Source organism: Astatotilapia calliptera, chromosome 2 (genome assembly GCF_900246225.1).
Source record: "Astatotilapia calliptera chromosome 2, fAstCal1.2, whole genome shotgun sequence".
In the NCBI taxonomy this organism is placed as follows: Eukaryota; Metazoa; Chordata; class Actinopteri; order Cichliformes; family Cichlidae; genus Astatotilapia; species Astatotilapia calliptera.
The window spans coordinates 27,133,165-27,252,532 of NC_039303.1; the positions used below are offsets into that span (position 1 = coordinate 27,133,165).

At 41.6% G+C, this 119,368-nt stretch overlaps 11 protein-coding genes and 1 long non-coding RNA gene across 19 annotated transcripts; 5 read left to right on the forward strand and 7 right to left on the reverse strand.

Annotated features, from left to right (window-relative positions):
- Positions 1–1,497: 1,497 nt before the first annotated feature.
- On the reverse strand, positions 1,498–9,444 carry hspa4b (heat shock protein 4b). Its single transcript, XM_026191225.1, has 19 exons — positions 9,095–9,444; positions 8,454–8,511; positions 8,097–8,237; positions 7,700–7,822; positions 6,821–6,920; positions 6,313–6,446; positions 5,979–6,223; positions 5,814–5,890; positions 5,566–5,717; positions 5,306–5,412; positions 5,040–5,173; positions 3,635–3,819; positions 3,445–3,543; positions 3,103–3,258; positions 2,886–3,011; positions 2,672–2,779; positions 2,447–2,566; positions 2,145–2,306; positions 1,498–2,054 (listed from the first exon to the last, which is right to left on the reverse strand). Exons 1-19 carry the CDS (start codon positions 9,199–9,201, stop codon positions 1,848–1,850), a joined length of 2,541 nt encoding a protein of 846 aa, XP_026047010.1. The 5' UTR covers positions 9,202–9,444; the 3' UTR covers positions 1,498–1,847.
- Positions 9,445–11,032: 1,588 nt separating this feature from the next.
- Positions 11,033–12,890, reverse strand: uqcrq (ubiquinol-cytochrome c reductase, complex III subunit VII). Of its 2 annotated transcripts, none has more exons than XM_026191237.1 (3): positions 12,800–12,890; positions 11,981–12,152; positions 11,033–11,217 (listed from the first exon to the last, which is right to left on the reverse strand). In XM_026191237.1, exons 2-3 carry the CDS (start codon positions 12,132–12,134, stop codon positions 11,123–11,125), a joined length of 249 nt encoding a protein of 82 aa, XP_026047022.1. In that variant the 5' UTR covers positions 12,135–12,152; positions 12,800–12,890; the 3' UTR covers positions 11,033–11,122. The 2 variants fall into 2 exon arrangements, with proteins under 2 accessions (XP_026047022.1, XP_026047023.1); XM_026191238.1 differs by lacking the exon at positions 12,800–12,890 and adding an exon at positions 12,460–12,623.
- A 950-nt stretch (positions 12,891–13,840) lies between these two features.
- Positions 13,841–18,239, reverse strand: gdf9 (growth differentiation factor 9). 2 transcript variants are annotated; one of them, XM_026191259.1, is made up of 3 exons: positions 17,580–18,239; positions 16,660–16,728; positions 13,841–15,549 (listed from the first exon to the last, which is right to left on the reverse strand). In XM_026191259.1, the coding sequence occupies exons 1-3, from the start codon at positions 17,953–17,955 to the stop codon at positions 14,609–14,611; spliced, it is 1,386 nt and encodes a 461-aa protein (XP_026047044.1). In that variant the 5' UTR covers positions 17,956–18,239; the 3' UTR covers positions 13,841–14,608. The 2 variants fall into 2 exon arrangements, with proteins under 2 accessions (XP_026047044.1, XP_026047053.1); XM_026191268.1 differs by lacking the exon at positions 16,660–16,728 and having other exon boundaries at positions 17,580–18,230.
- A 692-nt stretch (positions 18,240–18,931) lies between these two features.
- LOC113035628 (septin-8-A-like) lies at positions 18,932–33,469 on the forward strand. Of its 3 annotated transcripts, none has more exons than XM_026191242.1 (11): positions 18,932–19,017; positions 19,240–19,282; positions 26,636–26,750; positions 26,880–27,075; positions 27,517–27,703; positions 27,779–27,940; positions 28,257–28,353; positions 28,507–28,675; positions 29,110–29,242; positions 29,343–29,533; positions 33,197–33,469. In XM_026191242.1, the coding sequence occupies exons 2-11, from the start codon at positions 19,244–19,246 to the stop codon at positions 33,249–33,251; spliced, it is 1,344 nt and encodes a 447-aa protein (XP_026047027.1). In that variant the 5' UTR covers positions 18,932–19,017; positions 19,240–19,243; the 3' UTR covers positions 33,252–33,469. The 3 variants fall into 3 exon arrangements, with proteins under 3 accessions (XP_026047027.1, XP_026047028.1, XP_026047034.1); XM_026191243.1 differs by lacking the exon at positions 33,197–33,469 and adding an exon at positions 32,344–32,508; XM_026191249.1 differs by lacking the exons at positions 18,932–19,017; positions 19,240–19,282 and adding an exon at positions 24,865–24,983.
- Positions 22,182–23,863, reverse strand: sowahab (sosondowah ankyrin repeat domain family member Ab). The gene has a single exon (XM_026191278.1). The coding sequence runs from the start codon at positions 23,752–23,754 to the stop codon at positions 22,381–22,383; it is 1,374 nt and encodes a 457-aa protein (XP_026047063.1). The 5' UTR covers positions 23,755–23,863; the 3' UTR covers positions 22,182–22,380.
- A 949-nt stretch (positions 33,470–34,418) lies between the features above and the next one.
- ccng1 (cyclin G1) lies at positions 34,419–37,723 on the forward strand. The gene is made up of 6 exons (XM_026191310.1): positions 34,419–34,646; positions 35,539–35,802; positions 35,890–36,143; positions 36,497–36,575; positions 36,811–36,921; positions 37,342–37,723. Exons 2-6 carry the CDS (start codon positions 35,539–35,541, stop codon positions 37,531–37,533), a joined length of 900 nt encoding a protein of 299 aa, XP_026047095.1. The 5' UTR covers positions 34,419–34,646; the 3' UTR covers positions 37,534–37,723.
- Positions 37,724–38,508: 785 nt separating this feature from the next.
- Positions 38,509–42,367, reverse strand: nudcd2 (NudC domain containing 2). Its single transcript, XM_026191322.1, has 4 exons — positions 41,925–42,367; positions 41,422–41,470; positions 41,015–41,166; positions 38,509–38,863 (listed from the first exon to the last, which is right to left on the reverse strand). The coding sequence occupies exons 1-4, from the start codon at positions 42,111–42,113 to the stop codon at positions 38,780–38,782; spliced, it is 474 nt and encodes a 157-aa protein (XP_026047107.1). The 5' UTR covers positions 42,114–42,367; the 3' UTR covers positions 38,509–38,779.
- Positions 42,368–42,483: 116 nt separating this feature from the next.
- On the forward strand, positions 42,484–51,194 carry gabra6a (gamma-aminobutyric acid type A receptor subunit alpha6a). Of its 2 annotated transcripts, XM_026191291.1 has the most exons (10): positions 42,484–42,801; positions 42,881–42,987; positions 43,098–43,165; positions 43,560–43,780; positions 43,912–43,994; positions 44,094–44,237; positions 45,210–45,362; positions 45,445–45,695; positions 48,006–48,250; positions 50,226–50,313. In XM_026191291.1, the coding sequence occupies exons 1-10, from the start codon at positions 42,755–42,757 to the stop codon at positions 50,242–50,244; spliced, it is 1,338 nt and encodes a 445-aa protein (XP_026047076.1). In that variant the 5' UTR covers positions 42,484–42,754; the 3' UTR covers positions 50,245–50,313. The 2 variants fall into 2 exon arrangements, with proteins under 2 accessions (XP_026047076.1, XP_026047084.1); XM_026191299.1 differs by lacking the exon at positions 48,006–48,250 and having other exon boundaries at positions 50,226–51,194.
- On the reverse strand, positions 45,704–50,197 carry LOC113035699 (uncharacterized). Its single transcript, XR_003274379.1, has 3 exons — positions 49,212–50,197; positions 47,949–48,029; positions 45,704–47,388 (listed from the first exon to the last, which is right to left on the reverse strand). It is a non-coding gene; the product is annotated as an uncharacterized LOC113035699 (long non-coding RNA).
- A 78-nt stretch (positions 51,195–51,272) lies between the features above and the next one.
- On the forward strand, positions 51,273–84,581 carry gabrb2a (gamma-aminobutyric acid type A receptor subunit beta2a). 2 transcript variants are annotated; one of them, XM_026191240.1, is made up of 10 exons: positions 51,273–51,510; positions 51,647–51,747; positions 52,194–52,261; positions 64,525–64,745; positions 72,551–72,633; positions 76,149–76,286; positions 76,501–76,653; positions 80,484–80,728; positions 81,198–81,338; positions 82,515–84,581. In XM_026191240.1, the coding sequence occupies exons 1-10, from the start codon at positions 51,437–51,439 to the stop codon at positions 82,869–82,871; spliced, it is 1,581 nt and encodes a 526-aa protein (XP_026047025.1). In that variant the 5' UTR covers positions 51,273–51,436; the 3' UTR covers positions 82,872–84,581. The 2 variants fall into 2 exon arrangements, with proteins under 2 accessions (XP_026047025.1, XP_026047026.1); XM_026191241.1 differs by lacking the exon at positions 81,198–81,338.
- Positions 84,582–85,712: 1,131 nt separating this feature from the next.
- atp10b (ATPase phospholipid transporting 10B) lies at positions 85,713–105,030 on the forward strand. 2 transcript variants are annotated; one of them, XM_026191343.1, is made up of 21 exons: positions 85,713–87,575; positions 90,595–90,799; positions 91,104–91,189; positions 91,502–91,608; positions 93,447–93,578; positions 93,798–93,925; positions 94,075–94,327; positions 94,703–94,899; positions 95,654–95,818; positions 96,265–96,787; positions 96,878–96,978; positions 97,067–97,193; positions 97,297–97,481; positions 99,833–100,100; positions 101,515–101,591; positions 101,683–101,808; positions 101,911–102,111; positions 102,225–102,305; positions 102,465–102,569; positions 103,253–103,440; positions 104,582–105,030. In XM_026191343.1, exons 1-21 carry the CDS (start codon positions 87,166–87,168, stop codon positions 104,844–104,846), a joined length of 3,930 nt encoding a protein of 1,309 aa, XP_026047128.1. In that variant the 5' UTR covers positions 85,713–87,165; the 3' UTR covers positions 104,847–105,030. The 2 variants fall into 2 exon arrangements, with proteins under 2 accessions (XP_026047128.1, XP_026047137.1); XM_026191352.1 differs by lacking the exons at positions 85,713–87,575; positions 90,595–90,799; positions 91,104–91,189; positions 91,502–91,608 and adding an exon at positions 93,066–93,246.
- Positions 105,031–107,413: 2,383 nt separating this feature from the next.
- fbxl3l (F-box and leucine-rich repeat protein 3, like) lies at positions 107,414–113,871 on the reverse strand. The gene is made up of 5 exons (XM_026191365.1): positions 113,440–113,871; positions 111,744–112,104; positions 111,350–111,472; positions 110,970–111,141; positions 107,414–110,373 (listed from the first exon to the last, which is right to left on the reverse strand). Exons 2-5 carry the CDS (start codon positions 112,083–112,085, stop codon positions 109,730–109,732), a joined length of 1,281 nt encoding a protein of 426 aa, XP_026047150.1. The 5' UTR covers positions 112,086–112,104; positions 113,440–113,871; the 3' UTR covers positions 107,414–109,729.
- Between the last annotated feature and the right edge of the window lie 5,497 nt (positions 113,872–119,368).

Below are 119,368 nucleotides of genomic sequence, written 5' to 3' on the forward strand. Positions count from 1 at the left end.
CGTGCTTTGTGAACTTCAACATCAGAGGCCACGAGCTGGTTAAAGGTTATATGTAAGCAGGGTGTGCAAATGTTGAACTACGATAACTGATAATCAGTGAATGGCTGGTGTTATTTGATACCATATCTCAATAGATTTTGTAGGATGAATGAATCAAAGAGTACAGTGAACTTATGTTCAGCAAACATGATTTGAGCTTTGTAACTGGGTTATGCTGCTAAAAAGGTAAAAAGATGCCATCAGAAGATGGGTAATCAGCAACAATACTTAAGTAGGTTGTGGGATTTTAAACAAGGCAGGATGCTTTGTTGTTTGCCGCTGCCATTTGAATGTTGCAGTAGAAACTGAGACTCACGAGACCAGGAAATCGTTTTTCAGCCTTCTGTTGTCCAGTTTTGGTGAGCTTTTTAGAATTGTAGCCTCAGATTTCTGTTCTTAGCAGACATGAGTGGCATCTAATGTGGTCTTTTGCTGCCATAATCCACCCACCCTCTTCGAAGTTCAATGTGTTCTGCACTCAGAGATGCTCTTCTGCATCTTTGAGATGTAATAAGTTGCTGTCTTGACTTCCCGTCAGTTTAAAGCAGTTGAGCCATTCTTCTCTGAAATCAAGTGCACATTTTCTCCCAGAGAACTTGACCATTCTGTGAAAACCCAGTGACTGTAGAAAAATCCCACATCAACATTTTGTGAAATACAAAGATCTCTCCGGCAGTAACAACATCATTCAGAGTTACTTAAATCACCTTTCTTCTTCATTGTCTAAGGAGCTTGGAAAGAAAAGCATCTGGACTTTAAGCTGCTTGAAGACGTTTCACCTCTCATCCAAGAAGCTTCTTCAGTCCCAGATTTAAACCCTGTGGGAGTATCCCCCCAAGAGGGAAAAAAGGACCCCCTAATGATCCTCTACCTAATCACATGAGCCAAGGTGCGAAAACGAGTGTAGGTCACAATCACCCATGGTTTCAAGTGAGCTCATTGGGAAACCTAGCCCCACCCTATCATGGGATTTCCTGAGGTCAGATGGACCAGGGTATGAGTGGGCGTTAAGGGGTCTGGAAGGGATCTCAAAACTGGATTATAGATGGCAGACAGTTGGTGTCATAAGCCACCGCCTCTGTTCAAAGATGGTCGCTCACAGTGGACATAGATGGCTTCTTTCACTCCTCTTTCAAACCATCTGTCCTCTGTGCCCAAAATGTGAACATTGGCATCCTCGAAAGAGTGTCCTTTGTCTTTTATATGCAGATGGACCGCCGAGTCTTGTCCTGTGGAGGTGGCTCTTCTATGTTGTGCCATGCGTTTATTAAGTGGCTGTTTGGTCTCTCCAATGTAGAGGTCTGGGCATTCCTCGCTACACTGTACAGCATACACCACATTGTTCAGTTTGTGTTTAGGAGTTTTGTCTTTCGGATGATTCCTCATTCATTGTAGCTTCGTGCTATTAACACTGAAAAATTCTCTGAGAAATGATAGATGGCACATGTCCCGTGATGGTGCGAGTGATTTTCAATAACTTTATTAAAACCATATTGTGACACAGACCAGAACACTTACAGAGCACACAACAGAAATAAATACCATCATGTGTACAGCGCTCATTGCCGAACAGAATTATTGCAGCTGGCTTTTGATTTATGTCATCCAGAAAGGGAGAGGGCATGCTATGTCATCAGACAGAGATACCACCAGGAGCTGGGCTCAGTGTGCCAAACACCCTGCCTGCTTTTTGACCGTAGAGAGCAGTTCCTTAAACACGTCATCGGCTCTGATATACAGCTAGGCTGCGTCTCAATCTAAAACAATCAGCTCCTGCTCAGCTCCGCTCGAGGAGGCATCGGGCTGCTTTAATCAAGGTCCATGTCAGGCTTGCTCTCTGTAGTTTCTGAGGCAGGATTGCCCGCAGCCTCGGTCGTTCCCTTGTCTGCCGCTGCTTCCTGGGGTTTCTCCTGGCCGTCGACGGGCCCGTTCTGCTCTGCAGGGGTCTCCTCTTTGGGAAGCTCCACTTTGGGTTTGGGCTTGGTCACGATCGGGTTACAAGCACCGAAAAGCTCCTGTGGAAAAATGAAATGATGGGTTGATTCAATAAAAACTGAACTAACCCTACAGTCTAATATTCCTAGTGCTTACAATCTTAAACTCACCCTTGTTTTTGCTTTAATGTCTTTGACTTTGACAGATGGATCCACCGCCAGGCTCTGTTTGCTCTGCTGGTTCATGGCACTGTTCATCCAGATCATTGCATCGTTGTTCAGTTTGTCCACCTTGTTTACATCTGCCTCATCTAAATGGTCATACTGCTCATCCTGGAAATCAAACAGGCAATATTATGTGCTGTGCAGGCAACAGAAGCTATTAATAGTAGTTCTCATGTCTTTTAAACAATACCGTGTAAACATATTTAAAAACAAATACATTTCTTAATACTGTAGTTAATAGTAGTCACCTTCATTTTGTAGGCTTCGATAAATTTCATGTACTGCTGGATTTGTTTTCCCAGCTCATCAAAAGCTTTAGGTCTCTCTTCAGACTCTGCATACCTGTCCTGAATCGGCTGACCAAGTTTCTGCAGAGCACACCGTAAACACATCAGTTAGAGGAATCAATATGTGATCAGATTAAGACAAGAAACATAAATAAAGAAATAAAAAGAAATCAGCGCAATAATCACCTTCAACTCTGCCAGTTTGTCAATGTACACCTGTTTAGGTTGGTCCTCTCCATCTTCATACAGCCAGTTTTCAGTATCCTCCAGCTTTAAGGACAAAACATCTCGGTCCTAAAGAATTAGAATGATTTCACATTATGTCGAGGGACGTTGAATCTGCTGCTAATTACATCACGGCTTATCTTAAACGATGAATGAGACGATGCTCTTCACTCACAGTTTCACTGACGAACTTCTCCAGCATGCCGTGCAGTTTGTCCCTCATTTCGTACACGTACTCTTCTACATTATTCTTAGCGTCGTTCCTCTCCTTCTCCAGCTTATCCTGCATGATCATCTTGCCCTGAGGAGAACAAACACAGCCATTCTTACTCCCAGGCGAGATGACTGGATTGTGTAATGTCAGTGTGAGAGATGGGTGAAAATATAGGTACCTCATTTTCTACAAAAAGATTGAGCATGTCGTTTGCTAGCTGCCACTGTGGGTTGTTTTCAATTGGAAGCTCCAGAACTTTTGTCTTGACTTTGGGTTTTTTGGCTTGTGGAGGCTGATCGGACTTCTTCTCACCCTTGTTCTCCTCTGTGGAAGTCTAAGGAAAAAAAGAAAAGGTATAACAAAATATAAACACACAGAATGAAACTGTATTATAACATTTACAGTCTAATGAATTTGCTTCATAAGGATAAAACATAAAAATCAAAACATTTCAGGGTTCTAACATAAAGACTTTAATCTGGGCTATCAATATTTAACTGATTCTACACAAACATCTCACCTCCATCTCTTCACTCTCTCGTGGCGTCTTCTCTTCTGTTTCTTTCTGAGCCTCTCCCTGAGTCAGCTGCTCATCCTGATCTGTCTGCATTTTGCTCTGCTGTGGGAAGAAATTTAAGAAGTCTTTAAGAAGAAGCATCTCACAATGAGTACCGCATGACTCTTTGTGATGAACCGTTTGTCCAAACTACCTCTCCATCTTTGTCGGCAGCCTGTTCTGTTTCCATTGGTTCCTCTGCCTCATCAGACTTCTGCACTTCAACCAGAGAGGCGCTGGACACACTAAAGATTCCGTGAATGTTCACCCGCACTTTCACTTTCACTTTGGAACTCTCACCTGATGCCTGGGGGACAACTTTCTGGATCATAAACTGACCTGTGGAAATAAAGGGTTAAAAGGAGTAAAGATAAAAAAATTAACTAGGAAAAATAGGTTTAGTGAAGCTTGTTAATCGCTGCCTGTCATATCCCACAGTCATTAAAAAGATATCACTCAGGGTCAGTTATAGGTCTGCATTTATTAAAAAAAACAAAAACAAACAAACAAAAAAAACCCTAGGGAGACTGCAACATATTATTAAAACCTGGGATGATAAAGGTGAACCGTGATGTATTAGGTAGAAACTGATCAGAGAGAAAGAGGAAAAAAAAAAGATGATTACTGGAGATCATTTTAAAATTTAGTGAGATCAAACTGGTAAAACAAAACAAAAAACTAACACACAAAAAGGCCACATTTAATAGTGAAATTAAGAGGATTTCAAGCACAAGGAACTCAAAGCATTGGGCCTAAACAGCTGTGTAGCCTTAAGAAAAACTCTTATCAGTGAGACTAATAAAAAAGGCTTCAGTTGGCAGAAGGAACATAAAAATTGGACTCTGGAGCGACGGAAAAAGATCATGAGGTCTGTAAAGGATTTACTGTGATGGTCACATCGTGGTACAAAGAAAAGTGGATTAAGTGATGCACTCATCATCCATAGTGTAGAGTACAAGCTTATGAGAGCAGTGTTGATGATGTGGCATTACTTCAGTTGGTCAGTTCTTGGTTCAACAACATTCTGCACCCAAAACTTCACCTGACAATCTGGATATAGTGAGTCAACAGGTTTTTCGATCATAGGATTTTTTTTTTCATCTTTATCATCGATGGTTCAATTTGTGAAGGAGTTGTTCAGGTATCACGAGACATCAGTTTCAATGGGACACCAACTGGTCCAGACATTAACCCAACTTTTTAGGGTGTGCTGGAGAAGACTATACACAGTGGTCCACCTCTTCACTCGTGAACACAAGATCTTGGTGAGATACTAATGTGATTCTGGACACAGATAAATCTTAAGACATTGCATACGCTTATTGAAAAGAAGTGATGGCAAATGAGCACCATCATCAAAGCTTATGGGGTCCAACTGCACATTAGTGTGTGACTTTGTTTGGCCAGGCAGTAAATTTGAAAGTGAGGAAAGGTACACCAACCAAGATATTTTTCTAAGGACTTTATGGGGGGGGAAATAAAAACTTATAGGTACAAATCTAGCTGTGTGTCTGCTTGATGTGTAGGTAACCAAGTTTTAGGAAGGTTTCATTTCTTACCTATAGTGGGATCTGGATAAGGCAGCTCATTAGGGGAACTGTAGTAAGCCTCCAAAGAGAAAGGCTCTTTCCGGTAGAAAGTCAGCACTTTGGAAAAGGGCGCAGCATGGTTTTTGGGAAACACCTCACAATCACTGCAACAAATGAATATTAAATTACATTACGGTAACTAAGATAAATGTCAGCATAAATAAATAATGATGACGATAATAATAATAATAATAATAATAATAATGAAAAACAAAGAAGCCTTTTTCTTTTTTTACCTCACACCATCCTCTGCAGCAGAATGCCATTTCAAAGAGATGGGATATGGAACGGCATCTGTGATGGAGAATTCACGGACTTTGAAGGCTGGAGACAGGATTGCGCACTGAGGAGAGAGATGGCCTTGTGTCAATGAGCACTGCAGTAGCATTATATTATATTAACTCCTCTCAATCATCAACACTTGTTAAAGTTTGCCAGATGCAAACAACTGATTATTTTCCAGTAGACATCAGAATAAAACCCGACTGCATTGTACCTGCAGAGCGCATCCTCTGGCCACAGCTTCATCAGCATTCAGTGTAGTGCTCAACTCCTTTCCAAAGAATTTGCTGATTCTCTCTTTGACAGCTGGGATTCTAGAAGCACCGCCGACTATCTCAACCGCATAGATGTCTTCTTTCTTCAGTTCTTATGAAATAAAAACAAAGTTTAATCTTAAACATGAAGAAAAACTAATGAGTTCCTTTTTTAAACTCAATTAGACAAAAACTAAATTAAACTTACTGGCCTGTTCCAACAGACTCTGCAGAGGGGGTTCTACTCGGGCCAAAATGTCAGCACACATCTCTTCAAACTGAGCCCTGCAAAAGAAAAGAGGAACATGCCGTTAGATGTAAAGTAGATATCAACAATCAGCAAAAAAAAAAAATCACTTTCTTGTCGAACTACCTGTTCATTTTTCCAGTGACATCGATGTCATTCATGAAGCACTCGATGTTGAGTGGCAGGTCAGAGGAGTTAGCGCTCATCAGTTTCTTCAGTTTTTCAGACTCCTGGTAGAGCCTGACCAGAGCCCGGGGCTTTGACTTCACATCAAGCTTGTACTTTTTGCCAAATTCCTCGCAGAAATGTTTAACGACAACCTCGTCAAAATCCTTTCCTCCCAACAGCGGGTCACATGCTGTGGCAAGAACCTGAGCGGCAGGGTAAAGAGTTATGGTTATGACACAAACTCAGTTGTAGACTGATAAACTGTGTGCAGTGCACTGGGATGTCTACACACCTTGAGTTTGCCTTTATTAAAGGCACACACAGATGTCTGGTATCCAGAATGGCCCAGGTCCACAAACACCACATTCCTGGCCTTCTCCTCAGGAGCAGGCAGATCCTGTTTGTAGATTCCATAAGCCAAGGCAACTGCAATCGAGTCAATTAGAATTTTTAGGTGTACCTTATTAACTAGTTAGAAAATGGAAGCTTACAAACAACACCAAGCTAGAGTGGCTTTGTATGACTCAAAGCTCAAAATAATCCTTATCTGATAATTTACTATTTTATTTATACTGGGCGGTGATGTAGCCCTTTTAGTGACTGATATGATCATATTATGATATCTCCTTTTAAGAAAAAAAACTGTTTGAAATTTGAGTATGTAGAGCATTCGACTGATTTGAGCATCCACCACTTTGAATATGACAGAAAATGATCAAGAGCAGAATAGGTCTCAATTACTGTCAGATCAGAGTTGGTTAGTGAGATGCACTTCCTTGCCTAAAAGCTCTGGTACAGACCTGCAGTTGTCTCATTCATCAGCCTCAAGCAGTTGAGTCCAGCAATCTGAGCAGCATCTACTACAGATCTCCTCTCAGCATCAGTGTAGTAGCAAGGAACCTGGTTAGAACAGAAGGGAGTCCATTGATTAGTCTGGTTAATCAGCCCGCAAGGTGGCACACACTATGATTTGATTCTGATCTTTCTCAGCTGGTAAACAGTAGATAATTTGGTCACACGACTATGCTCTCATGTTAAGCAATACAATGTATCTGTGTCTGAATTACAGCAAAGTCACAGACTGAATGTCACACGCATCTTTAGCATTTGCAACAGGTTTTTATTGTTTTGAAGGTTGGAAATGCTTGTGTATGATTGCTGAGAAATAAACTTTCACTGCCAATTTGAAAAGAACTCTGAGCAATTCAAAAAACAACAACTTATAAGCAACATTCTCAAAAATGAATCTCTCATCCAACTCCAGTCAGCTGTCCTCTGCTCTGCTGCTTGGAAGAGTTAAGCATAATGGAACATAAATCACGTATCTGCCTGCTGCAAGTTCTGGTTTAGAGTGCAGCAGATCTCCAGAGCAGAAGGATTACTACTGTAACCACTAGAAGTTCTTGGAGGAGAGTTTAATTATTAATTCTAAAATAAGTCTGATGCACAATCAAAGGTCATGGGTTTATGATAGAATATGGATGATTCAATAATTAAGACTGGATTTAGTGAAACCAAACTATGTAAAACATAGACTCTCTGTTGTATGCCATTCTCTCAGAGCTTGTGTATTATTCTATTAACCTACTTAATGAAAGACAGATTCAGGACAAGTCTGATCAAGTAACATGACAAATGCATGTGTGTGAGGCATGGACTTGTTATGACAGCATACTTACAGACACAACGCAGTCAGCCACGGGCTTCTTCAGGGCGTTCTCTGCCGTCTCCTTGAGCTTGGTGAGAAGCATGGCGGTGACCTGTTCGATGCTGAATACCTTTTCCTCCTCCATGTACATCACCTTTAACAAAAATCCAATTGACAGACATGGAAGTTTATTACGCGTCAGCTCAAAATGAGTGTTTTGTATAGTAGCAGATTTTTAAAAAATATTCCAGTTAGTGACACAGAGCAGCAAAAGGTTCTCAGAGGTTTTCAATTAGATCCTCAAAGAAAAACAAACCCATTATCAGCTGCTAGAGAAAATGTCAGACCAAGTTTACTATAAAGTCAGGTCTGGAAAAAGAATACCAAAATTTTAACTATAATGCAAATGTTCCCTCTTCTTCTCTTACCTTGATGCCTGTTGTTCCCGAGGGCATTTGTGCAATATCGTAGACCATGTTTTCTTTGAGGGACTGCACATATGGATCTGAAAATGCCCTGCCATGAAACTTCTTGAACCCTTGGACTGTGTTCTTGCAGTTTGTGACAACCTGTTTAATGAGAGAAAGAAAAGAAAAATGTTTAATTGACACACAAATACTAACTGCACAAACTGTCAATTTATGACTTGGCAAATTGATTTGTGTTGGTGCAGTTTCTGTGTAGAGTTGTTCATGCTCTGTGCACTGTGTGATGAAGCGACCCCCACCCCGGTCTCCTGGGCAAAACCTGTACCCAGCACCTCTCAGCTTCTCGTGAAAACATACCTGGCTTTTTGCAGCTGCACCAATTGATCGATTCCGGGGTCCAAAAGAAACACATGCTCTAAAAACAGAAAACACAATTCACCTCTCTCATCTACAACAATTGCTTCACAATGGTGCAGTTAGTTCACCAACTGGCGATATAATATTAACCCTTTCACGTGTATTTTTTAAGATTCTGAAATCACAATTCTATGGTCCTTTATCTGGTTTTTCTGTGGACCGAGAGCGTTAAAAATGAAGCACAATAGGCTGATAATGTGGTTTTGACAGCCTGGTTCCGGCCTCCTCCCGTCAGCCTGCAGTAAAACATCCATCACCTGACTAGTTAGGTCACTTAACGACCTTTAAATATTTTTTCGATGGTATTAATGTATTCAAACCCCAAAAGAAACAATAAATTAAAATCAAGTTATCCCAGGGTTTCTTTTCTCCAACAATTTCGTTCCGGCTTGCTAGCATTAGCTTTAGCACTCACATGCTGTTTCCTGTTGTGAAATCTGTTAGCATGCTAACTAGCTAGCAATGTTAGCTTCACTCAATATTAGGATATAGAAAAGTGCATTCATTCACATTCTGTAGGCGTTATCAACGCAGACGATAGATTGCAAAGCATCCTCAATGATGTGACTAGTCGTACTTACGGTGTACATCGATCGCTGTATTCATTGGCGACAGTTTCAATCCCTCCGGCTCGGGCTACTGCTACATAGCAGTTTAAAAACCCGACGTCAAAGCCTACAACTGACATTATCGCTAGTTAACTTGGTAGTGTGGAGTTACAAGGAGGAACAAAAATACAGTTCGGTGCTCAAAGTGACAACGGTGGCTACAGAAGCTCTCAGTCAGCGGACGGTGATACACCCTTGTTCTTCTTGTTCCATGAAGCTGAGCAGCAGCATGCGGTACGCCGGCAGATGCGTGACAGCGTTCAGGAATTTTCTGTCTGTGCACTGACCAATAGCATCCGACTGCGGGGACCAGAGATGTCATGCGCCACCTACAGCTCAGACCCGGTATCGCATCAGCAGGTCTTTTTTTTTTTCCTTTGGGGGTCGCAAAAGCGGATCATGTGATTCCTTCTCACCGTTCATAGCATCCTCTTCTGTCACACCAACCCTCTGCATGTCCTCCTTTGGTACATCCATGAATCTTTTTTGTGGCCTTTCTCTTTTCCTCCTCGGTGGAAGCTCTATATCCATCCACCAACTCTTTCTCATATCTTCATGGCATGGGTCATCATCTTTATCGCTGTATATTTACTACCACTCGGTCTGTCACACTTGTTTCTTCTCTTCTCTATACCTCTGGAATCCTTACACTCTCCATGACTGTGTTAAATTATCTGGTTAAAAACTCAGCTGAGCTCTGCATACCTCCACATGTATGTTATCTAAACCAACTGCCTTTCCACTCATTCTTTTTATAGCTGCCATCATTTCCTCCTGCTAATCCTCTGCACTTCCTGATTTACATCTTCCTCTCTCTCTCTCATTTTTTACATTCATCAGGTCCTCAGAGTACTCGTTCCACCTTCTTAGCACACCCTGGTCACTGATTAGTACATGCCCATCTCTATCCATAATCACCCTAACCTGTTGGACATCCCAGTATCTCACTAGAGTCTGTATGATCGCTGTCTGACTTCTGGTAGCTGTAGCGTCAACCATTTGCAGGTTGGTATTTTCTTAAGTATCACAACTACTTCAAATCAGCTGTAATAAAATTGTCTGGCTGTTAAGACTTCTGATTATGTTTCTGGCAACTCTCACCAGCTAAACATATCAAGGAGTCACATCAGCAAATCAGCATCAGGTGATGCAAAATCATGTTGTTACAACAGTGTGTTCTGCTTTTACTTTGACACATAGTCCCCACTTACGCTGTTGCAGATCCTGCTATGGCAACAGCACTCACCAGTGACTGTGGTCAGCAGGACACTGTATTCTACAACATCACAAAGTCAATCAGCCTACTTTTATTAGACACTCATGAATCTGGAGATTCAACTAACACAGGGAAGGAATACAGTATATAAAGTTCACTGTCGTGCAAAAAGACAGCTGTGGCACTGCCTCCACCCCTCAGACTCAAAGCGTGGGGATGATTCCTGAAACACTGAGCCTGAAAATAAATACATTTATATGTCTTATATATCCATTCCTCAGCACTGCTTTTATGACTGACTAGTATTAACTTCTGCAGTTGAAACATTTCTGTCTCATCAGTATTATTCTCATGGGATCAAAAATAGCAAATAATCACATCAAACGGTTCAAACTCACTCAAACACAGATTCCAACATTTTTAACCACACTTTTTTCTGTGTACTGATAAATTAATTTAATGCAAAATATGTATTAGAATATCTAAAACTGCAACCCTATCACAACATCCACCACATTCTAAGTGAAAACATGACAAACTGGTGTGCACAGGCATCAGATTATTGGCCAGAACATCACCAAACATCATTTGCGAGAGTACCACACTTATCCTCCAAATGTCACACTCTAACTTAACTATTTTTTATTTTGTCATTCAATGTTAGGAATTAAAGTGAACCAACAGTCAATCAAAACTGATTTCACATAAATATTTTCACTTTTTATTGGTTAGACGTACAGACTTGGAATTATAAACAGAGGGCAGTTTAGAGAGGCGGTGCGTGTTCATTGATCGTTCTCGTAGTCGGCTGAATTCTTCCTCTTGCCCTGCTGATGGACGCTGTTGCCCCAGCTGTAGGTCAGATACATAAGGACCATTGCTGCAAAAAGGAAGATTACAAAACACATTAGCATTAGCGATCTGACACTTTATGCACCTTACTGTGAAATAAGTGTCTTTAGTAAATCCTTAAAAATCATATTGTCTGTCTCTTCATTCTCTTCAAATCTTCACTCATGCTTCACACATGACACGACTAAAACACTTCTATTATATAAGCACAAATACTGTTATGGTCAAACTCATAATCAATTAATTTAACAGGTCATCTAGGTTTGTCTGTGAAGGTTCTCAGTCACCCAGGTCATCGTAGTCAAAGGAGCTTGCAAAGAAAAGCGTCTGGACTTTTTTAAGTTACTTGAAGACGTTTCACCTCTCGTCCGAGAAGCTTCAACTGAAGAAGCTTCTCAAATGACGTTTCACCTCTCATCTGAGAAGGTTCTTCAACTGAAGAAGCTTCACGGATGAGAGGTGAAACGTCTTCAAGTAACTTAAAGAAGTCCAGACGCTTTTCTTTGCAAGTCATCTAGGTTTGCTTTATTTTCTATTTTCTCTATCTTAAAAATAGCCTAAAGTAGTTCAGAATAAGATCCTTTTATAGTTTAAAATACAAGCGTTTTTAGCTCAGAAACCAACTCCAAGATTCCAGGTGAAGTTTAACTAGGAAAATATGAATGACAGAGTTGAAACAAACAGGCCAAGCATGCTACATATGCTCTTATTTAATTTTAAGAATTTACTGATATTGACACAATGAGCTGGTATACCAGAATCCTAACATAGTGTAAAAGAAAAACACTCACGGGGTGCAACTTTGAAGAAAGACGACGTGACCCTCCTCCACACATTTGGGATTCCCTTGGAGAAGTAGTTGGGGAAAGCCCTCTGCTCAAAAGGGGACAGACTGTATGTGATTATATGCCTGACCTTGGCCAAGTTTCCAAAGTGGCGTCCCATGTTTACTGGAGAGCTGGGCTGAAAAGACAGCAAGACGCATACAAACACAGTCATCAGTGCTTAAGTGTTTCTGTGAGCTGGATTTAAAGAAAATATTTTTAACCCAATAGCTGGATAATATATCTAATGTTCTCCTCAGAAACCAGCCTGTCATTGGAAAGGGGGTTATTGGGGTTACTGAATTTTAAATATACATAAAGGGCAATACATACGTGTCGTATTAACTTTAACGTAAAGTCGTCATTTAAACGTTAGCTTATGTAATGAGGTTCACAAGTCAGCTTTATAAAGCTGTTTTATGTAAGAGTATTACATAAACAATCACCTGCCCTTGTCTTAAAGACTTCCTGTGATAGTCACTAACACAGAACCCCCAAAAGGGTGCCAGATTGTTGATCCGTAGCCTGTCTCAAAGAACACAAAATTAAAATCCCAAACGAGCTAAGGTTAGCCGCGCTAGACGTTAGCTTGTCTGTTAGCTCAAACAGGCTAGCTCCTGAGGTACAAACAGACCTTGAGCTTGCACGAAAGCGTGGTATTTGAATCGCAATAGGCTCACACTAGTTCAGTTTCGCTATAAAAAAAATTACTGACATATCACGTTTTAGTATTACGGATAAATTCAAGAAAAACTTTTCAGTTGAAATAATGACATTGAGACTCACCGCTTTGCTTGTCCACGGTGTTTCTGAACACTTCCGGTGTCCGTCGACCTTTGTTATTCAGGCGTCAGCTCACGCCGAGGGCATCACTGCCCCCTGACGGGCTGGGGTTTAAACGGCAAGCCATTAACTGAGTGAGGAAAATGTGTTTTTTCTAGTTCCAGGTCTATTAATACTGTGCTCGTGTGTTTTCAGATATTCCAATATTTGATTATGGGCATCATCTAGTTTAGGCCGCAGATCCTAGCTGCCACAGCAAATCACACTCAGAAGGTGCCAATATTAATCGACTAAGCTCTAAAGGTTTTTTTCCTCAGTTAGGACTTTAAGCAAAACAAGTAAAGTTGTGGTCGAAAGTTCCCATACACTCATGGAGGGCATGGATGTTATGTTAATTTTTATTCAGTGCTCTAGGGTAGAATGATTGTGCATCATAGATCTTTAATCACTTTAAAAAAACAAAACAAGAATTGGGTGCAGAATTGAATTCGTGTTGGATTTTCTTTAGTGTACATCTGTATACAGGCTTAAATATGAATATATACATTCCCACTAATATTTAGCTAAATGTCTCTTAACGTGTTGCACTTCAACCAGAAACTTTGGTTGCCATAAATAAGCTTGAGGCATATTTTTGGCTGGATGACCACTTTTCACGGCACAGTTGGTAGTTCATTTAAATTGATTACTTTCAAGGCAATGACTGGGCATTTAAACATAGTCCACAATTTTTAACAAGGGTTGAGGCCGGCGTTTTGGTAAGACCATTACAAAGGTGTAATATTAGTCTGCTTTATTTATTCCAAAACCACTTGTGATGTATGCTTGGCATCATTGTCCTGTTGGAACATCCAATTAGATCTGAGTTCATACTGTCTAGCTTTGATTTAAGGTGATGAAGAAAGACACCTCATCTCTGTGGCCAGATAGCTCAATCTTTGTCTCATCTGGCCATAAAACTTTTCTTTTTAGTAGATTTCCTCAATTTCAGCACCACTCACCTTTCTTTAGTGGCTCATAGCGCTTCACATAATTCCATTTAAACAAGGTTTATGCAAGTTATTTTTAATTTTCTTCAACTTTTGCCTACATAATTTCATTCTTTCGAATATTCCTAAGCTGAACACAGACACACAGTGAATTCATTCAGTTTGCATAAATAGATATGACATGCATTTAGTCTCATTCAACCAGTACAAATATATAAGCATGCAGTCAGTTCACACGTATGCAGTCACTCAGTGACCAGAAGTAATAAATACACACTGAAACCTCAACAACTTTCATTCTGGACATTATGCAGACAGACGTCTGTAATCCCCATGAATAAAACGATATGTAAAAGGTTTGGGAAGCGTTTGTGACTGCTTTTTCTTTTTGTCCAGAACAGGGCTACTTAAAATTTGGCAAATTGTGTTAAATTAAAGAATAATGACAGACAACCCACCCAGAACAAATTAACAAAAACAAGCAAACTTAAAATAAATCATACATCACACATTTTTATCTTCAAGTGTGTTAGATTCATTACAACATTTCTAACAGCTGAAGATCAGGATGCATCTGCACCTTTTCTGCCTTAACAAAACCGAAATAAATGCCACACTTTTACATGATAAAATACTTTAAGTAAACACAACTGCTCCAGACCAAACTTCTTTCATGCACAACGATTTTATAAATTCATGAAATCACCGAGCCTGGTCAGAATATTTGATGCTTGGAAACAGTCCACCTGTGTGATGACTGCTGATGAGGGTTTGTTGACATTCTGATCAGCCTGAAAAACAGAAAGGCATGTTGGTTGCTGGCTTAGCGACATGTACACCTGGTGGCGACCATGTCTTCAAACTCCTTGTAGACGTAAGAGCCGTCCTCTTCAAAGATCATGACACTGAGGGGGCTGTAGTGGGAGGGGACACACGAGGGCCTGGGAACAGAGGAGTCAAGCTTCTCATAGATGAGGTTTTGCACCATGGTGTGGACGGGTGACCCGTAGATGAAGCCCGTGATCCTCGGGCAGATTCCTCTGCAGTACCTGGGATTGTACTTAGGAGGAAACACAATCCAGTGGTCCAGTTTGAGCTGACTGAAGCGCACCCTGAAATCATACAAGGCGCAGTCACGTGTTGGGAATTCGGAACTTGGGAGAAGCTCAGGCAGCTGGATGTCCAACTTTGTATCACCTCGTTTGCTCTTTGGAGATTCCCTCTTCCATCTCCTCTTGCGCCCACGCCTGCGTTCTGGTTTTAAAGCCCCCTCCTTCTGAAAATTATTAAAGGCCACAGATGGCCTTTTACTTGCTTTAGCACTCTCTAGTGACCACTGGTGGGCGATTTTACTGGTGTCATTGAGGTAAAGAAGTAGAGGAGGGGACCTCAAGGTGATCTCCAGGGGACCTTTGCAACCATTGCCCTTGGCTCTTTGTTCCTCTGGGCAGGTGATGTTGACAAGCAAGTGTATGTTCTTTTTCGGAAACTTTAGGAGAGGCAGAAAAAATGAAGTGATGTCAATCTCCACCCAGTTTCTCCAGCTCCTCCTGCCTGTGCTGGCTGAAAAGTTCACTGCACGTTGGATCCCTGGACAGAGCGGGCACTGATTCGACCTCTCATACTCCTCGATAGTGATGTAACACAGAGAGCTGACAGGTGCTGAACTTTCATGGTCCAAACTGTACAGCAGGGCCGAGTTCAGAAGTTGCTCTTTTCTTTTCACTTGATGGAGGCTGTAGGATAAATCCTGCATAAAACTCTCTGTGGAAGAACACAAGAACATAAAGGGCAGAAAGTCACCATCATGTCATGATGCAGACGTCCTCAAGATTACACCAAATTTTAATTAGGTTGAATAAACATGCACAACTTATACATGTAGCCAATTCCACCAATGACATTTTACTTTTAAGGGAAGGTAAAAATGCAGGATTAGTGACAATAATGTGTTTCCATAATCAGTTACATACAAAAAAAACCCCCTAAAAACGCACACTTTTTGTGTGTGTGTGTATATATATATATATATATATATATATATATATATATATATATATATATATATATCTCAACTATTACACACTTAAAAATATATATAATAAAAAATATTGGTATATTGTAGCATACCCAAGTATTATCACACTAAAGTTGAATGACTAAAAAAAAATTAAAAAAAAAATTAAAAAGACCTCAAGCTTTAATATCTGTGAAACCATACATGTGGTTTGGACCGTTTAAGATATTATGTGTTGTATATTAGAAGCTATAAAAAATATATCTGTCCCCTGTCTGCAAAACTGTGATTTCTACAGGCATCCAATCTGCTGCCAGAGATCTGACATTCAAATATTTTTGATTTTAAACGGTATTCATTCTGCATTAACTTGAGCTACATCCATGAGTCCATATTCATAGAATTACAGTAATAGATTTAACGTAAAAGTATCTGAAGGGCCTCACTCAAGATGCTTTGTAGATAATAGAACTACAAAATGAACCCTCACAAAAAAAGTGAAAGACTAAATCATCTAGAAACCACTTACCTTCTTCCCTCACAGTTTATGTAATAAATCTTATTAAAGACGTGCATCTTTTTCCTGGAACATCATTAAATCCAGCAGCCACAGTATATACCAGCCTTGTGTAGAAATTAGTTCTCCCTTTAAACCAGGTTTCCCATGGTACCCTCTATAATTTGGGTTAGCACTAAGGTTAAGTTATGGCTTTTCATAAGTACTTGACTGAGCAGTTTTGCTGTAATTTTGCTGCACCAGCAATCAGATAGCAAGCAACACAATCCTCAGAGCAGGTATGACTAACTTCACCAGACTGGCCTAGTGAGTTTGTGTGTCAACAGTGCAAACAACGCACCTAGTTGAGCGAGGGTGTGTGCAAATGTACGTGCATCTCTTGGCAGCGAACATCTACTTGCTGCTCTGCCTAATAACAAAAAAGCGCAGAGCAAAATGGATGATCTGGGGAAGAAATATAGGTAAGGCAGACAGGGAGGGAATAAAAATGAGAAAGAAAAGGCAGCTAAATGCTGCAAAAAACATCCCAGTTATGAGCCAGATCAAACAAACACTCACCATACATGCAGCCTAATGATTTATGCAGGTGCACCAAAAGCCATAGCACCTTGAAATTCAGTAGTTAGGATTGTTGGCAGTCCCAGGTTGCCTTTTTTAATGTTATAATATGAATAAAGTTATTCAGTTATAATTAACATCAATGCACAACCTGTAAAATCAGTGGTTAGTGTATTGCATGTACATGGTGGACTGGAATTATTTACGTATGATCTAGTCTGCCCCTGGTACAGCAGAGAGAAGTGGGTCAGGTCAGGGTAAGATGATGAGATGTAGTATAAGGTATGGTTAATGTCAAACATGAAACAGCCACATTGTAATACCATTAAATGAACCACTTTTTGTTCAGTGTTGAGTCAGTTTGTTGGGACATTTGACTCAAAAACTTTATATTACCAAATATAAACTGAGATACTTATCCTAGGGTGCATCTGGGGCTTGAGGTTCTTCTGAGATCTAGGAAGCTCTGGTAATTTCGCTTTGCTTTACCTCATCTTCGAAAAAGTGACCTATATCTCCAAATCATTGAAACTCTATAATCTTAATAAACACATGACCCTTAGTAACTATCCTTTGGGGTGTTTTAAGGCTGTGTGCCATGTTTCAGAGCCTATTCGTTTATTTAAATGGCCATGGAGCATCAGTGCTGCATGACCGTTTTGTTTTCTCCAGTGCAGTCAGCTGCCCGTGTGACTTGCTCACCTTTGTTACTTTGTGCCAGGCACTCATCCTGTGGCTTGATCAGTCGGACAGTGTTGTAGATGTTACTCCCCACCACACTCCTCTGCACTCTGGAGGACTTCTTGTAAACCTCTGTCAGATATTTCATGTACCTGTGCTCGGGTTTGAGCTTTTTCTTCAGACCGGGGTTCCACCTCGACCCCCCGTGCTCCGACAGAGCTTTCAGCAGCGGGGAGAAGATGCTGTCGTACTGGTAGGTGAAGTCGGTCAGTGTGTGCGGCGCGTTAGTGGCAGGCCTGAATGGCGCAACCAGCTTGAAGCTGCAGGTGACAAGCAGCAGCAGAGCGACAGTGCGAAAACGACTAAGGGCAGCTGACATCAGCATTTGTTTTTCCATTATAAACAACGAAACCGGTCAAAACCTATCGGGACTCTCTGTGGAGAGCTCGAGGTCAACAGGAGCGAACACGTGCTGCCGCTGATCAACACGCGCAGGTGTGGGCAATCAGCTCCATCACTCATATTACTTTGTCATGTAAAAGAAAGCTGCTGCAGGAGCCCCTGCGGCTGGGTCGTGTGAAAAATAAGAATGAAAACTGCAGCGAGCTTGTTTTATATGTAGCATAAGTGAGAGGACTGTGTTTTGTAAAGCACCAGCTCTGATTAAACTGTGAACCTTTAACTTCTGGTATTGAAGTACGTTTCCGGTTATTGTAAAAACAAGGTCAGACTACACATTTTAACATTTAAAGCGGAAAACCGAGCCCTCTAAACAGATTTGAAACACATTTTAGCAAATTTAAATACATTTAATCCTAAAGTATATGGATTTTAGCAGAGCTACACTGTCTACCAGTATCTCAGAAATTATTTAAATTGTTATTTAAATTATTTACTTTTACCTGCATATAAAATCCGAAATGGTCTCTTGCCTTTTTATATTTCTGTAAGTCTGTAAGTTTTAGATCCTATGCTGCTTAATTTTTAGTTATCCAGTAGTAAACTGGAAAAACTGGGGGCGCAGCTCTCCCAATTTTTGCTGCCAAACTTTGGAATAGCCTACCTCAAAATCTTAGGAAAGGAAAAGAAAACGTATATAAAAATATATAAACACGCCTTGTTAGTGCTTCCACCTAATAATAAAAAATACCACTGTACAGCTATATCTGCTGCATCATTTTATTGTTTATGTATTTCTGATGGGTTTCTTGTTTGTTTAAATGCTTGTTTCAACATTTTTATTTACCTCATTTTATAACATAGATTTATTTTATATCTAATTTAGAAAAAAACTGAACTGAGTTTTCGCAGCATGGATAAGGAAGAATTTAAGCTAACAAAAACCAAACATGTTGGTATGGCAATGTTTTTATTTTGAAGAGGTCCCTCCAAACTTCCGGTGCCACTCTTATTCTTGTGTTTTAAGTTTAAGCGAAATAGGTTTTTCGCTTAAACCTAGGTAAGCAAACCTAACCTAAAGCAAAAAAATTGTCAAGAAATATATAGTTGGCTGATTATTTATTAGAAGTATCAACCGACCGTTTTATATAAGCGTATGCTGTCTGCTAGGCGTAAGCTAGCAAGTTTAAGCAGTTAAGCAGTTAAGCAGTTAAACTTAACTGCTATTTTAAACTTAACTGCAAAGACGAACGTGTTATTAAGGGTATTCTGTATGTTTCAGGGAAATGGGATCCCAGCAGGAACCATTAGTTCCCATTAACACGGTAAGAGATAACTCAACCTAATAATTAAACAAGTTTGAGAACAGTACAGTATTACGCTATAAAGAACATAAACAAGCCATACAAACAAAATTTACTTTTTGCCAGCTTCCTTGTACATTTTTCCTTTATTTCTTTTTACACCATTTTATTTGGACAGCTTGAAAAGGCTGCCAACAGATTTATGTGGTGAGTTTGAAATAACCAATCTGGACCATGTCCCAGACAAATGTGTGTAGTTTTTGACAGTAACTGTTTATTTCCTCAATCAGCTCTCTGGGAAAAGCTCGTCAAATGTGACAGTATGTTTTGTCATGTCATCACTACAGAAGTGTGGGTTTATGTTTACTGAACAGCTTCTCACCATTGGACCTGACATACTGTGCCAGATGACTAATTTGTATTGTTATTTCCATTATCTTTGGGATCTAAACATCAACAATAGCTGATATTAGCTAACATTATGCCAGCTTATGTTAGGCTCGAGTGTCCTGAAAATCACACCTTGCCTCTGAAAAACAGTTTGGTTACATTCTCATTTTGCGTGAGAGTTTATTCACTAAGCATCAGAGTCCAACAATGTTAGATACACTGGCAGATATAGCAGTGCTTAGCAGCAGAGAAGTTCAGAATATCCTCAATATCAGTGTCATCTAACAGAAGTGAGTTTTACTGGCTCATTGACTCATTTCAGACTCCTTTCACAAAGCCTCCTCTAGAGTAAATGTATGCACCCAGCATATTGCTAACGTAAACAGTGGACTGACAGCCTACACTTACTACAGATGAACGTCAGCCAGAGTATTTTGAGTGGACTTAGGGGTAAAAATGTAAAATGCTGCATTTTTTTTCTGGGGTGATATTATTCAAAAATGTTAAAATATAGTGTGTAGAAAAATGTTTTTGTACAGAAATGCAAAGCAGCTGGCTATTGCTGTTATAGAGCAGTCTAAATGTAATGTTTCACTCTCTCTTGGCTGCCATACACTGTAGCTAGGATTATACATTAGAATTAGGAGGGGTAAGAAATCAGAACTCAATTGACTGCAATCTACTGACATCTAGCGGTGGGATTTTACACACTGTACCTTTAAATGTAGGGATTGCATGTTCTCTCCTAGTACTCCAGCTTCCTCCACAGTCCAATAACTTAATCCAAAAAACTGGCTATCGGTATAAACGTGATTGTGAATGATTAACTTGCTCTAGTTGTTGATCCTGCAATAGGTAAACTGGAAAAAATAGTAGTGAAAATGTATGGATGGATAAAATTATAGGGGTGGTATGGTGGTGCAACGGTTAGCATGGTTAATTCATGGTGTCTGGTTCAAGTTCCAGCTGGGGTCTTTGTGTATGGAGTTGGTGATTTTAAATTTGTGATTAAATATTTTCATTGGGTATATTGTTATTTTAAACGTTAGTATCACTATCAGTCCAGAATATCACAGTCTCCACTCACAAATTGTTTTGTCCTTGATTGGCACGTTGCAGCCACTGGTTTTTATAGTGTTCCCACAGATTTCTGTTTATTGTAAAAACTGTGATCCCTAACTTTGTTCTCAAACACCACGCTTGTGGCACATCATATAATTATGGCACCACACTACAGCTTTTTGTACTGGTGTTCTCTGGAGTGTAACTATGAACTCAAGGGACCATTTCAGAGCTTTAGTTATAACTTTGCCCCAGTTTACTACAAGTACTGAAGCAAATAAAATCAGTTTATTTACAGCAAGTGCAGTTAGTATATAAAGTATATAAAAACAAAACATTTTTCTTAACAGGATCTAACATAGTTACCCTAGAAAAACTTTGATGTTTAGAAGTTTTGCTTGGATCATGGGACATAGGAAACCTTTCTGTGGGAGATTTCCTTTTATAATCACATGACACAGTTTCTATGAGTGGAGCTGTCCTTTGTCTTTATGTAAGCAGCTTCTTTTCCTAAATAACAACACAAAGGACATTGTTCTGGCACTGCTCTGAATACGGCTTTATTGTCCAAGTGCCTTTTAGACCCAAACTTGTTTTCAGACTGGGTCAGCTAAGTAACAAATGAGGTTATTTAATCTCAAAATGATGTTTTGATGCATAGCTGGTCTTGAAAAAAGATTTATGTTTAGTCAGTCATGTCTAAACAAGGAAATATGTTTTAATAAGTTTAGGTTTAGTTATTTATGGCTCAGATAAAATATTGCAAAGGCTTTTTCCACTTCATTGTGTTGAAGGTATTAAATTCAATGCAATTAAATGTTAATAAAGTCACTGCAATAGTTAGTGTTCCTTGCTCATTAGCTTTTGAATACAGTTTAAGCTTATGTATTTATTTAAAGATGGGGAAACTGCTTTGTTTTTATTGCAGTATGTTTTAGAGCTTTGGCTGATACTGCTTATCCCACAGAACAGTGTCCTCCTCATACAGTACAAACTGTTGACAAAAAGTGTATAATGCAAACACTGCACTACCCCAACTAGTTTCTTTCCTGCTTTGCTTTGCTTTTATTCCACACTCTTTGCATGTACTAACACTGAGATGTTGAATATGTTAAAACCTAACTTTATTTGTTTCTTCAGCTATACTGAATGTTTCCTTTTCCTTTGACAAAGCTAACTGATTTCATGTGGATGATAAAAGTGATTGTAAATGTGATCAGCAGCCCACAAAAGCAATGAGCATACTAGAACAATGTATTACAGGTTGATGAGTTGACAGTTACTATTTCCCAAGAAGTAGGGAGGTGCAATCTATTTTTCTATTTCCTCATACTTTGAAAAGTCAGGAATCGAGAAGTGACCTGTAAATATTTACTACACATTAGGTAATGAAAATATGCATGACTATACACATTGTGGTGTTAATCAGTGAGAAAAATAACACATCAGTTTACATGAAATTTAAGATAAACAATGATAATTATAAATACCATTAATAATTTAAAAAAAACCACACTGTGCAGTGCCATACAAAATACAGTAAGTACTCCTCTGTAATTCAGTGAAAGACTGTAAGATATGTAAAGCCTTAATAAGGTGTAAAGTATAAACAGTGTTATCTCCTTCAGGTTTAATAGTTCATGTCACAGCTTGTTTTGTGATACTTCTTACCAGTCATGAGCAAACTTAGTCTTTTGTTTCTTCCCATGAGGCTGAAACAGTTTACTGATTGTGTTGAAGCCTTTCGTCTGCTCTCTGTACTTCTCTATATCTTCTGCTTTCAAATTCTGCTTCATTCCCAGAAGTGCTCTGACCTCAGCCGGAGCACCTTTGCCCAGGTAGTAAAAGGCCTTTTTGCCATCATTGTCTCTTTCGTTTACATTGGCTCTGTATCTTTGCACAAGCAGAACCATGACCTCAGTGTGCCCATGTATGGCAGCGATGTGCAAAGGCGTGTAGCCTCCATGTGCTTTGGTGTTGACGTTTACATGGATGCCACGTTTCCTGGGGATGTCCATGAGTTTGCGTATCATTTCGCTGCTGCCGTCCTTAGCAGCCCAGTGAAGTGCTGTGAACCCTGACATGAAGTCTTTCCTCTGGGCTAAACCAGTGTCCTGCAGCAGCAGAGCATATATATGTCCCCACATCCCAGCTGCACACTTCACCAACCACTCATGAGCCAGTCGCTCCAAAGGCACAGACTCTGAGTACTTGGCATCATCTGCTTGTCTTGTGGTCTTGTTTGGCGCCCTCACCTCTGGTAAAACTCGTGGGTGTGTGTCATCTGTGTGTGTGACCATCTTACTTTGGATTTCTCTGGATATACCCTTGCAAGCGGAAAAGTTTGCGTTTGAAGTTGGTGCTGGTCGTGTAGAAACTTTTGCACTCGAATTAATTGGTTTGTCTAAAGTTATCTGCTGATGCACTCGGGAGTGTGATCCGTCCAGTGCTGCTGCTGCACAGTCTCTCCCTGGAGATTTCACAGCTATGACAGCGAACACAGCTCCAGATTTCCCCGCTCTGCTCGCCTGATCTCCGGAGATATTCAGGATCTTAACAGTGGTCGTATCCTCGATACTCACGTTTCCAGATAACACATTCTTTTTCTGCATTTCCCACAGGGACATGTGTTTTACATCGGTGTTAGAACTGGGATTAAAGTTTGAGGCGTCGCCTACATTATTGTTTTCTATATCTGAGTCAGTCCTGGCTGGCTCGGCTCGGTCTGGAGATGTGCAGGAAAAACTCGTGTTTTGGCTGGAGAAGCTCTCATCCATCTGCAGTTTCTGCGACACATCCTGTGCCGCCTCTTTAATAAAGTCCTGGTACCTTTTCTTCACCACCACAAACTTCACCTCGTCGATCTGTTTGACCACAGCGACGCTGTTCACCAGCTTCTTGAAAAGCTCTCTATTGTGCTGCTTTTCCGCGGGATCGCTGCAGTTGATGCGGAGTCTGAAATAGTTTAGCAGTTCCGAGTTCTTTACTTTGCCTCCGTGCTCTAGTAAAAAGGACAAAATGGACTCTTGGGTCAGATCCATGTTGTCCCGGCGGCGCAAAAATATGAAAAGATATAGCGGATGGTTTAAGTAGAGCCCAAAGGATAATCCCGCACTGCCTACTCCCCTCTCTGCTGTCCTGCACCAACCTGCTGCTTCCGGCGCCTCTCCAAATAAATCCACCCGTATGTTATTGCGGCCCTCCCAGTTAAAAGGACTGTGTGCAGGGCTGACCCTCCCGTGATCAGTGGATTCATATAAAAGCTTAAATCTTCTGTATTTTTTTCTTTATCAGCGTAGTATTTATTTACGGAGTACACGAGTTTAGCTTAATTTAAGATGTGTGTGTATGTATATGTGTGTGTGTATATTATACGGGGTTACACTTACATACCACAGATATATTAAATTTCTCAAATATTTCATCATTGAGGGCTTATAAATTAAATTACATTGAAAAACGAAATTAATAAATACACGAGAACTGGAAATAAACATATTAAAAGCTGTCTGCATGTTGTAGCTGGTCACGGACGCCTATTTAAAATATTTTGCATTTTTTACACGGTTAGTCTTTCCTTTAATTATATATTTTCTCTGCAAAATTACATTTTCAACCATGGTTATCAAATAAATATTTAAGTAGCATTAAATAGAAAAAGTAACGTGAACAGGTATTAAATGCATACATTTTTCCACGGTCCTACTGTGTCGTTCATTTTCTTTATAGGCTCTGTACTCTGCTGTAACCCCACTGAAATTTCATAATCGTATATAAAAACACTTTCTGGGCCAGATATTACTGTTTAGTGTCACTTTGTGTAAATATATAAACCTTGACAATTACGTACTACAGGTTTTCAAGTCAGAAAACTGGATGAATATTGGAAAGCGGCAGAAAAAACTCCCTCTAATAAATAAATTGTACAATTTTCATTTCCATTGAAAATAATTACAAATCATAGTTAAAAAGTGCTCCCATTGTGAACCAGGTTTTCCGTGGCAGTCGTTGCAAACCCAGTCAAAGCAGTTATTATCGTAATTTCGCGTAAAATCTCATCAAAAGCAACTATCTCGGTGTAGTTTAGTATATTTCGAGCTGGTGTAATATCATCCTCCAGCACCGAGGGGGTGTTGCCTTCAAGTAGCCATATTGAGAGCAGTGTGAGTCTGTGTGTGATGTGGATGGAGTGCAGGTCGCGCTGAACACTCATAATTCCTGCACACAGCCACTTGTGACGATGGCGACCAGCGAGGTGGATGCTTTTGCGGTAAGTACGACGGTGGGCTGTCTGCCGGCCTGCAGCGGTGACGAGCGGTTTTTAGAAGAGCAGCATTGAGCTAGCAAACGGTTTCTTACATTCGGGTGTAAATAAGAGCAACGTGATGTGTGCGGGGATTGCAGCAGGAGGGCTGCGGTGATGAGGAAAGCTCGTTATGTGTAATGAATCGCGATGAAGATGGTTGATTCAGCGGAGAAATGCTTCGTCGCTCCGTTTTGAGGAGCTGGTCCTCGGAGACGTGCGGAAAGCGCGCACTTCAGCATCCAGGCGCGCTGTCTTGGACGAAACAGCACGGAGCCCTGCTGTGTGTCAGTACTTTCCTGTTCACCGTGTCAGCACCTCTGACAGGTGTGCACTGGTGCTGAATTAACAGCACGAAATTAGCATGTGGTTGAAGACCAGGCCAGCAATGACTGAGAGACTGAGTTAAGAGGATAAACATAAGTAGTAGTAAGTGGTAGCTACCAGCTCCTCAACCGTCAGCATCATATTGCTCAGCAAAAACATGTCAGCATGTTTCAGCCAAACATGTAATTCAGGGTAATGACATGCGTTAATTAAATCCTATCATGGCTCACCTCACATACCTGGAATTTAGTTTCCTGTCTATGTTGTAAAGGATGGAAGAGTTCAAGTTAATGTAGTGTTTGTGGAGGGGAGCTTGGGGGGTACCAGGGCAGCCAGCAGCTTGGATATCCTCCCATCCTGTGAAATAACATCCACATAAAGAGCTCTTTGTGTGGGTGTGTGTGTGTGAGAGAGAGATGTGAGGGAGAAGCAGAGGATTGTTGTGTTGAAACACATCCTGGTGCTCATGTTGAGCCTTTTTGCAAGATGCCAGGCTCCCAGGGTGAATCTGGTATTGGAGGAACAGTCTCTCACTGCCAACTTACCAGGCTGTAGCATCATTCATCCTACTGCGTATAGTTTGGGCTACTATATACAAACTCGCAATACCCAAAGCTCAAGCTGGGAATTCTGAGTGAGTTTATCAGCTTGAGTCTCTGGCTACATATACTAGGTTCACTGATATGATTGCCAGTAAGTTACTTATAAGCGCCAGTTTTAAAAATAATTCATCAAACAAATATTTGTTGATGATTTAAATGTTCAATAATAATAATAATATCTTTATTTTTGTACCTGAGGGCTGAGGGAAGCTGTACCAAAGTTTAGCTGCTATAACGTCTAAAGTATGCTGCAAAACAGTCCCAGGGAGTTTGGTATATACAGAGCAGCTTGTGTATGTCGTTTTTTGTGTATAATTAATTCATTTTTACTATGAATACTGAATTACACTTGAAGCCAATGAAATCATGAAAAAACACTCTAATCTACTCCATTTCATAACACACGAAGCATATGATACATTTAACGTGACATCAGTGCTAACTGGAATTTGGTTCACTATTTGGATAGTTCCTTTTTATAGATGGGACTGTTCAGTGTGTTAATTGGAAGAGGGAGAGAGAGAGATGACCTCATTTGCAAAAGATGCTTTTAAGCCTAAGAGCAGAGTGTGTGTGGATGGGATGTGACAGATGGACCTTTTAAGCTCACCATTCCAGTCACTGTTTTATTTTGTTGGATATTTACTAGCATAGGATGAATATGGTTTTGTTTTCATTGTAATTTCTCAGAATGAAGAGAAGCGAACTCTGGAGCTCAGTGGCCATGTGGGGTTTGACAGCCTTCCAGATCAGCTGGTCAGCAAAGCATCTGCACAGGGATTCTGCTTCAACATCCTCTGTGTGGGTATGTCTGAACCCAGGAGGAGCTTCAAACTTAGTCCTGTAACCATAACAAGAGTTCATTTGAAATTCACATGCACTCATTCTGCTTCATCTGTAATTTTCGCTCCTTGTTTTTCTGTCTGTTTTTAAGGTGAGACCGGGATCGGCAAGTCCACATTGATGAACACTCTTTTCAATACAACATTTGAAAATGAGGAAGCCAGCCACTATGGGCAAATGGTGGAGCTGCGCCCACACACGTATGAACTGCGGGAGAGCAATGTCAACCTCAAGCTGACTGTTGTACACACTGTAGGGTTTGGAGACCAGATCAACAAAGAACAGAGGTACAGGTTGCTGATGGATGTGATGATGGACTTTTAGTTAAAATGACTTTTATTTTATTTTTTAAAGAGGAAGAAACAGTTTAGAAATCAAAGAAAACCTTTGAAAATTCACAGAGGTTACACTATAAACCTGATAGATCAGTGCCAACCCTGAATCACTTTGCCATTTTTCTCTTATGCTGAAACAATTTCCGATTGTAAAATCGAGAGCCAGCTCTGCCCCGCTGCTGGCATTTTAATTGGAGTGGAAGAAAGGGAACCCGGGAGTGAGTGATAGAGCAAATGTGGTTTCAATTGCTGTTTGAGTGCTCCATCAGCAGGAAGTGTACGCATCTAACATGCTTGGCTGTGTACAGAGTTTTTACCATGGTTACCGATATGTCTGTTGAACAACATGAAGTTGAATGTTCATGCATGTAATGTTTGTTTTTTTTACTGCAGCTACAAACCCATTCTTGAGTATATCGATGCCCAGTTTGCGAAGTTTCTTGAAGAGGAGCTAAAAATAAAGCGCTCCCTGTTTAACTACCACGACACGAGGATCCACATCTGCCTGTATTTCATCGCCCCCAACGGACATTCTCTGAAGTCCCTCGATCTCGTCACGATGAAGAAACTGGACAGCAAGGTGAAAGGAGATCCAAGCTATGTGTATTTCAGCAGTTATTACTCAGTCCATGACTTATCTTCTGGTTATCTTCAGGTGAACATCATCCCCGTGATTGCGAAGGCAGACACTGTGTCCAGGAATGAGCTAGAAAAGTTGAAGATCAAGGTTATGAGTGAGCTGGTCAGCAATGGAGTCCAGATATATCAGTTTCCCACAGAGGATGAGGCTGTTGCAGAGATCAACTCCTCTATGAATGTGAGTCCTAAAAACAGATAAACATAAAAACATGTGCACCGTGGATTTGGTACCTAATGCTTTTTTAATGCTTAGTTGTAGTCATCGGTTAATCTGCATACTTGCTCTCTCTTTTTTAAGCTAACTAATATTATGCTGATAATCACATGTAATGATAATCAACTTTGTCATGCCATTTGAAAATAGATGTTCATTGGTGAGGAAACAGTATTTTTAGAAACATTATATAATGCATAATGGCATATTAGGATCCTGGATATGACGCAGCATTATTAATAGCTCCATATTCTAACATTATCAGTACTCTTTGTCACAGACTCTTCTGCCGTTTGCTGTGGTTGGAAGCGTAGACGACGTGAAAGTAGGAAATAAGATGGTGAAAGGAAGGCTGTACCCTTGGGGATCTGTGGAGGGTGAGTCTGCTGAAATGGTTTGGCAGTCATCATGAGGGAGCTGTTTAGTCAGATGCCTGCTGCTCAAATCCAGTTTTTTTTATTTATTTATTTATTTTAGGTATAAACATGATGGATTTTATGAGCAATTAAAAGACCAGTTTTTCTTTTCAGTGGAAAACGAAAAGCATTGTGATTTTGTGAAGCTGAGGGAGATGGTGCTGCGTGTGAACATGGAGGATCTCCGGGAGCAAACGCACGCTCGTCACTATGAGCTGTACCGTCGCTGCAAGCTGGAAGAGATGGGCTTCAAGGACACAGGCACTGACAGCCAGTCGTTCAGGTGAAATTAGGGAAAGCAGTGATGCAAATGCATCTGGGCAATTTACTTTATCAAAAAAAAACCCCAAAACAAAACTCTAGCTTTCTTATGAGGTTAAAAATGTGCAAATAACTTGGATTATTCATAAACAGCACATTAAAGTCAACGTTTTAAGGAGATTTAGATAAAGAATGTGACTTGAAAACTATTAATCCCTCTGTATCACAGTTAAAATGTTTTATAATTTGGTGTGTTTTGTTTTCTAATTTTGAATGTTGAGTTAAAATATTGCTTGTTTATTATTATTTTTTACTATTGCAGAGCATTTTTCTGGATGAGTTCTGCTAGCTGTAGTTAACATTACAGCGTTTGCTCTACAGATTTTATGGCTCAACGAAGTGTGAAGTTATAGGGCAGTAAAGTGAGCATATTATTGACTTTACCCTGATCTTCAGCCTGCAGCAGACGTACGAAACCAAGAGGAAGGAATTTATTGTGGAGCTGCAGCGCAAAGAAGAAGAAATGAGACAGATGTTTGTCAACAAAGTGAAGGAGACAGAAGCTGAGCTGAAAGAGAAAGAAAAAGAGGTGAGGATTAACAAAGTCATAAAAGAACTCCTGTGTGATCATATCTCATATTTGGCTTGTATGACATTGCTCTGTGTATATATATTATCATCACCTGTAGCTTCATGAGAGGTTTGAGCAGCTCAAGCGGATGCACCAAGAAGAAAAGAAGAATCTGGAGGAGAAAAGACGAGAGCTGGAGGAGGAGATGAATGCCTTCAATAGGAGGAAGGTTGCAGCAGAGACACTGATGGGACAGGCACTCCAAGGTTGCTCACAGCAGCCATTCAAAAAGGACAAAGACAAGAAGAAGTAAGTTAATGTGTTTGTATTTACCTTGTGCTGGTTGCTTAATTCACACACTGATTGTCAGCAGAACTGTTAATACAGTCAATGAGTAATACCTTGAGATCAAGCTATTTATGGATAACCATTGTCAATCTACATTATATTCACTGACCTTCCATATCATGGAGGTCAGTCTTTGTGGTGTTTTTTGGAAAAGGGGGAGCAGTAGAACGTGATTAACGAGATAGTGTTATCTTCCCGGAGGCTATGTTGGCTCAGAAAAGGATACGGGGACAGATTCAGACTGACACTGTGTGCCCAGACGCTGTAGGAAGGGTCACAGCTTGGATGACACAGCCTGATGCTTATGTCTCTGCAGGCTGACCTGCCAGACTGTATCTCGGGCAGGGACAGTTCTGTTTACATTGGACTGGTCTCACCGATGCTCATGCCATGCAGAGCACAGATGATACTCATACATCCCGCAAAGAGCTGTAATCATGATGTTGCATATGCTTTAAATGCAGCTTGATCCTGGCATCAGCCTTGTAAAACACAGCACACCAAAGCTGTCTTAATAGTCAGTAAAATAGAAAAATGAAAAGAACTGAGTGAGCAGAGTTTCTTAGAAACATTTACTATTAATGGTAAGGGCTTCAGTATTCCAGACAGTAAAATTTTACGAGGCATTTAGCCAGTATAATTACATGTGAGGTGGATGAAGAGATTTCAGGTATTTTAATGTTTTAATAATTCTTCCTGCTATTCTTATAACACTGTTTTTGAAAAAGCAATAAATGCATTTTTATGCATTTCAAAATTAACAGCTTCGTACACTAAGCATATACACAAAGGGATTTATAAAATAATCCTTTAAATATGTCATATGAAAGATGAGGAAATGTTTGTAAAAATCTTACTGTAGACAAGAGTGAGCTGAAGCTTTAAGGTAAGATTGCAAGTGGAAAGTATTTAAAGTCACTGTCTAACCAAAAAGTCTGGTTGTTGTTGTTGTTGTTGTTTTTAAATACACTCACTGAGCACTTCATTAGGTACACATTGCTAGTACCAGCTTGACCTCCCTTTTTACTTCAAAAAACCATCTTAATTTGTCATGGTACAGATTCAACAAGGTGTTAGAAACATTCCTCAGAGGTTCCTCTGGTCCATATTGACATACTAGCGTCACCCAGCTCCCGCAGATTTGTCAGCTATAGTGGTCCCTCGCTGTAACGCGGTTCACCTTTCACGGCCTCGCTGTTTCGCAGATTTTTTTTCCATGCAATTTTGCATGCTTTTTTTAATTTTAATTTTTATTTTTTACAGCACATTGTGTTCTGTGTCCTGATTGGCTGTAGATCATTGTCAATCAATCTCTTCCATGTTGTGTCTCCTGTACAGTACAGAATGCGTTTAGCTTGTCAAATTTACATAAATCTTCGATCGCTAGCAGCGTGACTCTGAAGTGCTGTACTGTATGTTTGGAAGTTTTCTCCCCAACAAACACAACAATGTCGACAAAACTTTTTGCACTGTCAAAGGCACCTGCGGTAGCACCCAAAAGGCAGAGGAAGATCCTAACCATCGCACAAAAAGTTGCACTTCTGGACATGCTAAAGAAAGATAGAAGTTACTATATTTTTTGGATTATAAGGCGCATTAAGCAAAACAAAACAGTCAGATAAGTCAAACTTTAATCAACTCATTCTTCTTGCTTCCTCCACTTCCGTATGATTGAATTACACTGAATTAAATTGAATTGATTCTGTTAAATTCTCTCACAGCTGCTCTATTCTGTTCTGTTCTGGACCTGAAATTAGGGTTTGATCTTTGGTTTAATTCTATAATACTGGACTTATTTTTCTACAAAGGTTTGAACTGTGAGAATGTTTAAACAAGAGAGAAAAGTGTGAAAATGTTCATGCCTGCCTCAGAGAAGTGAATAAAGTGCGTAGTGAGGGGTTTTACAGCCTTAAAACATCTATAATATTTGTAAATAATAAAGTTGGCTACTTCACGGATTTCACCTATCGCAGGTTATTTTTAGAACGTAACTCCTGCGATAAACGAGGGACCACTGTATACATCCACAATGTGGATTTCCCATTCCACTACATCCCCCCAGACCTGGTGACTATGGAGGCCATAGTACAGGGGTATTGTGCTGAGGTTTTGTACTTACTAACTCATTGTCATGTTCAAGAAATCAGTTATCCTCCTAAAAAGAGCCATCAGATGATGGGTACTCTCGTCATACAGAGATAGTCATGGTCACCAACCATATTCAGTTAGGCTGTGGTGTTTAAATAATGCCTAGATAAGAAGAGTCCTAAATTGTGGTAAGAAAATATCCCCCACACCACCAGCAGCCTTCATTCTGATTCTGCCATCCAAATTTTGCAGCACAAATCAAGATTCATCACACCAGGCAACATTTTCCATTTCCTATTGTCCAATTTTGGGTTATTTTGCAATAATGAGCAGCTGAACAGGTGTACCTAATAATGTGGCTGGTGAGTGTGTATAGCCATTGTTGGTGTATAAAGAGTTAAGCTGTCAGTGTTTTCCTGTTGGACTGGAGCGACTTGACTCAGAGACAGTAGAAACCTCAGACTTGTCACACAGCTAAATGTCTCTCTGGGATATTTGTTAGTAAATGTGATTTAAATGTTAAACTGTCAGTAATGGGAGCTGAGCTGCCAGCATATTTCAACAGAAAAAAAATCTTGCATTCCAATTCATTCACTATTTACTTTTGATTCCTGCCATATTTCAGATCCGTCATCCTTTTGTTTCTTTTGCCATATTTTGTCATATTTCTTTTCCCCTTTCAGTTGATTTATGGATCAAACATCAGTGGAAACCAGGACTGTTTGTGCCATCAGCATGGGAAAAACGATCTTACGGATGAGAAAGGGAGCCTTGTTCAGTGTATTTAAGTTTCATATGCTGATTGTGCTAAACACATAATAATAAATCAATAGACGTTTTTCATAACATGTAACTTGTGTAGTTTTATGTTCTTGACAAGAATGTATGTTCATCTTCAGTTGTAAATTTAAGTCTCTGGTTTTCAATGAGACACTAACAGAACTTTATATTAAAAAATGAATATTGAATAATCTTTTTACGTATATATTAATACATTTATTCACAAGATGCTTTGTAATGTATATGAATATACTGATCTTTTTTAATTGTTGTTTTTCTCAGGTGATATCTTTCAATTGCCTAAGCAGTGTTCTGTGCAGCGTTATGAAGAACATGATTAAATTTACTGACAGTGAATCTGGAAATGAACACAATTTCTTTGTCTTCATTTACATTTAAATAAAGAGAGATGATGGGAAACAGAATAGAGCATCAGTTTGTGTGTCACCTGAACCCATTTCCATCGGAATGCCTCAGTGCTTTGGGACTTCCATCGCATGAGCCCTTTGGTTCACTCAAAGCATTTCATATTGTAGCTGTTGTGTCGTGCCATGCCCAAAACACATCTGATGATTTTGATTTATTTAACAGTGTTGCTTGTTTTATTTTTATATCAGTGAGTGGCAGCAGCAGGAAACCCAGCAACATGATTTATTTTTAATCAACATGTGCAGTGTTGTTGAATTTGTCACATGACCTTTACTGACTGATGCTTGTTTGGATAAATGATGATGTGGTTTTTCTTTCCTCTCATAGCTTCTTTAGTCTCCCATCTGCGTGCTCCCTAACCTCAGGAAGGAATTTGAATTAGAAGACTTTCTACCACATCTAAAGATCACAGACTAACTACTCAAGTTTATTATTTTTACAGTGTTAAAATAAAAGTTTTGCTGAACTTTCACTTGAAGTGAGTCAAAGTCTTCCATGTCTACTAAACAATGTTCTTTTTAAACAGCGATCTGTAGCATGGTCTCTGCATGGCTCCTAAACTGCAAGTATGCTTTTATTAAAATATCTCCAATACCAAAATTTCCAATTTCTTTTGTACTAAATGTGCTACTTTTGTCTGTTATGTTATGCTTGTGGTTTCTGATAAATGACAAGTTACACTGTGAAATATATACTATAAACTGACATGATTATTGCTGTTAAAGGTACTGATTGTGAATCATTATGATTTAGAAGCACTTTAAAACAGTTATAGTAAATATGCTTTCTTTATTTATATCCAATTATAAATGGTACCCTGTACTACTAACTTGTCAGCTCTCTGTTGTGTTTGCTATATATAATATAGTATATATATATATATATATATATATATATATATATATATATGTGTATATTAGAGAGAGAGATTTCATATTTTAAACTGTATATAAATATATAAATTCAGGATTAAATCTCTTTATGTCATAAGATCTATATACTGGGTCTGTGTAGACCTGCTTGGCAGATTTTTAAATCCTAATGTAATAAAGAGTTACTTTATTGAAAAATGAACTGTGTACTCTCTATATTTACTTTGATTTTTAGACAGAAAAGACCAAAGGAGTGATGGATAATGCAGGTTCCTTCCAGATTGTTCCAGAAACTTTCCAGTTGTGTGCCTGTGTGTCTTTTTTTTAAATAGTTTTCTATGATTTCGACACCCTTTTAAAAATGTAATCTATTTTACTACCCACTAAAGACATTACTGTGTAAATGTTGATATAATTTGTATATCTGTATTTATTTATTAATGAATTTAAAAAAATTCATCCAATATAATTTATATACCAAAGGAGGCAACTTTATTACGACGCTATTTTGGGTCGTATCCCACCTTCTGACGTGCGATTGGCCCTAATGCATGAATGGGGTGGACCTTGTATGTGACTAGCTAGTTAAATATCCAACTAAAATGTAGAGCTGGTAACGTCACTTGTTGAGGACCAATAGAAAATCGGCATGGTTGGTCATGGGCTTGGTTTTATGCCTGTTTTAACGCCTTAACTGTCCTTTTCCCCATCGCCTTACGCCAAGGGTAGGGGGGTGTGCATAGGCAGAAACTAACCTATGCTTAAAACTTTCTTTAGTGAAAGTTCATACTTACACTTTTGTGTGTTTTATTTCTCCATTCACCCGCTTATTTGAAGCGCGTGGATTTTTTTTTTCACCTGCTCTTTTTTTTTTTAAAATACAAAAAGCAACGTAACTGTTTAAGGTAAGTAAACCCATTTTCCTTATATGATATATATATTTTTTTTTATCTAGTGGTGTTCGTGGCTCTAAACAGTAAATGATGTGTTGCTATCAGCCAAAAAAATGCTACTAGTTTTAGAAATGGATTTTTAGCTAGCGTTAGCTTTGATTGCTAAACAGTTTACGTCGTCAACAAAGAGTAGTTTGTCATTTTCTGGTTTCTCTAATAAAGTATGAAGTTTAACTTACATAGTACTTACAGACTTATGTTGTTGTTTCACTCTTATCTTTATTGTTTAAACTGTGTACTGTCACTTTGGTTTGCTGTGCCATGCTTTGCGTTAGCTCTCCTTTGGTGTGTATGGCAGGGACATGTCTCGACATGACGCCGGTCCTTGCCCTGACATACACAAGGCCTGCTGCTGTGATACGGCTACATGTGGACTCACAAACTAGCACTAAAGCTGTGGAACTCGTGTTTTACACACTTTTAGTAGCAGAAATGTCGCTTTAACTAAAAACGGAGAAACTTTTTGAAGCATATCCCTGTTCTGTGTTCGTCTCATTTCGCCTCCTGTTTATATACAGTCATTGCTCCTGTCCAGTCCAGTTTAGTCCAGTTCAGTGACGGGCATGTGTTAGCGGAAGGCTTGTTGCAGGATCTTGTTAGTAAACTACGCTCACTGCATTTGTTTAACCATTTTTGTTTCGGACTAGATGTCCTTTAAATACACCAGTCTAATATTTCAATTACGTAGCAGACAGAGCCTTGCCTTATTAAAGAGACTAAGATGTTTATCAGAGTTATGTTAATACTTTATACACAGTTTATGGTCACACAGTTAATTCCAGTGTATCTTTTGTTTGTTTGTTTTTTTACTGTATCACTAAGTTTTATTTTCATGTCTGTGCAGATGATTGACACAGTAACAGGCCCTGTGGCACAGCCCTTTGCAGCCCAGCTGAAGGCCCTGATTGATCTGGAGGGCCGATACCAACCAAAGCTGAGTGGCTTGAGGTTCATTGAAAGCGCCCAGGACAATGGCCTCAGGATGACTTCCCGACTCAGGGAGCTGGAGGTGAAGGACCTGCTTTCACTGACCAGGTTCTTCGGTTTCAGTTCAGAGAGCTTCTCGCTGGCTGTCAGTTTGCTGGACCGATTTCTGTCTGTCATGAAGGTTTGTAAATGCAGTACATTTTGCTTACTTTCTTAAAATCGTAGCAGTTGTTCCGTTCTCCAATATCCATTTCCCCATCTCCTACAGATTCAGCCAAAGCACCTTCCTTGTGTCGGTCTGTGCTGCTTTTACATCGCTGTGAAGTCCACAGAAGAAGAGAAGAACGTGCCTCTGGCCAATGACCTGATTCGCATCAGTCAGAATCGCTTTACAGTGTCTGACATGATGAGGATGGAGAAGATCATCATGGAGAAGCTCTACTGGAAGGTGAAGGCCCCCACGGCCCTGCGCTTTCTCCGCGTCTTTCACAGCCACGTCCTGGAGCAGCTCGACGCTGAGAGGTAAGGACAGACGGTCACACCAACCTGCAGGGCTGAGCTATGACTCAACGAGATTATATTTACTCTACTAAAATGTGTCTTCTCATATTTGGTTTGAAAGCTAACACTAACCAAAAAAATATATATTTTTTTTAGCCAACAGGCACAGTCCTTTTTGAAATCGTGTAGACTTTTAGACATGTGACAGGGTGTTAGAAAACAAATATGCAAGTCCCCCCCCCTTTTCAAACGTTACCTTTAAAAAAAAAAAAAAAAAAATAGAAATCCTTTTGGTTGGCTTTTTTATCACTATTTATGTAAGCTGTACTTCACATTCAGTTTGCTTTGACACTAAAAGCATTTTTTCCCTTTAGCATGAAGATCCTGAGCCTTGAGAGACTGGAGGCGCAGCTGAAAGCCTGTCACTGCTCATTTGTCTTCTCCAAAATAAAGGTAAGCCAAAACAACTACTCTCTCCACATTGAAAATAATGACTTATTTCAATGCTTTTCTGCGCTTTTCATTAAAAATCAGACTGCTTTTGTCTTGTACACTTCTCGTTTGTTGTTGTATCTCAGGTATAATGTAGGTCATCTGTGTCGATTTGTTTTTAAATGTTATCATAGTTTCTACTTTTTTTTTCTTTTTCTTTTTTTTAACAAGAGACTGTGTTTGTGTTTCTGTGCAGCCATCTCTGCTTGCCCTGGCTCTCCTGTGTTTTGAGGCCCATGATGAACATGACCCAGAGTACCTTGACAAAATATCTGAGGCCTTGAGCAATCTGCAGCAGCAGCTAAATGTAAGTCCAGCTCTGAGCCTTTTGCTTTAAAGAATATATACGAGCAGTTCAAACTAATCCTTATTTTAAACTGGGCCTCAGAAGACACAAGCCCTTTATGCCAACGTTCTTCTGATTGGTTGCCCCTAGCAGGCAGAAGGTTTAAACAACAGGTCAGTGGGACTTGTGTGCTCATGGCTACACCCGTGTGCCTTATTAGGAATAGGTCCATCTTATCAACATACAGGTCAGAGTAGGAAAAACTATCAAAATGAGCCTTTGCTCAACTCAAACCAAAATGGCTCGTTTTTAACATTATTGCATATTAGTGTTTTTGTCACAGTTAATATAAGGTGGTGATCCATGCAGTGTAGCTTAATGAATTTTAATGCTTCTTGCCAAGTGTTAAGCAGAGAAAGATGCGACTCCTCTTTCCTGCAGATCAAAGACGGGGATCTGGTTTGCATGCGGGAGCTAGTTGGAAAATGCTTGGCTGAGTACGCCACCACTAAGTGCTGCAGGCCAAACGTCCAGAGACTTCGCTGGACTATTTCAGGAAGAACTGCACGTCAGCTGAAGCACAGCTACTACAAGATCACTCACCTTCCCACCATACCTGAGTCAGCTTGTTAAAACCTGGGCGTCCAAGTGGGTGACTTGACATGGAAAGAAAAATTACAACATTACCACTGTTACATCTTTGTCCTCTGACTGGATGTAACATGCAGTATGGTCACCCACTTACAGCTCCAGCTTTATTTTCCTTAGAGACCTTCATCTGTGATGATGGATGTCTTTAAGGAAATGCCCCCCCCCCCTTTTTTTTTTTTTTTTTTTTATCCCTTAAGTTTGTAATCATATGTTGATCAGACACACATTTTTCTTTCCCTATGACAAGGAGTAATTCTTCCTCAGAAAGGTTGAAGTTTTACTTTCTTGGTTGAGCCGTTTGCACAGGTGTCTAGTATGTTCTTGTTTAAATCCGTACCACGGTGTTTGGTGTTTCCCTGGAACGGGTTGCTGGTTTTAAGCTAATAAGTATAGAACCACCTAGGTCCTCAGTCCACCATGTGGAAGAGGAGGGAGAGGGATTTTGTGAACAGCAAAAAAATGGAACCAAAAGATCGGGCCCAAAGTCCTTCACTCCCACCCTAGGTTGCTAAGCTGTCCTGAATGCACACTCCTACCCAAGGTGATGATTTTTTTTTTTTTTTTGTTAAGGCGAGGGAGCTCTGGTTTGTACCAGGGAAATGAAGCTAGTGATGATCCTGTTATCTACAGCTCATCAGTGTTTGAGATGAAACGTTACCAACGGTTACAGATGAGTTGTTTTCACCAACTCTTAATTTGTGGACACCGTGTGAAGCGCCACAAATATACTGAGTTAAGTTGTTAGTTTTTTAGAGAGCACTCAGAAAACCCCAAAAAAGGTCATTGCAGTGGAAATTCAGGTTGAAATTTATATCGCATTTTCTGTGCCAGTTTCCCTGTTTAGTTTGATTTTAGTGACAAAACAAAATGTGGTCTCAAATTCAAAATGACTGAATACACCATCTGATTAACCTATGTATTTGTACCTTTCAATAAAACTTTATTGAAAAGCTATTGCTGAGTGCACTTTGTTTTTATTAAAACATGTCAGAAAATTCTCTTAACGAGAGTTATCAACTTCCTTTGTAGAGCCTTCCCACTCCCCACATCTGGTTTGCACAAAATCAGTCCTTTGAGGACGAGACCAATGATGTGACAGCCAGGCTTTTTAGTTCGTCTCAAGGCAAATTCTTGTCACAGTAGACCGAATGCATCCACTGTTGTTCTGCACATTGTGCATGATGGGCAGAGGTAACTCCTCAAGCATGTACTAGCATCATGGTATGGGTCACTTCTGTAAGCTGGAAAAGTCTGGACCGCCACCGGCAAAATTCCCAGAGATCTCTGCACCGCTGAAGTCAAATCCAGGATTCTAACAAAGGAAAAAAAAGAGTCAGTAAGACATACTGCTGATTGTTAATCTGTAATTAAGATTTCCTGAGGCTAGATGTATCTGAGTTTAAGAAACAGATGTAAGAAGACAAACTCATCACTGAGTGCTCATCTCAACAATTTCCAGAATCACAGCAGTAACACTGCAATGAGTGTTTAATAAAGTCTAAAGACACTTATTAGGTTAGTGATAGTAAATTAGCCACAGGTGTGCACACAAATGGTTGGTAGTCTCACTGTTAGCCCTGCAACAGACTGGTGACCTGTCAGCCTCTCACACAATATCAGCGGAGAGACTTCAGCTCATCCTGATTTGTTAATTTAAATTTAATTTAAATAGTTAAGAAGATGAACTGATGGATGGATTTCTTGATAAAGGGCTTTGAGGTTGAAAGCAATGCCTTCATTAACTTAACAGATCATCACCTTTAAAACATTCTCAGGAATGAGCTCTGACAGCCAGACTTTCAGAACCCCTTACAGGTTTCATTACGCAAAATATGTAATATGTTAAAAGTCAGTGACTCACACTGCCACATAATTGAAAGTTAGTAATGTCGCACAATACATCAGAAATCTCTATTGTAATGAGGAAGACATTTTCCAATCTTTCCTTCAAGCTGAAGTGTTACTGATAATCCTACAACTCAAAGAGCATGTCAGCTGCATTTCTGAGAATTAAGGTGGCATGGTTATTTTTTTTCTCTTTAGCCTACCCAGAAATGACCATCACAGAGTTCCCTTGATTATTTCCCTTCATTATTTATGGATTTGCTTCATTTATAAGAAAAACCGATTTATCACAACCTGGGGACTGAGTTATTATTAATGGATTGGGAATGAAAACAGTCAGATGTCTATATTTCAACAATCCAAAACATACTCTCATTACACCTGTCCAACTGCATATCTAATCAGCCAATCACATGGCAGCAACTTAATACAGTTAGCCATACACACATGGTCAAGATGATGTGCTGAAGTTCAAACTGAGCATCAGACCGAGGAGAATAAAGGTCATTTAAGTAACTTTTTTGGAATATTTATATTTCAGAAACTGCTCATCTCACAGCAATTTCCCCACAGACCCACCTGTGGGGTTTATGGAGAATGGTTTGAAAAAGAGAAAATATCCAGTTATTGGCAGCTCTGTAAGAAAAAATATATCGTTGATAGTGGAGGTCAGAGGAGACTGCCCTGACTGCTTCAAGCTGCAGGTAGCAGGAGCTTCAATAACTCAGTTACTACTTGTTACAACCAAGATGTAGAAAAGAGTTTCTCTGGAAACACAACATGCTGAAACTCAAAGCAGATAAACTACAACAGCAGAAGACCCATCCTGTCAGCTAAGAACAGGAAACTGATGCTACAATTCAAGCGGGCTCAAATTGGACAATAGTCTCAATCTCTGCTGCAACATTTGGATGGATCCACGTGGCCCTGTATCAAAAGTTCAGACTGCTGGTGGTGGTGATGGTCTAATGATACTGGAGCTAGGCTGTGGTGTTTAAATTATGCTCAACTTGTACTAATGAGCCCACAGACCAAAACCTGAGTATTTTTGCTGACCATGTCAATCCTGTCATGACCACAGCGTACCCATCTTCTCATGGCTGTTTCCATTAAGATAACACACCATGTCACAAATCTCAAATCAATCAATCTCGAAGCGGTGTCTTGAACATGACAGTGGTCTCAAATGGCCTCCACGGTCACCAGATCTCAATCCATTAGAGTACCTCTGGGATGTGGCAGAATTGGAAATTCACATCATGAATGCTGACAAGTCTGCAGCGACTCTGTGACGCTATTATGTCAACATAGAACAAAATCTCAGAGGAATATTTCCAGCACCTTGTTGAATCTGTGCCATTAAGAATTAAAGCAGCTCTGAAGGCAAAATGAGCTCCAAACCCAGGCAGTTGTAAGATGTGTACCTAATGAAGTGACCAGTAAGTGTATGTAAAGCCTTTAAAAGTTTCCTTTTTAGAAGGTGGTCCTAACCTGGCTGAAAAAGTAGCAGCTGTGCAGTAGAAGAAATGTATTAGGATTACATGCGTACAATATACAACAGTCATTAGGATGTACAGTAGAGTCAACAGTGCTACAGAGGTCAGCGAATCAAACTCACCTCTCGCTGAAACCTCTCCAGAGTGAGTTTTCTCTGCATCTGGTCTTGGACCCAAGCATTCGCACAATACTCCCCCTCCAGCAGCGAGGACCAGCAGTTCCCTGCTTCTCTGTTGGTCTTCATCAGAATGATCCGGATAAGACATTTATCCTCTGAGGAAATGATCAGCAAAGCAAACAATGCATTAAGCTGGCTCTCATTAAAGTCTAATTTAGTAATGTCTCCTTTCTATTTGACCATTTCTAATTCAACAATGACATAATACAAAGGGTGAACATAAAGCCCCCAGTAACTTAACATAAAGACATGAATGGATGAATATCACAACACAGCCAGTCAACAGCAATCGTTAGAGTTATAAGGATAGTTATTAATTCCCTTAATATTTCTGTGAGTGTGTCACTTACCTAGTGTCCATGTGGCCTCATCTGATACAGTTGTTCCAAATAGCTTTCCCTGGCAAAAGAATAAAATAAAATAAAAAATGAATAATATCAGTTTTATTCATATCAGCACACCTGGACCTGTTCTTGGAAGAGTTAAAAGACCTGCACATGACCAGAACAGGTCTAGCTGCGTTACAGCACAATACAGTGAAGTTACATACTCTTTACGTACACACAACAGCCCGACTGATTTCATTGTACGGTATCAAAATAGGCGACACTGCTGATTAACTGTGACGTGGACTTTTAGGTCCAACTGTGATAAGTATGACGGAAAGGGGCTACATGAATGGTCTTACAAGGCTGGATTGGGTTTACTGGTTAGTTCAGTCACTGGGTAAAAGAGGGTGAGAGTGGGGTGGAGCTGGAGGATAAACCAGGAATCGCATTATCTTACTTTCTGCAAATAAAGATCACAGCATGCAGGTTATTCTCGGGACCTGGGAGTCACTTTGGTGCCCTACCTTGAATATTTCCTTTCCCTTGACCAACAGCTCGATGTCTCTGGACCCCAGGTGACACTTGACCTCTTTAGCAGTGGTCCCGTGAGGCACGTTGACTTCAATGAAGACCTCATCCATGGTCTGGTACCAAGAGCCCCATGGCGTCTTGCAGGGGACGACACCGCTCCTCTCCTCGAAGTGTACCGACATGCTACGGCTGCACGCCGGCTCACGGGTCGGCTAACCTCCGCTGACCAGCTTCCAGCGTGAAACCGAGCAGGTCGAAGATACGCTGGAGGCTTGCTGTGCGGTTAACTGTTACAGTTGCCTATATGTTTTGTTTTGTTTTTAACTTTAAAGGTCTGTTTTTAAGTTGGTGTATTTTACCTCTCCCTGTGGTGTTTTCCCCTCACAAGCTCCAAATTTCTTCTTCTTCTCAGTCTCGGTGTCATTTCCGGTTGTGAAAATCACGGAAGCTGCAGCGCCATCTACTGCCTGCTCCTATGAGACACACCATAGACTCTTTAGCTAGGATTTTTCTTTCTTTTTAATGTTACTGAAATGTCACGTGTTGTATTTATTTCCTGTTTTTAATGCTCCTATTTTAACTATTATTAGTTAGTTATTTTAACTAAATAAAGCAACTAAATCCGGAGTTTTTCTAAAAATGGAGTGGATTTTCTAATCTGTTAATTAGATTACACTCCCTGCCTCGTTGTTTCCTGCGTCCATATGCATACCTACTGGTAACTTTAGCGACACATAAGCAGAAATCCTGCTCTGAAGTGGCTCTTTTTTCTTTTTCTTTTTTTTAATTTTATGAACTTGTGAAACCTGATTCAAAACCTAGGATGGCCGTCCCTTCATTAACTTTAGCTGCTTTTATCTGCTGGATGAGGTAAGTCCTGTCTGTGGAGTTAAACGTGGAGCAGAAAGCAGTGATCGTGCGAGTTTAAGGTTTGATTTTCTCTCTGCAGTCTAGGTAATGTATGGGGAAATGAAAAGATATACTCAGACAACATCACTCGCATTCTGGACAGACTTCTAGATGGTTATGACAACAGACTGCGACCCGGTTCTGGGGGTAATTTAAACTTTATGTCCTAATACCTTGCTCCTTCGAGATAAAGACATTATGCAACAGCACTTTTTGTGCTCTTAGGTACATTTTGCTTTTGTTAAATAATGTTGCAGGCGGTGTCACCGAGGTGAAGACAGACATCTTTGTCACCAGCTTTGGACCTGTTTCAGATGTTGAAATGGTAAGATAGTACTTCTGTCAGGAAGTGTGTATGTGCTGACTGTGGGAGATAATAGTGCTTCAGTGACCAGCCTTATGGGCACTCTGCCATGAGACCATCTAATGAGCTTTAATCTGTTTGACCAGCCCTATAACTCCGTTATTGATGGCCTCTAAATCAATATGACAACATGTCAGAGAGCGAGGATCGCTGAGTGGATTGATTAATGATTATCCGGGATGAGTGGCATCCATCACTGCCTCATCGTCTCCCCTCACCTTTCACTCTGTATTGAAATGTCACCTCGGTCTTGTGCGTGCTGATGAATGGACGAAGATAGAAATTTCATTCTTGAATCTGGGATTGTAGTTGTGGGTTTTTTTTGTATCAAAACAATATTACGTTTGTGCCTCAGGAGTACACCATGGACATGTTTTTCCGCCAGATGTGGGTTGATGAGAGGCTGAAATTCGAGGGCCCCATTGAAATCCTGCGGCTGAATAACCTCATGGTGGACAAAATCTGGACGCCAGACACTTTCTTCAGAAACTCCAAGAAGTCCATTTCCCATAACATGACCACACCCAACAAGCTCTTCCGCATCATGCAGAACGGGACTGTCCTTTACACCATGAGGTGATTTTTCACAGTGAACGTGTAGTTTTGTTCTTTGTTTTTTTTTTTGTTTGTTGGAGCAGATCATTTTTGCTAAACACAAGACCAAATCAGAACATTTATCAGAGACTGATCCCAGCTCCTGCTTTCAGGCTCACAATCAGTGCAGAGTGTCCAATGAGCCTGATGGATTTCCCTATGGACGGCCACTCCTGTCCTCTGCGGTTTGGAAGCTGTGAGTATTTCAGACCAACGCTAGCATCCAGGAATATCCAGATTGATAAATATGACCAAACCTTGAGCATGTTGATGTGATATTTTCTTCCTGTTTTAGATGCATACACCAGCAGTGAAATTATATTTACCTGGAGGAAGGGACCAATAGCTTCCGTCGACTGTCCCAAAGAGTCAATGAGTCTTCTGCAGTACGATCTTGTCGGACAGACTTTGTCCAGGGAGATATTCAAATCAAACACAGGTAATGCAAAATAAAAAAACAAATCTATTTTCATAAGCAGCCTATTATGGCCGTAGCCACATATACAAGCATAATTAAAAGATCCACAAGTGTTTATTAATGTTTGAGTAGAAAGGGGTCAAATGAGTGTCTGCAAGCCCTGCACTAGTGTCCATTACTCCCCGCAGGAGGACGATATATAAAAGCAAAGACTTCCTTGAGCCACCATCTAAGATGCTTAAGTGGTTAGGCCCTAATGCGTACTGTGCACCTTAATAGAATAGAATAGAATAGAATAGAATAGAATAGAATAGAATAGGCCTTTATTGTCATTGTACATGTACAACAAAATTCTGGGTGCTCCACATCAACTGTGCCGGAATAAAATATAAATAGTAAACCGCTTAAAAACCATGTAGAACCCCAGTGGATGCTCAGGCGGGGTGGGGGGTGAGTTTTATGTGTGTGCATTTTCTCTTTTTACCAGGAGAAAGCCTCCCTGCTGTGAATCCAGCACATTCCTCGAATGGAGCAGAAAAGGATGAGGCAGGCTCCAAAATGTAGCGATGATACACATTTAAGAAACACAGAGTGAGACAGAGGACGTCTAAATAAGTGTGTGTGAGCGTGCATGATGCAGCACGTTTTCGGTCTGTGAATGTCTGCATGCATGTGTTCAGACAGAGCAGGGCAGCAAACACATAGTGGCACTGCATGCTCTCCGCCAGCCCCCACCTCACTGGCTCCTTCCCCCTCTTCCTCTTTCCTTCCTTCCTTTTTTTGTCCCACTGTCTTCTCTCCTCTCTTCCTATCTCCTCTTTCTTTTGCTCCCTTAGCCCTTAGACTTAGCAACCTGTTCCTGTCCTGGCAGCATCAACAACTGGTTCTTTCAGCTGCTATTCCCTTTTGAAGGGCAAGCAAGGGCATCTGTTCTGTGCGACCACGCTCTGTCCCTCACACTCGCTGTCTTCTCACGTGCTGTTTATCTTGCAGGTCACTACTCTGTGCAGGTGGTCTATTTTCACCTCCAGAGGAAGCTGGGCTACTACCTCATACAGACCTACATCCCTCTTATCATGGTTGTCGTACTGTCACAAGTCTCTTTTTGGATCAACAAAGAGTCTGTTCCTGCACGCACAGTTGCTGGTATGCCCCCTCTTCCCTCATGCCCAGTTTGATCTAATCTCCCTCTGCATGTGTGATTCATGAATACTCTGCTGCCCTTCAGGCATCACCACAGTGCTGACCATGACCACCTTAAGCATCAGTGCCCGCCAGTCTCTACCTAAAGTAGCCTATGCCACGGCAATGGATTGGTTCATTGCTGTGTGTTTTGCCTTTGTGGCGTCAGCTCTCGTCGAATTTGCGGCAGTGAACTACTTCGCCACCTTGCAGGCCCACCGTCTGAAGAAGAAGGCAGCCAGACAGGAGAAGCTTGAGGTCCTGGCCACCGGCAGCGATGATGATGACACAGTTTCGGTAAGCAGTTTTCATATTAAAATGTAGAAAAGCTGTATATAACTTCTTTAAAGGGGAACCCTACTGATCTTTCCACCAGAGGGCCTGATAAATGACTCAAAAATGAGCAAATTTCATTGGGGTGAGAACAGAATGAATCCTCTTTAGCCAGCTCCTCAGCTCTGTGGGATAATGGTTACAAGCGACATTTACTGTTAAGAGCCAGTGTGGCTGGGGTTTACTGTGGGTAATGCAGTCACCAGATAGTGTTAAGAAAGATGAATGTAAAGAAGCCATTTCTGAATCTGAACCACCTATTTCGATGCGTTTTAAAAGTCACTGTCAAGCACTAATGCTTAAATGTTTGGGGTCAATTAGAAATGTCTTGCTTTTAAAAGAAAACTACTTTTTACATTAAATCGATCAGAAATAACAAAAACTGATAAATGGAATTATTAATCATGATTTTTAATGCATATGTGGGTGGCATATCCAGCAATCGCGACACTAATGGCACTTTCATCATCTAATGCAAGTTTATAATGCTGAAAACATTACACTCACACTAATACAAGCGACGACACATTTAGTGAGTGAGCGTGTGAGAATTCAGCCCCTGTGCTTACACTGTAGTTTTAAAAACCCCACATTTTTGTAGAACAGTCATTATTCTTGATGTGAGAAATGAAGGCTATTCATGTGGGACCCTGACATAAAACCTCTGGTGTGTACTACTTCCTACACAGAACAGGATCGCGGTTTCTAACCTGAAAAAAAAGAGAAGTGGAGATCTGAGCAGCCGAGTCTTTAGTCTGAGAAACGAACACCTCACAGGTCCTCAACTGGCAGCTTCATTAAAGTGCCAGATTGTAGTGGTTGGAAAGAGAGTAGTACACTCCTTTGTGTGAATTTTCTTTTGGGCACAATTTCTTGTGTGGTATAATCTTCATTCACTTGGAAAAAGACCAAATTTATTTTTTCAGTTTGATTGTGAGACTCTAATCAACTCCACAGGGGCTCAAGGTCCAGACAGTCCTCAGTGGAGTTATCGTAAATGAGAAAAATTCTTTTTAGTGATAAATCAACCTTTACATTGGATAAACATAAAACAGGTAACATAAAATGTCAACAGAACAAACAGGCTTTTATAGATATTCCAATAAAATCATTAAATCAAGGATTTATAGTTCTAATTCCATCAGTTATTAATTGTTATATTAGAACAATTTGCTTTTCTTTCAAAACCATGGACATTACGGAGTAACCGTAATGCTGAGAGGTAGTGTAAGTCTCACAGTGGTGTAATGGAGCAATTCTAAATATGTAGTTTAGATTAACCTGATCTTTTAAGAGATAATCCATTTTTTCAGCAAAGCAATAAAGCAAAACTGTATACTGTATGTTTTAAAGGCTATATCTGGGAATGCACTTAGTCATTTTGTTACTAAGGAGGGATATGTTGCCAAGATGCAGTGAGTTTCCAGTTATGAACATGGAGACTTGTATACCCTATAGGCTACATCTTTATAGCCAGTTTCATGAGTTGACTGGATAAGTGTTGTCTTAAAAAATTTTTTTTATAGGAACACAATGCTCAGTTACATCATCTTTTCCGCAGTGTATTTACAGCGCTAATAATGGCGAATCTTTAGGTACAGAGCCTCTGAGTCTCTAGTTGATGCAGTGATGTTAGTGACGAGGAGACAGTCAGCAGCTGCAGAAGCAGAAAAAAGAAACTATGTCACACACACGGCTCTTTTTCTATGCATTTCCAAGTAGTCCCCCTGCCTCTTTCGCTCTTCTCACTTAGGGCACACCATGCATTAAAAAGTAATATGGGCTGTTGTGTACTCTCATCTCTGGGCTAGCTATATACTGTCTGCTTTATGCTAATACAGTAAGCCACCCCGGTGTCCTCCTGGGACCTGCCTCACGTGTAGATCTCATGGTTAGATGCTCGCTTTAAAAATAGCTTCAGTGTGAGAACAGAGAGCAGCTCCAGCACCCCTCCCCGTGTAATCTCACAGCCATCATATATGCATCCTCAAAACTTCCTGCTGCTTCCTATAGAAATGTAGAGATGCATGCCATGGTGAGAACGCTCCTGTGGAAACAAACCCGGCTTGCAGCCTTGCATACACGACACTAACATGTTAGCATGTGTTCCCATTTATAAATTTGGAGGTTAAAAATCTGCCCCATCTCTCTTTTTTTCTTTTTTTTTTTTACATCCACCCCCTCCCTTTCAGTGATTACCACAAAACCAACACTTACCTCATTTTACCTCTTTTCGCTTTTCCACAAAATCATTCCTGCTACTCCCCCCATCAGTCGGACAGCAGCCCCCGGGAAGGCCTGAAGAGGAGAAACCACTCAGTGAGCCGCAGTGAGCCAGGAGATATTCCCCATCTGCCCATTTTTCTCCAGCAGGGCTCAGCCATTCCCCAAATCCCACAGCTGGCCGGCACCAGCCCTATTGATGCGTATGCCCGCATCCTCTTCCCCCTTTCCTTTGCTCTCTTCAACTTAATTTACTGGTATATCTATCTGGTCAAGGACACAATGGAGAAGCCCAGGTAAACATCCTGTTCTTAATTACACTGGTACATCTATTTTTGTCTATTTGTTATGTCTAATAGGGCAAAGGCAAAGTGTATAGAAGTCCAGACATTTAAAAGGTAAGTAATCATCAATAATTCGTGGAAAAAAACAAGGTGGAAACGAAATGCGGGATGCCAAGCATGAGCTTATTCATCTGTGCTAGAGAGCTCCATTTTGGTCCAGACACCACTAAGCACAAAACTAAGACACATCTGAGTACATCTGCTAAAGGCTGCACTTTTATTTCAGTACATCAGAGAGGAAATGGGCACCACTGGCTTTTGCCCTAACATGATAAATACATTTTCCAGTTCAACAAAGAGTTTCTCTTCTTTCCTTTTCACGCTGCTTAAAATAACAGGTATAAATAAAAGACATTGATTTAAATTAGACCACAGTCCCCTTCAAGATGGTCTCCTTGAGCAGCCCTGCATCGTTCCTAGCGTTCCTGCTATTTATGGAGCTCAATATTCAAGTTCTAACCTTCATTTTGTGGATAATTACAAGCGACAGGAGTTTTTAAGCAGATGACTCCACAGAGCGCAGCCAGGGCTTTCACAGGGTTGGATCACAATGTCCTGAGAGGTCTGAGGGAGAACATGCGCCGTTGTGCTAACAGAGGATTCAAAATGCAGGGGTTTTAGCCACAAGACACAATCTGCACTCACTCTACCCCAAAATGAAATTTTACTTCAACAGTGCACCTTAACAGACTCACACATGCCAAAGGGTTTGGACAGGACATCTGATCTGGGGAGCAATCTAAACATAGCGGGGGACATAAAAGTGGTGCAGCGCTGCACAAGTAGACTGTGGGTTTGCTGTTTTGAATATATTCGTAAAGATTATCCAGACAAGATAACCTTATGAAAAAGACACAACCTTTCAAATGTATTTCTCCTTGTTTACATCTCAATGTAAATGGTTAAATCCTACCTTCTGAGTCATGCTGAAAGCAGTGAAAATGGCTGATATAGAGCTGGAGGGTATCCAATATTCTGCAGATGAAGTTAAAAACATCTTACGGTAAACAAAAAAAACAAAAAAACGTGTACACGCATACTTAGTCCGTGTCTCAAAAAGCCACAATCCTGTCTTGCTAATATAATAGTTTCAGTGGAACCATAACTACCCACAGTTTTTGTCAAACACTCATCTAGGCAGTAAAGACATCAATAATTTCTAATGCTGAAACAGCCCCGGGAGCTGTAGGCGAAAAAGGAAAAGAAAAAAAAAGGAAAAGGAGAATGATGTTAGGTGGCGTTGCTGCTGCATTGATGCCAGCGCTGAGGCTTTTATCATCATCATCATAGATTTACAATACAACAACAGGCTGGACTCTCAGCTAACTTGAGAGGAAAGTAAGCATCACGCTCTGGTTTCTTTTAAGTACGGTTTACCTGAGGGAGGGTGGCTGTGTTAGTGACAACAAACCTAAGTTTACTTTGTGCATCAACCACACGAACAAGCTTCTCTTCTTCACTTTCCCACCTATAAGTGAGCCGCTTATAGAGCGCAAAGCTCCATGTCCAAGAAGGAAAAAGAGAGGTACAGTACAAAAAGACAGAGAGAGGCTGAAGGAGAGATGGTGGGGGAGAGATCTGTTATGTAACACTGGGGAGTGCAAATCTGCTCATCATGCTTCTCATGTTCCTGTCAGAGAATTTTTATGGTTGTTTTGTTTATAACGTTCTGCAGAATAATGAGAGAGACAAGATGGAGAGCATGAGAGCAGCTGCATCACATCTCTCCCCCTTTATATTTTCGCCATGTCTCTCGTCTGCTACTTTTTTCTTTTTCTTTTTTTTTAAGGAGAGGACAGGGAGCATGGTAACAGTTTTGGCTGTGCAGTATACTGCAGAGAGAGCATCTCTGAATGTGGAAACAGAGAGGCTTCTGTACACTCTGCTCACCCCCCCCCCTCCACTCTGCTGTATTCTGGTGTTGCAGGGTTATGGAGCTAGACTGAGAAGACCTGGAAAAGGGCATGTGCAGCCTGAGAGACCTTCAGCATCCAGCCGGCTTCACCTCACCCTCCTCTGCCTCAGCGAACGAGCTCTCAGCATTCACTGTGCTCTCATCTGACAGAGGAAATGAATCAGAAACTCATTTATTCTCCCGCTGCACATCTATTCATTTCACAGGCTATGACCACTGCCCACTTGTGTTCTGATCAGTAGCTGAAGAGCCGCCCTTTCACGGGCCTCAGCCACTTTAAAACCCCACCGAGGCACACATGACAACTTCTGAGACCCCCGGACCGAAGCTGACGACACACACACACACACACACGGTATGCATGACGCCCACACACACGCACAAACCAAGAAACACATCAAAAAGATGTGGATGATATAATCTATGATGGCTTTAACTGGTGGTGATGCAACAGTGAACCAACACTTTCAGAAGCCTGCCCTCTACAGAAGCACAGCTCCCACTACAACAACATCAAAGGCAATTTAGAGGAGGCTGCATCCCTCCTTGAAGGCTCAAAAATGTACTGAAACCTGAAAAAGAAGAAGAAGAAGAAGACTTGTGGGCTTGTGTTTTCCACCCCACATTTCTGCTTTGGTGCTCCCCTTGCATTTCCAGAAGTACAGCAGGTCCTCTGGAAACACTGCAGGGAGGAGTACGATATATACCCATGGGTGATGGTGGTATTCTTTTCCTATTTTTGTATGTACGATGCATAAAAGATAGTTGTGTAAAGGTAGGCTCGTGTACATGTGATGGATTGATTCTGTTTTTCACCACTTAATATATCCGGTAAGATGAAAACAGAGGGAATAAAGTTGTTCTTAACTTAATCTGACCATTTTAAACCCTGCAGTTTTTTCCATTCTTCGACCTTGTCAGGAAATAGACAAACTCATCTGCCGTGTAATCAGCACGAAGAATAAAAGCAGCCTAAACGAACGCGGTTGTCGGTGTTTTCACTCCTGCCACAAACGCTTGTTTCTTCATTACGCACATTCACTTGTCCCTTTAATATTTTTCTCTGCAATGGAAACTGCTCATCCACCATCATCAGTCTCCACTCTTTGATCTTGGGCTGGCTGCACGCATGCGCCCCTCATTGGCTCCTCTGCACTGTCTGGAGTAAGTTGGATGTGCGCTCCCCTCACTCGCATCCCGAAGGCGCCTCAAAAACTGTTGCGATGGGGAGGATCAGGAAAAACCACTTTGGGATTTTGACTTTTTCTTTACTAGTGACTTTTGTGTGGGCTCAAAGGTAATCTCGTTTTTTGCGTCTGTGTGTCTTGCATGCGATTTTAGCTCTGTGAACGCGTGCCTGGCGCGTGACATTAATGCGCTATTTTTTTAATATGTGGTTCTTTTCTTGCATTACACCACCCTTTTCTCCGCAGCATCAAGGATATCAAAGATCCGAGCAATATGCCTCTGGTAAAAGAAACAGTGGACAGGCTGATGAAAGGATACGACATTCGGTTGAGGCCAGATTTCGGAGGTAACGAGCAAATTGAAAACGGGAATGTCATGTTTTCACGCCCTCCTGACGTGCGATACATGTTTAATGAATCGCAAAATCTGCTTTCATTTACATAATTATCCCTTCACAGTCAAATAGGCCTTTCCGATTAGCCCAAGAGAGATGATGTGCATATATTTCATATGATGATGGGGGGCTTTTAACGTGATCGATACCGCTCATCAATGTTTGATTACGCCGCTAAATAAATGAAATTAACACCATTTAAGCTCATCTGTGTATCAAGCGTGTAGGGGTTTTTTTTTCTTGATCGGGCTGATGATGCACAAGCCTTCTGTAGGTGCGGGGTTCGGAGAGGAACCTGCACTGGCGTCACGAATTTGTTAAAATTTACATGATGGTGAGAATAATTCATGTCCCGTGTTAATGCCTCCTTTTTCACCACCCCCTTCCTTCCTTCACAGGTGCCCCGGTTGCTGTGGGGATGAATATAGACATAGCCAGCATAGACATGGTCTCAGAAGTCAACATGGTAGGTGAATCTTTATTATCATTACCGCCCGCTTCATGTTGCCAAATGTACCTGGCACGGCCGCTATATCCTCTGAAGTGAGCTATACTTATCATGGGGGCAGTATACGTGATGGAGCCAGGTCGTTAATTACATTTAGAGGTGGGGGGGATATAAAAAAAAATGTGAAGGCTTCCGTCCCCCCTCCTACTACCCCAAACACATCATCGCCATCCTCTCCTCAGTCTCCGCATTTGCAGTTCTGGTGTGTTGCTGCATTTGAATTCAAAACACACACTCACTGGCGCACTCGGACGCACAGCCCCGGCTGCGCGCACGGAGAGAGCTGCTTCTGTGTGTGTGTTTGTGTGCGTGTCACTGCTTCACGTTGTCAAGCCTCGGTGCTGTAATTTTGTTGCCTCTCTCTCACACACACGCACAAAACACGCAAAAAAGAAGGAGACCTAGAACACCACCTTTCCTCTAAATGCGCATAATTTCGCTCTTTTTAATTCAACGGCCAATCTCATCATCAACCTCTACACAAGCGATCTCCCCTCTATTTGTCAGATGACGTCAGCAATTTGTTATTAATAAATGTATAATCACACGACGGTGGAAAAGAACCCCCCCCCCCCCACCACCACCACCATCACACACACACAAAAGAAGGAGGGTGTGTGTGTGTTTTAGTTCGGGGGTGCACAAAGATGTAGAACTTCTGCGACTTGGAGATAGGGCAGATGGGTGGGTGGGGGGGGATTTAAGCAGCCCATGCAAGAGCACCACCTATTGATCCGTGTGACTGACAGACAGACGGACCACTGCAGCACACATGACACTGCCAAGCAGTTTAAGCTACTTCACTGCAGCTGTAGGGCATCAAATACTGTCTGCCTCCATTGTAAAATTAGTGGTTTTGCTCATGGGAGGAGGGGGGGGGGGGTAATGAAAATATTAAGGCCATATTGAAGAAATCCGAGTGTGAGAAAAGATGATTTCTAAAGCAGCCTCTCTGCAGGGCAACATAATAGATGTGTTATATAAGAGCGTGAAAAACAAGTTTGCCACCAGGAATGGAAGGAGGTGTGTTTTCTATCATTAACAGAAGCTTTTTCTTTTTTCTTTTCCTTTTTTCTGAGCTGACGTCTAGTTCATTTTGCTTGTCAGATTTTGATTTGGCAGCCCGTTAAAGCCGCTGTGTCTGACGGTCGTTTGAAAGCGGACAGAGTGGGCTTTCTTTCTTTTTTTTCAGCAGATAGATACGACAGTGATGTGAGTTTGCTTTGGGTGGGGAAAAGCACTCAATGGTCAGAGCTTCTCCTTTGATGGAAATGATTCATTTTGGTGGAGGATGCTGCCAGAACGGAAGTGCCTTGGGGGTCCGGGGAGATTTGAAATAGAAACCCCTCACCAGCTTCCGCCTCTCCTTGTCTCTCTCCCTCCCTCTCACTCCCTTCCTCTTTCCCTTCTCCATCCTTCCCTCCCACCACATTGACTGGATCCCTGGATGTGACTCTGGACTCAGCAGCCATGTAATCTACCTCTGCCTTGCTCCAAAGGGTTATCTTACTTAAGAACTAGGCATCTATGCAGGCATTCATCTGGAAAAAAACACTGCTTCATACATCCATGTGTGTGTGTGTGTGTGTGTGTGTGTGTGTCTGTGACAAAACACAAAAATGAGCGCAAACAGTGAATGGCGACTGACGTCATGCAACTCCCCGTGGCTATGAGAGAGCATTCATCTCTCTCATTTCTCAGAAAAGCTCTCCCTGCCAAATCGGCACAAGCGTCCCTCTGACACGACAGACAAATTTAGACAAAAAGAAAGGGAAAAAAAAGTCTAAGTTCTTGTGGACTTGTGCTACGTTGTGAAAAATCCTCCTTGCAACTTACATAACACGCTGGAATTTCCTCCTCCTCCTCCTTCTATCTTCACGTCCGGCTTCTCTTTGGTGCAGTAGAGGATAACAGCAGTTGACAAGATTGATCTCGGAGAAATCAATAATATCACCGTGCGCCATGATCACGAGGATGGAGTTGGTGACCTGTGCTTGGTGCAGGGCTGCTTTGATCTTCCTCATCAGGGGCAGCTTGCTTTTAAGATTAAAGTGCTGAGAGGGAAAACAACAAGGAGAGAGAGAAGCGAGGATGAAACTGGTGATGAAGGCGGCGAGGAGCGGGGTGGGAGGGATGTGAAGGTTACTGTGATCAGTTTCGGTATCTCCTCTAATGATATCTGCACACATGGTGTGAGCTGAACTAAAGTTGCTGCAGACCTTTGTGCCAGCACAGAAGATCAGGAGTGTCCTTCCTAAACGCACTGGCGCTTTTTTCCATTTTGACATCTAGTATTAGCACACGTGTGTATTCCTTGTCAGTTATTTTCAGCTTCCCCACTGAAATTATACAACCTTAAAACTTGTATCAAAACCCAAGATTTTTGTGGCAAAGTCACCTAATGAAATGGAAATTTTCTGCATGCTTGTGCATAATTCCCCACACTCTTTTGGAGGTCTGCTGTATTTTAAAGTAATCTATGGGACCTTTGTAGTCCAAGGTTTGGCTACAAACCACAAGTTTGTTATGACTTTGGTGCAGGGTAGGGGGTTAAAAACAGAGCAAATTAGATGACTGCAAATGTGCATCATGCAGTCTTGTCTAAACAGTGTCATCAGAGATAGCCACTGGAAAAAAAAACAGGCATCAAACAATGTCCATGACATTGTTTGATGCCTGTTTTTTTTTCTTCTGCCTGTAATGCCAAGCTGGCAGTTAGAAGAAAATTGATTTTTTGTAATTTGTGCAAGTGATCAAAATTAAAATGAAGAATGCAGAGATGTTAAACTTGTAATAGTTAAGCTGATTTTGAAGGTGCTGTCCACCTTCACCATCTTCAAGATCAAAAAATGTTCTGCAGGCTACCCTCAGAGCAAAGGCTAACTTTCTGAAAGCAAAACTGAAAGTCTAAAGATATATTCAGATGGGAATGATTTCTGAAGAAGCTTTTCTAGGGATAAATCCAACTTCATCCAAGTCATGTCTGTTTCCAAATGAATGCAGTTTGTGGAGGGGAAGGAAAATGGAGGAATCAGCTGTATGCAGGGCCATCTCCAGGATGTTTTCATAAGGGTGGCCATACGGGGGCCACTGAAAGTATTTGGGGTGGCACACCAAAAACATAATTTCCAGTTTTATTATGCTGTTGTCAAGTATAGGTTACCTGAAAAATATGACAACAAAGATACAAAAAAAGGTAATAATCTGTGTTAATTGATTGACTGATTGACTGATTGGGAGTCCCAGGCATCACTTTAATAATTCTCAGTATTAGATCGTGTAAGAGTGTGAACTGTTACCTCTCCAGGGATTGGCACCAGCTTTTCTGCAACCTTATTACATTATTACCGACATAGGACAGGAAGGGGAGGGCAGCAAATTTTGCGGGGTGGCCAATGCCCCCACCCCCGGTGGCACCCCTGGCTGTACGAAGTGATCTTGAAATCAGCTGTTTGTGTGCAGGCCCGCTTTCATGGTGGTGTGCAGCACTGGGTTGCAGACAGCTGCTCGCTCCTCTAATTAACGCTAAAAACGCCTCTGGTGGAGAATGAACTCTGCATTTTGAACGGGGGGTGGCTGATTGAAGACATTGTGGCATTTTTGTTTTATTTTATTTATTTATTTTTTGCTCTGACATGAAAGCCATGGCGGTTGTGGGAATTGTAGTTTTGCTGCTCCTCTTGCTGTTTCAGTGCCTGTTCACATGTGTTTGTGCCACAGCTGTGAAGTAGTATACATGTATGTATATATATATATATATATATTTGCACATTCTTGTGCGGTCTGCAGCACTGGCCTGCTCAGGCTCAAAGGTCAGCCATGTTGTGGGGCCATAAAAATGTGCAGGTCAGTCAGCGCTGTGGTAGCAGCCTCGCCTGCATGACATTACAAATGTGCTATTTTGAGAGGAAAGTGTCCTCCGAGTCCGAGGTGTGACCACACATCTTTGCTGGGTGGGCTGTGCTGACTCACTGGGGTTAGTGCAAAATATGGCACAGATATGATATCATGGCCGAGACCCCCAACCCCAACCCTACTCCACGGTTTATCAATGTCTGTCTGTCTGTCCTCTCCATCACTCATCTCCCTCACTTAGCTGCTGAAGTTTGATTTGCATAATGCTGTTTGTTTTTTCGCTGAAACCACAGATCCAGGAACCCAAACCCTGGTTACGGTGCATTAAAAAGTGTTCTGCACACAGCCGGTGCAGCTGATTAAATACAAGTCGAGTCTGTTGTCTCAGCAATGCATCAGCGCTGCATAATAATGCCTTCAGTATGCAATCCATATGTTGAGCATAGCTGTGCAATGCAAGGCAGGAATGGGGAGGAAGTTAAATGAGTATTTTCACTCCTCTTTTTTCCCCTCTTTTCCTTCCCGGTTGTTAATTACATGTAAAATACCTGAGGTTTGTGGTTGTTAAGAGGCACTGCCTGTACTATAATACTGTTCTCTGAATGTTAATTAGCTGGCTGTGAATTAAAAGATTTAAACAAACCAGCTGTGGTGGCTTCTGGGATGGAGGAATTAGTGGGGCGTGAGTGTAGCTTTTTATTAAGATCTTTATCCCGACTGGTGTGTTTCTTTACGTGAGTAACGGGATCTGGCCGTCAGATAACGGCGGCCGATGACCAGAGGGACAGGAACGGCCGTGCAGCACGTCCGTGTGATGCAGCTTCGCTTGTGTGTCTGTGAATTAGCAACCATTTTGATCTTGTTTGTCCAAACTGATCCTGTTCCATTTTATTTTCAGCTTGTGGAAAATAAGCTTGTGTTATTTTTACTCAGTGTTGCTATGACAACCCAGCCATTTCTTTTTCCTCTTTTTCTTCTTCTTTTTTTATATGGTGGATCCAATGAAGTCAAGGGGGAAAAGGCCTCTTTTTTTGTTGATGAGACTTTTTTGAGATTTTTCTATCACTTATATTCCAGGTGAAGGTTGTTTTGACTTTGTTTTAGCATTTTGTTTTTAATTTCTATTTCTCTCCATCCATTTTCTTAACTTCTTATACACCTGGAGTCCTGGTTGTGGCTGGTTCAAAGCCTCTGGACACTCTGAACACCATCCCATCAACACAGAGACTCAGACAGGTGTTCACATCACACCTGGAGTCAGTTTAGGATCAAGCACTTAACCTAGGGAGAGCATGCCTGGTCCAAACCTCCAGATCACCAGAAGCTTCGAACCCACAACCCTCCCTGCTTATCATCTAAGCTAAATAAAAACTGATCGAGCTTCTGCGTGATGAATGGCTTTTAAAAAACCACCTAGTTACCTAAATTTGCACATTTTCATTCAGATATATTCACACCTTTCTACCATTTAAATACAAGAAAGACTTTTTTTCATGTGTTGCTGCTTCAATTCTTCTTTCTGCCTTTGCTCTGCTGAGCTTTCCAAAAAAGCTTAAGAGAAGAATCCAGGTTATCCAGAACACTGTCATTAGTAATGCTGAGTGGACGCACACAGTAACAGATTAATATGGTAAGCAGTATAATTACAACAGCGCAAGAACAACACTTAATCCTGCAGCTTTCTTACATGCATGCCGGCTCTTCTGCCTTAATGTTTAGTCCATGGTCACTTAAACTGTTAAACCTAAGGTACTGTAAAGAGGCACACGAGCTTTATGCTACACCTAAAGGTAAAATCTGGCAAAACATACATTGTTAAATATGGAAAAGTATGCATATTTTGAACACTAGGAAGTTAGTGACTTAAATGGAAATGCAAACATTATGCCACGATTTTTTCCAACGGGACTTATATAATAACAGGAAATCGCTGCTTTGCTAATGTACTGAATGTTCTTATTATTAACTTACCCTTGTAGAGTCCCGCAGCATAACGTTGCACAAACTTTAAATTGGTTTTAATCTAATTTCATTGTGGCCAGTGCAAAGGGAAAAAAATCTAAGCTTCCTAAAGTGGGATGTAAGTTATCCAGCTCCATTAAAAGCCTTTAATGTGTTTTGATGACTCTGTTAATGATTCTGTCAGGCACTTTCTCCACTGAAACTAAGTAGCTGAAAAATGACCAACTGGAAAGAGAGTCATAAAGGCCATGTTGTCACTTCCCTCAGGATGTGCATGGCTGGCAACTCATTCAGAATGCACTTACAGCCCCCTTGACCCCTAATATTTAATTTGAAGACTGTACTTAACCAGAAACACAGATAGAGAACGACAAATGAATACGCTCAGCTTGACCAGTTGTTCTGGGTATGTGCCTCCGCTTGTAAATGCTGAGACGTCTGCAGACAAGCTCGTTATTCCCCAAATGTCCAGTTGTCTCCTCACACACAGTAGATTTTGTTATTAGCAGATTCTTCCTGCTTTTGCTGGAGTGCCTGACAGCAGGACCAAGCACAGGAGAGCATTAGCAATATGGTGGACTTCTGTCTACTGCTGCAAAGCTGCAGAGAGACGAGGGAAAGGTGCACAAACCAAACATCCATGGATCAGGTTTTTTTTTTAGTATTATTTTTTATTTAATGTGTATATTTCACCACAGTGAAAATATCTTTAGCAAAAATTATTATTATTATTAGTATTATTAATAATAAAACTAGTCTTTTAATGAAGACAACGAACAAGTAAAAATGTTTTTTTCATAAATATTGTAATGTATTTATCATTGTGTGGGTATAAACCACAGAGAGGCTGACTGGTCTGTCGCAGAAAATGTTTGGGAGTGCTGTATAGAAAGCATTATTAACAACAAGTACAAATTATATCCATCACATTTAATTATGTTTTACGGTGGGAATTAGTGCAGGACAGCGACTTAATAAATTATTAATTAGAAATTAATAAAGAACATGAAAGTGACTGTCTGTGGACGTGTCTTTTCACACACTGTAAAAAATTATCCCGTTGATTAAGAGTAAATACTGGCAACGGGGTTTCTCGTATTTTAGCGTTAGTTTCCTACTAAGTCTACACTGCAGCAAATCACCGTGGTAACACAAGCACACCCAATCACAGTAAACAGCTGTATTTTATTTGTATTACTGAGCAGCGTTCACGGTGCCTTATCGTTTTTTAAATTTGTTTTGTTTTTACAATTTTCTTAAGTAAAGTTACAGTTTCTTACTCCTTATGTTTATTATGCTATATGTATTATATAAAATCTAGTGAATTTTCACTATAATCAAGGTAGCAGGGTAGTCAGTGCAAAAGTATTTTTTATTTTTATTTTTTTAAGATTATCAAGGGAATTTCACCTTTACCTAAATAAATGTATGATAAATATCATCCTTTACTGTTGATTAGCAATTTCAATAAACCAAACCATTCTCTGGGAAAAAGGAGACTTGGAAAATAATGTCACCTAAAAATGAGTTCAATCTGAAAAGACAAAAACAAGTTTCAGGCACATACCATCACCCTTACCCCTTCCTAAACCTAATGTGACTGCTTTGCACAGACAGAACAGAGGAAGCAGTTTATATGTTTATGAAAAGTGAATGCTTAAAGTCAACTTTTCCTTCAAATCTAAATTTACAAACCCAGCAGTATATTGTGTTAAGCCCATCTATGTGCAGCCCCCCTCTTATGTCGCTTGTGACAGCTGATGTAGTTGTAATGGAGGACTTGTAACAACCATAGTCTGTCAGATTTCTCAGGGAAACACAAATGTACTCCTTGTCACTCTGTCAGGTTCTTAATGGGGGTTTGTTAGCCCAGAAACATATCTGCAGCGAGACACTGTCACTGTGCACCCAGCCTTGATGTTTTTTCAAGTTAGCCGAGCCTCGTTTGTATGCTCTTTGTGTTTATGTATTCGGTGCTGTCGTGCCTTTTCTTTTAAATGTTGGTGCTCTCCACAAGATGTCTCCCTCACTGATGCTTACTGGGCTGTCTGTGTGATGTTAATGGAGTTTCTGAGAAGTGCTTGTGACAAGGAGATTGAAGGTCGCTCTGGAGACCAGTGCTCAAGCATGGGATGCTCCGACTAGCTGCAGCTTTTTTCTGGGTGCGGATTGGAGAAAAGTCAATCAGGATTTTCTCTCCTTACACAGCCCTAGTGACTGAATGCTAATATACAAGATGCAGAAACATATTTGTCAGATTTTCAAAGATAACCTCGTTATTTTTTTTAGGCTTTTGAGGGTTTTTTTGCATAAAAATAACATGGTTGTCCTGCTTATTTTACTGCACAGCACCTGCACAGCATGACTCAGCCAGCACTTCGTCTGTTACAAAACTGTTCCCTTGCAGTACTCTGTGTTGCAGATTTGGTTCTCAGGCTGCACTGAGAGAGAGAGAGGTGAGGCAGCTGTACTTTGTGTCTCTCTCTATGCTCAAGTGATGTCCAAGTCAAGGTAAACAGCACCATCTGCAAGGACGTAATTATGCTGCCATTTTACAGCACAGCCAGGAGGCAGCGTGCAGGCCCAGGTGTTCTCTGCGCATATCTATACTGTTAAAACCTCTAACGCACACACACAGAGGTCCTGCAAATATGCAAACTCAACACTTTAAAACGAGGACAGGCATCTTTAAAATCCAGGTTTTAGCATTCACATCGTTTGGTGTCCACTCCTCATCTAATCTGAGAGGTCACAGTCAGAAAAGTACATGTGTAACTGCCTCACTGTCATGCTGTCATGTCAGAAATCTTTATCTTATTAGTAACACCTAAACTTTTCCTACTATGACAGGATAAAATGTCCGTTGTGAATATGTGACTCATTTAGTATCCGAGTACAGGAGACACTTCACAATGATTCAAAATCAGATTTTTATTTGTTGCCTACTATTGAGCGTTTACTGTTTATACGGGGAGTAGCGACAGATTTTGGTAACAGGCTGTTATTTTTATTATTTATTATTGTTTTATTCTAATCGGTGAATTAAAATAAAGCTGACTTTACTTTAGAATTGTAAAATTTGAAAATTAAAAACAGAAGTCTGGAATCAAAGTTTGAATTTTGTCAGAAAAATGTCAGAATTTTTTGTCTTTTTTTCATTTTTATTTTTTCAGTGGCCCCTGTCTTCTTCCATGAAAAGTGAACAAACTCTTATGAAAAAAATAAACTGAGCGTTGAAGCCAAACTGGGTTTTCTGAGATTTATTGAAAGAAACTCTGCAGAGGGATCAATACAGTACAGGCAGTCTTTGCATTAGCATCGATGCAGAAAAGGAAATTAGCAGCTCCTTTATGCTCATTGTGTGGATACAAACTGTGTGATCAGCTGTGGAGGGTTTTCTTCTCACTGTCACATAGGCGCCTGCTTGATAACAACGACACAGAAAGCGCCTCATGACCTCGAACACAGAAAACAGTCGGTTGTTTTTCCATCTTCTCACACTCTTTTTGTAAACACATGTTACAATCACATAAATGAGCTGAAATACACATTTTCCATTGTATCATCTAAAGACAACATGCTATGTTAACAGTCTGATTATTACTTAATTCATTATCTGAACTTACACCTAAACTTAAACAGTAGCAGTCCTTTGAGTGTGGCAATGCTCCTTGTTTAGAATATAATTAACTGAAACAAGTATGGAGGCTGAAAGTCCAGAAAACTCAGTGTGAACAAGTTAAATTGAATAATCACTATAACTGAAGTTAAATGCATCGTGTCATTTTAAGAAAGGACATTTCATTTTCAGTGTAATAATGCTGAAATGGACTGAAACTAATGTCACCAGGTAATCACCAGAATTTGCTGGTTATCTTTCTGTTATATCTTCAGGACTCTTAAATCTTTAGGTTTTAGTTACTCGAGTAATTTCAAGTTGAGAGCTGGGACTGCAAACAAGAAAATCAAAAATAGGATAATGGCACTCCCGGTTCACACCAGTGACTCTATATTAAAGATGGACCTGGCAACTGTGACATCACCCTTTGGTTCATGGACTACCGTTTTTGTCGCCATCTTGGCTGTTGGAGGCAGAAGTAAGAATATTTGGACACAAACCTTCCTCACAGCAGTTTATCAGGACCTTTTAATCTAATGATTTGTGTTTCTGGGCACAAATTTGGCATCATTTTGTTTGCCTCAATATAAAATTCCCATCATGAACACAACTTTTCATCGGCCCACTGTCATATGTACTGATTTAATTCCATTTTCACTATGTTAATATTTTCCACAGTCTTCATTCGGAAGGTGGAGGGGTTTGTGGCTGTGGAGCCGATTAATTCACTGTTAACACCAGAGACTCAAATTTGAGCTACAGACTTTTCAGATGTAATTTCTGTCATTTTTAAATATGTTATTGATTAACGCTTAACGTTAATGCATGACATTTGATACATTTGTTTTTGAGAGATCAGAGTGATTTTTTTCTCTAGAACAACATAAATAAATTACACCATAAATTGCACACAAAAAATGCTGGATGCAGCAAAAATTATGCAAACTAAAACTAATATATGCAAATACACACACACACACACACACACACACACACACACACACACAGCACATTACTTACAAATACACACTTACTGACACAAAGAAACCCGACAATTTGTGTTCATGAACCACAGCAGTTCGAGAAAAGTTGCATAGCTAAATTATTAACATCTCTAACGTTTGCTTGGTTAGCAAGGTGCATACACAGACTTGCTATTGCTATTATCCGAGTTATTCTGAGTGTTTTTGAGTTGCAGCTGGGGCTTTAAAAGCAAGGACACTGCCTCAGCAGAATATCTAGTAGTGATCAGATGGACTGCACTGGTGCAAAGGTGGGCATTTTAACATGGAGGTCTATGGGGATTGACTCACATTTGAAGCTAGCCTCAAGTGGCCACGTGAGGAACTGCAGTTTGTTGTCTTTATTACTTAGCCTCCTTGTCACATTGTGACTTTATCCACCAAAATGTCTTGAGGTGTTTCTCTCTGCAAGACTGACACCACATTAACAGAAAGTTTCCACAACAATAATTTCTGTAACCATCTTCTCAGACTGGGTTAATATTATGTTTTATTTCTTTTATAATTCTGCTAAAGAGAGGCCTGTTTGTTTTCCTGCGATAAAGACAGGAGTGTATCACAGGATGTGCTGCCTGGGTTTGTGATGTACTCTGAGCCTGCAGGCAGCAGCTAACGATCCCAAAGGTGATAGAGATATCCGATCGACAGGCTGATAATGAGACAGAGAGGGAGCGAGTGTGAGAGGAGGGTTCAGTGGGAACCCTTGTAAAACAGGATAAGGAAGCAGCTGTCCTCGCGTGACTTTTTTTTATTTCTGAAAAAGAAAAAATCAAGATGGCAGAATCTGGTGTATTTTTAGATGGCCTTTTTTACACTAATACTTCGGTCGGGCACGCTGCACACAGTGAATTTAGTGTTCAGTGGCAACTGTGCGGCAGCGTCACGCCAATGTGTTCTGATGGGGCTCTGAAACATAGAAACACGGCGATAAGTGATGATGATGGCTGCTTGGAGTAAAAGCTCAAGGGCCTTGTTTCATGGACCGTATTTTTTAATTTGTTTTCCCACTCGCTGATTGCACTGCAACACACTGTAACCAAGCAGATCCGACTGCAGTGCTGTTTTTCGCTGTGGCTGTGTGTGGGTGTGAGTCTGTTTTTAAGAGTGAGAAGCAGAGAAAAGATACACACGGAGAGGGAGGAGGAGGAGGTACGGTTTTCTACCACATCTCTGAGCATGTGTAAAAACAAACTGTACAGTATAAATACTGATTTTTTCCCCCTCCCCACTAAGGTTAAATCTGGAAAAGTCTCCCCTGAATCTCAGTCGCTGTGATTGTTTATTATGCAAAGTCAGAACATAAAAAGAGAGAGCGAGGGAGAAAGCCCCAGCTGCAGATATCTACCAGGAGTTTGCATTAAAGAGGGTATTGTCTCTGTAAAGCAGAAGGCAGCTTCATTCGCTCAAGTGGAAGCAGATATTTTTAGCATGAGACAATAGTCAGCCAGCTGAGAAAGTTGCCCTCTGGTTATGGTCTAAAAATTAATGGAGGATAGTTGAATATTAACCCCCCAACCCCGGCCACCACGGGCCCCCTAGTGCAGGCTGTGGCCTTTCAGACCACCGACGACCTTTTGGCTGACCTTCTCACTATGCAGAGCCCATGAAAACATGCCATGGCTCAGACATGAGCGTGACATGACATCCCGGTAGAGCTTTATGTGCTCCCCGGTTGAGATGGTGATGAAAATAAAACATATATAAAAAAAAATGTACAATGAGTTTGACTGTGGCGTTAAATGTAGTTCACCTCTGTTTGGCAGGACTACACCTTGACAATGTACTTCCAGCAAGCGTGGCGGGACAAGCGGCTCTCCTACTCTGAGATTGCTTACAACCTGACTCTGGATAACCGAGTGGCTGACCAGCTGTGGGTCCCTGACACCTATTTCCTCAACGACAAGAAGTCCTTTGTGCATGGCGTCACAGTGAAGAACAGGATGATTCGTCTCCACCCTGATGGAACGGTGCTGTACGGACTCAGGTAAGACTTTTATGTGTCATAGCTGTGTCTTTATGAATTGTTTTTATTGGCAAATGATCTGGTTGGACCACAAAAAAGAAAAAAAAGTAAGAAAATAAGAGAAGATATTTCAGCCTCTCCAAACTCTACTCAGAGCAGTCAAGCTGCACTTTTCATACGCAATGAGGGATTATTACGAGGCCGCCCATGGTGCCGCTTTCTGAGATGATTAACAAGGTTGAAAAGAAAAGGCAACATGGAGGCCAAGCGAGGCAGGTGTGTTTGTGTAGCGCTGCTCAACAAGAAGGCATTTTAAAATAAAACCCAGGGTTATATATATATTGAAAAAGGCAGTGTTTTCAAAGAATAACCTAAATCTGATTATTAAAAAAGCTGATATGACACAAAATTAACACCTGTTAAAGTAAGAAAAAGTGCAAATGTGTGTATTTCCTGTTTTTTTTCCCGCTTCTTTATTGATATCAAAGGATTGGTGATTGTGTTTGGGCACAGAAAGGTTACGTTTGACTGTTTAAGTTAGAGTTCAGTGATTTCAATAATCTATACCACTGACTTATTGACTTTCCATGCTAATGTCATCGAATTAATTGCACACAAGCCACAAATCTAAAAAAAAATAACACCCCGGGTCGTAATCAAGTATAGAAGGTGTGTATAGGAGGAACTATATGCACTTGTACTGTAGCCTTTCATATCTCCTGATGATCATCAGTAATAAAAAGCTGAACTGACTCTGATTGTGTGCAGCCCATCTACACGATGTCTCTTTGTGGCGCAGGGCTGCGATGCCTCTGAGGATGCTGTCATCCATAATTGATAAAGTCATAATCAATAATGTAGCAGTTCAATACAAACACTGAATCTGTATTTGTACTGACGTTGCGTATTTGACTGCATATGCTAACGCAACCCGTCCATCACTGTGCCGCTGCCTCCTCTGATCTGTCACCGCCTTTTCGTGTGCGTGTGTGTTCATGCATGTGTGTGTGTTAAAAGCTGAGGTTATTGTTGCTAATTCAAGATGTTGCAGTCGTTCCCTCTCTTGACTGAGATGCCCTTCTTGCGCAAAGGCTGCTTAAAAAATTTAAGTATCTGCACTGCACCACATTATTCATCGCTACATTTTGTCTCAACAGTCGAGAAATGTAATTCCGAACACTCTGACTCAATTATATAAGCCTAACACATATTTTTTGCATAACAGCCAAAAAGCAATGAAAGCCAGGGGAGTTGTAAGAGTGTTGTGAAATTTTAAGGGGGTGTGCGCAGCAGAGACATGTGGTTTTTACCTCGGATGCGTTGTCCTTGTCAGTGCCGGTGCCTGCCGGCTTCTCCGTTATTTGGTTCGTGGGTTTGGTCCAGGTTTTATTTGATGCTAGCGAGTCCAGACACAAGCTGCTGTCAGAGTCAGCCCGGCCAGATGCTTGCGTGCTCTGAGCACACTGACACGTACCTGTAGAGACGGGTCAGCTGGTTGCAACAACACAGCTTTAGTGGGTGTGGAGAAGATGGCTAACTGAGAGTCTATAGGAAAGAGGATGTATGTGAGCACACATCCTGTCAGAGGTCCGGGGATGTGAATTCATTCAAGGCATGTCATCGGGGTAAAGGTCAGCAGTGGTGGAAGAAGTTTTAGTTAAGAGTTAAAGTAAAAAGGAAACAGTAAAGGGGAGAACATTTTAAAATTGTGCTGCAGAAAGAGCATAAAATTATATCAGCATGTTATGACAAATTAAAAACGGATGCATTATTAAGTAAGAAAGCTTTTACTGTGGATACTAGTCATTTTGACAATAAAATTCACTTTCTTTACACACTGCTGTTTAATTCATACCACTGCATCATATGTCTGAAGCTGACTGACTGTAGCTAAAATATAAAAAAAAGGAAAAGTGGAGTAACTACAGTTGTCAAATACATGTATCTGAGTAAAAAGTAGAGACAAAATGTTTCCAAGTAGTTCCACCATAATTACTGCCCCTGAAAGCCATTTCCTAATTATTTATAAACATGTAAACTGTGAAAGGGACCACTCTCATGAGTAAATCTATATGTATGTAGGACATAAACATTAACTATTGATGTAAAAGTACATTGAAGAATCGGAGGGTAATTAAAATTATTGCAGCTGTGCCTTTGAAATCTTGTAATCTTGTTGCTTTTGAAATGGTTGCTTTAGCCATGAGGACCAGGTCTTACAGGTAGTAGCACTCTTCAGTGCAGCTTAGGTTTGTCAAAAAGGCGATGAGTGTGTTATCAGTTTGCAGCTGAGTAGGGTCAAGGTCACAATTCCATGTAAACTGGTTGTGAATGAATAAATCGCAGGAAATCATAAACCTTTTGCTGTCAGTTGCCGTCTGCATATACAGAAATCCACATGAAAGTGAAAAACCACACTGTTTACCTACTTCCACTCAGTGTCCAGCCAGAATCTCTGAAATTCAGAAATTCCTCCAAAAACAGTAACATAGTTTCTTCAGGAGAGTGATTCAACTGCAACATGACAAAGACAACCTTGGCAACCTTGCTCTGACATAATAGAACCAGAATACAACCAGTTGGCAACTAGTCTAAGTCTCCTACTGCAAAGAGATGCATTGCAGATAAGTTGTATCCATTAGCACAGACTGACTCAGATTGATCCCGATGTGTTTATAATCTCTCTGCTTGTATAAATTTTAAATACATTTTTGCAAATCTTAGCTGATTTTTCTGAAAGTGAGTCAGATGACAAGTGTTTGGAGACAGGTTGCCTCCCATCAGGCGACCTGTGCAATCATCTTGCAATCTTAAGTGGTCCCCCAGTGGCTGAGGACTTTGGATACTCATCTACTTGCAAGCCATTGCATTTTTAAAAAAAAATTAAATGCAATCATCCAGCAACCACCAATTTTTCCAAGTCAAGTGTATTTTTGTTTTTTTCTATTTTGATTTGCAGCAATGTGACAATCAAAAAGTCATTGACTTCAGTGATTAATATCCACTGGCAGTATGGAGTGGGTGGGTCCCACTTTTCTGTTTTATTATGTGGATAAACTCTACACAGCACTTCCAGAGGCCTCCAGTGGCACACCTGCCAATTTTGAACTAAACTGCATGAATGGCTGTTAAACATCACAAACATACAGAGATTTCTTCATTTCCTCATTTATTAGAGCAAGTTTTGCATTATGAAGAATGAAGAAGGTAGGAAACTAAAAGATGTCATTTAGAAATCTATGGGTGCTGACATGTTTATGGAGCGGTGCGGTCAGGATATCTTCACCTCTGCTGTGATATTAAATCACGGGAGTAGATGAAGCCACATGCAGGACACAGCGACTCTCTTATTCAATCTGCACAATATAAACACAGAAAAACTCAACCAAACAACCGTCTGTAAACGTTTAAATACATTTTAAATTTATTCTAAAATCTACCGACTGGTCTGCTGACTCAGCCTCTGGATAGAGCAAACTAATTTTGGCAAGTAATAATTGCCAGCTAATAGTCATCACATGCCATCCTTCTAATGCAAGTAAAGCCTGCTCTAGGTGACTTATCTTATAGTGCTTGAACTACAGACTGAAAACCAGAAAGCTTCCTGCCCCTATAATTTTACCCCCTTACTATATGCTGAATCTCTCTTTTTGGAGATTAAGCTAAAATGTTTGACTATAAAATATCAGGTAATATTGCTAAATCCTTAGATAATGAGGGGCAAAAGTAAACATATTATTGATCTTGCAGGAGGAGTATTTGTGCTGAGCTGAAACCAGCTAACACGCTAACTGGCAAACACCAGTAGGTTAAACTGTTTAGTTTGCAGGAGATGTGTGTGTCTGTGTGTGCAGTTTGTGTCTCTGGGTACATGTGCGTGTGAATGAGTGAGTGTTATTTTCAGGGGTGCACACGAAGGAGGAAGAGTGAGGGTGTTGTTTACTCCTTATTCTGTGGATATATAGTGCATCCCAATCCTGCCAAATCCTGGTCTTCAATTACCAGGAGGAGCAGAAAATTACAACAGTGCTCCCAACTGTCACTTTAGAGCTCGGTTTGACTCTCGGGGAGAGGCAGTCTGATCTAATTACCCAGCCCCTGAAAAGGCTCAGCCAATAACACAGATACCGCCCAGGCTGCGAGGAAAAAACACACATATACACACACAACAGGAAAACACAAACTCCACTTAGCTTTTCATTTTATGCAGGAATGGAGGAAAAAATGAAAAAGAAATATAGACACCGAGTGCGTGACTCGTGCTGTATGTCGCTCCACATTGGCATACAGAGAGAGACTGAGCCGAAGAGGGAGAAAGAGACGTGAAGGTCAGACTTCATTCAAAATGGAGAAATTATTAGGATTCTCCCCACTCCCTCTCCACCCTCCCTCCTTTCTCTGTGAATATTGTAACTCCTTTTGTGTTGTGAGAGGACACATCCTTGTGCTTTGGAGACTGACGTCGTCTTCTGTCAGGCCGAGGAACGTTTCTGCTCTGCAGCTAAAATGCACAATGATATCCCGTGCGAATGCTGTCAATGGGATCACTTTTAGAGTTATCTCCTTCTGAAGTTACAGATCAGGCGAGAGGGAAACGTAGAAACCTCTTTATTTTTCCTGCTTTTTGATTGGATGTGCTCTGTGACCTGCCTGAGCAGGAAGAGACAATCCTGCATGTGTTAGCTCAGCTCAACATGGGCTCTCTATCCAAAATGGAGGAAGCTTCTCCATCTTAATTTAACTTCTGAAATGATCTTTCTATTTTTTTCTCCTGATGCCTGCATGCATGATAAAATGTCAGTTTAAGTAAGCCTGCACCAGGTTTGGAACCTGCAAAAATCCCCCTCTCATCTGTATTTTGGCCTCTTCTTCTCTGATGCTCCCTCGAAATGAGATTCTGTCTGGGAATTCGTGGTGGTTGTGTTATGTCCGTAAACAAGGTCATTTGGAATAAAGGTGCACAGGCCGCCTTAGGGGGGTCCACACACACACATATACAGAGAGAGAGAGCGCGCCTGGGTTGAACTGTTAGAGGAACATAGACAAAAAAAGAAAAAAACAGCCTTTTTTAGACTCTGTGTCCTATTAGCTCCGACGCAGAGCAAATGTAGCGTGTTTGATTCTGCGTGATCTGCGAGAGCATGGCCTTTCCGCCGGCAGGTTGGGATGAGCGAGAGACGGACCGGCTCTGATGTTGATGAAGAGCAAACAAGCCTGTGCTTCATGACAACTGCTGCTGCTGCTGCTGCTGCAGAGGTCCACAGCAGACTCTCTCTGCAGTGGAGATGACGAAGACGAGGAGGAGGAGGAGGAGATTCAAAGATGGGGAGGGAATCCTGCAGAGAGAAACCCTCGTCCTGCTTCTCCTGCGTGCTCATTATTTGCATTTTTGGGGTAATTGTTAGAGCAGGTTTTGGATGCTCTAGCTCAGCCGGGTGGGGTGGGGGGTGCAGAAGCAGTTCTTGATCAGCCGTGCGGAGTCTCAGACGAGAAAGCTGTGAGACTTCTGCTGATGATGTAGGTGGGCTATAAATAGGCTGTTATTTTTACCCCTGCCATTTTGGCCTCATTTCTGCTTTTCCCCTGTGTTTCCTCTGTGCCACCGCGATGATTTAGTGATGGCGATGGCGATGATGGTGAGTGATGAGTGCCCGGCTATGCGAGCACAACATCCTGGGAAGTTGTGGCCATAAAAAAGGGGTAAACTAGGACAGAAATGAGCCTCCTGTTTTAATCCCCCAGTGCACCATGGCCCTGCTAACTGGCTCTTACATAAGAGCCCAGAGAGCAAGAAAAAAGGAGGCAGAGACGGAGAGAGCCCGAGTGTGTGAAAGAAGACTCTGCAGCTCGAAAAAATGAAATCCCAAACTTGCCAGCCTCGGCCTGAGGGAGCTGAACATCTTATGCAGAAAGATTTCAAATAAAGTTTGCTCTTAATTATTAAAGACAAGGCGCTCTTAAAGATGCATCTGTAGATGTGATGAAGTTAACCGAGAGAAGGCATTGTGATTGTATTTTTTTATTGCCATAGTGTCCCCGCAGCTCCACGGGACCACGTTCTCAATCTCAAAGCAGCAGCGATTTGAAAAATGTGTGAACTAAGAACATTTTTTTGCCCATTTCTATTCATGTTTAAAACATTTACAGGCTTTCAGGAGATGACAATGCACACCAAACAATATACATTTCAGCACTTTGTCATAAATTTTTTTCCCATGGTAGCACTTCCATTATGATTTTATAAATAGTGGAATGACGTAAAGTCTTTGATTTATCAAAATAAGCAAATCCAGACACCACTGCTTGTGTTTTTTAATGGTAAACAACAGATTTTTTTTATTATTTAATATTTATTGTCCCTGATTTATAAAATTGCATATCCTCCTGAGGCCCAATTTCTGAACAGAGATGTGCAAAGGTGACCCTCATAAGCCCTCAAATAAGGACAGCGGGTTTGTTTTACAGCTTAACACTGTAAAATGATCATCATGAAGCCTTTTTGTTCACATCACCTCTCTTATAAGGACAGTTTACCTTTCATTTATTTTTGTATTAGTTCAAATTCAGTGATAAGCAGCAAGATTCATTTGTTCCCATTACAAACACTGTATTTCACAAAATGGTGAAACTGAAGAAATAAAGAATAAAAGGACATATGAACTAATATATTGATGGAAAGTGCAATTATGAATAAAGACAAATTATGATTGTGCGACACTGAGGGATCCTTCTTGTTGAACTGAATGTCCAATGAATGTAAAGTGTAAATGTAGCATGACTTTTACTGGATGATCTGGCTACTCAGTGGCCTTTTTCATTGCCACGTACGAATGAATGGACCGCTAACACAATAAATCAATGATGTGACCGTAATCAGCTGTGACAAGGAAAACCCGCGGTTATGACAAACACTTCAACCTATACTGGGAATTCTCCCACAGGCTGCTATTATTATTAATGGTCGTGTGACGCCATCATGTTTTATATCAATCAGTGTGTTTGTTTGTGCGTGTGTGTGAGGGGGTTCGTCTTACACGTCTACGCTAGATTTAGCCCCCATAGTTAGATTGTGTGGCCAGTCTCTCTCAGACAGCCTCAGGGGTTTGGTGCGGCCGGGTGCCAGCCCGTCTCAGCTCTGGCCAACTTGTCATCTATAACAGGAAGTGCGTCACCCTGACTGAACCTGTTGGATATGACTGGCCTGTGCTCGACGGCTCTTTTTTTTAAGGAGCCCATTGACCAGACGTTGAACCCTGCTTTTTTTTTTTTTTTATCTCTTTATGGGATAAAAGTAAAACCAGCATAGTGTCCAAATTCCACACTTTGTTAAGTACAGTAATTACTAGCTTTAATAGTTTCCCAATCTTGTCATTAGAATAAAATATGCAGTAAATTTCATAATAAAAGCAGAAAAGAATTTCTCAATAAAAAGACATTGTCAGCATCAGCTTACGATTTATGGAGGCTTGAACTGAGGCTGATGTAAAAAGTGTACTTTAACAAGAAGGAAACCAGACAGAACCAGGCTCCGGGAGCGCAGCCATCTGCCTCGGCCAGTTGGAATGGTTTCTCGGATTTGCCAAACAGCATCTGATTTTGAGTTAATCCTGATCCCCACATTTGATGGCATTTTCCATTTGAACCTATTATTTCCGGAAGAATGGCTTTCATGTCTGGTGCTCTTCAGGTTTGCCAACATCCTGCAGGGATGTTTACATTACTCTGCGCAGTGAAGGTCAAATAAAATGAACCCAGCCTGCTCGTGGCCGCCTCCACCTGTTTCTGCGTTGAATCCTATATTTCTTTATCCCTCTCTGTGTGTGTAGGATCACTACAACCGCAGCCTGCATGATGGACCTGCGCCGCTACCCTCTAGATGAGCAAAACTGCACCCTGGAGATCGAAAGCTGTAAGTACCGTTGTCCCTGACAACCAGCTCTCACACCCACACGAAGACATCGAATTAAAGAGATCCCACGTACGCATGCAGCTCGGAAAACCGTCCTGAAAACAGTCTGCCAGCCCAGTGGCACCGAGGTAGAAAGACAGTTGATAAGACAGGATGTAAAATGCTGAGAAAGGCTGATGAGATATCAAGAGATATGCATCAAGAAGAGGAACATCACTAATGGCTCAGTGACTGATAACATCCAGCCTAATTAATTCAACTGCTACTGCAGTGGCTTCCCAAGGCGAGGAGGAGCCTGATTAGGTCCAGTATTTCAGGAGGGTGCTGATAGTGGATGTTGTGTTCAGCTTTCTCGTGAAGCCGCCTCCATGTTTGTGAAGTACAAAGACTCAGTTTCACGTGGAGTTTGTAATTGTACGTGATCCGGTGCTCTCGAGTCAGGGGAGCGAGGAAAGAGAGGAGGAACGTGAGAGAGAAAGACGAGGTCCTCTGCGTCTATTATCTGGGTCCCCTAGGAGAAGGATTATGGGGCTGGGATGTGGTGTAGGCCCAGTCTTCCCGGGTTTGATCACACTATTGCCAGCAGCGTTAAGCAGCACAAAAACAGCGCGGGTCAGAACCACCCCCCCTCCCCCGCTGCTCCTCTCCCATTATGCTTGCCATCTCTCTCCCCATCACCCTCTCTTTCCGTTTCTCATCTCCTTTCTTCGCACGGTCTCATCCTCTTCTTTTTTTTCCCTCCCAGCCTTTTTATCTCTCACTCCATCACTCATATGCTCTTTTTTTCTCTCCTCCTCTCTCAGGCAGAAATACACACACACACACACACACACACACACACACACACACACACACACACACACACACACACACACACACACAGCTCCAGTTTTGATCACCAGGCAGTATCTGCTCTCATATGGATTAACTGGCAACGGTTTTAACGTTGGAATCTCTTCATGCCAGAGCATGCTATTTTATTCAGACTAATGAGCCCAGAGAAGTCTCACTCCCCTTGATAAACTCAATGCATTTTTAACAGACACAAGTTTTAAAACCCCAGAAACCCCCGATACATCAGCGACTCACTGCTGCGGCTCAGGCCGTGGGACTCACGTGCTGCACTGAGGGAAAAAAAAAGAAAGCATTTCTTCCCCTCTAACACCAACTAATACGATCTGTTATGCACATATAAATGCTGACATACAGTATCCATGCACATCTTTGGCTCAGGCACCCTTCATATCAGTCTTGATAGACCAGGTTGAGTGCAGTGATGTAATGCACTAACAGAGACAATGGTCTGGAACGAATGGAGCTACAAACTAACTGAATGTACTGGCCATAAACTGCTCCCTTCATATTGAAAAAAAACTCCCCTCTACCAAATGACTCAACACCCCGCTGATCCCCAGCCTGACGTAGCCGATAAGAACTTAACCGAGCTGCACCTCAACAGCAGCATGGTACACTAATTGGGGTAATGCTGTGACGATAACGGTAGAGCTTATTTATCTGCTGGTGTGGAGTTCCAGCATCCACTGCTTTATGCTCTGCAGATGCATTCAGTATTCAGTGCCATAGTTTGCCCTGGCAAGAAAAGCTTTAATTAAAGAATAAGACTAATTTTAAACAAATATCGGAGAAGTTGGTGCTCCCTCTGCACCAGAGAGCTTCTGTGTTGCACTGATGGACATCCTTCTTCATTACTGTCATCACACACTGTGAGTTTGTTTTGAGTCGATCCCACGTACTTCATCCTGCTGCTGTGAATACTCACCAGAGCACCAAATGTGTTGCAGAACCTTAACAGATGCAGAATTTACTCCTGTTTGAGTAATATTGGCCATGAGCTACAGGACCCAGCTGTTTCGGGGGATTTCTTTTTTTTTCTTTCAAACAAAAACAGCAACAAAAAAAAAGAAGAAGAAAGAAAGAAAATCTGTATTTGTGTGCCATTACCTTAACTGTCAGTGATGCAAGATGTTAAAACCACCCTAGAGACAGAGTTTCTTTCTTCCACAGCAGACACATCGCAGTAGGAAAAGCACAGGTATAAATAATATACCGAATGGTGGCTGTTGAGTTTCCTGACATTGTGCATGCAGGTTCGTGCAGAAGGAAGCCATTGCTGATATTATTAGTAACACCTGAGCTTCTCCAACTATGACAAATCAAAATGTCTGCTGTGAAAAAAAAAAGGCCTGTGGGTGAAGCCGGCTGCCCGTCCGACCAATAACAACCCGACGTGACTAACTTCACCTTCAGTGTCAGCGCCATAGCAACAAAGAATTTTGTGTTAATTTTTAAAAATCAAAGCCTCGGACTTTAATTATTCATCACATCTGAATAGGTCACTGCCTCTATTTTGAGCATGCGGCAGTCAAAGTGGAGCTTTGGAGTAGGGAGACGGCCATTCCCTGGGTGAGCACACGACGCCGCTCCGTTGACTGTAGCAGGATAAAGTTCAGACGAGAACATGTTTCTTGGTACATATACATGCTTCACACACAGAGAGTTGAAAATGCTGAGTGTTGATTAATTTTTTATATGCAGATAGGTTCCTTTGTCTCCATTCACGATGTGTGCAGCTATGTAGAAATTAGCTTCCTGCTTTAAAGTGCTGAAAAATAAACACGTTGTCAACCAGATAACTTCTTGCAGTTACACAAATTGTTTCAGGTTGATGGAAACAGGTTATGGAAACAAACCTGCAGTGAACCGGCAGCCACATATTTAGTGAGCGTCCCTCTGTTTCTTGTCCCGGTGACGGAGCTGAGAGACTTCTACTTCCTGCAAGTTCTTGAAATCACCAACAATCACCTCCTTCTTACGCTCATGATTAATTTTGAGTGACAAATGGATAAATGCATGTTTATAGAGATTACGCTTACACAAAGTTTGCCAGCAAATACTCAGAGCACCGCTCAAAGATTTCTGAGGGCTGTAGGTGTTTCTGTAATCTTCCCTGCTGTTTATAACCTTAAATTTTTAAAATGTGACAAGCCCCTAATGCAAAGATGGCCTCTGCAGCAGTGGCTGGATAAATGGGAGATCTTAAATGTGTGTTAGTTTAATGATCCTCACCCTAACCACAATCATAGAGATTTGTTTCTGCAGTGAGCGCCGCGGGCCTTTTCTCTGGCTTGTGGCTCTTAAAGTCAAATTGCAACACCTCCTTAAATTTTAAACACTTTAAATACTTTAAACCAAAAGTGATTTCATATTTTTAGAGCCCTAAAATGGCACCTTCATTCTATTTTCCAAGAAAGCATAAAATATGTTGTTAAATTTCCTGTTATTTAAAGTTCCTAATCATCTTATGACCCCTCAGATGTAATCAGAGTTGGTGACGGCTGCTGTGGATATTGCCAAGCATTAAGTATAGTTAAGGGCAAAGACAGACAAAACCGCAGACGACTTTTAACATTACAGCACTTTGCTGTGATATATTATAGAGCATTAATGGATGGTGATAATGTTTCTCTAAGTGTCCTGGCTTTTTTCCCCTGCAGATGGATACACCACAGATGATATTGAGTTTTACTGGCGAGGTGGAGACGGCGCAGTGTCCGGCGTGGACAGGATAGAGCTGCCTCAGTTCTCGATCGTCGACTACAAACTCATCTCCAAGAACGTCGTCTTCTCCACAGGTGCGCAGAAGCTTCACTGGGTTTTGCAGGTTTTAATTAGCATAAGCTGCTGTGTTAACAATTTTTTGGCCTTTTATTTTTAACATAAAATCGACAGTCAGTATTAGAGAGAGAGTGTATGTGACAGGCTCGCTTGCGTCAAGGAAAATGTATTTGGTGTCACTGAGGAAACTCTATTTCTATCCCACTTCCTCTGCTCCTTTGCCTCCTTCAGGTTCCTACCCCCGCCTGTCCCTCAGCTTTAAATTGAAGAGGAACATTGGTTACTTCATCCTGCAGACATACATGCCTTCCATCCTGATTACCATCCTCTCCTGGGTCTCCTTCTGGATCAACTACGATGCATCGGCTGCCAGAGTGGCCCTGGGTAGGATCGGCTCGCTTCTGCTCAGCGCTGACCCTCAGAAATAACCCAGAGCCAAATGATAGCAGAGCATGAAAAGAGCCATTTAACGTACATTATTATGCTCAGGATTTCTGCATTATTGTGTCTGTGGCGAGCCTGATGTTTTCCCTGTATTTTCTCAGCGTTTACTTTTTTTCCTCATTAGCTCTAAGCACAGTGAGTGATAGCAGTGTGTGATAGGCTGCCTGGCTAAATGTCTGTTGTTCAGAGATGACTATATGCATGAGTCATGCAGAGCGAGAGGCACTGCAGCTCGACCTTGAAGTGTGCTGTCTTTCTCTCATCCTGTCTGTCTTTTGGAGCCTCTCGCTGGCCGGAGATCGCAGCTTATCAGAGCCCGAGCGCAGCTGTATTTGTTTAAATGCACCGTGCACTTTGGAGCTCACGCTCTCACGCCAATGTCAAACTGGCACGTCGGTAGCTTTTGCGTTTTGCGCGTCTCTTTCTTGTCACACACCGTTTGTTTTTTCGGAAGTGGGGACGGCTGGCAGGTCAGAGTCCCAGACGGTGCGTTTAGAGGGTAACGTGATTTAAAGATGTCCCCCCCCCCCCCCCCCCCCTCCCTGCTCTGCTCTCAGCGTCCTAACCAAAAGAGAACAAGTGCAGCCAATGGGGAGACGAGGCTCCGTGCTACAGTGACAGTGCTGGCTGCCGGGTTATTTATAATACGTGTGAATCTGACCAAATGCAGATTGTGCAGGCAGATGACTAATGTATCAAACACAATGTGTACATGTCAGGAAAGCAGGTGAATCGTGCTGTGACTAACAACAGATGTTTACAGTGGCAATGTGGCCCTTTTTTTTTAAAGCCTACAGTTTGTTCCATCATCATTGGTTGCACGACGGGATGTAAGCTATCGCAGTCTCAGGTGTTTTTTTTAATCCATGTGGACTCACATTCTCTCAAATTTGACTGCTTGTGTTCATTAAACACTATACATTGTACAGCATAAGAGCAAATGCACATGTTCCCGAGCACGTATACTTTGGAGATGAGCATCTGAGCTCAGTTAGTTTGATGCTGGGGCAAATTCCAGCGAAGCGAGAAAGACATCTGTGTTCATTCATTATGCACTGCCTCTATAGTAGATCCTCAGTTGTAAGCAGCTTATATAAAATGCAGAGTTATGGCATCAGATGCAGAAAACTGTGCAGTTTGTTGCCTAAAACCAGTGGAATAAAATGGCAGACAGTAGCTATAGTGCACCATAGCCTGCACAGGGAATGACTCACCTATAGGCTTTGGGCCAAACGCTAACATCAGCATGTTAAGCTCTGCATGCTAATGTGACCACACTGATGACTAACATCAAATTTAAAGGGTTCATCGTGGTAGTATTAGTATTAAGGTGCTAAATAATCAGGCCTCATCTTATCTTAAAGACCTGATAGTATTGTATCACCCAAATAGAGCACTTTGCTCTCATACTGCTAGTTTACTTGTGGTTTCTAGAGTATTAAAAGGTAGAAAGGGGGAAAAGCCGTCAGCTTTCAGGCCCCTCTTTTGTGGAATCAGCTCCCAGTTTGGATTTGTGAGACGGACACTATCACTGCTTTTAAGATTAGGCTTAAAACTTTCCTTTTTTGATAAACATATACAGTGGGGCAAAAAAGTATTTAGTCAGCCACCGATTGTGCAAGTTCCCCCACTTAAAATGATGACAGAGGTCAGTAATTTGCACCAGAGGTACACTTCAACTGTGAGAGACAGAATGTGAAAAAAAAATCCATGAATCCACATGGTAGGATTTGTAAAGAATTTATTCGTAAATCAGGGTGGAAAATAAGTATTTGGTCAATAACAAAAATACAACTCAATACTTTGTAACATAACCTTTGTTGGCAATAACAGAGGTCAAACGTTTACTATAGGTCTTTACCAGGTTTGCACACACAGTAGCTGGTATTTTGGCCCATTCCTCCATGCAGATCTTCTCGAGAGCAGTGATGTTTTGGGGCTGTCGCCGAGCAACACGGACTTTCAACTCCCGCCACAGATTTTCTATGGGGTTGAGGTCTGGAGACTGGCTAGGCCACTCCAGGACTTTCAAATGCTTCTTACGGAGCCACTTCTTTGTTGCCCGGGCGGTGTGTTTTGGATCATTGTCATGTTGGAAGACCCAGCCTCGTTTCATCTTCAAAGTTCTCACTGATGGAAGGAGGTTTTGGCTCAAAATCTCACGATACATGGCCCCATTCATTCTGTCCTTAACACGGATCAGTCGTCCTGTCCCCGTGGCAGAAAAACAGCCCCATAGCATGATGTTTCCACCCCCATGCTTCACAGTAGGTATGGTGTTCTTGGGATGCAACTCAGTATTCTTCTTCCTCCAAACACGACGAGTTGAGTTTATACCAAAAAGTTCTACTTTGGTTTCATCTGACCACATGACATTCTCCCAATCCTCTGCTGTATCATCCATCTGCTCTCTGGCAAACTTCAGACGGGCCTGGACATGCACTGGCTTCAGCAGCGGAGCACGTCTGGCACTGCGGGATTTGATTCCCTGCCGTTGTAGTGTGTTACTGATGGTGACCTTTGTTACTTTGGTCCCAGCTCTCTGCAGGTCATTCACCAGGTCCCCCCGTGTGGTTCTGGGATCTTTGCTCACCGTTCTCATGATCATTTTGACCCCACGGGATGAGATCTTGCGTGGAGCCCCAGATCGAGGGAGATTATCAGTGGTCTTGTATGTCTTCCATTTTCTGATGATTGCTCCCACAGTTGATTTTTTCACACCAAGCTGCTTGCCTATTGTAGATTCACTCTTCCCAGTCTGGTGCAGGTCTACAATACTTTTCCTGGTGTCCTTCGAAAGCTCTTTGGTCTTGGCCATGGCGGAGTTTGGAGTCTGACTGTTTGAGGCTGTGGACAGGTGTCTTTTATACAGATGATGAGTTCAAACAGGTGCCATTCATACAGGTAACGAGTGGGGGACAGAAAAGCTTCTTACAGAAGACGTTACAGGTCTGTGAGAGCCAGAGATTTTCCTTGTTTGAGGTGACCAAATACTTATTTTCCACCCTAATTTACGAATAAATTCTTTACAAATCCTACCATGTGGATTCATGGAATTTTTTTTTTTCACATTCTGTCTCTCACAGTTGCAGTGTACCTCTGGTGCAAATTACTGACCTCTGTCATCATTTTAAGTGGGGGAACTTGCACAATCGGTGGCTGACTAAATACTTTTTTGCCCCACTGTAGTTCATGCTGGATCAGGTGACTCTAAATCCTCCCTTAGTTACGCTGCAGTAGGTCTAGGCTGCTTTGGGCTTCCCATGATGCACTTTGTTTCTTGCCTTGCTCACTCATTATGTGTTTATAAACCACTCTGTGTTTTATCATTAGTTAATATTAATCTCTGGCTCTCCTCTACAGTGTGTTTTTTGTCCTGTCTCCCTCCCCCCAACCAGTCGCAGCAGATAGCTGCCCCTCTCTGAGCCTGGTGCTACTGGAGGTTTCTTCCTGTTAAAAGGGAGTTTTTCCTTCCCACTGTTTCCAAGTGCTTGCTCAAAGGGGGCAGTTTGACTGTTGGGATTTTCTCTGTATTATTGTATGGTCTTTACCTTACAGTATAAAGCACCTCAAGGCAACTCGTAAATAAATAAATAAAATTTGATTTTAAAGCTCTTAAAGCTTTAAATTCTAGACAGAAATCTGGATGAAGCACAAAAGTGATTATCATTATAACAGTTGAATATTGCGACTAAACTTCACTAACACCTGACACAAAACATCACATGCGGGGCTTTTGTCTCTGAAACTGTGACTCTGCTGATGTCCAGGGATCACCACGGTGCTGACCATGACCACCATCAACACCCACTTGCGAGAGACGCTCCCCAAGATCCCCTACGTGAAGGCTATTGACATGTACCTGATGGGGTGCTTTGTCTTTGTCTTCCTGGCCCTGCTGGAGTACGCCTTCGTCAACTACATCTTCTTCGGCCAGGGCCCCCAGCGACAGAAGAAGGCGGCCGAGAAAGCAGCCACCGCCAATAACGAGAAGCTGAGACCCGACCCCAACAAGGTACGTGCGCGAGCCGAGCTCCTCCAAAGGTATCCGTGTTGTCAGTTAATGTGCGTGTTTGTTTCTGTGCGAGAAAATTACCTCTTCTCCTTTCAAGGTCAATGTGATGCTGTGATCAATGCTTGATATCCTTTACCAGCACTCTTTACTCCTGCTCTAGCTCTCCATTTCTCACTGGTTTAGCCCTGTGTATCAACTTTATTACTCAGCTAGGATCTGAAAGAGTGAATGCAGAAGCAATGACTGGCTTATACTTTATCTCCATATTTCTGTGTCTCCCAAAGGGCAAGGCGCCTCGGAAAAATCACTGGCTGTGGTGCCAAAGCCTTCTCTTTAAATTTTATTCAGCTGCTAAAGTTAGCAAGAACAACGGCAGCATAAGGAAAAAGAAATCAAACACCCTTTCCTTCTGAGTGTGGCAAGCTACGATTTCCCCCTAAGTAACAGTGCTGATTTTGTATGCTTGCAGTGGCTGGTGGGAAATGTAGTTCAGAGAGATGATGCTCTGTATGCCAGAATGAAACAGAGGGAAATTGACGCATATGACTCGATGTGGGATCCCATCTTTGTGGACGATGCCGCATTAGGACTAGGCGAGCAAAGAAATAAGGTACTGGAGGTTTTGAAAGTCAAAACTAACAATGTCATCAATCTGAATCAATCCAGATCAGAGGAAAATGCTGTAGTTTTTTTGTGCATTTCTTTGATTTTTTATAGATTTTTTAAGGCAACCTTGATCATCACTCCCACCATTGTGTTTTTTTCCCTCTCTTGGTTTGCTCTTCATGCATTTTCCTGACAAACATGGCTTAGCAGTTTGATTTCTGCAGGCATTAATTTAATCTTAACTTGGGCTGTACATCTGAATTAATAGGAAATGAGAACAAGAGAAATGAAAACATCAGTAGCTCCTCTTAAGATAATATCATCTAGACCGAAATACTGTATCTCTAAGGTGACTGATTAATCTCTTGAAACTAAGTGAAGCAATTGAAAAGAAAACAAAAGCAAAGAGAAAAAAAAAGCATCTCCAGATAAGAGAAAGAAATCATTTGCAGTTTGATGAAAAGCTCCAACTAAGTGGCTTCGCTTTAAACCCCCTAAAAAAAAATCAACAAAATGCATCAGGCTGACATTTACAGCAGGACGGGATTGGATTATTGGGATGTTTTTCCTCAGAAGTCAGGCTATGGATGAAGAAATGTTGATCCGAATTCACTTCCCACAACGTCTTTCCTGACCTGCCCTGAACCTTTTAGCCTCTCCTCCATCTTTGCAAAGTCCTTTACAGTTTCTCTCAACCTTCTCCTGTCACATTTTCCTTTTCCTTTGCTTTTCTCTTTTCTGTTTTTGTTCAGTTTGTCTTGTGAATCGACAGAATTTTAACCACACGCTGGTTGAAATTCTGACATGGCAATGAAGGTTTCTCCATGAGAATTAAGTTTGTGGAGTGCGTTGTGCTTTTCCAGGAGTGTTATCTCATAGTCTTGTGGTTGTATTGTCACTCAGATAATGACGACAGATGATCAATGATTTATTTAGAGCTTTTTTTAAAGTGCTTAAAATCTTTTCTTCACTGTAAGTAACACGATTTTTGACTCATTTGCATTACCCATTCTAGCACCCCATCAGTGTTTTTACACAGTAAACTGCATAATTATCATTACAACTTCAATTATAATTTTGCTAGACGTAGACTGAACGCTCCAAAATTTCCTCCCTGGCAGTAACTTCTCATGGCTGCGCCTGTTTTGTTTTGTTTTGTTTTGTTTGCACCTTCACACAGATGACCCCCGACGACAACATCCTCTTCAGCACCTTGGAGATGAAGAATGAGATGGGCGGCGCCGGGGATCTGTCCCGGGGCCTCGGAGCACCCGGAGACCCCCGCAACACCATGCTGGCCTATGATAGCTCGACGCTGCAGTACCGCAGGGCAGCCATGGCACGCCAGAACTATGGCCACAGCGCCTTGGAGCGCCACGCCCAGAAGAAGTCGCGCCTACGGAGACGGGCTTCCCAGCTCAAGGTGAACATCCCAGACCTGTCTGACGTGAACTCTATTGACAAGTGGTCCAGGATGATCTTCCCCACTGTCTTCTCCTTCTTCAACGTGGTCTACTGGCTTTACTACGTCCATTAAACCGAGCCGGCTCGCGGCAGGCATGTAAAGAAAGAGGGAAGAAGGGGAGGAGGGAAAAAATAAGAGGAGATGAGAGAGAGGATGTGTGTGAGAGAGAGAATGTGAGATGAACAGTGCACCGACTTTTTTTAGGTGGTTCGTTTTAGAGAAAATACGGAGATACAAAAGACTTTTAGACGGACTGCAGCAGCACCCAACACTTCAGTCGGCAGTGACTCTTTTAGGATTTGGGAAACACCTTCAAATCGACTGTCAAGCTCTTGAGAAAAGAAGAGAGAGTTTTAAAAAGACAGAAACGGTGCCTGTTCCAGAATTTCAGTATATCACTAATATTTGTCATTCGTAGCTTACTCTCTGTGGATCAAATATTTATGCTTGTGTTTGCATATACTTTTAAGGATTTCTTTTGTTTAGTATCTATTTACTTCGTAGCCGAGCTGTCTGCATCCAGGAAAGCTTTATAAATGATTTTAAAGGAGTCATCCTTGGATAGTCTATTTTCCTATAATTATTGTATATCAAAAACATCCTTTAAAAGCATGCTTATGTTTGATTTCATTTGCATCTCACGATGATGATGATGATGATGGAGTGCAAAGCATTTTTAGTTGTGCTAGTAGAGGTTGTCCTGTCAGCTAACGTTTGCAGCTTTGGCTTAGCACGACTCACCTGGGTGGATTGTTTTGAGCGTCGCTGGATGGGAACAGGTGGACAGCAGGGGGCGTGCTCTTCTCTGGATGTCTATGTGGGGCTTTCGTGGTGGCAACACTCAACAGGAAAAGCTTGCTGTGTGCCGAAAGAAGAGTGGACACTGAAGCTTCAGCCAAGTTTCTGTTTTCGCTTTTGCTGATGGAATCGAATCCATTTCACCACGCGTGTTTATTTCTTCTTCTTTTCTTTTTCTCGTTTGTTTTGTTTGACTTAACTTGACTCCCTAAACTTTCCGCCATCACGCAAGGAGCTCGAGAGGCTTGAAACGGCTTCAACGCAACCTAGGCTGCTGTGGGGACTTTGAGCTGAGTTTCATTGCAACCAGACTTGCTGCATAAATATGGCAATCCACAATCCATCATTATCAGTAGAATTGAATGATAGAAGTATGATGCGTTCCATTGTGCTTATAGGTTTCTGTTTTGAAAAAAATGTAGATAAACATAAAGTCATATTTAAAGAAAAACAGATGATTCATTTTTATAAACCAGTACTCACATTATTGTGTAAATATTACGGATTTATTCTATTTAAATGGGTCTTCGTTGTTGTTTTTGCAGTTGAATTACAGATCAAATGTTCCATTCAGTCGAGAAAATAAAAAGATAACGAAAAAAGAAAAGAGCAATTTAACTGAGGATAAAAAAAAAGAAAGAAAAAGAAAACACAATTCACAACTTTGCTGACTCTGTACCTTTTGGGATTTTCTCTCTTTTTTTCTTTTTAATGGACTCTTAAAAGCATCTACTTGCTGAAACTAAAGCACTTCCAGACACCAGTGACTTTTGGGTCAATGTTTTGCTCTCCGGAAATGGCTTAACAAGGACCCCACTATCCAGGCATTGAAGTCAGGCATATTTTGTACAAAGTTTCTGTAAATTCCAATTGTAATATTTCATAATGACTGTAAATATCTTGTGTAATGATTGTCAGCAATTATGAAGATGTATCTAAATTCAATTAAAACTCAATTCAGTCTATCACTTCAACAACAGAGTACATGGGTGGCAGTTTTATGTGTCCTGCATGAATGAGAGCCTGATTACTGACTGTCTGAGCTGCATGGCTGATTGAGTGTCTGCATGAGCGAATGAACAACTGAGCCCAGCACGGGGAATGAGTAGGCATATGAGAGGAGCAAATGTAGGGGGTGAAAAGAGAGTCGAGAGTGCTGCAGCTGGGACTATTGGCTGCATAATGGATGGAGTGGAGGAGTTGGAGTGAGAGGCTGTGGCGGTGGTCTAGGCTGGCTGTGATGGGCTTGGCTGGGGTTTGAGCGGGGCTAAGCTTAACCCGGGCCTCGGGGGGGGCATTAACGCAGAGAGCCATAGATATGGAGGCACTCTGCAGACTTCGACTGTGGCCCTCTGGCTGAAGCCACGAAGAGAAAGAAAATAAAGGACAAGAAAGAGAACGAGCCATCCATGCAGCCATCCGTGCCACGACCTCTCGCTGCATCCTCCCCCGTCACGCAGCAAAAGCGAGTGCACTCTGCGTGCACTGGCTGACCACTTAAATGGATGCTGGTGAATATTTAATGGTGCAAAACACTGAATATTTATTATTTAAAGCAGGATTTTGTTCTAGTGTGAAGCTAATGTCTGGGTTTTAAGCTTAGGAAAGTGAGGAAATAACTGGTGAATATCAAAAAAATCAGGCAAAAAATGCAGATGAAAATGCACAGAAAACCAAATTATCAACCAAAGATTTCTGTCACTAAGCTCTGGAAAATAGAGGACAAAAAAACAGCGAGGCTGAGAGAGCATCATCTTTGAGTGTTTTGTAGTTGCTGTTTGTTTATGAGAAAAAAAGGGGAACTACGTTTTACGTTTGAATAGGACTCTGCATGTGTGAAGCTGCTGGGAGTAAAAAGAAAAACTATCTCAAAAGGCAAATTGGTGTAAAAACTGATGTAATGTGACATGTAACCTTGTTCCTCCATGCATCGCTAAAAAAGCAGCTCTACACGACTGTTGCCCGCTCAGTATAACAGATGTATTATCTCACTACAGAAGACAGATGGTTTGTGCTAAATTGGCCCTCTCTCCCTCTCTTTCTCTTTTTCAAAAAAGGGCATTAGTGTTGTCATGTAAGGGGGGGGGGGGGGGGGTGGATGAAAGGCAGATGCTTTCTACTTTGTTGTGTTTCCATGTCACTGGCATAATTAGTAATGCACAGACCTCTGTTCTGTGGAATCTGGTGTGTGCGTGTTGTTGTTCCAAGACCGTGTTTGTTACTGTGTGTGTGTGTGTGGATTCACAGCTGCGCCACTGTGAAAGTCGGTGTGCCAGCCAAGCCAAACCCAGCCAGAGCTGACTGGGACGGGTGAGAGGGTGAGTCTGCCGCACTCCCTTAATGCTACACCCAAAGCCACCCCCCTCCTCGCTGTAAACATATTTGATGGAAAAACACGCTGAGCTCCCCGGTGAAGCTGAACCTGATTGTGTCATCTGTTCTGTAACAAAATAAATCACCTGCGAGGTCATGCGTGGCATCCTTACTGTGTGTAAAATACTACATATAGATTTACTGCAGTCACTATAAATATGCCTGAAGTTTAAATTTAAGCACGTTAAACGACTGACCCGGTGCAAATCAGGCCTCCTTAAACAGGTTTGGCAGACTGCTTTGGAAAAGACAACATATGTCAACATGAGGAAGTGGAAAGCATCCTACATGCTTGCCATCTGTGCAAGAGGCTGCTTTGCTGTAGTCCATCAAACATAGACTCGCACACATGCATGTGAGCAGTTCCGCTCACAGACTCCTGCATGATTAACGCCATCAAAGTTCCAGCTCTCGACACGCCCGTCCGGAAAATTCTGCATCTGTCCTCCTAAAGCGGTGACAAGAAGTCACCTGTGAAGCTTCTGTTGCTGACCTCTGACCTTTCTGCAGAGACAGCAGACCATGAGCATTGGAATTTTTGTCTCCCGTGCACCAATAAAGAGCCTTGCTATCCATTGCCAGTTTCATGCAGACTCTTCATATATACTGGCCGTGGGCAGTCTGTTCAGTGTTGTGCTGTCAGTTCAAATCTCCCTATGACCCACTGCACCAATTTTCTGCTCTGTAACTATGACATTGTCAGCTTTTTAGGGCCTTTGACTTGAATATGTGATAGTAGCTTTTTGTTTATGTGTGTTATTTTTTTAATCAACACCCAAAGTCTGTAATATACCGACAACACACTACACAGACTCACCACACTGAAGTGTAAGATTATTTCAGCTGAAAACATGATATAACTTAAGGAAGGAGATCACTTCCAGCCAGACTGAAATCAGCTGATTCATTGAGACACATCACAACAATTTTTTTGGGTGTAATCACCTGGCCTACTTTCCCCTGACAGCTCAAGCACGAGGAATGCAACACACCTGTCAGTGCAAGGGGGAGGACTCAAGAGAAGAACTAGGTGTGTTGTCATTTGTTTCGGCACAGGCCTCACACACTCACCTAGAATCTCTGGAGGAAAGACGAAGCCCGAGGAGAGTCTATTTAACACAAACCAGCAGTGGATTTCTAGAGGATGGGAAGGAAAAATTGGTGAGAAGAGGAAAAGGAAAAAGGACAGGCAACCATGACGTGGAGGAGCCCGCTGGCCCTGGTGAGGGATGCCCTGCGAGGTCAAAGGGCACGGGAGAACGAACTCCGCAGCTTAGAGTCTAATCTACCTTATGAAGGATTAGAGAAGGGAAAGCAACCTAACCGCTACTTCCCATCAAATGCCATCAAGACCACAAAATACAGCCTCCTCTTCTTCATCCCCATGAACCTTTATGAGCAGTTTCACCGTCTGGCCAACCTCTACTTTGTGGGGCTTGTTATTCTGAACTTTATCCCTGAAGTGAATGCTTTCCAGCCAGAAATAGCCCTTATCCCAATTTGTGTCATCTTGTCTCTGACCGCTATGAAGGACGCCTGGGAGGACTTCAGGAGGTACCAGTCTGACAGGAAGCTTAACAACATGCCGTGCTTCATCTACAGCAGGTAACTGACTAGATGACAGTCATGTCCCAAATATAGAAACAGCTGTGCCGTGCTGTTTATGCACGACGTGCCCCGAACGATCCACATCAGTGCTTGTGATTCCTCTCTTCCCTGCTGTTTGATTGCGTAGATCTGTACAATTGTGTTCTACCTCCTCTGCGCTGCAGCACCCCCGTGGGAATTTTCGACTTAGAAATAGAACATGTGTGGGTGATTATTCCTCCTTTGAAGAGCCTCATAACAATATCTCTGACTGTCACATTGTGCACATTTGATGAAATCCTCGTTCGGGCATTGCGTCAGCAAAGACAGTAATGTTAGACGTTATCTGTTTTTTAGAATTACTGGTGAAAAATGAATAATTCACAAAGGAGGATAAACTCCGTCATTTCCATCCCTGTTGCTGCTGTGATTTTGAAGTACAGTGGGACATGGAGGAAGTGGGGAGGTGGGTATTACGTGAGACTGGAGACACTGCCTCCAATGATGAAGCCTCAACTTCTGGTGGGGTTTATAATTAACCCGCCGCCCGCTGCTGGTTTCCCCAAAGAGACAGCAGAGGTGTTAGGAAGCCTCATCTGGGGGAAAAGCCCATAGTGTGAATCTGTGTGTGTGTGTGTGGTGACAGGGTCCAGGTGGCCTGAAGGGTGGTCTCCAGACACAACATTTCAAACACTTCAGAGAACACGCCGGTCCATCTGGACACTAGTTGCCTCTGCTTCACACACAGAGCAGTTGTGCGCTGCTGTGCAGGTTCCTGTGGGTCTCTCACGGCTCACTGGGAGGGGATGCTAAAGCTTCATTTTGGGATCATAAAGCTTAGAGCAAAATCATTTGGTTGGGATTTCTTCGAAGTATACAAATATTTCCTAAAGAAGCTCAGGGATGGATTTTTAGACCTCCACACACATCCTTCCTTTCTTCTTGGGAAGCCATTTTTACAGGCATGATGACAGAAGCCTTTCCACCATCTTTACCTGAAAAGACCCACGTGGAGGTGCAGACTGATGACAGAGATCAGACTTTAATCAATCGGGCCATCTCTTAAGCACGTAGTTTCCCCCCCCATTATCTCGACATAATTTTGTTTTCAAAGCAGTGTGAAGTGTTTGAGCAGAACGTGCTTATCTTCTGGCTCATTCTACCCATCTTGTCTCAAACACTTGTCAGTCCACCTGCGTGGAAACATGCCGAGCATGAAGCATGCCGGCTGTTTGTCACAGCGTTTGAATGCCACGTCGCCCTCTCCTCTTGTTAAGTATGTCTCACCGCATAGCATTACAACCAGTCACCACACCTCGCAGGCTGTTCCCATATCTGCTGTTTAAATCAGCTAAACAAATCTGGCTGATATTATATCATCACTGCTTTCAAGTATCCCTTGATCGCCAAAGAAGTAGGCAAACTAATAAAGGAGAATCAATAATGTATTTTTTTGTAGTTCTCTAGAAAAGAAACAAATGTGGCTGAGAGCAGTTGAATTTAATAATTGTGAGTCTTGAGGCTGTCTCCATTAAACAGCTCACCGACCCAACAACTTCCTTCTAACACTCGCCAAGTAACATGTTCAAGTATTTTTTCAACTGTTATTTGTGGCACACAATGACTACTGCGTAATTTTAGGCGCAAATGTTTAAAATAAATCCGAGGAATGATGTCAAAGGCTAGAGCACACACTTAACACCTCCCACACCTGGAATTCAACTGCCTGATGTATAAAAAACAAAAACTAGCGTAACAACTGTAAAGCCTTCTGGACATGAAAAGGATTGTGCGTGCATCTCGTGAGATTAATAAGCACAAGAAACTAAAAATATATAAGTCTGCGGTCCTGGCTTTGTTTGGTGTGAGGCGTGGTGTTCAGTAGTAGCTAACCGATCAGGTCCTGCATGCAGGGCAGCATACCTGCATCTCTCACCCTCATGGCTAAGCCTCACTACCTGGGAACAGCCTCATCTGTTAATGTTCAACGTGCAGTACTTCGTTGACAAACACCATCTCTACAATTTTCCTTTTCTGAAACACATATCACAGTTTGTGCCGTCATCCCCCCCCCCGAAAAAAGAAACCTGATATAATTTTCTCTGCTCCTGCTGTTTACGCTCTGACTTCAACCACTTCATAACACAGCACACGTGTGATTCCCCAAAACCTACCTTGGAATTTTTAAAAAGAATTCGAGGCTAGACTCTCAACTGATGTTTAATAAGGATTTTTTTTTTTTACTGTGAAGTTAAAAAGGTAAAATAATTCATTAATTTAATTTAATTTAATAATATAAAAGCTGTTGTATTTAACTAATACCGAAAGCAAACTGTTTACTTCGTCCTTACGCCGGGCCTTGAGCCCACAACACCTTTCAGATCTAAAGTGTTTTAGTGTTGTCACTTTTGAATGAAAGGGCACTCCAGAGGACCACGTATGAAGGAGAGCATAGATTTTGGACTGTATTTCATTTTTACCTCCACCATTGCCATTTATACTACACCAAAGTAAGTAATTGGTAATTAATGGATTATTATTGTGCAGAAAAACTGAGATGGACTGTTGAAATGGCACTTTTCTTATATTATAATGCTTTAAATGTGTGTAAACATCTTTAGACTGACTGAAAGGGGGATTTCGTAAGTTTAGCCCACTTTAGATCAAAGTGGACCACATGAGGCCCACATTGTAAAATGAGTTTGACTTCCCTTCTTTGTGTTATAGCCTGCAACCCTAATAATACTGTGCCACTTAAGAAGTGCAATAATTTATTTCTTCTTTCTTTTGAGACCTCCAGTTGTTCTGTTGTATCTATTGGTAAGTATTTTAGCTGCTTAGTCTGGGCAATCATAAATTGCAGACATCATCAAAAGTGTTATAATTTGCATACATTTATATATATATAAAAAAAAGATGGCTATGTCTTTAATGAATGAGACAAAAACCTCAGCATAAATTAGTATAAAAGTTTTTAAAAAGAAAAAAAAAATTAAGATAAAAATGCAATGATCGCTGGCACCTGACATCTCTGCAGGAAAGAGAAGCAGTTTGTGGAGAGACACTGGAAAGATGTGCGAGTGGGAGATTTTGTGAAGGTGGTTTGCAATGAGATCATTCCTGCAGACCTCCTCCTGCTTTACACATCAGACCCCAACGGTGTGTGTCACATAGAGACAGCCAACCTGGATGGAGAGACCAACCTGAAGCAGAGGACAGCTGTGTCTGGAGTCTGCAACACGGTGAGAGTTAAATCTGCCTCCCGGTTTTTGTTTTCTCTTTCCTTCTTTCTCTGCGTGACTGAAATTGAATACACTCTGAAAACAGTCGTGCCATGTCCGGATGTTACTTAAAGTGCAAATCATTACAACTTGTCAAAGTAAGTGAAGACATACCTACTGGATTACATAGCTTTAACACATGTATTTGGAGAGGGATTGCCATTCCCGGGTGCAGGAGACATCTTGAAGTACAGGTTAAGCTGCATTTAAAAAGTTTCCATTTGTAATGATTTTCCCGTGTCTCTTCTCTCTTTCCTTTTCCCAGCATCCAGAATTTGAGCCTGAAAGCTTCAATGGGATCTTGGTGTGTGAAAAACCCAACAACAACCTGAATCATTTCAAGGGTTACGTGTGGGTATCAAATACACAGACAACATGAACCCCTCCCTGCACCCCCAGTTTCTATTAGCCTTTCAAAGCAGCCAAGCAAAACTAATTCCAACCGCCTTGCTGGACTTTCTGATTCAACCAGAGGCATTATTGGGGCTGTAATAGACTAGAATCGATTTTCTCAGGCACCACGGCTCTTACAGGTGGTCTGCCTATGCTGGCCAGCTATAGACATAAAGCAGGAGAATTGCTAATGGGGAATATATAAGCAGTAATGAATATCTAACGAGATCTGACAGTAAAAAGGAGGCTTCTCACTTTCTCCTGCTGCAGAGAGAAACCCGATAAGCAGAAGGTGGGAGCTGGAATTGAAAGTCTGCTGCTGCGAGGCTGCACAGTGAGAAACACGGACCATGCTGTTGGCTTTGTGGTATATGCAGGTATATTTTCCATTTTCTCGGCTGGTTCGCTGTTTTAACCTTGAGCTTTTAATGTTTGTTCCCACCACGATTCTTGAAATACTGAGATCACAAGAAGATGCTTTTCACAATCTACAAGCGTAACTCTACAAAATTACTATTTAAAAATGTCACATTTTCTTTACATTTGTTCATTAAGTTTCCCTTTATTATTCTTTACTGTCAGAAAAGTAATTATTGTGCAGTGTAATGAAGCCAGCTGCTCTGTGAGACTTACATAATCATAATTGTAATCACAGACTGTATAAAAAGGACAGAAGTAGCCATTGTGCCTTCACCCACAGTTTACTTATAGTATGCATCTATATCAACTGGTCAGTGCATTCACCTAACAGCTTGGGGTTTTGGAGTCAGAAGTGACCAGATTTAGACCAGAGGGTGGATTGCTAAAGCACAAAAAGAAAAAAGAAAACACAGGAAAAAACAAGGTATAGGAACTAGAAACCTGGACGTCTTAAGGGGTGTGCAAACAGGCGAAGTGGGTGGGTCCTGACTGAAGCAACTAGACTACCACCAAGAGTGACGTGTGCTGACTAGTTATACACAGAGGGCTGGTAGGGGAAGTTGAGACAGGTGGGTAAAGGAAAGTTAAAAACGAAACTAGTTAACATAATAAAACAGGAAATAAACAACAACCACAAATGAAACCAGCAGATGCTAAAGGGAGGAGCAGATGGTGAAATAATGAGGGAGCTAAACACAAATAACAAACTCAAAATAGGACTGAGTGAAAAACAAACAAGGGTTCAGAACCAACCCTAGAACAGCTGATCATCTTCACCAGTATTCACACTTCATATACACTAGGCCAAATAGTGGTATGTAAATGAAATGAAAACAGAAACTCTACTTAACAAGAATCAAGAACAACAATGACTTCAAAATTCTGGGACCAAAGCCTGAGACCATGACAGCACTGGTAAAAAGCAAAAACACAGATGCTGGCTTGTTTTTTCACATATCGAGGTCCAGGTCATGGGAGCAGCAGTCTAAACAGAGACATCTAGACCTTGCTCTCTCCACCAGATCTTCTGGAGGGACAACGAGGCATTGACAAGCCAGCTAAGAAATAGAACTCATCCAGACTGTCTTGCCTACATTTTGGTCCCTGTAGGCCAAAACACTTCACCTAGGTGGAGCTAGGAGCCATCATAGTCGGATGCTAAACCACCTCATCTGGCTCCTTTAACTGTGGAGGAATTTACAGTCCACTCTGAGTCCCTCTTAAATTACTATGCTCCTCACACTGTCTGTATGAGCGAGCCCTGTTGCCACTTGTATCAGCGACATTATTCTTTCTGTTGCTGCTTGTAGCCTCATGACCACAGATGAAGATGGGAACATAGATGTACTGGTACATCAGTCTTCATTGTGACAAACTGGTGTACCATCGCTCAAGGAACTACAAGTATCAGCACTTCCACCATGGCTTCAATTTTTAGCCCCATATGCTAATGTTAGCATGCTAAAAAAAACAAAGCTAGCATGATGACGTTTGCCACCATGTTTAGTGTTTATTTAACATTTTAGCATTTATGAATTCAGAGTCTTGGACTCAAGAGATCGAACAGATGAAAATGATGTTCATTTTGCATAAATGTAATAGTAGTAAATGTAGTATTTTATTACAATATTTAAGATTTTTTGCTTTTTTTAGTGAGCACAACCTAATGTGATGCTGTGACAGTGGCACAATGACAGTAAAGTCTCTTATGTATTATGCATGTCTTAACGTGTGATACTGATTTTCACTCACCATGTGGGGTGTGGAATCAACACCTTCTCCTCCTTCCTTTAAGGCCGTGAAACCAAGTCCATGCTCAACAACAGCGGGCCAAGATACAAGCGCAGCAAACTTGAGCGGAGGCTGAACATAGACGTCCTCTTCTGCGTCATTCTCCTCTTCACCATGTGTCTTATCGGAGCACTAGGTCAGTAATGAATTACATCTCTTAGCCGTAAAATCGCTACACAAAATGATTCATGTTTGATGGCTTTACATTTATGAGGGGACATTAACTTCCAATAAAAAAATGGGCACAAGCCCAAGCTCATATCAAGACAGAAGACAGAGGACGGTATGCCGCTAAAAATAGCTTTCCTCCGTGCACTGCAGTCAGTGATTAATCCTGCTGTCCTCCTGTATGCAGGTCACTACTTATGGCTTAATGCTATGCCTGTTGTCCCCCCTTACCTGGTACCCCCCACCAGCGGTCAGCTGGACAGGCCTAGTCTTACTAGTTTCTACATGTTCTTCACCATGATCATCCTGCTGCAGGTACTGCTCTCTCTGACGGTTTGGAGGGTGTTGTTATTCATTTTGAAGTCATTAAACTAATCTTCTCTCCTCTTGTCTCATTTACTGTCCTCCTGTTTACTCTCTGGGTTACCTTTCACCTTTTTTCTATTTACTCCTCTCCTCTAAAGATCCTGATTCCCATCTCTCTCTACGTATCCATCGAGTTGGTCAAGATTGGCCAGATTTTCTTCATCACTAATGATATTGATTTGTACGACGAGGAGACTGACAGCCGCATACAGTGTAAGGCTCTGAACATCACAGAGGACCTGGGGCAGATTGAATACATCTTCTCAGACAAAACAGGCACCCTGACTGAGAACAAGATGGTGTTTCGGAGATGCTCCATCATGGGAACCGAGTACCCACACAAAGAGAACGGTAAACATCTTCACTGAGTTAGTTTAACCTAAAGCTGATGCAGTTTAGCTAACCTCACGATTATGACCTGTTTTGTAACGTTGTTACAAATGGTGTTTTCATATGCAGATTTCTCCAAATGAAAATTTGGATGTCTGATTAAATCAGACAGAAAACTAGGATAAAAGAATCAGAAGGTTATCACTAGTTTAACAGAAATATTAAGAGAGCTCTCTTAATTATTAATAATCTTGTTACCTTGCTGAATACTTTGGTGTTTTGACTTACTGAAAGAGTCCTTCCACTCAGCTCTCTAATCTCGGATTTTAAACAGTCCCTCAGCACTGTTAGTGTTTTAATGCATGTGTCGACATGTTTTTGGGGGGTGATTTGCAGCCATCCGCCTGGCTGTCCTGGATGAGCCCGAGGCAGAAGAGGAGGTCATCTTCAACCAGCATGCACAGCCTCTACCGACTCGTTGGTCCTTGGATAGTGAGGAAGCCAATGTTGAAGATACACATGGCCATGGCAGCCGACGCAGAAGCAAAGTCACAGGAAATGCCCAGAGTGATGTGGCCTTCAGCAGCCCACTGGTACGATGATGTTTATTTTTCTTTTTTCTCTCTGTCTGGATACCTGCTTTCCTCCAAATCTGTTGTTCAGTTATTGCGGAATCCACAACTTTGGTTTTAAACGAGGAAGTCCGCCCTCAGCCTTATTTCATATCTGAATTCTTATTTCAACCTAATTTCAAACTCTTACTTTTTTACCCAAATGTGACCCAACCTTCTGTCAGAAGGTCCCAGTCCCTGCTGCAGATGGCCGAGCTGCTAGGTGTCAGTGATGAGCACATCCATTTTGGCTCAAAGCTGCCCCTGTGTCTGTGACAGGACATATGGTCATGCTGAGCATCATTTGGCACAGGCCGGTGATGTCACATAAACTGTAAATGTGCACTATAGATTAGTCACCGTCGTCTTGATTTACAGTACAGTGACTCTGCGCCTATTTTTATCTGCGGGGCAGAGAGCGGAGGCCTGGGCATACAGGCGGAGACAGAAAAAGTCTTATGTTTATGCCAGCAATGTAGTACACAGCCCATCTTTAGCACTCCTCATGCTGCGTCTCAAACAGAGCTGAATGCTCGTATGAACGTACACTTCCTCCCTTCCTTCTGTCCTTCTCTCCTCGCAGCTCTTCCTTAAACATGGACCAAAAAAACCCACAATGAAAACATAGAAACGTTATCCAATCTCCTCAAGTCAAAGCTGGAAAAGCGTAACGTAAGCAATAAATCTACTAATAAAAGTGTTTCATTAACAAAATCATTAACTTGCTCTCTGACAGGAAACTGAGGTGGTCCCAGACGGGAAGCTGTTTCAGAAGATTAGCAGGACATCAAGCGGCAGCCTCAGCCACAGCCAGAAGACAGATGCTTACCTGGATTTTTTTCTGGCCCTAGCCATTTGCAACACAGTGGTGGTTTCCATGGCAACAACAAAGAGAAGGAGGGTGAGTGCTCAGTTTGCTGCGACAGTGGATGGGAAGTAGAGATGGAGGGCACATCCGGTGGAGAAATGATAGATTAAAGATGTGCCCTCTTTAAACTTCCAGTGTCCTATAACTATAAACTTTAAATAGAACAAAAAAAAAGAAAAGAAAAAAAAAAAAAACATTCTTCACTAAATTGACATGGAGCAAGTGGAGATTTGCAAACAGGGCAAGCTTCATTAAGTTGAACATTTGCTGCTCTGAACTGTGCAGTTCTGAAGTCTGGCAGATGGATGATGGATGTAATCTGTGTGTTTTCCCCCCTGAGTTCACAATCAAAGGTTAATGCACAAACAGAAACTGAGTGGAAGAAGAATTGTTACTGGGACGTTTTGCCATATGTGTAATGTGAGAAGAGGTCTTCCTAAAGCTATTTAATGAATTTCTTGATTCTTTTTTTTTCTCAGGTGAGTGTGTCTCCACAAGCCAAGCACACAAATACTCCACTGGAAACTTTATCCAGCCTGATGAGAAATGCTGGCGGCATTTTTAAATTCTGCAAGCGCAATCCCAAGAGACACCGTACCTTCACAGAGGACTCAGAGGAAAATTTTCAACCCTCTGGACAAACAGAGGGGGTCGACACCACCGGGCTCCAGCCGTGTTCGCCTCATCCTCCATCCCTGAGCGACGAGCCCGCGCTGACCTCAGATAATCTGAGATATGAGGCGGAGAGTCCAGATGAGGCTGCCTTGGTCTATGCTGCCAAAGCATATGGCTTCACTCTGCTGTCTCGCACCCCTGACAGCGTTTCAGTGAGACTACCATCTGGGGAGGTGCTGGATTTTGAGGTGCTGGACACCTTGACCTTTGACTCCAACAGGAAGAGAATGTCTGTGTTGGTGCGACACCCAATCACCAAAGAGTATGTGCTGTACACTAAAGGCGCAGATTTTGCAATCATGGAATTACTTGGTACACCCTATCCAGGTAAGTTGAGATAAGAGTACATTAAGTACTTATAGTATGCATCTATATTAACTGGTCAGTGCATTTCTAATTAATTTGTAATATTTCCAGAGCACTTCAGTGGCAATAAGAAAAATATAGCAACTGTTACTCAGCGTCATCTCGACTGCTATGCTAAAGAGGGGCTCCGCACACTGTGCATCGCAAAGAAGGTGCAAAATCATACATTATCCTATTTACCAGCATGATTTGCTTATTTAAGTGAAGCTATGTTTCATTTTTTTTCTGCATGTGTTTCAGGTTGTGAGTGAAGCAGTGTATAAACGCTGGTCAGTGGACAGAAAGAACGCTATGGCTGCTATAGAGAATAGAGAGAGGCTCGTCATGGACACTGCTGTGCAGCTAGAGAAAAATCTCACCCTGCTAGGTGACACATCCACCAATCGTGCATTGGTTGCTGTATACTGTATATCTTTGTGATAATATTTGTGTGCGAATGGTGCCTTTATTTGAAATATGTCCACGTGCAGGAGCTACAGGCATTGAAGACCGTCTGCAGGAGAACGTTCCAGACACCATCCAGGCACTGCGCGAGGCAGGGATAAAGGTGTGGGTGCTGACAGGTGACAAGCCAGAGACAGCTGTCAACATTGGATATGCTTGTGGGCTCCTTGAAGACGAAGACCTGGTGATAAATATGGGCTGCAAAGACAAGGTGAGGAGGCCTCACATTTAAGGGTTGCTGACTGAGGTGTTTTTCATTATGGCATGTGTTGAAAATGGAGCATTAATTTATTTTTCAGGAAATCAAAGTAATGTACTTAGGTTGTGCAACCTACAACACTCATGTGCATGGTAAATATGTAGGTAGTACAGATTCGGCAAACAAGGGAAAGTTCCCAGGACGAGACACAAATCCCCTGTGGGTTGTGTCAGAAATGACATCTGACTTGGAAAAAAAAATCTGCCACCTGCTGTGGCGACCCCTTGCATCAAGGCACCAGTCAAAAGTAGTTTTATCCTAGGGGGCCAGTGTACTCCTAGTACCTGTCCCAAGCCTGGATAAATGTGGAGGGTTGTGTCAGAAAGGGCATTCAAGATGTTACACTAAGCTAACTGACTAACGGTGGCATCTTCCTATTTACAGTGCAGATTGTGGTGTCGAATCATGGAATCTAACTTTTAACAAAAAATAATAATTTTAAATAAAAGGTTAAAATAAAATCTTCTTAATGTCTATCTTCTGGTGATTTAAATAAGTACCCAATATGATAAATTAGAGGTGTTGATTTAGTCAGAATAAGGAAATCTGACCAAAAAGTTGGTGGAATTTTATACAAGAATTTCTACACCAGCCAAATCAGAAATTTACCTTCACTTTCAGTGCTCCTGATGCAAGAGGAGAGGTGTTCCCAGTTTTCAAGACAAAAAGTGCCACTGTTTGAGTGTTAAAACTACCACTAATTAAATAAAACAGAAATTAAAGGGAAATTTACAGGAGACTCAGAAAAAAACCTGAGAAACATTCCTGGGTGCCTAGTTTTCTGTCTGGAGATTTGCAGGTGTATGTAACAGAGCAGCGATGACCCTCTGCATGAAAGAAGAAATCATCAAAGCAAGTTGTTATGTTAAGAATCTACTGGAGCAGATTTTTTTTTTTTAAAAACAGCATTTCTGTGCTCTTGCAGTTTGATATTGTTTTATAAAAAAAAATATTGAAGTTAAATGGCATAGCTGACCAAAGAGCACGAAGTAGAAGACCATTAAACTGTTTGCATGGTTACATTTAATTGTATCACATATGTCTGAAGAGGAAAATATTATAGTGCGCATATCGATTTCATTAAAACAAAATTTTTACAAACTTTTTGTAAAAGATGTGGAATTAGTTTAAATCCTGAACCCTTTTAGTTCACACCATTAGTAAATAATAAATACTCTAACAGGGTTCAAAGGAAAGAGGACCATTTCCTCCATTATTTGAATTCATCAAAAACTAAAAACATTGTGAAGACCGGAAGCATTAGTAGCTAACAGATATGAAAAAAGTCTATTAAACATTGGCCTTTTAAAGCAAATTAGGGACATGTGTAATTTATATTTCGCAGAATCACATACAGCTTGTTTCAGGGGACAACACTGATTTTCTTTGATGGTCTTTCAAGGAAAGTTGTGTGTTTTCCCAGCAGTAACTTCAGGGTAGGTTTCTCCTCCTGTGAGCTTGTATCCTTCCAATTTAAATGACTGAACCTTTGTGACCACTTTTACATTTTAACTAAAGGTCAAACCTCCGCATTTCCATCAGAGAAAGATAAGGTGTCAGGTGTGGCCCTGCTTCTCTTAGGTCATTAAAGAACTGGTACCACCGAAATGAAGCCTTCATAACAACCTGACCATGTCTAATCATCGGCAGCCTCAAATAGACTGAAATTGGCTGTCGGCCCTGAGGGATACATGTGGGACTTTCTGAAACAAACGGGCTGCTGCGCTTCCCTCAGATGGACTAGTCACTGATGATGAATGGAGTGAGATAGCCTCAACACAATAACTAATGCTTTCATATCTAATTACCAGTCTAATGTTCAAACCTCAGAGGAAATAATTCTCTCATAATCCAGAGTGGAGGCATATTAGAAGCGAACCATTTTTTTCTACCATCATAACTCGGTGATCACCTGAGAGATACACTCCCACAACCACTGTCCTACCAAAGCCTAAAGAAATTTAAAATAATAAAAATAGAAAAAAAACCTTTTTCTTCCATCAGTTTCCTTTTTGTTTGAGTTATTTACACACAACAATGATGAGTCTGATGGGACCAGAGCCTGATATCTGCTTGTATTCAGAAATCATGAATGTGAATCAGCAGTAGAGTAATCGTGTTGCTAAAATACCAAAAAAATGGGCGTGTTTATTTTTTCTGGAAATCTGTCCAGAACCCAGGCATATTTAGTTTTCCATTATTAACAAAAGAGAAACAACAATTTTATTTTTCTATAATATATAGCTCACGTTTGACAAACTTCAAAGCAAAAATCATCTAAGTGATTAGCTGCTGTTTTTCAGATCACGTGTACGAACATCCTGGACTGCACCCTGGAAGAAGTGAGGAGGTACAACGCTGATCCTCGTAATGTGGATACCACCCAAAACATGTCTCTGGTGATTGACGGTCTTACCCTGGACAAGGCTTTGTCGCCGGACCTACTGGATCGCTTTGTGGCCCTGGTGAAGCACTGCCGCGCCGTGCTCTGCTGCAGAGTCACGCCGTTACAGAAGAGCCGAGTGGTGAAAGTGATCCGGGAGAAACTCAAGGTCATGACACTCGCCGTTGGTAAGAAAATCAATGAAATGCTTACATGTTCAGTAAAGTAAAAAGTTGATTTAATGTGTTCTTGACTTCTTCCCATCATACATAAAATACAGTAAAAAATAATATGAAAGTGACCAAAAACATTTTCTTTGTATAATTTTTGAACCAAACACTGGAGCTTCAGATGCAAGATAAAGACCTGAAACTTACTTTTAAAATTAATCCATGCTGAGGTCAAACACAGCTACACTTTGGGTCAAATAGTCATACTCAGCTCATACTAAGTTAAGTTAAAATTGTCACCTGTATTTGGAGCCCACTTCAGATGTTTGTTTGATCGTTGCGCTTTAGTTCACTTCACAGAAAGCTGCTCCTACAAAAGAAACTTTCACAGGACTGTGAAGTTTAAACACACCCATGATTCAGGAACTTGTAGAACCACCTTTAGCAACAATAACTATAAGAAATTGTTTTCGTCATTACTTTATCAGTCTCTCAAATCATTATAGAGGAATCTTTGGCTCTCTCTACAGGTATCAGTTCACTGAGGTTTGCAGGTATTTGTTTATGTGCACAGCTCTCTTAAAGCATTTCAGTCAGGTTGAAGTGTGACCAATGCAGCATCACGATTCTTTTCTTTTTTTTAATCTTCCTGTTGTAGATTTGCTTCTCTGTTTGGGATGATTGCACGAGTTAGTTTCAGCTTAGCTTAGGAGTTGGTTGACTCAATGACTGCAAGATGCCCAGCTTCTGCAGCTGCAAAACAAATCCAAATGATGCCGCATCCATCACCATGCACTTTTGTGAGGTGCTTGTGATGATATGCCATGTTTCGTTTTTGCCAGACGTGGTGCTATGCATTACTGCCAGACATCTCCACTTTGATCCCACCTGTCCAAAGGACCACAAGTCTTGTGGTTGGTTCAGATGTAACTTTGCTGCCATGTTGTTTTTAGAGAGAAGAGGCTTTCTCCTGGGAACCCTGTAAAACAAGCCATACCTGTCCAGTCTTTTTCTAATTGTAATACATTATTGCATCATATTGCACCAGACCAGCAAACTTATAGCAAATGATCAGTTTGTTTAGCAGCACCTGGCTGCTACTTCGTAAGTCCTGAGGAAGTGGTAAGGATGTGCTTACCGAGAAAACCTTTATTTTCATGCAAATGTATGGTTATCAGAGAGCTTTTTAGAGACCAAACACAGGGCTAAATTAGATAAATTAGTAATCATGCTTACACGTTTCCTGATAGGTTTCGCATAGCAGCTTAAAATGTGATAATAAGTCAGTGTCATGTTCACTAACGACTTACATCCATGTAGTAAAGAGAATAAGACTCAATACAGTGCATAGAGTTTGTGAATCGAGTGAATCTTAAAACATTTTTAAGCTTCTGTATAAACCACTAAATCAGCGTCTGTGCTGTGTTTTCAGGTGATGGTGCAAATGATGTAAATATGATCCAAGCAGCTGACATTGGCATTGGGATATCTGGACAGGAGGGGATGCAGGTTGGAATTGATTTCTTTACCTCCATGTATGTGCTTTGTTCTCCTGCCTCACAGCCTAAAACACATCAAAACTCCTCTTTGTCATCTGCAGGCCGTCATGGCCAGTGATTTTGCCATATCTCACTTCAAACACCTGAAGAAACTTCTCCTGGTCCACGGACACTGGTGCTACACTCGACTGGCCAACATGATCATTTATTTCTTCTATAAGAACGTGGTGAGTGTTATATGTTATATCTGCATCCCGATGCTCTGCTGTCTAAATTAACATCCTGTCATGATTCATCCTTTAACCGTCTGTGTTTAATATGTTTCCCAGGCCTACGTAAACCTGCTTTTCTGGTATCAGTTCTTCTGCGGATTCTCTGCCACTGCCATGATCGACTACTGGCTGATGATTTTCTTCAACCTTTTCTTCACCTCTGTGCCACCCATAATGTTTGGACTCATGGACAAAGACATCTCAGCAGAGATGCTGCTGGGTGTGCCCGAGCTGTACAAGACTGGACAGGGTGAAGGGGTTAGTGACACTCCCAAAAAGTCATGCGAGCGTTCGGTCTTGAATAAAAATGTGCAGAATGCTTTGATTAGTTTCTGTCTTCATGAATTCCAACTTTTGTGTTGTTTGTTCAGGATTACAGGTTTACAACTTTCTGGGTTTCCATCCTCGATGCCTTCTATCAGAGTCTGGTCTGCTTCTTTGTTCCATATTTTGTAAGTGACACATTTTAAACAGTCTAATCTTTGATTGCATTAAGTAATGCTTTCATAACAGGGCGTCATTTGATTTATTTACTGGTTAACTACTCTTTGTGATAACTGCTTTCTTCTTTATATTTGATAGTGTACTTAATTTAATTACTTGTATCTCAGGTCTACCAGGATTCAGACATTGATATGTTCACTTTTGGAACACCTATGAACACATCTGCTTTATTTATCATCCTGATGCATCTGTCAATAGAGATCAAATCCTGGGTGAGTTCTGAACTGACATAATCATGATATACCTCAGTAGAAATGTCTTTAATTCACTTCTTTTTATTAGTGCATATTCGAATTCTAACATTTTTTAAGACCTCTAAACTGGTTTTAAATGAAAGGAAGACACACATAAATTAGAAAATGCAATAGAGAGCTAACCCAGATGGTTTTTCTATGTTTCCAGGAGAAAAATGTTCTTGAAATCTGGATGATGTATAACAGCCTCTCTGTGAAAACCTTGTGAATATAGGCAGAATAAAGTAAAACTAAGGAATAAGGATCTACATCATTTTTTCAGTATTCATTTTTAATCCACAGCTTTTACTCCAAATATTCAAAATACAAATATTCTCTTTTTAGAATCTCTTTTTATCTCTTTTTAGAAAGACTAAATTTTATTTACTAACAAACCACTAAACTTATTCCTAACTTTTTATACATATGCATATTTTCCAAAATGTTAAGTGAGGTATTTAATTTATATGCAATTTCAACAGAAGGTAATAATTTTTTTTAAAGCATGGAAACAAAGTAATGCAAAAAAAAAAAACTGATGAAGAATCTTATTGCTGTAAATATTTCTCTTGCAGCAGAAAACAGAGAATTAACGGGTATTTGTTGCTAACTGGATTGTTTCCACCACATGTAATTGCTGTTTTTTGTCATTTGTGCCGCAGACGGTGGTTCACTGGATAATCATGCTGGGCAGTGTGGCATTGTACTTCATCGTGACACTCGCCTACAGCGCCGTCTGTGTAACCTGCAACCCTCCCTCTAACCCATACTGGATCCTCCAGAGCCAGATGGAGGACCCCATGTTCTACCTTATCTGCATCCTCTCCACTGTGGTGGCTCTCCTGCCCAGGTACCGTGTCTGTCACTCTTTAAGCTCAGTGGGGTTGAAGATTTTTAATTGTCCAGAGTTTTGGGGTGTATTTGTGAGCACTTTCTAGCGTTGGTAAGTCTTTTCAGTGTCAATGTTTAACAATCACATAGTCTAATTTTAAAATATGAGCAGCATAAGGTGGGTTTTGCTCTGTATTTCCCTTCATTTCTACTTTAAGGAGTCACCAAATGTGAAAGGATGTACATATACTTACAGATCTATTATTATAGAAAAGCAACAATTAGCTGCACAGGTGTTAATTAACACTAAGGATATTAAACTCTAACGTTCTCCATTTTTTTGTCATATGACAACCAGAGGAAAATAAAAATGTTCTGAAATTAATAATAATTTCTTTTAATAAATGTATTTTGCGTTCAGCACAGTCGACGGTACGGTGACTCAAAACGGAATAAAGAGAAAAAGCAGCAAATATTCTCTATTTTTAGTTAAAGAATGACTCATTCAATGCTGAATTCATGTTCACAATATAACTCACTTCTTAATCGATTTTCAAAAAACCCATTTGAGCAGTTTTCCTATTATGTTTATATCTATTTCCTAATACATGTCTATTTGTGTTGGATTTTCTAGCCCAATGGTTCTCAACAGCAAATCTGAATCATCCTGCGGTTTTTAAAGGGAGCAGACAATGCTACTTTTCTCTAATGCTACCCTTTTCTTAGCCACTTAAAATCTTTAAAAAAATAATAGAACATCTCTGCACAAAAGGCCATAGATAACCTTAGATGAGCGGCAACAGAAAAAACAACAAAAATAGAAATCACTATTTTAGTCTACATTTGCACACATATTTAAAGCTAGCGGGTCTCCTATTTTAATTACTTATATTGATCTAGAGCACGCTTTGACTTGTGTACATCATTAACTGCTATGCAATTATGAGGCTCTTACGGTGTGTAAACCCTACCTGCAGAATTGTAGTTAAATATTGTTAAACGTGAAGGTCAAGAAGGACTGCACCACAGCTTGGTCTTCTTCTTCTCGGTTGCTGATGCGTCTGAAAGTGCTGATATTTAGAGAGAACGCTCTGATTTACATCAAAGGGCTGCATATTTTTCACTGGCCTACTTTCTCACCACCACACTCTCTCCCTCAGGTACATTTTTCACGTGCTGCAGAACTCTATCGCCCTCTCCCCGTTCATACAAGCTAAGCATCTGGACCGTAAGGACCCCTCCATCAGAGAAGAGTGTATGAAGGAGTTGAGGAGCTACAGGGGCGGCGGGCAGGTCAAACGCTCTAGGCTCTCTACCCCACCCTCTCCCACCCTGGAGACCCCTGTGGACTTCATTCACGAGTCTCTTGCGGTTGCTGATATCATGGGGGATGATTTCACACTGAATGCCACAACTAAAAACTAGCAAAAGTCTGCAGACTCACAGGGAACATGAAGGGGAAAGGAATTCTAAGATGGTTATTTATTCAGAGGATTTTATATACATGAAGTCCCCCTGTATACATTGTTTCATTTTTGAAATGCAATCAGGGAGATACTGCTGCTCTCTAACTGGAGTTTATTTTGCAATAAACTACGTGACAAAAGCATGTGGGCCGTCTGTTCCTTCCTCTCCTCCTAACAAAGTAACACATAAGCCTGTTAGTTTCCTGATGGGGTTTCAGCGCATAGTGGTAACCCAATTAGTCATGCCACCCACCCCTTCAAAAAGTGGTACTTTTCCAGGACAAAATGCTTAGCTGGTTTAGTGTGGTCCTCTCACCTAGATATCCTAAACAGCCACAGTTACAGATCCTCTATTTAATTTGCTGCCATTATTAATAATATTAGTGGCATTTATAAGCTAGCCTTGGAGTAATTTTTGTGTTCGGTATGCATGTCTGTGAAAATTACCATGGAAATGCATGGAAATCAAATTTTATTTTCCACACCAACAACCTGTGTGTGTGTGTGTGTGTGTGTGTGTGTGTGTGTGTGTCAAGCTTTATGTAAATCCAGCTGGAGCATCTACATCAAACAAGCCAAAAAAGATAAATTTAGAAGAATCAGAAGCAAAGACTTCTGAGCTACAAAGACTGCTGCTTTTTTTTAAATGGAAATCGAGTGTGCACAAGCAAATCCACTTGTAAAAAAAGGCTGAGGTATCATTGGTATACCCCATTATACAGTAGCAGCTCTGCTTATATAACGTCCCATTCCCCCCCCCCCTCCGGTTAGATCTTTGCTGCCCTCTAGAGCTGAAAACGAAGTGCTGCAGAAAGGTCAAACGGGACAAAGTCAGCTTGGATCAGGCTTCACTGTTTAGGAGATCATGCAACATTAAAGTTATGTAAACATGTTTTTTTTATTAGTATTTAAATACAGCCTGTGTAGAATAAAAAGCAGTTTCAATGAAGCTGACATCAATGCTGCACATACACAAAAACCACTAACAACTAGAAAGTGCATTTTCTGAAGAAACTGCAGTGTGAATGCTTGAATCTGAATGTATGCATTGAAATGAAATAATTACTGAATTTAAGTTAAAAATTTTGAATGAGATAAAAAAAAAAACCCGAATTTAACCTGAAAACAAAAGTGCTGAACTGCTAAAAGCTGAAGGTTACACAGAAGAAGAAGTTGCAAAAAAGCTGAAAATGTTTTAATTGTAAATTAGAAAAACCTAAGAAATGAGAAAAGAACATTTAGAGTCAGAAAACATCTGAAAGAATATTAAAAGGTCATATTCTTTGAATCACTGAATGACTCAAATGTGATCCCTCCACTTTGATCCACACAGTTTAAAAAGTTTAAATGCCTGAGCTTTGAAAGACAAGATGTTGGAAAGAGAACAATAATGGCGACAATTTGAGGGTAAAATGATGGCTGTAACACTGTGGACACAGCAGCAGTTGAAAGAGAAGTGCTTAAGATGAATCTTGGGACAGTGGCAGGCAGAGCTCGTTAAGCAGGCAGGTGTGAGCCTGGTTGCTATAGTGACTGCACCCAATGGCTCCATACACACGTACACAGACATGCGCCTCACTTTTGCTGCTTAAAATGAACAGAAAAGTCAGGCCGAAACAAATCGCTCCCAAATGAAAAGTATAGGTCGTATTGACGAAATTCTTTCACCGTGAGCGGCAGCAATGTCCACTCTACCTAATTCTCAGTTTTCATGCCTGTGGAGTTTATTATATGGACGTGGTGACAGTGTAAAAACACCATGCTCTTCTGATTTTCAAACCAACCTTCTGAGCCGTTTTAACATTAGAGTCTATGGAAGAGTTGGAGGGAGGAGGCTGTGCATTGGTGACATTTATGAAAGAACCGTAACACCTAGGACAATAGTAAACACATTGGATGAAAGAGGACAGCCATGGCTACGTTTTGAGGGTAAAATCATACCTGTAGAGCAAACGCTGTGGACACAGCAGCAGTTTTAAAAAAGATTTTAAGATTAATTTTTTTGCTCCTCTCACTCTAGCAGTTGAGCTGCCTCACTCTAGCCCCAACATTCCGTCCCATACACACCCATTATAAACTCTGAAACGGGTGAAAAAACATCATGAAACTTAAACTGGAACTGAAGAAAAAGTATAATAGATATTGAAAAGATAAATACAAGTTGAATAGTTGAATGTCTTGTCTTCGTTTTAAAGTTTGAATGGTGGCTCTATGTCAATGTATGTGGAAGTAGTAAGAGTTTAAAAATGAGTAAGTTGAATGAGAATTTGAAGGGTCTCCCCATTGAAATACATGGGAAATTTTTGTTGAATAAAGTTGAATAAAATTAAAAATATAAATGTTAAAAATGAGAAAAATAGAAGCAGTCATGTCCAAAATAATAGGAATCTAACGATGTTTGAATGGTTTTTCTAAGTTGAACGGTTTTGAAGGAGTTAGATGCCAAAAAACGTACGGAATATGGAATAATAATAAAGATTTGAAGAACAATACTGTGAATGCTTTTCAAGCATTCACACTAATAAGTGATATAAATTTATACAGCAATTCTTCTTCTACTAACTACATCCACGCAAAGTAAACAAATACAAAACAGATATTTACAGCTGTATGTTGGACAGCGTGTCATTGCACATCGTGGGCCTGTAATGGTTCATTTGTACCTTTTGCACAAAACTATCGTCGTAATCACATTTGATACAAATACTTCAGTTTTAAGTTGGTACTCCCTTACAAGCAAAGAACCAACTAACTACATGTTAAATCCCACAGGACAATAATAAAAATAAATAAATAACTAAATGTAACACTCAAAAAACAAATCACGCCCAAAGTGCTGACTTTAAGTAATTTGATTACATGTTAATTTTCCATGTAATGTTACATTTAAAGGAATCTGGTAGTACATTTTATACCAAACATATTTCGCTTAATGATCACTTATTTTAATAAATAAATCTTTGATTTGATTGATTTCAACTGCCTTTGCCTCAAAATTATTGCTTCGTGTTTATGAGGACAGCAAATCTTTTTTTTAAGTGCACATGTTTTTGTTTTGTTTTTTAAAAAAGGAAAAAAAGAAAAGAACATAAACTGACCACGTCACCACATCACCTAATCTGAGTTCTGCATATTCATTTCTGTTCAAAGCCTTTAGTCAAATACCTGCTATTACCTGATTTTTAACACCTGTCAACTAAATGAAAAGACGGCAAAGTAAAACAGGCCAACAGACAAAAGAGACCCATTGTGTTTTCCATGGAGGTGTGACTCGCTCTGGCTCAACAGGAAACTCCTGTCCTTTCTGCAATGAACCAGTATCACTGTGGTTAGTGTCCTCACCTGAATGCATGCAAATGTGGTTAAATTCAGAAAAATCTGTAACTTGAGGAAGAGTTTTAAATTAACTGGTTAATTATTTCATTAATTTTAAGATTTTCAGAAAGATTTAGAAACGTAAAGAACTTGTGAATTATGTTTGGGGGATTTTTCCCTACCAACGACCAGCAGATGGCAGCGTCACGCTCTTTTATATACCATGGTTAAAAATGTAGCCCATCATTCAACTGCAACCAACATGTTTCATTACAACATTTAGTGACAGACAGAAAGCAATCAAACGTTTTTATGCATGAACTATTTTCAGAGAAGTGTATTATTCTTACATAAAATTCATTGATGGTACACAACAGCTACAGAAATTACCCATAGTGAGCGGGCCAAGACGCGCCGTGAAGAAATGTTTTCACCTTTCCTAATTTTTTTCCCAGCTTATTTCTCATGCTTACATATTTCAGATCACCAAACAAATTTTAATATTAGACACAGAAAACTGAAGTAAGTACATTTTGCAGTTTTTTTGAACAATGACTTACTGAGAGAGAGAAAAGAGGTACCCAAATCTACCTGGCACGTGTTTGAAAGACAAATTCCCCCTAAACCTGATAAGTGGTTGTGCCACTGTTGGTAGCAAGAACTGCAATCAAACTATCTGCTTTAGGACCTGGATGACCTGCTGTAATTAATGGAACCATAAATTCTGCTCTCTACCAGAAGATCCTGAAGGAGAATTTCTGGTCATCATTTCATGGACTGAAGCTCAATCAAACTTGGGTTACGCAGCACGGTAATGATTTGAAACACATCAGCAGGTCCACCTCTGAATGGCTCAAAAAAACAACCCCCCACCCCACCCCCGAAAAACAAACAAAGTGAATGTTTGGGAGAAGCCAAGTGAAAGTATGAAGTTAGATTGAGATACTTCGCCATGACCTTAATTGTTTTCAACTCTTCTTCTGCAATGAAGAGTGGGCAAAAATCATTGCAAATTATCACAAACACTTGATTGCAGCTCTTGTTGCCAAGAGTGGCACAACCCCTTATTAGGTTTAGGGGTCAGTTACTCTTTCCCACAGGATCAGGTAGATTTGGATTGCTTTTGTTCCCTTAATAAATTTAATTGTTATTTAAAAACTGCATTTTGTATTCATTCTGACTCTTTGTATGACATTAAGATTCGTTTGATGATCTGAAACATGTAAGTGTGACAAATGTGCAAGAACATAAGAAATCAAATAATTTTCACATGATAGAGATAGGGTGATGGTGGTGCGCTGGCAGTGGATTTTCACCTGGGAAAGCAGGGTTCCAATCTTACACAAAGCCAAACGTGTATGCCTGTGCTTCTCTGGCCCAAAGTCTTTCTCCAAGCAGGGCTTTCCAGTCAGGGGCCATCTTGAAATGGATTTTTCGTTTTTCCTTTTCTAAATGTTATGTCTATTAAAATTGTAAACTGTAACCATAGTTTAATGCCATCATTGATAGCTCTGGCTTCATGTCAGCCTACCAGGTGGGCATCATATCAGGAAACCACATCCGCCCGAGGTGCTTCGACACCTCACTGTGGATCTGCTCTATGTTATAGCTGCTGTCTGGGATCAGTACCTCCTCCATGATTGACAGCTGTGTCAGCCTGCCCCCGCACATCTTCACAAACTCCACAAAGCCACTGCAGGTCACCTCACACTCGCCTAGCCCGATCGCTGTCAAGCTCTTGCAGCGCTCTGCGATGCGGATTAGCTCCTCATCTAGGGGCTCAATGCCATTGGCGCACACAACCAGCTCCACCAGCCGAGGGCAGTTCAGTCCAATGCGGCCTAGCATCATTTTACTAACAGCTCGGCCAAAGTACAGGTGGGTGACGGGGGTCTCCTCGCAGAAAAAGGGCTCAAACTCCTCCTCATACAAGTAGAAATACATGACTATGTTGACCTTCGGCGAGTGGCGGATCAAAGCCTCCCAGCTGCTCCTCTTGATGGTGTGAAAATGTGTTTGGCCGGGGTTTTCACTCACCACGTCAATGCGCAGGTGTTCCAAGTGAACGTGTTTTTCAGAAGACAGGGCAAGAAGAAGCTCATCACTTAAGAGATGGTAGTTCAACGCCAGCTCCCTGAGGCCATGACACTGGTCTGCCACACACAAGATACCTTATGAAAAAGACAGAAGAGTGTCTTAATGTTTTAGAGCCTTTGAGAATGTATATACCTTTTAAATATGAGTATGTTAGCTGAGGCACGGTTGTACCCTTAATCACAGACTGTATACTAAAAGGTGTTCATAGCTTCTGGGTATTAAAGGTTTGTCCTTAAAGCTGCATTCTTTCTTGGGCAGCAGGGGTCAACTGTAAAGAAATCTATAAGAAGATAACGTTACTTCTCACTTGCTTTATGGCCACAATAAACACTTTCCTGATGATTTTATGGTGGTACGGTACGATTTCACGGTGGGGCCACCTTGTGACTGTCAGGTTACTACCCAACTGGCCTATAGTGTGCTTGGGTTTAGGGTCAGCTCAACTCCCCTGTCATATAGTTTAAAGGCTTCATAATGGGAGTCCATAAGCTGACAGGTGACATCATGTTGCTTATGTTCACCTTCATAAACAGTCTGTGAATTTAATTTTCTTTTTGGCAATCAGTTCCATGCTGAAGTACCTCAGTTCCAAGAAAAGCAAAATTGAGCAACTTGCTGATGAGTATTCACAGTGCCCACTTTGAAGCTAAAATACTGCAGGTGTACTAACCAGCTGGGGAGACATGAGGACAGCTGCTCATCTTCAGCAACTTAAGGGTGTCACTGTTGTTGGCAACCAGCACCTTCAGGGACGGATCATCCACTGGGGTGTCATCGATCCTGATGGAGGATAATGACTTGGAGTTTACGAACACTACCGTCAGGGCAGACACAAAATGGGCCTGAGGAGATACCAACGATGTTCATCAAACCAGGATTCATTATCTGTTATTGCTGATGTAGAAAACTGTGCAAATCTTTTTACAGGAAGTGCAAAAAATAATAATGCACCAGGGGAAGAGGTGAATACAATCTTCATGATGACTTGAAATACCAGCATATATTATGTGTGTTAAAAAAAAAATCAAATATAAACAGGCCATTTCTTACTTGAGATACATCCATGAAGCTGGGCCGTGCTGTAGAAATCAGCCCCAGGGTCTTGATGGTGCAGTTCACTAGCTGAGAGAGAATGTCACAAGCTGCCTCTGCAGATTCGGTGCAGCTGTCCACCTGATTTACCAGCAGTGATTCAACATTTTGGAGAGGAGGAAAGAGACATTAAAATAATTGATGAAAGACTGAGGTGTAAGAATCACTTGAGATAATTAAGCACGTCGATGCCAAGACTGCTGACATGTGATGCTCAATTCTGCAGCAGTTCAGATTAAGGAGGGCAGGTATTGTTTATAAGACAGTGTGTTGTGAAAATGGAAGAAGAGAAAGAGGCCACAGCAGGTGAAACAGGTGAGAGGAAATGAGAGACGGCAGGGGAGGCTCTTACTTTGAAGCTAACATACTGCAGGTGTTGGGCATGCTTCTTGATGATCTGCTGAATGAGGTCAGGGTGAGTGGAGCGTAAGTAGGACGTGGCTGGCTGATTGAGCTCAAACTCAAACTTCCTCCACAGGTCAGGGGTGTGAAAGACGTCATTCCAGCACCGGCACACGGATGATGCCCTGGCCCGGTCGACCAGGGACAGATGCTGGAAGATCTGCAGGACGACGTGATGGGGCAGGTTTCCCCAGTCTTGTGCTGGAGTCATCCACTTCGGTCTCTTAGCCCGCTCTCCGAGGGAGGGGAAAATCTGGCACTGTGATTTCAGACCTGTCCTTCCTCGCTTCATTCTGAAGCAAATCAGCCCACTGTGGTGTCATAAAATCAAAGGTGTGTTTAAAAGGGCAGTGCAGGGTTAAGATTTTACTGTGCTGGGATTACACAAGCCATGAATTGCAGTACAGTGTGAACTCAGTTTATGCTGGTAGCACTGAACAGGTTTTGTGTTTAGGGACAAACATCTCCAATTCTATAATTATCTGCTTTAACACTATTTACCCACTTAATTATAGCTTCCTGAAATGCTTCATTAATTATTTTCTTTTATAATTGTATGTTTTTAAAGCCCTGATATAATAAAGAAGCTGCGTTTGGCTGCTCCATTATTCACAGGGAGTCACCACATTTTTACACGTGATTGTCTTTCTGTCAAAGCCCCAATTTGAGTGTTTTTCTAGTCTCAGGTTTCTTTCAGAGTTCAGGGTTCTTGTGCTTGCTGGGCAAATGTGTAACTATGGAGCTACCAACGTGCTGATAAATCAGAGAGTTTTAAATGTGTCTGGATCCAATGAGAATTTTCTCTTTTTTTTCACACAATCAGTATTTGCAAATGACATTTTTTCTGTTTAGTATAATTGAAAAAAAGAACAAAGAACTTTATATTTATCCACTAAAAGCACAGAGTTCTCTAACATATAACTCTCTATGTTATCTGCGTTACATGACAGCCAAACTCAAACAAATAAATGCTGTCAGAACTAGATTTATGAAGTACCAACTATGTCAAAGGACATATGAGCACTGTATAACACAAATATAAGGTACGTAATATATATATAGCACTTGATATTAAAACGGAACTCTTTGTCCTTTACCACCACCACACTTGAAGAAACAATCTTAGACACTATAAGCACCGACATAATTTAATGCAACAGCGACCAGTCTAAAAACTAAAAGTGTCTAAAAACTAACCCTACAGAGATGCACTGTAAAAATCTGTCTGTGAGCTGATGTTGTTTTTATTCAAGAGTCAATACTGGCTCCAGAATATGTACGAAGGTCTTTTAAATAAAGTATCAGCTAATGGTGTTCGCGTTTCACTAACTATGAAATATACTAATCTGTTTTAAAACCATTTATAGTATTGTCCCTCTGTTATTACCACTACTATTGCTTTCCTTGCATTGTATTGTGTTGCTGTTGTTGTTACCGTCGTTGCATATTATTGCATGTTGCACATGCTTAAAAAAAGCTGAACAGAAACTTTAAAATGCATAAATGCAGGTGTCCTATGAGCATTTATGAGTCTGCAGCAAAGCTGACCGAATCGTAACACAGCCCTTCTCCTCCAGCCTCCTCCAATTCCGCAATCGATCTTTTACTCACAGTCCAAATTATCAATAAAGCTCAGAGTTACTTACCCGAACGGCTTAAAAACGACGCCTTCCGCAGGGTTTCGTGCTCTGCCAGCTGAGATGACAGCGTCCACTTGGAGCCATGGCTGGAGATGACTGCAGAAATGCTGGCTGCTGTTGATATAGGACAGCAGGAGCAGCTCCCATAATAAGCTCTCTTCACTTTAGCGACAGCTTGACGGGCGCTGCCGAGCAGCCGGTACACGTGAGCTGAGGAAAACATGGATCTGCATCTCCCACCACCATCTTGCGCGCAGAAAAACAGATTAACAGTTCTGCGTGAGCAGAGGACATCTATTTTCACATTTCAGGAAGTCGGAAAGGACTGTTTATACTAATTCTAATTTATGTGGTCACTCAATGAGTGTTGTTGTCCTCATGAGCAGAGGGCACAAGATAGTGTGTGCACGCTTGCACACAGAAACTAGGTCAGTGTGTCAAAGTGTGCGTGCGTGCGTGTGTTTGTGTGACGGAGAGAGTGATCTTGTGGACATGCTCATTAAAACCCCACACAGGAACACACTTTATAAACCCTTGATTATCGAACCTGTGCCGATTAAAGCAGTTTATTAACCGCGGCCGTCAGCGGTGAAGAAAAGTTAGAAAACGACGTCAGGTGGTTTCTTAGTGTTATGAATCTTGCTGCTTCACAAACTGGCACATCTAAAGCAGATGGCAAAACAACTATACCTGATAAAAACGTTTACATTTATCTAAACTCATTAAAAAAATAGCAATCACGTGTGGGTTTACAAACTCAAGGTGAAAAACATCAAACAAACCGGATGTTTACATCTGGATACTGTTAGGATGCCTGGGTCGTTGACCCAGGGTGTTTGAGTTTATGTTATTATTTATACTTTCTAGTTTTTGGTTTCTTTGAGTTCCGTCTTATGGCTTATGTCTCCCCTATCACCTGCATCCCCTTGTCTAGTTCGCGTCTATGTGTATCCTAAGTTCCTATATCCCCGTGTTCAGTCAGTGTTTGTGTCTGCCCTGTTCCCACGTCTCTGTTCCCTTTGTAGTGCCTGCATATGAGTCTGTGTCTTTGTTCAGTCTGTGTTATGTGTGTCCTGTTTTACTTTGAAAGTCCATGTCTGATGTTAATGTGTCTGGTTTTGCTTCCTCTTGTCTCGTTAGGCCTGATTTGCCCCAGCTGTGTTTCCCTCCTGTTACCCATTCCCTGATTGCTCCCTCTGTGTATTTAAGCCCAGTGTTTCTCTGTGTCTGTGTCGCGATCTACCGGTTTCCTAGCTGTGTGTTCTGTCATTTCTCTAGTTTAAGTTTGTTTTGAGTTTTTCAGTTATGTTATATTTTGAGTATTAAATTAAAGCCTTTTTTGAGTTCACGTCTGTCTCTGGAGTCTGCACCTTGGGTCCTATTCCTGCCTGCACACAGCTTTAACCTAAGAGAAGATCGCGACCAGAACATGGACCCAGCAGACTCCGTGTGGTATCAGCGACCCGCAGTTTCTGCCTTCCTCAAGGAGATCGTGAGGGAGGAAGCTGAGCATGCCCAGGAGCTCCAGTCACCCTTCTATGGGTCACGTTTGGCTTTGGGAGGGCCCCGCAGCCTCCAAATGGCTACGGCCGAGCCAGCGTCTATGCCTCGGGCGATCAGGTTGAGCACGTGCTCCTTCTCTCCAGTCGCTACACCTCCGCCTTCACCCCTGGATTACCAGTCCGACAAGAGAGTTAAGCGGCGGAGAAAGAGAGATTATGTGACACCGGACGTTAGACTCACTCCGCTGCAGTCCTTCGCTCTGTTTTTGGGTCTGCCACGTTCTGAGCTTCACAAACTCTCTGCTTCCTCATCGCAGCCCGGTCCTTTGGAGGATTCGCAGCCCAGTTCGCCACCTCCCACTTCCCGGAGGAGGCGACGCTCACACCGTCACCACTCTTTTTCTGCGGAGCAACTCCCGGTGGTGAGTTGTGATTGCTGTCGTTCCTCGGAGCTGGAAACTAATAATCATATGAACACTGCTAGGACTGAGACTATTAAGACTGTTAGACGTGGTGGTGGTAGGAAGTTAAAAAAACGTTTTAGAAGAGTCTGTGTTTGCTGAGCCTGCTCCTTCGCACCATTGTGTTCCTGCTCCCAGGGCAGCTCAGGCCCAGCATTCCCCTGCACCTGTTTCAGTGCTTCAGGTGAGGGAGGCTGAGGTCCAGCTGGTCCCTGCTCAGGTGTCTAGGCTGGCTGAGCCTCTGCCTGTCGCTGCACCCGTACCAGCTCCTCGGGTGGGGACTGCAGCTGCCCAGCCGTTGACTGTGCCTGTCCCGGCTCCCAGGGTGAGGATGACCGGGAACCAGTTAGCTCCTGCACCCGTACCTTCTCCTCGGGTGGGAGTGGCTGGTGTCCGGCAGGTACTTGCACCTGTTTCTGACCTCGCTGGAGGCTCAGGTGAGCCCGTCCAGCAGTTTTCTGTAGGATCCGTAGGCTCAGACAACCTAGTCCAACCATCTGCTAATCCACCACATCACCCGCCATTACTGCCATCGTTACAACAGTCAATACAACTTAAACTTCTCTCCATAGCTCAGACATTAGCTCACCTATCGGCTCAGTCACCTGCTCAGTTACTGCCTCAGTTGTTTGCTCAGTCACCTGTCTCCACTGGAGGGTCCGAGGAACCGCTTCAGCCTCCTGTCTCCGCTGGGGGGTCCGAGGAACCGCTTCAGCCTCCTGTCTCCGCTGGGGGGTCCGAGGGGCCCGTTCAGCCTCCTGTCTCCGCTGGGGGGTCCGAGGGGCCCGTTCAGCCTCCTTTCTCCGCTGGGGGGTCCGAGGGGCCCGTTCAGCCTCCTTTCTCCGCTGGGGGGTCCGAGGGGGCCGTTCAGCCACCACCGGCTCCACCGCCTGGTCCGGCCTCTGCAGCTCCGCCTGGTCCGGCCTCCGAGTGTTCAGCTTCGTCTGCTCCTGAGGTCTCCCTGCTGTCTGGGCCTGCCCGTCCTGCCCGTTCTGTCCGGCCGATGTCTGGACGTCGTTGCCGTTATGGACAGCCCTCGGAACTACGCCGCCGTCATGGACGGCCCCCTGAACTGCTCCGCCACCAGTGCCTCCCGCCCGGCCGGTCTCCTGACCTGCTCCGTCACCACCGGTGCCTTCTGCCTGGCCGGCCTCCTGAACTGTTTTTTGGGCTTTTGGACCATCAGCCTCCGGGCCGGCCCCCTGAACTGCCCGGGATTGGACTATCGTGCTGTCAGCCTCCGGGCCGGCCCCCCTGAACTTTTTTTTTTTTTTTTTTTTTTTTTTTTTTTTGAGACTATTGCCTGGGCCTCTGTGCCTTTCGTGAGCTCTTTTGTTTGTTTGCTTTTGGACTTTGCCTGGGCCTTGGTGCTGTTGTTTTGGACTTTGTTTCTGTGTTTTGTTCTGTTGCTTTCCGGGCTCCAGTGTTTGCACGTTTTTGTTTTGTTGTTTCTGGCTCCTTGTTTTGTTTCGAGCCCTCCATCCTGTTTCCCCCGCCGCCCACCCTGGTTGGGTTGTTTTTGTTTTTTTTTGATTTTGATGTTTTGGTTTGGGCTGTCTGGAAGCCAGCCCTTAACACTAGGAAGGCCCAGAGCCCAGCCATTTGGCTTTTCTACCTATAAAACCCGGAGAGTTGCCAAATGGCTTTTAGCTAGGCTTTAGCTTCAGCCAAGTGGAAGCTAAATTGGCTAGTCATTCATATGTAAATTGGGTTGTTACCTGGGAATTCTGGAGGGAGGGGAGTGGGGGTGTGTGATTGAGGGGGTGGGGGAGCTGCTAAAAGCTGTGCACAGTCACCAACTTGGAGTGTTTCAGTTTGATGCATTCTCAATCATCCAGGGAAATAAATCTCCAAAAGTCACCAACTTGGAGTGTTTCAGTTTGCCATCTTAGGGAGAAATCAACACACATGGGTGTATGTCCTTTGTTGCTGAGATTTATTGATAAAAACGGTACAAAAAACCAACCATTTGTACACATTTTTACAAATAATAATAAAAAGTGAGTGAGTACATTCCAACATTTTCAGCAATCACTCACAATCCTGGCACTGCCGTGGTATCTGTAGTCTGCATTTACCACATGTGTATCTGTTGCAGTGAACACATCGCACAGTGGCATGATTGTTCTTGCAATTGTGTTTGACCTGACACATGGCTCTTTTTCCAGGGCTCGGTGTGGAGGGTTGTGTCCGAAGCAACTGTTCTTTTCTTGCCTTCTTCGCAGCTACATGAGAGTGAGCCAACTCTCTTGCAAGCTCCACCAGGAAGTCCACCCGTCTTTCCTTCGTCCCGGTGCATGCTTGATACAGCACATGTGCATTCAGTGCTGCCATGTCAATCATGTTATAAAACACGGCAACTGGCCAGCGCCGTGTTCCTTTGCGGACAGTGTACTCCCGAACCATCTGGTCCATCACATCCACGCCACACTTTGTTTTGTTGTAAAGGGTGACCGTGTTTGGCTTCCTTTTGGTAGTGTTATCAGTCTGAACCACGCTGTGCATGCTGCTAAGAATATAGACTGTCTTCTTCCGTTTGGCCGCATACGCCGTCAACGTGGCAGCAGAGGTTGAAAACACCTAAGAAATAAGATAAATTGTTATTTCCATAGCCCTTTTACACACAATGAAACACATAAACATAGAACCACAAAAGACCTGCAACATACCTGAGTGGTGAATTCACTGCGATCTGTCTGTCTAGTGGATTGAGGAATTTCCCTGCGAATCTTGTTGACTGTGCTGAGGATGGTGGTTTTCCGTCCAAGAAGTTTTTGCGCAAGTGAAAGCGATGTGAAGAAATTGTCCATGGTAACATTTCTGCCCTTGTCTAGGAATGGTTCCATCAGCCTCATTACTACATTTTCAGAAAGTCTCTCCCCAGTGGGACGATTGGGGTCCTTGCCAAGATATGGGAAGACATTGCAAATGTACTTGGATTTTAGGTCGCAGGCCACCCAAAACTTGATGGGAAAAGGGTGTGATCACATTGATGCCACAATGGACGACTGATCAAGCCCTGTCACCCTTTACAACAAAACAAGGTGTGATCACATTGATGCCACAATGGACGATGCCACAATGGACGACTGATCAAGCCCTGTCATCCTTTACAACAAAACAGGGTGTGATCACAGGGCTTGGCTTCCTTTTGGTAGTGGACAATTGATCAGGAAGCCAAGCCAAGGTAAATGCAGACTACAGATACCATGGCAGTGCCAGGATTGTGAGTGATTGCTGAAAATGTTGGAATGTACTCTCACTTTTTATTATTATTTGTAAAAATGTCCTCCCTAAGACGGCAAACTGAAACACTCCAAGTTGGTGACTGTGCACAGCTTTTAGCAGCTCCCCCACGCCCTCAATCACACACCCCCACTCCCCTCCCTCCAGAATTCCCAGGTAACAACCTAATATACATATGAATGACTAGCCAATTTAGCTTCCACTTGGCTGAAGCTAAAGCTTAGCTAAAAGCCTACCAGCCATTTGGCTGGTGGCGGGTTTTAAAGGTAGAAAGGTAGAAGCCTGGGCCTTCCTAGTGTTAAGGGGGAGGGTACTGTTAGGATGCCTGGGTCGTTGACCCAGGGTGTTTGAGTTTATGTTATTATTTATACTTTCTAGTTTTTGGTTTCTTTGAGTTCCGTCTTATGGCTTATGTCTCCCCTATCACCTGCATCCCCTTGTCTAGTTCGCGTCTATGTGTATCCTAAGTTCCTATATCCCCGTGATCAGTCAGTGTTTGTGTCTGCCCTGTTCCCATGTCTCTGTTCCCTTTGTAGTGCCTGCATATGAGTCTGTGTCTTTGTTCAGTCTGTGTTATGTGTTTCCTGTTTTACTTTGAAAGTCCATGTCTGATGTTAATGTGTCTGGTTTTGCTTCCTCTTGTCTCGTTAGGCCTGATTTGCCCCAGCTGTGTTTCCCTCCTGTTACCCATTCCCTGATTGCTCCCTCTGTGTATTTAAGCCCAGT

Excerpts from the sequence above, each read along its gene's own strand:
- uqcrq (XM_026191237.1), bottom strand. The coding sequence starts at position 12,134 with ATGGGACGCCACTTTGGAAACTTGGCCAAGGTCAGGCATATAATCACA. Across the intron at positions 11,218-11,980 it reads TTTCTTCAAAGTTGCACCCC|CAATGGTCCTTATGTATCTG; the intron begins GTGAGTGTTTTT and ends TCCTTTTTGCAG.
- hspa4b (XM_026191225.1), bottom strand. The coding sequence starts at position 9,201 with ATGTCAGTTGTAGGCTTTGACGTCGGGTTTTTAAACTGCTATGTAGCA. Across the intron at positions 5,718-5,813 it reads GAGTCTGTTGGAACAGGCCA|AACTGAAGAAAGAAGACATC; the intron begins GTAAGTTTAATT and ends TTATTTCATAAG. Across the intron at positions 2,307-2,446 it reads TCGAAGCCTACAAAATGAAG|GATGAGCAGTATGACCATTT; the intron begins GTGACTACTATT and ends TTTGATTTCCAG.
- gdf9 (XM_026191259.1), bottom strand. The coding sequence starts at position 17,955 with ATGGAAAAACAAATGCTGATGTCAGCTGCCCTTAGTCGTTTTCGCACT. Across the intron at positions 16,729-17,579 it reads CCTGGCACAAAGTAACAAAG|GCAGAGCAGCAAGTAGATGT; the intron begins GTGAGCAAGTCA and ends TTTTGTTATTAG. Across the intron at positions 15,550-16,659 it reads ACACACCCTCGCTCAACTAG|AGAGTTTTATGCAGGATTTA; the intron begins GTGCGTTGTTTG and ends GTTCTTCCACAG.
- ccng1 (XM_026191310.1), top strand. The coding sequence starts at position 35,539 with ATGATTGACACAGTAACAGGCCCTGTGGCACAGCCCTTTGCAGCCCAG. Across the intron at positions 35,803-35,889 it reads GATTTCTGTCTGTCATGAAG|ATTCAGCCAAAGCACCTTCC; the intron begins GTTTGTAAATGC and ends CATCTCCTACAG. Across the intron at positions 36,922-37,341 it reads ATCTGCAGCAGCAGCTAAAT|ATCAAAGACGGGGATCTGGT; the intron begins GTAAGTCCAGCT and ends TCTTTCCTGCAG.
- atp10b (XM_026191343.1), top strand. The coding sequence starts at position 87,166 with ATGACGTGGAGGAGCCCGCTGGCCCTGGTGAGGGATGCCCTGCGAGGT. Across the intron at positions 91,609-93,446 it reads TGGCTTTGTGGTATATGCAG|GCCGTGAAACCAAGTCCATG; the intron begins GTATATTTTCCA and ends CCTTCCTTTAAG. Across the intron at positions 95,819-96,264 it reads CAACAACAAAGAGAAGGAGG|GTGAGTGTGTCTCCACAAGC; the intron begins GTGAGTGCTCAG and ends TTTTTTTCTCAG.
- gabra6a (XM_026191291.1), top strand. The coding sequence starts at position 42,755 with ATGGCCGTCCCTTCATTAACTTTAGCTGCTTTTATCTGCTGGATGAG. Across the intron at positions 43,995-44,093 it reads TCCTCTGCGGTTTGGAAGCT|ATGCATACACCAGCAGTGAA; the intron begins GTGAGTATTTCA and ends TTCCTGTTTTAG. Across the intron at positions 44,238-45,209 it reads GATATTCAAATCAAACACAG|GTCACTACTCTGTGCAGGTG; the intron begins GTAATGCAAAAT and ends TTTATCTTGCAG.
- nudcd2 (XM_026191322.1), bottom strand. The coding sequence starts at position 42,113 with ATGTCGGTACACTTCGAGGAGAGGAGCGGTGTCGTCCCCTGCAAGACG. Across the intron at positions 41,471-41,924 it reads AGGGAAAGGAAATATTCAAG|GGAAAGCTATTTGGAACAAC; the intron begins GTAGGGCACCAA and ends TTCTTTTGCCAG. Across the intron at positions 41,167-41,421 it reads TGAGGCCACATGGACACTAG|AGGATAAATGTCTTATCCGG; the intron begins GTAAGTGACACA and ends TCATTTCCTCAG.
- LOC113035628 (XM_026191242.1), top strand. The coding sequence starts at position 19,244 with ATGGGATCCCAGCAGGAACCATTAGTTCCCATTAACACG. Across the intron at positions 19,283-26,635 it reads CATTAGTTCCCATTAACACG|AATGAAGAGAAGCGAACTCT; the intron begins GTAAGAGATAAC and ends GTAATTTCTCAG. Across the intron at positions 29,534-33,196 it reads AAGGACAAAGACAAGAAGAA|CTTCTTTAGTCTCCCATCTG; the intron begins GTAAGTTAATGT and ends TTCCTCTCATAG.
- fbxl3l (XM_026191365.1), bottom strand. The coding sequence starts at position 112,085 with ATGAAGCGAGGAAGGACAGGTCTGAAATCACAGTGCCAGATTTTCCCC. Across the intron at positions 111,473-111,743 it reads TGCAGTATGTTAGCTTCAAA|GTGGACAGCTGCACCGAATC; the intron begins GTAAGAGCCTCC and ends CTGGTAAATCAG. Across the intron at positions 111,142-111,349 it reads GCTTCATGGATGTATCTCAA|GCCCATTTTGTGTCTGCCCT; the intron begins GTAAGAAATGGC and ends GTATCTCCTCAG.
- sowahab (XM_026191278.1), bottom strand. The coding sequence starts at position 23,754 with ATGGATCTGACCCAAGAGTCCATTTTGTCCTTTTTACTAGAGCACGGA.
- gabrb2a (XM_026191240.1), top strand. The coding sequence starts at position 51,437 with ATGGGGAGGATCAGGAAAAACCACTTTGGGATTTTGACTTTTTCTTTA. Across the intron at positions 64,746-72,550 it reads ACGGTGCTGTACGGACTCAG|GATCACTACAACCGCAGCCT; the intron begins GTAAGACTTTTA and ends CTGTGTGTGTAG. Across the intron at positions 81,339-82,514 it reads TAGGCGAGCAAAGAAATAAG|ATGACCCCCGACGACAACAT; the intron begins GTACTGGAGGTT and ends ACCTTCACACAG.